The sequence below is a fragment of the Natrix helvetica genome (genome assembly GCF_964273705.1).
Source record: "Natrix helvetica genome assembly, chromosome: 1".
Classification (NCBI taxonomy): domain Eukaryota; kingdom Metazoa; phylum Chordata; class Lepidosauria; order Squamata; family Natricidae; genus Natrix; species Natrix helvetica.
This window is the reverse complement of record NC_138548.1, coordinates 123867684-124010853: the sequence shown is the minus strand read 5'-3', so window position 1 is coordinate 124010853 and position 143170 is coordinate 123867684. Positions and strand designations below refer to the sequence as shown.

General features: G+C 41.5%; 9 protein-coding genes and 1 long non-coding RNA gene across 12 annotated transcripts in view; 3 read left to right on the top strand and 7 right to left on the bottom strand.

The window, feature by feature from the left end:
• ACY3 (aminoacylase 3) overlaps positions 1-12519 on the top strand; it is a 322364-nt gene extending 309845 nt beyond the window's left edge. The window contains exon 8 of the mRNA XM_081952119.1: positions 12465-12519. The gene's annotated coding sequence lies outside the window, so the exon portion shown is untranslated. The remainder of the gene's footprint in view (positions 1-12464) is intronic.
• Positions 12520-21841: 9322 nt separating this feature from the next.
• On the bottom strand, positions 21842-26683 carry LOC309392650 (glycine N-acyltransferase-like protein 3; the record flags this gene model as incomplete). Its single annotated transcript, XM_081954080.1, has 6 exons — positions 21842-21893; positions 23170-23547; positions 24095-24215; positions 25542-25668; positions 25912-26019; positions 26606-26683. 6 exons carry the CDS (start codon positions 26681-26683, stop codon positions 21842-21844), a joined length of 864 nt encoding a protein of 287 aa, XP_081810206.1.
• Positions 26684-31426: 4743 nt separating this feature from the next.
• Positions 31427-36494, bottom strand: LOC309392571 (glycine N-acyltransferase-like protein 3; the record flags this gene model as incomplete). Its single annotated transcript, XM_081953968.1, has 6 exons — positions 31427-31563; positions 32118-32296; positions 34005-34125; positions 35350-35476; positions 35737-35844; positions 36417-36494. The coding sequence occupies 6 exons, from the start codon at positions 36492-36494 to the stop codon at positions 31427-31429; spliced, it is 750 nt and encodes a 249-aa protein (XP_081810094.1).
• A 5813-nt stretch (positions 36495-42307) lies between these two features.
• Positions 42308-47859, bottom strand: LOC309392518 (glycine N-acyltransferase-like protein 3; the record flags this gene model as incomplete). The annotated part of the gene is made up of 6 exons (XM_081953829.1): positions 42308-42357; positions 42912-43090; positions 45572-45692; positions 45955-46081; positions 46305-46412; positions 47782-47859. The coding sequence occupies 6 exons, from the start codon at positions 47857-47859 to the stop codon at positions 42308-42310; spliced, it is 663 nt and encodes a 220-aa protein (XP_081809955.1).
• Positions 47860-52337: 4478 nt separating this feature from the next.
• Positions 52338-55783, bottom strand: LOC309392459 (glycine N-acyltransferase-like protein 3; the record flags this gene model as incomplete). Its single annotated transcript, XM_081953699.1, has 5 exons — positions 52338-52740; positions 53762-53882; positions 54673-54799; positions 55103-55210; positions 55706-55783. 5 exons carry the CDS (start codon positions 55781-55783, stop codon positions 52338-52340), a joined length of 837 nt encoding a protein of 278 aa, XP_081809825.1.
• A 3565-nt stretch (positions 55784-59348) lies between these two features.
• Positions 59349-66041, top strand: POLD4 (DNA polymerase delta 4, accessory subunit). The gene is made up of 5 exons (XM_081956303.1): positions 59349-59509; positions 60377-60504; positions 62119-62226; positions 63119-63230; positions 65272-66041. Exons 2-5 carry the CDS (start codon positions 60411-60413, stop codon positions 65294-65296), a joined length of 339 nt encoding a protein of 112 aa, XP_081812429.1. The 5' UTR covers positions 59349-59509; positions 60377-60410; the 3' UTR covers positions 65297-66041.
• Positions 66042-66413: 372 nt separating this feature from the next.
• Positions 66414-84450, bottom strand: LOC309393789 (MLX-interacting protein-like). 2 transcript variants are annotated; one of them, XM_081956285.1, is made up of 17 exons: positions 83742-84450; positions 80915-81021; positions 80521-80603; positions 80219-80308; positions 79486-79527; positions 79151-79304; positions 78707-78802; positions 75089-75126; positions 73656-74076; positions 71925-71968; positions 71644-71749; positions 71431-71507; positions 70981-71097; positions 70736-70863; positions 70521-70644; positions 70243-70372; positions 66414-69524 (listed from the first exon to the last, which is right to left on the bottom strand). In XM_081956285.1, the coding sequence occupies exons 1-17, from the start codon at positions 84086-84088 to the stop codon at positions 69406-69408; spliced, it is 2223 nt and encodes a 740-aa protein (XP_081812411.1). In that variant the 5' UTR covers positions 84089-84450; the 3' UTR covers positions 66414-69405. The 2 variants fall into 2 exon arrangements, with proteins under 2 accessions (XP_081812411.1, XP_081812412.1); XM_081956286.1 differs by lacking the exons at positions 70243-70372; positions 70521-70644.
• Positions 84451-85729: 1279 nt separating this feature from the next.
• SSH3 (slingshot protein phosphatase 3) lies at positions 85730-112386 on the bottom strand. Of its 2 annotated transcripts, none has more exons than XM_081937723.1 (14): positions 111846-112386; positions 108006-108043; positions 105002-105191; positions 102136-102254; positions 99335-99406; positions 97263-97328; positions 96654-96848; positions 95994-96087; positions 95638-95766; positions 90786-90832; positions 90351-90497; positions 89496-89696; positions 88579-89014; positions 85730-86791 (listed from the first exon to the last, which is right to left on the bottom strand). In XM_081937723.1, the coding sequence occupies exons 1-14, from the start codon at positions 111909-111911 to the stop codon at positions 86345-86347; spliced, it is 2247 nt and encodes a 748-aa protein (XP_081793849.1). In that variant the 5' UTR covers positions 111912-112386; the 3' UTR covers positions 85730-86344. The 2 variants fall into 2 exon arrangements, with proteins under 2 accessions (XP_081793849.1, XP_081793848.1); XM_081937722.1 differs by having other exon boundaries at positions 85730-86794; positions 111846-112384.
• Positions 112387-115556: 3170 nt separating this feature from the next.
• ANKRD13D (ankyrin repeat domain 13D) lies at positions 115557-138989 on the bottom strand. The gene is made up of 15 exons (XM_081937748.1): positions 138675-138989; positions 135669-135804; positions 133765-133889; positions 132597-132642; positions 131896-132039; positions 131586-131775; positions 129304-129370; positions 129096-129177; positions 126137-126198; positions 125789-125919; positions 125441-125598; positions 124848-125006; positions 123106-123269; positions 121378-121457; positions 115557-116604 (listed from the first exon to the last, which is right to left on the bottom strand). The coding sequence occupies exons 1-15, from the start codon at positions 138762-138764 to the stop codon at positions 116328-116330; spliced, it is 1911 nt and encodes a 636-aa protein (XP_081793874.1). The 5' UTR covers positions 138765-138989; the 3' UTR covers positions 115557-116327.
• LOC309384353 lies at positions 116611-128274 on the top strand. Its single transcript, XR_014174042.1, has 3 exons — positions 116611-118684; positions 126111-126228; positions 128103-128274. It is a non-coding gene; the product is annotated as an uncharacterized lncRNA (long non-coding RNA).
• Positions 138990-143170: the final 4181 nt, after the last annotated feature.

Below are 143170 nucleotides of genomic sequence, written 5' to 3'. Positions count from 1 at the left end.
CGCGCTACAACAGAGCGCATATCCGGTGCCCGTAGTACAGCACCTATTGCACTCATTGGGGCCAGGAAAAGTTTTCGCTAAATTAGATATGGCACAAGCTTACCAGCAACTGCCAGTAGATAGCGCCACAGCGGAGGCCCAGACTATAGTGACGCACAGAGGAGCGTTTAAATGCAACCGGCTACAATTCGGCGTAAGTATTGCTCCAGGATTGTTCCAGAGCGTCATGGAACGACTGTTGCAAGGGATACCGGGAGTCGTCCCATATTTTGACGATATCTTGGTGTCCGCTGCAAACGAGGAGCAACTAAACAAAAGAGTCAGATCGGTTTTGGCCAGAATCAGAGAGAAGGGTCTCCGCCTGAAAAAAGAAAAATGCCAAATTAACGTGCCTAGCGTAGAATTCCTGGGTTATAGAATTGATGGTCAGGGAATTCACCCCACTGAAAAGAAAATTAAGGCGATCCAGGACGCCCCCACACCACGAAATCAAACCGAGTTGCAGGCCTTCCTCGGACTACTTAATTTCTACAGCGTTTTTCTGAGACAGAAGGCGACCGTTGCTGAGCCACTACACCGTCTACTCCAGAGGAACGCACCATGGAGATGGGGACGAGCAGAAGCTGCAGCATTCGCCGGGGTAAAGCGCCTGCTCACCACTGACTCACTACTTGTACAATACAGTCAGACCCTCCCGCTGGTATTGACCTGCGACGCATCGCCGTTCGGGGTTGGAGCAGTCCTCAGCCACAGGATGCCCGACGGGAAAGAAGCACCCATTGCTTTCTACTCCAGAACTCTTTCATCGGCCGAAAGGAACTACAGCCAAATGGACAGAGAAGCATTGGCTGCCGTTGCAGGTGTGAAACGTTTCCATGAATACCTCTACGGCCGCGATTTTGAACTCATTACTGATCACAAACCGCTGTTAGGACTTTTGGCGGGAAATCGCCCCACTCCGGTCTCCCTTTCTCCACGTATGACCAGGTGGACTGTTTTCCTGGCTGCGTACTCTTACAAGTTAATTCATCGACCGGGCTCCACTCTAGGGCACGCAGATGCGCTCAGCCGTTGCCCATTACCAGACATTTTGCCAGACCCCACTCCAGAAGTACCGGTATTGCTCATTGACTGTTTGGATTCGGGACCGGTTTCTTCTTACGACGTTGCAAGGTTCTCCTCGAAGGACAATTTAATAAAACAAGTGCAAACTTGGGTATGGAGGGGGTGGCCAAAGGGAAATGTGGGCCCGGAATTCAAAATGTTTTGGTCTAAACGGGACGAACTCTCCGTGTTACAGGGATGTTTGTTGTGGGGGGATCGAGTTGTTATTCCTTTTGCGCTACGAAAAAAGGTATTGAATGCTTTACATATGGGGCATCCGGGGATCGTGAGAATGAAAGCGTTAGCGAGAAGTTATGTGTGGTGGCCCAATATGGACAAAGAAATAGAGGAGTGGGTGGCCACTTGCGATCCATGCCAGGAGTCGAGACCAGCACCCCCGGAAGCGCCCGCCACAGAATGGGAGAAACCCAAGGCACCCTGGTCACGCATTCATATTGATTTTGCAGGGCCATTCCAGGGTCAAACCTTCCTCATAGTTGTAGATGCTTATTCTAAATGGTTGGATGTAGTCCTAATGACATCAACCACGGCAGAGGCAGTTATAAAGGTTCTTAGGCGGCTTTTCGCCACCCATGGTCTACCAGATCTGTTAGTATCGGACAACGGGCCCCAATTCACGGCCATGCAGTTCGAAACATTTTTAGCAGGGTTGGGAATCAGACACGCCCTCATCGCGCCATTCCATCCAGCGTCCAATGGTCAGGCAGAAAGAATGGTGCGGTTCGCGAAAGAGGCCCTCGCCAGGATGGGCCCGGGGGATTGGCAAACACGCATTGACCATTACCTCCTCATTCAACACATTACCCCGAGCGCAACGACGGGTAGAAGCCCCGCTGAACTACTAATGGGTCGCCGCCTACGATCTCACCTGGACAGGCTCCACCCGAATTATTCTACCTCGGCTCCCCCAGACTCTACAAGTAAGGTCAGATCTTTTAGAGAAGGAGACACTGTTTATGCTCAAAATTACACAGGGGGGACATTGTGGATACCGGCAAGGGTCATTGGCATCATGGGCCCTCGATCGTATTTGTTAGAGCTTGAAGATGGGCGGAATTGGAGAAGGCACATCGATCAGCTTCGAGGTCGCCTAGCACACTCCAACTTAAGGGATGAGGGCGAAAGTTTCCTGTCCACAGAAAGACAACCGCAGGGAAACTTCATCCCAGGAAACGACGACACCGGCGAGCTAAGCGGGGGACAGGACATCACGCACGCAGCTGAGCAACCCCCCGTCATCACAGCCGCTGAGCAAACCCCCGTCATCGCAGCCGAACAAGATACCAGGGAAAAGAGCATCGAAAACGCAAGACCTCCAGAAACAGAAAAAGCACCCGATCCTGCAACTACTTCAACCCAACAGGAAACCAATCCTGCAAGTACTTCAACACAACCTGAACTCCGACGTTCCTCCCGAGCAAGACAAACACCCACCTACCTAAAGGACTATGTCACCTACCGCAACGTCCCATCTAGGAGGGGAGGGGTGTTAGATATTAGCATATATCGGGATAAGTCTTCCCTCAGGTCCGCTCCTACAGCGGGAAACAGGTATTCCTCTGATTGGTCAATGGGCGTGCCTCATCCCTATAAAAGGGGAACCCTCCGACCACAGAGTAAGCTGGATCACTACTATTACTAATAAAGAGCTGTTAAGTCACGTCGTGTCCGCAGTCTGTCTCTCGTTGCCCAGATCTAACAACCTGCCCATAGAAGGGGAAGCAATTGAGAATGGCTTTCCGGATGGGCGGCTATGGATGAAAAGAAGCAACCAAATTTTCCAGTTGAGGACCAGGTTAACTGCAGTCTGTACAGCACCGGGTTGGGGCCACAGTGGAGGAAGAGGTTGACATTCTGAAAAAGATTTCTTAAACCCGTTTCATTTCCAACTGGTTTACACAGGGGAAACAAGCATCTCCTTTCCATGATTGGCACCTGCTCTTGGATCAGGCGGTAGAATTCTAAGGCCTTTTCTGTACTGCAGGCTTTAAGCTGCTTGGCTCCTGTAGGTATAAACTGCAAACCAAGCCTGCTTGAGAAGTTTCTTTCTGGATTTCAATTTTCAACCCATCCTTTGCTTTTTCTATAGTGATGGCCTGATATTCTCTCTGACCCATGATGATCACAGTCCATGACTGGCAGATTTCCCTGGCAACCATGAGAACGTAGTTTTTTCAGCTAGCTTTTGTAACAGTATAGTTATGCATAGCCATCCCCTCAGGATGGAGGAAGGCGACATCCATATGTCATGAATTGCTAAGCATCCAGGAAACTGGTTGGTCTTCCTTATCCAGGAAGCAAATTTTAGGGAAGTTGTTGATGAGACTGTCAAGAAATCAGTGTCTGAAATGGTTTTTTTCGTGCTGAAAAATCTTAATTTTCATTTAGAAGAGCAGCATGAGTTGACTTATGGGTGCCAATTGGTTAGACATCACATTTTATCCCAAAGTACAAGAACAAGTAGAGAGAGATGAATAAATGGGAAGTCCAGAAAGAAACTTTGGGGTTTGCAGGCATAATCTGGGGTGTGACCCACTAGAACCAGAAAGCAGGGTGTTTTTATTTTTAAAAAAGGAAGAAGGGGAAGGAGTTCTGACTTTAAATTACTTCCAGATCTCTCTGGAGAAAATTGTGCAGAAAATGAAGTCATTATTTTATCACACAGCTTGATTGTACAGGAAAATAACTTGTAGTCAAAATATTTGGAAAGGATCCATTTTACCACTTAATTTTCTGATTAATTTTGCAGGTGGAGCAAATCAGGAATAAATCTGACTATATAAGTGACCTATCAAGCTATTATTTACATCAAACTCATGGTTTGGAACCAGGCTTCAGCAAGGCTTCTTCCAAACAGATCAGTGGTGGGTTTCAAAAATTTTTAGAACCTCTTCTGTAGGTATGGCCTGCTTTGTGGGAGTGGCTTGCCGGCCATGTGACTGAGTGGGAGTAGCTGGGCAATCATGTGACTGGGTGGGCATGGCCAACTTGTAAAATGTGGTGAAACTCACTTAACAACGCTCTTGCTTAGCAACCAAAATGTTGGCTCAGAAACTCTGGCATTTGAAGCACGCAAGTTTTAAAGCTGTCAAGTTACAAGACCCTTGCACCCATAACCCTTTAGAAAAAAAAAACCCAGGGGTGTTCAAACTTGACAGCTTTAAGACTTGTGGACTTCAACTCCTAGAATTCCTCCTCTCGCTCTTCATCTTGATGATGTGTGGACGGGCGGGGGGAGGGAGCTGGAACCGGTTCTAAGTGGCACTGTAGATTTGTGGAACCTCTTCTATAGAAGAGGTTAGAATTGGCAGGAACCCACCCCTGGTGTGCACCCTCCATTTGCGTGAGCGGTGGGCATCACTTCAGTGGCTCTCACTCAAATGGAGCTGCCTGCGCTCACCCATGCTTGCCCAGCACTTTCACGGAATCATCCCCTCTCCCCACCCCTCTATAGAAGAGGTTAGAACTGGCAGGAACCCACCCCTGAAACAGATGACTCCAAGCATGGACCAGGCATTCCTTCTTTGTTGTCATCTACAAGCAACTGACTTTCCACAATCTAACTATGCATCTATCCAGTACAGTTCTGACCTCAACAGTGAGTTGCACTGTATACCCGTATTTTGTGGAGTATAAGACGCACCAAGATTTTGAAGAGGCAAATTAAAACAAAAAGTTTTTGCACTCTGCAGACCTCCCAAAAACTGCCTGTTTTTCATGAAAACAGGCCCTTTTTTCTTCAAGAAAAGGGCATACATAGCCTTTAGAAGGTTTCTAGAGTGCTCCTGGGGGCTGGTGGGCAAAACTGAGCAAACAAATGGCCCATTTTTCGCTCATTTCTGCCCTCCCCAGCCCCCTGGAACACTCTGAAAGCCTCCTAAAGGCTCTGTACGGCCATTTTGGTGAAGGAGCGGGGTTTTGGGAGGCAAAAAAAAAAATGCTGTATTCAGTGTATAAGACACACCCAGATTTTCAGCCTCTTTTTTGAGGGAAAAAGGTGCGTCTTATACTCCGAAAAATATGGTAGAGTTGCCAACTATCACCCATTTACTCATCTGTTGGCCCACTATTGATGTCCAGTAGTATTTTAAAGAATATATTTTAACTGCACCTTTGATGGGGGCAAGATTGTACCCTGCATAATACCCATGGCTAATGACCGCACACTTGAAATTCAGATTAGGCAGAAGAAGAAGAGAGCAGCCTGCCATGTCACGGAAGTCAGCTTTTAAGAAGCTACCTTAGGAGACATCTCTGCCGTGTGGCAAAACAGCCTTTTATTTTTGATGAAATGAACCATTAACTGTGTCTTAACTTGGCTTGATTCCCAGAAACTCTGGGAGTTGAAATATGCTTTAAACCTGATGTGGCCTAACACCTGGTTATAGGAGCAGAGGTGCAATGTTCACTCAACAAATCTGGTGGTTTTTCCCCCCTGCCTGCACCCTACAGTTTTAATTTGGATTTGAAGGAATTCCATGAACAAGTCAAAGTGGAAGGGACAGGCAGTGGAACCAGGTGGATGTCAGTAACGCCATCTTGCTTAATCACTTCTGCCTGAGGGAACTAATTTTAGGTGACTTTTCAAAACATTTTCTGCAGAGAAGGCTGCCAGGGGGCCCAAGGCATTCTTTAAGCTTGGGAAAAGTGAGCATCTATATCTACCCATATCTTATCAAAATGACTATGAGCAGATTTACATTTAGGCAGGAAAAAAATCAAAGGTATGTGCAGATTAGTTTTGAGCAACCTGGTTCAAAAACAGTAACTGTGAAAGGGACCTTAGAGTCCTAATGAGTGATCACTTGAATATGAGCCAGTGGTGTGCAGCCGCCGCCTAAAAAGCTAATACAATCCTTGGTTGTATAAACAGAGGCATGGAATCAAGATCACATGAAGTATCAGTGCTGCTTTATAAAACCCTAGTAAGACCACACCTGGAATACTGTAACCAATAGTCACCATACTACAAAAAAGATGTTGAGACTTTGTCAAAAGTTCAGAGAAGAGCAACTAAGTTGATCAAAGGCCTGGAGACTAAAACATATAATAATAATAATAATAATAAATTTGGATTTATTAGCCGCTCCCTTTCCGGGCAGGACTCGGGGCGGCGTACACTAAGACATATATAAACATACATATATACGAAGACATACATGCACGGAGGAGGTAATAGATTAAAACATTTAGACAAATTAAAACCATTAACATGCCCCGTTTAATAAAAACCCAATATACAATAAAAATTTAAAATTTAAAAAAGACAGTCAGGAGGAATATGAAAAAAATACGGTTGAGCCAGGCCGGATAATTGAAAGAGGTGGGTCTTCAACTGTACACGGAAGGAGCGGAGATCGGAAATAATCCTGATGTCACGGGGGAGGTCATTCCACAGGGCTGGGCCCATCACAGAGAAGGCTCTGCTCCTGGATGTCGCCCCCCGACACTGTTTGGCGGACGGCACCCGGAGAAGTCCCTCTCTGTGTGAGCGAATTGGTCGTAGGGATGTGTGGGGCAGGATGCGATCCTGCATGTAACTAGGTCCTATGCCATGAAGCGCTTTAAAGATCATAATCAAAACCTTGAAACGCACTCGGTAGACCACAGGAAGCCAGTGCAGCTCGCGCAGAAGAGGTGTTACAGGGGAGTATCTAGATCTCCCCATAATCACCCGCGCGGCCGCGTTCTGGACCAACTGTAGTCTCCGAGTGCATCTCAAGGGAAGCCCCATGTAGAGAGCATTGCAGTAGTCCAGGCGAGACGTCACTAGCGCATGGGTGACTGTGCGTAGGGCATCCCGGTCCAATAAGGGGCGCAATTGGCGCATCAGGCGGACCTGATGGAACGCCCCCCTTGCCACGGCTGTTACATGGTCACATATGAAGAACGGCCGTGGGATTTGGGTTTGGCTAGTCCAAAGAAAAGAAAATTAGGGGTGACATGATAGCAGTATTCCAGTATTTGAGAGGGATCAAATTATTCTCCAAAGCACCAGAGGGCAACAAGAAACAATGATTGGAAACTAATCAAAGAGAGAAGCAACCTGGAATCATGGAGAAACTTCCTAACAGTTTTAAGCAAGCCAGTGGAACAGTTTGCCTTCAGAAATCGTGAGCGCTCTTATCACTGGAGATTTTTAAGAAGAGACTAGACAGTCACTTATCTGAAATGGTATAGGTTCTCCTGCTTGAGCAGGGGGCTGGACTAGAAGACCTCCAAAGTCCGTCCCAGCTCTATTCTATTCTAACAGAAGATCAGGATAAGATACATCCTGCTGTCCAAGTGTTAAAAGTTGATGGGTAGTTCTTTCTTATGCTTCTTCAATGTAAAACTGAATTTGCTTTCACATACAGAATATTTTCACTCAGTAATCACAATAATTTGAGCCTGCTATCCCAAGAAGGAAAAAGGAAAAAAGAAAGAAATTGCTATCTCCATATTTTAAAACAGGGGGTATCTCCTCATTTCCAAAAACTCTGAACAGAGGAAGTCTTGGTGGACAATCACTTAAATATAAGCCATCAGTGTGCTGCAACTGCCCCCAAAAGCCAACACAGTCCTGGGCTGTACTAACAGAGGGATAGAAACAAGGTCACGTGACATATTAGTATCACTTTATAATGCCTTGGTAAGAGCACACTTGGAATACTGCATCCAGTTTTGGCTGCCATGATATGAAAACATGTGGACACTTTAGAAAGAGTGCAGAGAAAAGCAACCAAGATGATTTGGGGACTGGAGTCTAAAATATGTGAAGAACAGTTGTAGGAATTGGGTATGTCTAGTTTAATGAAAAAAAGGACTAGGGGTGACATGATAGCAGTTTCCAAAATCTAAGGTGCTACCACAAAGAAAGGGGGGTCAACCTATTTTCCAAAGCACCTGAAGGCAGAACAAGAAGCAATGGATGGAAATTAATCAAGGAGAGAAGCAACGTAGAACTAAGGAGAAATTTCCTGACAGTGAAAATAATCAGTGAAACAGTTTGCCTTCTGAAGTTGTGCTTGCTCCATCACTGGAGGTTTTTAAAGAAGAGATTGGGCAGCCATTTGTTTGAAATGGTATAGGGTCTCCTGCTTGAGCAGGGGGTTGGACTAGAAGACCTCCAAGATCCCTTCCAACTCTGTTATTCTGTTATTTTCTCCTCTGCCTATCAGATCCAACTGAAAATTGTGATGACAGCATGGCACTAGTTATACAGCTCAGTGGTTTAGTTGCACTGTAGGGTCTGCATAGTTGCAGAGATGGTGTAACTATGTATGCGCACATGGAGAAGAACAGTGACCTGTTTGAACTCAGAACCTAAGATGACGGTGTAAAGTTTAATGTACTTTATACTGCTTGTATAATTAAGGGAATCCAAGCTTAAAGTTTTTCCAAGATTATGAAACAGACTAGAAGGATTGATATCGGTTCATTATTAAAGTTGATTACACAGTTACAAACAGATTTCAAAGTTCCCAAATCACATGACCAAATAACAACAAATGGGGAAATAGCCTATTCAAAACCCCGTAGACCTTCAGCTTTGCAAGTTGCCAAACTACAACTTTTTGACTGCTGTTAACAGTGGATAAATTCTGGAGGAAAATGGATCAAGTCATTTGAAGAACTTTTTGAAGCACAAGGCGGGACATGAAACGTAGCTTCAGGGTCTGAGTACCATGGGCCTTCGTGAACATCTGTTCTTGGAAAAAACACAGGGGTTTTTCTTTATTGGTTGTTAGGAGATCATTAAAGGAAGTGTTTTTCTGGCATTCTTTTGTCTTAAAAAAACAATTCTTTTTTCAATAGATTTCTGTTCTTTCAAAACTAAAACATACATTTTAGGAATATGCAAATAAATTTCTTACATGAGTATTTTTTTTGTCTGCCTTTCTGGAAACAGAATTTTAAACTTAAACATGTCTATTTTACTGTGTAAACTGTAAACTCTTTAGGCAATCATATTAATGGTCCACATGAGTTTTTCCATGTAGAGGCCTCTTCTATTCTTGCCACTATAATCAAATTAGGCACAATTTCCTGTTTTGCCTGTACATCCAAGAAGTAATCTTAATGGTACATTAGGGACAAAGCAGCATGCTGTGATTTTTTTTTTTTTACACTGTCAAGCACCTCCTTCCAATATGCTTGATTTTTTTTTCACCCACCCGTCACATCTCACAATCATCTATTTTTATTACATATTACAAATGGGATTATTATTTTTTTCTCCTTATGGAGGTATCAAAGTTCCCTTCACTCTCTTACAGTCAGTTTGATATCGAACCCATTGGCCTGACTTAGGGGGTAAATGTGGGACCACCTAGGCTCAGGGGTGAAATGCTACCAGTTTGTGCCGGTTCGCCTGAACCAGTAGTAAAAAAAAGTAAAAAAAAAAGCTCCGACGATCGAGCAGCACAACTGATTGTCGGAACTTTTAAAAAACTTTTTAAAGCATTTTTTTAACGACCTTTTCAGGCAAACCGGTAGTAAAAAAATGCTAAAAAGAAGTAAAAAAAGCTTCTGATCATCACCCAGCACAGTTGATTTTCGCATAGCTGATCGTCGGAACTTTTAAAAAACTTTTTAAAGCATTTTTTACTACCAGTTCACACGAAGTGCACATGCGCGAAGTGAACGGATAGCAGACTTCAGAGCATTTCACCCCTGCCTAGGCTTGAAAGGGATGTGAAAACAGATTGCTGTTATATGTCTTTGTCTTTACCAGTATCACAAATGCTTTAAACCCACATTTATTGATGTGGTGCAATAACTTCATGAATTGTTAGGTACCCAATCAATTAAAGTAAGTCTTATATACTTCATATAAGCCAGTGATTTCAAACTTGGCAACTTTAAGATGTACTAATTTCAACTCCAGGAATTCCTCAGCAAAGCATGGTGGCTGGGGAATTCTGGGAGTTGAAGTCTACATATCTTAAAGTCGCCAAGTATGAATAACCATGACATATTTGGTGTCTGAATTCTTGCAAGCATCTTGGAATATGAAACCAAGAAAAAATTAGTTGTAGCTGTAAATATTTTAAATTGTTTATTCCAAATTTGTGTGTGCGTGTGTTTGTGTGTGTGTGTGTGTGACTTCAAGGCAGTGTTTACGCTTTACGGCTACATTAACAAGTCCTTGTAGTTTGCTTGGCATGATTTCAGAAGTGGTTTGCTATTGCTTGCTTCTTAGACTGAGACAGAGTGTCTGGCCCAAGGTCACGCAACTGGCTTCATGCCTAAAACTGGACTAGAACTCAGGAGTTCTTTTCAGGAGAAAGATAAATGTTATAAGTAAATACCACATCAAAGGGCATGTGTGTATAAGCATACGGACTAACATAAATACATATTCTGGACAGATGTAAATATCTTTAAAGTATGTATATATGTGTCAGTTCTGCCATTCGTGGCTTGGTGCATTGCTGGCATCCTGCCATCAATGCCTCGGGGGAGGGGGGGCACAGAGGGGCAAATGGGCAATAAACATCTATGGGTATGTGATGGGAAATAGGGAGGGGGATGACAGCTTGATGAAGATCAGGGAAGCACAGAACCAATTTGGATCAATACCCAAGGCCACACACCCTGAGAATGGAATGCGGATTGCCTCAAACATCTCAGTGATTCTCAAAACACCTATGCTTCTCTTCATTGGCTGAAGATGAACTGGTCATGGGGGGAGAGCTGGCATGAGGAGAAAAAATTGGAACCTTTCACGCAGGAAACTTAATTCTAGCCTGACTTTACAGCAACCTTTATTAAAAGAACCTATAACTTCACACAAATGGAGTTGAGGGACTTTCTTTCCTAAGGGACTGACTGGAACAAGTCTGACGATATGCATGCATGCATGCATGTATTTATTTATTTAACAATCTATATCCCATCTTTGAGTGGCATGGTAGGCTAGAGGTGGAGCTCTCACCTCAGAGACAGGAGGCTATGAGTTCAATCCTAGACAGATATTTCTCTCTCTGGGCGCAAAGTGAAAATATCTGCTGCAAACTCCACCTAGGTGTCAGGAAGGGCATCTGGCCAGTAAATGCTGAGGTCCATTCAGTTGCCTTGACTCCACCCCGATGCAAGGGATACAGGTTGTTAAAAGGGAAAAAAAATACAATACATAGTGTTCCCTCCTCCTCCTATTTTCCCCACAAGAACAACCTTGCGAGCTTGATTGGGCTGAGAGAGTGGTTAGCCCTCAGATTTCCACGCTTGAGAATAGAGTTGAATTGGATCCCATCACAGTCCATGGATTGATAAAATGAAGAAATGTTTCAGGGCAAGAGCAAACTCCTAATTGTCTTGATCTAAATCACAGCTATCATATGATAATTAGAATTTTAACTTTTTTGAATTTTGGTTTTATCACTTGGCATATACAGTATTTAGATTTCTATTTCTCTGTGGAATTCAAATGATCGAATCCAAAACCATTAGCGATACAATATAAAAGATATTATGTGATTCCTCTAACATGGTGGCAGAAGCTTGGTTCTTTTTTTTAGTTATTACATTAGAATTTCTAGCTTTATGCGCTGTGAAATAATTGCCACGTACTCTGAAATTAGCACTGCCTTGATTCTGATTCTCATTCACAATATGAATAAGCCTCCTATAGCCAGTAAATCATTTTTAAACTCATAGTCTCATAAGTGTGTTCATATTTTAGAACAGCTTATTTCCTATTTAAATTTTAAACTACAGTATTTGAATTCTTTCTAAAACCATTTGAATTGTCTAAAACTATAGAAAGGCAATATACGGTATTTAGTTATTTTGATTTCAGCATTTCTTGTAGATATATTAGCAACATCTATAACTCCGAAATGACTAGCGACATTTGTTTTGGACAATCCTAAATCAATACTATTTTTCTATAGATGATTAAACAATATCATTTATTTGTAAGAACTTTGGAACAAAGAATTGGAATATCCCACAGTAACATACCAATGCTTGAAGACCTTAAAGTGTATTAGTGTGTTTCTTACGATTTTAAGATTAACATAACTGAACAGCAAAAATGTGTTCATTGGACACTTCTCTGAGCAGTTAAAAAGGCTGACAGTGAACTTCATGATGCTGGAAGCATGAAATAATGTGTGTGGGGGGGGGGTAGGTGTTAGAGGATAACTATATACATTATATGAGAAATATATGTGCACCACAGACATCTGAATTTTGTTTACGTTACCTAGTTGTCAGGCCTGCAGAGGTTCCTTTAAGAATCTTTGGCCTGCCACACTTTCTTATAATTTCCTATGTATTTCATTAGTGTAGTAATTAGGAGGGGGATAGAAAGGAGTAGGATTGTGGTATGTATTGTTGTCATTCTTTCTTAGAAGCCAAGGTCATCTTTTGTCTCCGCACCTCGACACCTGACCGGAAGCAGAGGGGTGTAGATGCCAGCCTGGAAGGTGATGATTGGAACATGTGATGAATTATGGGGTGTGGGGATAGATATGAACTTTCAACTGGGTGAACCCACAGGATGTAAAATAGAGTTGAAATTTCATAGCATAATGCCAACATGTCTGTCTTATTAAATTGCAGCTTTAAGGATAACTTTGCCTTGGACAATGATTTAATTCTGCATGATATTTGGAATGCTGACACTAGTATTGTTTTGGGAAGAGATACAGTTTAGAGATGTGAATGATTTTGAATCACTTACCAATTGCATAGATGAAGAATTATGAGTTTACTGAGAATGGGTGAACCAGAAGAGATGGAAAGTTATTACAGACCAGGATGGTGTTTAATCTTAGGCTGATTTTTTGCACTGGTGTCAGAAGCACCGAGACACTTCCAGGTTGAAAGGATAGCCAGTGACACCACCCTTGCCCAGTTGGAGGCTCCTTTCATGTCCCCCGCAGGAGCTGGAGGGAAGGATGAGAGCTCATCCCCGCCCCATGGCAGATCTTGGGTCTCGAATGCAGACTTGCTAACCTCCTGCCCAATGGTCCCAAGTACAAGTTATCACTCCTCTTGGCTTGGTGACATATATTTACTGACTACTTACAAACTGGCCCTTATTTTCAAGGTAGAAAAAAGATGGATCAATCACCACTACTTTTTGGTCAATGCTTGGCTTTAAAACTTTGAAAGTTTACGTGTATTTTGTCTCTTTTTTCTTTTTCTTTTCCTTTCTTTTATCCTGCATAGCAAGAATCATGATAATAACAATGGCAACATGTACTACTGCTATTACACTACAACCACCAGATCTGGATTGTAAAATAAAGACAGTCACTAAGTGACAGCAAAGAGTTAGGTCCTTCTGTATCTGGCTACCACCCAATGGTCACCCAGCTGATTTGTGCAGCTTAGCTTTGGTAACTTTGGAGCAGGGACGTGCAGTCAGGGGAGGCAGGGGATGCAGAGCCTCACCGCTCTCATCATGACAAGAAAAAAAAGGGAAAAGGCACACGTGGTCTGATTCCCTGCCTTCCTGAGTCAACATGAAGGGGACCGCGGAGCGTGCTCCGCTGGCTCGCGCTCCGCGGTCCCCTTCATGTTGACTCAGGAAGGCGGGGAATGGGAATGTGTGCAGGAGGCTGAGGCAGCCTCAGCCTCCTGCACACATGGTCCCATTCCCTGCCTTCCTGATAATGTCACCAGCCTCACCAGCCATAAACCTCACCGCACGTCACTGCTTTGGAGAGTGAGAGAGTTAAGGCTTATACTATAAAACTATAATAAAAAAATAGCAAATGGAATAAGAAAGAAAAGGGGGAAGGATGAACAATACTACATATATATACAAGTGTGTTTCTCACATACATACATACATACATACATACATACATACATACATACATACATACATACATACTCACTCTATAATGAAATGAGTATGATTGGTTAGAAAAGTCCTTCATATGGAGCTAGCTGCATCAAAGCAAAACCAATACAATCTTAACACGATATCATAAAGCTAAGCTGTATTTTCATTGCCATTGACAATATTTTCACTAATATTATTGATGAGTGAGCAACTACAGATTTTATCTGCATTTTTTTTCCTGCAAATGCTTCAGGGTGTTCTGAAATTGGTTGTTTCTTTAATGAATACAGCATGGGTTGAACAGAAAGAAACATGTTGTACTCCAGTCAAGGACCCATTATGACCAATGGGGTTTCTATAGTTCCTGTTAATTACTGCCCCATGGACTGATCAAGTATTTGGTGGAAACTTATGGTATGTATGTTGGCTTTCTGTATGTGTATCTGTTTTCTTTGCTTGAAGAATGGTATATGGAGTAGTTTATTATTGGCAAACAATTTCAAAACAATTCCCATAATGATGGTGTTCAGTGATATTTAGCAGTTGTGTTCCCAAAGTCAGGCATGTGTCTTTAATTCACAAAAGCACAGCACAAGAGAATCAGATACAGAAGAATTTAACAAAGTGTTATATATGCTATAGATTACATTTCTCGATACTGAAATCCTGGATCATAACAGATCTTTTAACCAGAATAATGTTTTAGATATTACTAAAAAACATTTGCCTATATGACATAATGCCTAACATAGACATTTTAATTAGTTTTTCATTGTTCACACTATGGCAGCATACAAACTGATTGACAGGCAATGCAGATGAGATTATTTCAAGGAGATATATACTGCAACAAATAAATAAATTTCGGAAGTTGGGAGATCAGTGGAAGCAGAGAATATGTAACTCTCAACCATATTTCTAGCCAGCAACTTCCATCACTTTAGCAGCAAATAATGCCCTAATTGACATGCGCAGGTAAGAGCAGAGGCAACTCTCAGGCAGGCAGAGGGCAAGAAAAGGTGTACCTTGTATTTCTTACAGCAGCCATCTACCCATCCCACCGGCACTCTAGTCGTAAGGACAACCCCTTCTCCAGACAATGCCCATGAGACACATAGAGGCAATAATCTCCACTAATTTCCACTAAAGATTATAGAGTAGATTCTTAGGAATCCAAGTTTGAAAGGAGGATGAGGATGGGATATGCACAGGACCTGCATGCTGGGGGCAGTTACCTGTGCCTGTTATGATATAATCTGGTTCTTCACATTCAGTGAGCTTGGCCATTTCTCTTCATGTGTTCTAAGAAGCATTGATCGTTCTCTATTTGCCTTGTTTCAATTATGTAGGACTGCTCTAGCTGTGTTGTTAAATCTGGGTTCCAAATAGACAGAAGCCTAGAGATACAGAAAAGTCCACAACTTTGCTACCATCTCATAAATTTTGCAGCTCAGATATGGCTACACTATAAACATGGGTGCTCAGCCCATACCTATAGCAAATACAGCATTCAAATGCTCTAAGTAGAGAATACTGGACAGCCACAGCAACGACAATCTTAGAGGGTGTGTTACAATTAACCCATAAAAGTGAACGCCTGCCCTGTTGTGTTAATGCCTGCAAAATGCCATAAGCTGTTTTCAAATTCTGGACTTTTAACTTTGTCCACCTTGCTAGGCCCCGTCTTTATGCATTTGTGCAGATACAGCACATTGGGTAATGTGTCCTCTCCTATGATCTACCTCCTTTAATGCTGCATCATTTTAATTCCAACTCTGTCGTAAGACTTGAAGATCCCAATCCAGCCAGCCCAACCTTGAAGGAAGTAAAGGACTGTAAAAGTTCAAATAGAAATGTAAATTAATTCAACAATGGCTAGTCCGAGGCATTGTCTCACAATACACACACACACACAAACTCCCTACTGTGTTTATTTCCCTCCTCATCTCCTCCTTCCCTATGGCCAGGAACTGACTGGCTTGAAAGCTGAGAGCCGTGGGACAGTCTGGCTCCAGATGGATCATTTGCTTAAGTTGACCATAAAATTGTCTCTGTTTCAAAGGACGCCATTGTGTCGCTGGAGGAGCCGAGCCCATTCCAGCTGTTTGGCAAGGGGATGGAAAGGCCATGTGAGATGCTAAGGCAGGCCTCCCCAGAGAGTAACCATGCTTCAAATTCCTCCTTGAAGCCTGTGGCATGGATATGTCCTCTGAGAAGAACAATTGGTATTACCACAGGCTGAGAAAGAGCTCTTACTGCTTTGATAGGATAATCATTTGTATAGTTCCTTCATTCCTGTAGTCGGCTTTGCTCTGCAAGGAAGGCTCTGGAAAGATGCCGAGGCCTCCCAGCTTCCTCGGTTGGTGGTTTGGGGCCCAGTCTGTCTGCAGCCAGCTCAGGGCTCTGACCAGAAAATGGCTTCCGCCATCTGAAGAGAAGGATAAAGGATTATTATAGTTAGCACTGAGGTGGTCTAGGCTAAATAAGGTAGTGTCTGATTCTGCCAATTTGCTCTACTAAGAGAAAGCAGATAAACCAAGACAGAGTTCCTACACAAAGGTTGCTGTGGTCTTTCATACTTCTTTTTAGTTTCATCTTTTTATGTTCTTAGAGAACTTGGTTTTGCTTTCATAATGGGTTTGGAAATGGCAGGCTTATCCCATCTTTAGAGAGGTTGTTGTAGCTTCCTGTTACTCTGGTCCTGTCCTGCCTCCCAAGTAGATTCTGTCCTAGTGAAGGGAGCCCCTTGTTCAAACAGCTACTCTTTTTCTTGGTGACCTAGCATTTCGCAACTTTTTTTCCTGTCAAAAGTAACTCAGAAGTATTTTTTAGGAACAGTACAGAAATCTTCCTTGATAGGATGCGTCTATCTGTTTTCATTATGAAGGTGAACCAAGGTGAACCAGAAAATATTCCTTTTTTTACTGTATCCTTTTGAGTTTGTAATTTATGGGGGCAAACCTGAGTCCTGCATTTTACTCTCATCTGGTATCAGGGAATTAAGCATAAACAGCAGATTAGTCCATACTTTAATCTCAAATATAATTTAACACTGCTCATAAACCTAGATTTTTTTTCTAGATGACCTGGAACTCTGCTACAATGGGTGGTACTATTAAAATATCTTGCAGTTCAGAGCTTTATTAACCCTCATACATACCTGGCACTAAAGTAGAATAAAATATGGATTAAAATATAAGAATGAAGACGTGGCATAAAAGGGACAGTTAGAAGCTTGCTTAAAGGGACAGGGAAATGTCATCAGCCTTCAACCACAACATGTTCCAGCAAATGTCCCTATGTCAAAAGTCCAAAACCACAAGGTTCAGTTAAAGTTCGTTAATGGCACGTAGTCCATACCTGTAACAAAAGGAGAAGTAAGACCCCCCATCTCCTTATAAGATTTTTTCCTCAAGGTAACCAATAAGAAATGAGTTAAGTGTTTCCATGTTACGCTATCTTTGAGAATATATAAGAATGCGTGCTTCGATAATGAAGGTTGTTCAGAAATTCGCAACGTTAGCCATGGGCTAACTTTTCTGAACCTGGCTGCCAAATAAACTCCTCCTGTATCCTGAGAAGTCTAATGCCTGTCATTTTCTGCAATACCACGGTGCCACCAAATAAAAAATAGGTTATTTCAATGTACCTCACTCAGCAAGCATGTCCCCACCACCACCTCTGCCTTTCTAGGCACCATTACTGTTTAACAAACCAATCTACCAACTTCTAGCTTCATCTTCAATTTTTGGAATTCCCCTGCCAGAATAACCTTTGCTGAGCATTATGGGAGTTGGAAGTCCATAATATGGTTGTTGCTAGAGTTTGGAAAGACTGCCCTAGAAAGGTAGCCTTAAAGGTAAATGTTTCCCTCACACATACGTGCTAGTTGACTCTAGGGGGCGGTGCTCATCTCCATTTCAAAGCCGAAGAGCCAGCGCTGTCCGAAAATGTCTCCGTGGTCATGTGGCCGGCATGATTAAATGCTGAAGGCACACGGAGTGCTGTTACCTTCCCACCAAAGTGGTTCCTATTTTTCTACTTGCATTTTTACATGGTTTTGAACTGCTAGAAGCTGGGTCAAGTAACAGGAGCTCACTCCGTTACGTGGCACTAGGGATTCAAACCGCCGAACTGTTGACCTTTCTGATCGACAAGCTTAGCGTCTTAGCCACTGAGCCACCGTGTCCCATATATAGCCTTATATAGGTCCAAACCAAATCAGAAATCTACATGATGATTTTTGTTCAGCTCATTGTATTTAAATAAAAAAGTAAAGAATGATTACACTCCCATTTCCATGAAAGGCTTCAAAGCCACTTTACAATTTTGATGCAGTCAAAATCATTATCATCATAACACTTCCCCCCACCCCCCAAAAAGCTGCAAGGCATTAGCTGCATTGACCTATCCTACCATGGGCAGCATTTGAAAAATGATGTTGCTGACTTGACAGCCTCAACTGAAGCAGTCAGTATGGCTTATGCCTTGTATGCACATCTAATATTGCGAACTCTTTAAAGAGAAATAATAAAACGTTCTGATCAGTAAAAAAAACCATATTTAAAACTCGTCAGAGTTAAATTTCCATTTGCACAATGCAGTCCTACACTTTGTAGCATTCTTAAACAGAAGTAACACAAGCAGAAACAGTTTTACAATAGAAACATTTTGCCCATACCCTCAACCATTCCCTTATCATATAATCAAACTCTGACCAGGAAAATCATATTTATAATTTGCATCAAGTGTTGCATGCAAGTTGTTACCAAAGATCTAAATCTGCATATAAGTAAATAATTTTTTTAAAAAATTAATGGTCACTCAAAATTGTTTCAGGAATAAATCTGGGTTGTAAAATCCAGGAGGCAAAGAGGCGACTCAGCCATAAACTGCAATTAGCCATGATCAGCTTATTTTTGTCCTTAATTGACTGCAAGAAGGATCAGGCTCCTGGCCATAATACATGGCCAAGCATACCCAGAAGAAGCCCTGTAGAGGAGACAACCAAGCAAAGTAAAAGCAAAAAGAATATGGAGCTCTTCAAATGTAGCACAATTATTCTTTTCAGTTGTTTGGGAGTTTGAGATTTGTTTTGAGGGCAGGGTTCTCTTGTGGGACTACAATACAAAAATGTGTGGTAGTCTTGGGAAATTTGTAAGATTTGGTAGATACGCCAATGCTATCATCTTCCACATCCACCAACCTCTTCCCTTTTCCTTCCTGGCAAGAACAGAGAATTTTAATTCCTGCCCCCACCTCCTTGGAGCGGGGCACCAGTTCTTAGTTCAGCTCTTCAGTCAAATCTGTGAAGGTACCTGCAGGGGCAAGAAGATGCTTCATCTAAAGCAATGGTTGGTTCAGCAGAGCTATTGGACATGTTAGGTCTAAGAGTACAATTCTCAGAGAGATCCTCCTCCAGCCTTTCCTCAAACACAACAGGAACATTGATTACTCAGCAGCAGGCCTGATTACAGATGTATTTGTTTACCAGTAGTGCCTTGGTTAAGAAGCTTGTGTTGGTGGTTATATATTAATAAAGCAGCAGGCACTTAACCGGAATAGTATACCTTGTATTGTGGATACCCCTTACCTGGCAGAAAAGGCAAGTTAATGTGCATTCAATGGCAATTTGCAGTGGTTTTGCTGCCTTTACTCCAATAGTAAGTCATTCTTTCAGGTGTCCATATTTAGGGCTAACAACTAGGTTACAACAATTCTGACAATCATTAGGTAATGTCACAAAGTTATTTTCTATATGTCTTTTGCTGTCTGGATTCTAATAGCCCAGTTTTGGTAGTCCTACCTAAAAGAATAGAAGAGGTATCTGACTAATATAAGCAGATGTTGAAATTGGTGAGATTCTTGTACGGTTTGAATGAAATTATGTGAAATTTTTATACGGCTTTGATACAATACAATACAATACAATACAATACAATACAATACAATACAATACAATAGTAGAGTTGGAAGGGACCTTGGAGGTCTTCTAGTCCAATCCCCTGCCTAGGCAGGAAACCCTATACCGTATGATGATCATGTGCTAGTTAGTAATACCATGTAGGATTTACAAATGTGTCCACCTCAAGAAAAAAAAAAGATCCAAGGAAGGTTCTTGACTTGAAATCAAATCAGAGTACATAAATGGGCAGAAGCATTAAAAAAAGATTATCTTTTATGCTCCGTCACTAGATGGCAGTAAGAGTACCACTTTCTGAAATAAAAACCAATATTTCAGGTACTGCATCTCATTCTGAGATACTAAAATTGGATTTGCCTGGTTTTCATAGTGTATGATGTGATTGTGATTGAAGATGGTGTAGCAAACAGATGCCTTTTGTCTCCCTCTTCCAAAAGTTGTTTGCTTTGTCGTGTATTGAAGGAATTTTATTAATTTGCTCCATTGACAGTTGATTGTAGAGACAAATTGCTAATGAACAATTAACTGCTTGTATTCCCAAATCACGAAAACCAAAATATGTCTTGCTACCTTCCTCCCCATCTGTTCAAATGTAATTTATTAGTGTTATTGTGAGTATTTATTGCTGCAATGTGTTATGGCTTTTAATGTTTGTAAGCTGCCAGAGATGCCTCGAGATGAGATGAATGGCAAATAGGTCTAATGAATAAATAAATGAAAACTTCTAAACAGCGAAAAAAGGCTTAGAAACTTTAATAACTGATTTTTACTCAGAATGTGTCATAAAAGTATAATGCTATTCTAGGATTTTTGAAATAGCTAACTAGTGCCATTATGTGGTTGTTTTTTTAAGTATGAATAAGTTCAGGCAGAAGCACGTTGAAATAATTGTAGTCAAATGAGAATTGTGATATATTGATGGTAAGATAAATGAAAGATTTTGGATTTAAAGTGTATAATATATCATGAACTACAAGTAATGACTATGGAAGAAATGCACGAAAGTTATTTGTAACCAATTGACACGCTTTCTACAAGATGTATTGAAGGATGTTTCTTTTGTGTGTTTTCGTTCAATTAAAATAAAAAAAATCTTTATAAAAAAACCAAAACTTTACAGATAAAAGTCTGTCTATAGATCTATCTACAACTATTTACTATTTACCTATTTCTGGAGTCAACCATTCTGTTTCTTCATGAACTCCACAGTCCTTGACTTTTCTTTACATAATGATGGTCTGCTAGAACTGGCCTTGCAAGTAATACACTAGAGCTGAGGATTATTTTTCAAGTATATGACTCTTGAAAAAAACTGAGAGGCATCCACTTCTGGAGTTCAAATGTACCTGGGCTTAGTGTTTCTGTTTTTCTTTTATCAATAGATGTTCAACTTCTATTGCCACTTGTCTGGAGAAAGTAAATTTTGCAAGAGGGGAACTCAATATCACTATCTATTTTATTCTTCCTTACTCTCTTTCATGGTATAGGAGATGTGTTATGATATCAGAGCATGCTTATGTTAATTTGTTGCTGCTTCAGGTTGACAAGTTACATGGACTAAGGCAGGTATTGTAAATATTTGTGGTAAATTGCTCTTGTTTTGTATGGCTTTGTTCAATCAGCAGAAGTTCATGCAAGCCATCAACCTAGTTGACTTTTAAAGTGATAAGCACATTCTGTGTTGGTACAATATTTCCTGTTTGTGTAAGAATGAAACTTAACCAGTTTAAAAAGACAACATCCAGCAACATCCACACATATAATAGACAGAAGTTCTGATGACCTATATTGAAAACTGAATTTCTTTTAAGAATAAGAGTGCCTATACTAGTTGACTTGTAGATTCCTGTCAAGTATTCATTGTTGCATTTTCAGGTGTTGTGCAAGACTCTGGTTCCTTCCAACAGAAGCACTGAAATAAAAATTCAAAGAGACACACTACTTCCCAGATGTTTCCTTTTGATAACTAGCAAAAACCAAGTATTATTGTCCCAGCTTAGGTTGAACTATTACAGTTTCATGAAGCTTTCAGAGATATTTCCCAGTTGACACAACTTGTACCTGAATTTGTTTTTAATGTTAGTTATAACATAGGAAGAAAACCCAAATATATAGATGTATATCTGATTCTTAGACATTGGGAATGACAGCGCAATATTAATTTATTTATTTGTAGCCTGCCTCCTTTATTATTCTACAAAAAACTCAAGGTGGTGAACATATCCACACCTTCCTCTTCCTATTTTCCCCACAACAATAACCCTGTGAGGTGGATTGGCTTGAGAGACAGTGACTGGTCCAGAGTCACCCTGCTGACTTTCATGGCTAAGATGGAACTTGAACTCGCAATCTCCTTCTTTCTAGCCTGGTATCTTAACAAGAGACCAAACTGGCTCTCACAATAATTCTCCCTAGCAATCTTCTTTCTTCCTCTAAGAGTGGCAGAATCCTCAAAAGATGGTGCTTGGCATATGGAACGTTTTGAAGGACATACTTTATACTATCCTACTAGTTAGTTGTTGGAGCAGTAATTGCCGCAGGGACTCATTGGTCTATTCTCATCCTTTTGAAATTGGGAGAAGTGAAGATGATCACAGGACAAGAGGCTCAAAGCAGTGGTGGGGTGGAAGAGCTCTCTTTAAAATAAAAAGTGATTTAGGGCCAAAGTACTGGATCCAAATCAGGGTGGGCTGCTATGGGTTCACCCGGGTTCGGGAGAACCTATACCTAACGTTATGGCCGGTTTGGAGAACCTCCAAATCCCACCCCTGCCTGCAGCTCCCAGGAGTTTCCACGCAGCCCTTTTTGGATGCAAGGTAAGTGCAGGGCCCATGTGGAAGCTCGGGGAGGGGGGAAACAGGCCTCCCGGAAGGCCTCCAGAGCCCAGGGGAGGCAGTTTTTACCCTTCCAGAAGCTCGAGGAAAGCCTCTGGAGTCTGAGGAAGGTGAAAATGCCTCCCCACTGCTCCTGCCATGGTGCAGGAGGCTGACTATGTCATGCCCACCATGGCCACACCCAGCCAGCAACTGGGCAGAGAACCTGTATGCTGAAAATTTTCAATCCCACCCTTGATCCAGATATGGTATAAAATGAATGCCAAGGAATATCTATGGGCTATGCACCATTTAAAGGTCACAAGGATTGTATTTTAGAATGCACAGTTATTCATTCATAGCTATTCCTGGTTTTTGTAATCCTTTTCTGACTTAAACTTGAATATATCCAGACACAGTCCCTTACATCTCGGTGTGAACGTTACCTCCAACCTCCCCATCTAATGAAACCTGAATGCTGCCCCTGCTGTTTCATGTGATTTGGAATGAAAAAAAGGACATACTTTGTCCAAGGCAAGAGATGAAATCCCTGGCCCCTTAAATGTTGCTTGGAGATCTCGTTCTCTGACCGAACTCTAGCATACAAGGCAAAATCTTTAGCATGCAATTTTCTGGCTAGAGCCTGCATCACTGTTTTCATATAACCCTTTCCCCGGAACTCAGGAAGTACATAGCCATGGGTCAGACACCCAAGGGCATCACTCAGGCTCCAGGCAACCAGCTCCCCTTTCTGATCTAGGAGGCAAGCATTTGGGAAGTCCTCAATCAGGCTCCTGAGGTAGCGCAGGCTCTGATCATTGCCTCCAAATTCATAAGTGTCATTGAGTAGGGCTGCATGGGATGGGTTGAGCGTCCCCAAGTGGAGGGGGTCGCTTCTGAGCCTGAAAGGAAAGAGCAGATGGTAGTGAAGGTGGAACAAAAGGAGAGAATCCCACCATGTTTGAAAAAAGCCTGGTAAGCTACATCAAGCAAAACCATTATCTCAGAGTTACCCAGTAGCGGAAATACACAAATCACAGTTATTCTGAAATGTCTCCTTAACAGTCCTTTTGAAACAGCAGTAATCAGTTTGGGATCTTTTTTGTGTTTTGCTTTATTTTAAATCTCCTTTAATATTCCCAAAGCCATTTTCTTTTGCAAAAGCCAATGAAGCAGTTGCGTTCAGGGAATTCTTCCAACTTTTTGTTAACTATTGTTCATTCCACACCTTCCAAGTTGGCAGATAAACAGGGACCTTATTTGTAAACCTGCCTCATTTTTACAAATAGGAGAAACAGCTTGTTACTAGTTTTATACAGAGGCTAGGATTACTTATAGAAAAACCAGAGGCCCTTGATTTCATTACCAAGATCCAGATAATTACATGGAATCAAATTAATAGACCCCCCCCCCAAACAGTTCCCTTAGAAACAGGGTACAATCACTCACTGGTTCTGACATAACATGGCTGCATCTGGGTTCAGCACTGCCTGGTAAAAATGAGGCTCCATGTGGACACTTCTAGCCTCTGCCATGACTTTCACAGCCTGATAGAGCCCATCTTGGAGACCTACATAGAATGGACATGACACAAGAAAAAAGTCTGAGATTCAGAGTGAAATCTTATCTTCTCTCAACTCCAAGCATGACATACTATCATCTTCGCTACCAGTTTGGAACTGGGAGCATGGGGAGGGGGCTGCATATACGCAGAATCTTCTGCGCATGCGCAGATCATCTATGATGACGTCTGGGTGGGTGGGCGAAGCCTCCCACTGCTGCCACTACCTGTTCGCCCGAACTGGGGCGAACTGGAAGTATATCACCTCTGCTCTACTCCTAATAGTCTGCAACTGGGAGGCACAGAAACATTCACCAGCCACAGGCAAGTGGTGGTGATGGCTAGAATGGAGTGTTGCATAAGCTTATAGATTTCTCCTCCTTGGATAGAGGCATATAGAATAGAAGGGCCACTGCTCTAGCACACCAGGCCAAATGTCACCCATCATAACAAACTCTGGATTGCATTATCTGACAAGAACATAAAATAACAGAGCACAAGGAATTTTCATGATACCAACTTCTCGTGATTTTAAAGATCAAATGGCAGTCTTACTATATGTGGAGGCCAAAAGGAAGATGACATATCCAGGGTTACCAATTCTAAGCATCATTTGATTTACTCCTATGTTGTGTAGTTAGAAAAATAAGACATTGGCCTAAAGAACACCAAGAATAGAGTTTGTGTTTCTCATAAGGCAATGTGACTGATGCTTTGATTGGTAAATGATAGAATAGAATGCCTTTACATTGAGTTTTGCAAAAATTAAGAAATTAGACAAATTTCTAAATGATTTAATCTGTTCAAATAAAAATGCTGCTTGCACTGACACAATTACACTCATTGGACCCCAAAATTCCAGTAGGCAGCCCCACGGTTCGATAGCATATAAACCAAAATGTAAAGAAATCTGAACATTTTCCTGGTGTGACTCTCCCCATTTACACATTTATTGCAAAGTTAATCTCAATTTAGGATTATTTGAAATAATAACAGAGGATATTTCCTAAGCTATATGTTTAATTGTTCATATTGTGCGTTTATCTATGTGTGCATGTATATGAACGTGGAGAGAGGGAGGGAGGGAAATTTGTACATATTTATTTATTTAATACAATTTTAAGATGGCCTAATTTCTTCACAAATCTGGGTGTCTTACAAATAAATAAAGAGAAGTACACCTGACCAGAAAAACAATCACTGTCTTAAACTCAACAAAACTAAACTAAGCTATACAGGGCTCCACAACGTAAATGTTGGGGGAACAACCAGGTTTTTGTCACTTTTCAAAATGTCCTAAAGGGTGGAAAAGAAATTGCCAGATCCCAGCCTTGCCTTGCAGTTGGAAAGCTTTGTCCCAGTCAATGGCATCTTTGTTTTCCAGGAGGGTTCTGCAGGCATCTTCCTCCCGATAGAAAGCAGCATGCAGGTTGGCATAATAATCTCTGTTGTCCTTCACCACCTGCAGGAAGTGGCAGCGGGAATAGAACAGATGGCAGAGATCATGCGGAAGAGCTGATGAGGCCAGGCTCACTTGGAAGTGGGGTATAGAAAAAGGAGGCAAGGAGAACTTCCATAGCACCCACGAAGACCTCCTGAATGTCTTTTGTGCCCCAGATATAGATGTGCCTTGTGTTTTTCCCTCCCATTTTTCGCCAGGGGGCTGTGGGAAAAAACCCAGCAACTTTCTGCCGTGATTTCCTACCTCCTTCCGTGGTCGGGTAAGAACAGCTTTAAATTCTGGCCAAGAGTCCACCACGACTTCGTGTTGAGCTGGGTTTCCACGGTTGATGTGCATCACTGCCCCACAGACCTTCAATTAAAAAGAAGGACAGGAAGACCTAGTGCAGGAAATATTCTGCTTTGCCTCTCTAATTAGTCAAAATGTTGGCTGGGGGTGTGTGGGGTGGGTCTGGGTGTAGAAATGAGCGGTCTCTGATTGGCTGATTCAGAACCACCCAAAGTCTTTTGAGGGCCAAATGCTACAATAGGTGCGATGATGTGGGAATTTTTTTCTGTTGGTAAAAGCCGTCTCTGATTAGCTGATTCAGTCTGTGGAGAGCCAAATGCTATGATGGGTGAATTGTAGGAATTCACTGTCTCATTGAAAGGCCAGGTGCTTTTTGGATTTTCTGTAGCAGAATAAATCAGCAAAGATAAATTCTCTTGTTTGCAGTATTTCGGGTACACCTATATTTTAAACATTATTGGCTTTGCATTTGCAGATGTGACGAAAGGAAAAGTAGACTTGAATGTGAAATGACTCCTAGACTGGCATCAAACATTATTATGCATTTAGAAATGTAACAGGTGCAGTTTTCTCCAAATTCTCAGTAAATGGGGAAACATCAACGCTTATATTTACACCGAGAGGTTAGAAACACTAAACAGGTGATTACCAGCACTGTTTCGGGGAGCCCCTTTTGCAACACTCTCTCCAGCAGCTGCAGCTTGGAAGAGCAGGTCAGGATCAGCATGGCTGGCCAGGTCGAGGATGCTCCACAGGTCCCGCGAAGGTGTCTTGGCAAGCAAACCTGAAGGGGGCAAATAGGTAGAATTTCTTCAATTCTTTATGAATCACCTTCCTTGCCTGCTGGAGATCAAGGGGATGAAAAAGTCTCTGCCAGTGATGCAGATTCTGAACTCTCAGAAAAAGTCTTCCTGATCAGCTATGGATTGAATGGATCCTGAGTGATAGAATTGTACAGTGTGTGAACTGGAAAGGACCCTGCCCAATCTTCAATCAGAGTATGTGAGAGCCTTGGAGATATTTATAGTTTAGTTCCCTTAATCATTCCTCCAGGAAATGGTTTCCAGATCCCTCCCCAGCCTAGGAGTTCTCCTCTGAACTTAGTTCTCCCTCCTCCTTTTCAAAAGCAATGCCCAAAATCTCTCACGGAACTTCAGTGAAGGATAAAGGTAAAAATAAAGGTTCCCATTGCACATATGTGCTAGTCATTCCCAACTCTAGGGGGCGGTGCTCATCTCCTTTTCAAAGCCAAAGGGCAAGCGCTATCTGAAGACGTCTCCGTGATCATGTGGCTGGCATGACTAAACGCCGAAGGCGCATGGAACCCTGTTACGTTCCCACCAAGTGGTCCCTATTTTTTCTACTTGCATTTTTACATACTTTCGAACTGCTAGGTTGGCATAAGCTGGGATAAGTAACGGGAGCTCACTCCATTACGCAGCACTAGGGATTCAAACCGCCAAACTGCCAACCTTTCTGATCAACAAGCTCAAGCGTCTTAGCCATTGAGCCATAGAGAAAGCTAAAAGAAAATAGGAAAGGAAAAGAAAGCAAAGCAAATGCAAACAAGCAACTTCCAATTAATCTAATTTTCCTACTCAATGCAATCAATTTGGCCATCTCAACAAATTCCATCAGCTTCACCATCCATTCCTTCATTTTTTAATCTTTTCAGCTTTGTGCATATAATAATCTTAACGCATTTGTATATAAGTGCAAAGTTCCATATTTTTATTCTAACTGCGTATCCATCAATTTTTTAAAAAATGTCTCTGGTTTCAATTGTAAATGAGTTTTTAAAATCTTCTGTATTATATATAATTAGTCCAAAATATTTTTGCTTTTTTACATGACCATTAAGCATGATAAAATGTCTCTTGTTGTTTACATTTTCAGCATACATTTGAAGAACCTTTATACATACTAGCCAATTTTTCTGGTGACATGTACAAAACAAATGCAATATGATACATCATTTTAATAAAAAAATTCTCTTTAAGACTATGGAAATCATAAATTTCAATCATTTATTTATTTATTTATTTGTTCATTCATTCATTCATTTATAAAATTTATTGGCCATCCATCTTACCATAGGGTAACTCTGACCAGCTTACACTCATAAAAATGTATCTATGCATACACATTAAAACATAAATAAATTAAAACCAAAAATTAAAAATCTAAGGACATGTAGGGAAGACAGGGACAGAGTGGGGGGAGCTGAGATTGTGGTCACTCAATCAACCTCCTCCACTGATCTGTTCCCCCACTTGGACCCCAAGCTGACTTTCAGATCCACATCTTTAGACTCTTATGAAAGGATAGGAGGGTTGGGACCAACCTCACATTAGGGGAGGAGGGGCAAGGTGTTCCAGAGAGTAGGAGCAACAGCAGAGAAGGCCCTCCTCCTAGACCCCACCAACTGGAATAATTGATCTGACACACAGGTGGTATTCAGCAGGTTCTGACCAGTTCTGGAGAACCAGTAGCTGAAATTTTGAGTAGTTCAGAGAACCAGTAAATACCACCTCTGACTGGCCCTGCCCCCATCTATTTTCTGCCTCCCAAATCCCAGCTGATCGGGAGGAAATGGGGATTTTGCAGTAACCTTCCCCTGGAGTGGGGAGGGAATGGAGATTTTACAGTATCCTTTCCCTGCCACGCCCACCAAGACAAGCTCAGCAAGACACACCATACCCACCAAGACACGTCACCGGTAGTAAAAATTTTTGAGTCCTACCACTAGTCTGACAGGATTATTGGGATTATTCCCAATTTCAATCCTTTCAACCCCATATTCCCTCACTGATCCATGTGTATATTATAGCCAACATTTTTAGCCTATTTTATTATACATTCCTTAACTTATTCTTCTTCCATTTCCTATTTCAAATTTTTAATATATATTTGATGGTCATTTGTACATTTTTTTTCTTGCCATACAAATTTAGATAAGTCCTTCTGTCATTTAAAAAGGTACATCAGATGTCAGAAGTGATATTACCTGAAAGAAAAAAATAACATTTCAAGCAAGACATGTTGAAATCTGAATCAGCAATTTCTTCATTAGGGATCTATACCCATTTTGCAAAAACTGCAAGAAAGCCCCCATCTGCTTTGGGTATGTTTATGGGAAAAAAGTAAAATCCCCTTTAGTGAACAGATGATGGGGAGGAAGAAGTTGGAACCAGTGCTTCTGAATAGACTTATGCTTGTGTTTCATTTATCCCCATCTGTACTGCTGCCTTGGTCTGGTGTATCCATTTTTCCCCAGGTTGATAGAGAATAAAATAGATGACAGAGATTGGGTGTTTGGTAGACTGGAATTTCTATGCACAAACTTTGTGTCCGTCAGCTTTTTGTCATTCTGTAGGTGTTATATTTCCCCTTTTTCCCTTCCAAATTAATCAGGGATAAAATCTAAGAGCTTTGTTGGAATATTGGCGGCATCTAAGGACTGATCTAAGGACTAAGTATGTCTAGCTTAAGAGAAAGAAGGACTAGGGGAGACATGATAGCAGTGTTCCAATATCTCAGGGGTTGCCACAAAGAAGAGGGAGTCAAACTATTCTCCAAGGCACCTGAGGGTAGAACAAGAAGCAATGGGTGGAAACTAATCAAGGAGAGAAGCAACTTAGAACTGAGGAGAAACTTCCTGACAGTTAGAACAATTAATCAGTGGAACAGCTTGCCTCCAGAAGTTGTGAATGCCCCGACACTGGAAGTCTTTAAGAAGATGTTGGATAGCCATCTGTCTGAAACGGTATAGGGTTTCCTGCCTAGGCAGGGGGTTGGACTAGAAGACCTCCAAGGTCCCTTCCAACTCTACTATTGTATTGTATTGATGTAGGTATCTGCAGAAGTTGCCAGCTTCATCTAAGAGACAAATTGTGGGGGGAAAGTTATGCTAACACATACATTTTTCCTACCAGCCATTTTTAGAATCATTTGGGGAATGAATAGATATTATAATTCTGTGCAAGTGAAATAAATAATTAAATTAAAATGTGATGTTGCTTCCCTGCAATAAAATTACCAGCGTTTACTCTCTGCTAACTCAACTTTCTTTTTTCAGCACTCAAAAAGGCAGATGAAATGTTTCAGTGTAAATGTCTTTGTGGCAGGGGATCTTTTCGATTTGTTGTTTTTATTTTCAGAAGGAGTTTCACACAATGATATCATAGCGATTCTAAGAGCCGTATGATTTTTTAAAACATTGTATTGATAATTTTTCAATATAGTAACATATACAAAACACATACAATACAGTAACGTATACAAAAACAATACTGTTTTTTGTCCCCCTCCCCCCTTCACAATATTTTGTATCTCATCTCCCAGAATTCAAAGATTCCTGCATGCTCATTCAACCGGAGTAACATTTAAAGTGATGAGCAAATGTATGCAAAATTCCAAACAATTAGTTGAATTTCACTCAATGGGAATAAAACCTGCTATTCATCAGTTTGTAGAGATAGTAATTGCATCCTGCAGTATCCACACTACCTGAGATGAGACAGGATAATCAAATATTTATTTAACGTGAGATAATATGCTAGTACAGTTGTAGGTTTTGATCAAACATTGATAGCTTTTCATATTTCATATTTTCAGATGGTGTGCAAGAAGCTGGTGGGAGCAGTAACTGCTTTAGAGAGTCCCTTATCTATATTATTCTCTGTCTTTGAAGCAGGCGGAAGCGAGGATGGTTGTAGGATAGGAGACTCAAAACAGTGCTGGGGTGTATGAGTTCTCTCACATGTAAAAGAGATTCAGGTGCAAAGTGCTGGAGCCTGATAGGATGTAAAAGGTATGCTAAGGGCAAAGCAATGGGAAACGTATCATTTAAAGAAGTGATGGCAAATCTATGGCACACTGTTTTTGGTGGCATGCATTCACCAACACTTGACAACTATTCTTGAAAGCACAGTCCCATTCTTGTGCAATTTTTGGAAGCTGCAGACGCCGCATGAGAAGAGGGCATGCTCTCGTGAGGCCTCCAAAAGCTGAGTGAAAATGGGATATATATACTTTTACGCGGTTTTCAGAGGCAGCAGAATCCATGGAAGTGTATTCTCTGAAGCTTCTTCAAGAACAAAAGCCTTGTACGACCCACATCAGCCTCAGATCAGCTGCAAGGGCCTGACAACAGAAAGAAAGAACCGCCTGAAGGTAAAGAACTGCAGTAGCCCAGTGGTTGGAGTGCAGTACTGCAGGCTAGCTCTCCTGACTGCCAGATGCCTGCAATTTGGCAGATAGAATCTCAACAGGCTCAAGGTTGACTCAGCCATCCATCCTTCCGAGGTCGGTAAAATGAGGACCCAGATTGCCTGACTCTCTAAACTGCTTAGAGGGGGCTATAAAAATCACTGTGAAGTTGTATATAAGTCTAAGTGCTATTGCTATTGCTAAAGGCATGTGGCAGATCCGGGAAAGTCCTGGGCCACTAGGGCCATTGCACCATTCCCTAAAGCTTGTGAAATTCGGGGAATGATGCAAGATGACCATTTTCACTGGCAGTTGTGATGCTAAGGTTGATATTCAGGCTCAGACCTCTACTTCTTGCCAGCAGCACCACCACTGAGAGTTGCTGTTCAGGGTCGCCTAGATGGAGGAGAGAATAGAGAATTATTCCTCTTTTGTTTATGAGGTAGTGACACACCAGCAGATTTAAGTTAGGCACTTTCTAAACGTTTGACATACTCAGCTCAAAAGATTGGCCATCACGGTTTCCAAGTGTTCTATTTTGGAATGCTCATTCATTGAGAACTATTCTTGGTCCTTGTGATTCTTTTCAGACTTAATCTTGAATAGATCCAAAGAGGTGGTCCCTTAAACCTAATCTTCAAATATACTCCCAACCTCTCAGTCTAATGAAGCCAGTAGTGATGCCATTGACTCTAGGAGGAAAAATGCAGTAGGCTATTTCAGGTGATTTGGAGTGAATAAAAGAACATATTTTATTAAAGGCAAGAGATGAAAGCCTTGACTAATTAAAAGTTTCTTGGAGTTCTGGTTCTCTGGGAGAACTCCCCCATACAATACAAAACCCTTAGTGTGCAACTTCCTGCCTAGTGCCTGCAATACTGTTTTCATACAACCCTTTCCCCGGTACTCAGGAAGAGTAAAGCTATGTGTCAGACACCCAATGGCATCACTTAGGCTCCAGGCAACCAGCTGCCCTTCCTGATCTCGGAGGCAAGCATTTGGGAAGTCCTCAATCAGGCTCCTGAGGTAGCGCAGGCTCCGATCATTGCTTGCAAAATCCCAGGTGTCATTGACCAGAGCTGCATCAGATGGGCTGAGTGTCCCCAAGTGGAGGGACTCATTTCTGAGCCTGGAAGGAAAGAGAAGGCAATAGTGAATGTGGAACAAAAGGACAGCATCTCACCATACTGGGAAAAAATATTTGCTCACACCCAGCAAAACAAAAAGTCTAACTACAGTAGATATTTCAAGAGAAACCATAATCTCAGAGTTATCCAGTATTTGAAATACACGTATCTCAGTTATTCTGAAATATCCCCTTAACAGTCTCTTGAAAGTGCAGCCATCTATTTGGGATCCTTTGTTTGTTTGTTTGTTTAAATCATCGTATCTTTGATGTAATTGCTTTTGGAGAAACCAATGGAGCAGTTGTACTCAGTGAATTCTACCAAGTCTAATCCTGGCTCTCTATTACATATTGTCCATTCCACATCTTCCAAGTTGGTAGAGAATGAGAAATTCTCCACTATAACCACTGGGGCTGTATATGTAAACCTGTCTCTCTCTCTCTCTTTCTTTTACAAATATGAGAAACAACAGCTTGCTCTTGTGTATCTCAAGTTGGATGTTTCTAACATTTTTAACTGGTTTTATTCTTTTTATTGCTTTATTTTTTTTTACATTTTTAATTGCAATATGTTTTATAAAGTGTAAGCCACTTGGAATCAATGACTAAGATGGGCTTCCACAGAAATTTAACAAATAAATGAAATAAAACATAATCCTAGATAAAATTATTCAAAGCTCAGATAAAAAGATGATAGGGAGAATATATAAATTTCTCCTGAAGAGGAAGAGGAAATTGTGAAAGAACAAATGATAAAATGGGCACGGAACTTTGGATATAATATTGAATTAGACAAATGGGAAAAATTTTGGGGAGCAAACTTAAAAATGACACTCTCAGTTGCATACAAGGAAAACCAGTACAAAATGTTTTATAGATGGCACCCGGCACCAACAAGGTTAGCTAAAATATCAACAAATACCTCCCCAAAATGTTGGAAATGTGAATCGATACACGGAACATATTACCATTTATGGTGGACCTGTGAGGAGGGTAAAAATTTTTGGAAAAAGATCAAAAATTGGCTGGAGGCAATAACAGGGGTTAAAATAGAATGGAAACCGGATATCTTTTTATTAGGAATAATGTCTGCGAAATACAAAAAAGAAATCCAGTATTTAATATTACATATAACTACGGCAGCAAGGATTGCCTTTGCCCAGAAATGGAAAAACAAACTAACTCCAAGTGAAGATGAAATAATAAGAAAGGTTATGGACTGTGCTGAAATGGACAAACTAACTAAAGAAATTCAGGGAAAAGAAGAATCAGAATTCTACCAGATATGGGATAAATGGTATAGGTGGATGGAGGAAAGAAACAAGAATCAATGAAGGAATGTAACAAAACTCAAAAATAATAGTTATGAGTAAAATAAGAAAGTTAAGAATGGTGAAACTCAAATGAAATACAATTGAATGGGAAATAATATAAGGTGAGTGCTATCGATTGATAATTGCTACTAGAAAGAACAGGAAGCCCCTGTTTGTATTGCACTGTGTAAATGTGTTGTATGTCTAAGTTTTGCGTGCGTGTATTTTATATATTCGTTAATAAAATATTTAAAAAAAAACATAATCCTAGATTTCTGCAGAGGATATGGTTAATTGTTAAACTTTCAGAAGTCCTTAGTTTCATTATTGAATTCCAGATAATTGCATGGAATTGAATCTCAATACAGTTCCCTTGGAAAGAGAGTACGATCACTCACTGGTTCTGACACAACATGGCTGCATCTGGGTGTAGCAATGCCTGGTAGAAATGGGGCTCCATGTGGACACGTCTAGCCTCTGCCATGACTTTCACAGCCTGATAGAGCCCATCCTGGAGACCTGCGTAGAATGGAAATATCACAGGAAACCAATCTGAAGTTCAGAGTGAAAACTTATTTTGTCTCTGTGCCCAATACCCTGCAGTTGATGCCATGGAGAAATTCTCAGTCATGGGGAAATGGCGTTGATGGCTGGAATGATTTCTCCTCTTTGCCTAGAGGTACCGGGAATGAATGGCCACTGCTCTAACACACCACAACAAATGTCACTCATCATGACAAACTCTGGATTGAGTTATGAATATAAAATAACAGAGTGCAAGGCTTTTTTAAGATACAGAACTTCTTCTGAGTTTAAAGGCCAAATGCCAGTCTTACAGGCTCCTCTGAGGATTTCCTATATCACTTGAGTTTTTTCCTCTGTTCTCCAATGAGAAATAAAAGACCAATAGCTTAGGGTTCAATTGTGGAGCGCTTGGTGCTCTCTGAGCTTGGTAGTTTTCTTGCAAAAGTTTCATTGTGCACTGATGATATTTCTTAATTTGGCAATAAAACATCTGCAAGAAAACCACCAAGCTCAGAAGCACCAAAGACACCCACACAAAAAGACATCGATTCAAATGTTTGGATGTTTCATAAAGCAATGTGATTGATTCTTCGATTAGTATTTGAATGATTGTTCCATAGAAGTAGGGTGCATATTGCAGAAATAGTGATAAACTAATTAGATAATTTGATCACTCTCTTAATGATTTGATCTGTTCATGAACTATTAGTTGACAAGAATAGTATATTGCACGATTCTGCTTGCATAGACATCATTAAGCTCATTGGATCCTACAAGTCACAAGGTTCCACTGCATGTTAAACACCATAAAGAATGTTGAATGTCTTCCTTTTGTGGTTCTCCTGTTTTAAACAATTGCAAAATTAATCTCAATTTATGGTTATTGTAAATGATGATTCGGGACTATTTCTTAACACATATTTATTTTTGTGTGTTGTGTGTATGTGTATCTCTATCTGTTTGTTTATTCATTAATCAAATATATATAGCCACCCTCAAAGATCACTCTGAGTGGAGCTCAACTTCCATAAACACACTATACAAATAAAAAAGAGAAAGGAACATCATATACTCTGTCTTAAACTCAAAAAAAACTAAGCTAACCTAAACGGGGTTCCATAACTGCCCTTTTCCAAGAGTTGGGGGAATAACCATGTTTTTAGCCCTTTCCAAAATCTCCTAAGGGGTGGAAAAGAAATTGCCAGAGCCCAGCCTTGCCTTGCAGCTGGAAGGCTTTGTCCCAGTCTATGGCATCTTTGTTTTCCAGGAGGGTTCTGCAGGCATCTTCCTCCCGATAGAAAGCAGCATGCAGGTTGGCATAATAATTCCTGTTGTCCTTCACCACCTGCAGGAAGTGGCACAAAGACACTCAGAGCAGCAGGAATAGAACAGATGGCAGAGACCATGCGGAAGAGCTGATGAGGCCAGGCTCACTTGGAAGTGGGGTATAGAAAAAGGAGGCAAGGAGAACTTCCATAGCACCCACGAAGACCTCCTGAATGTCTTTTGTGCCCCAGATATAGATGTGCCTTGTGTTTTTCCCTCCCATTTTTCGCCAGGGGGCTGTGGGAAAAAACCCAGCAACTTTCTGCCGTGATTTCCTACCTCCTTCCGTGGTCGGGTAAGAACAGCTTTAAATTCTGGCCAAGAGTCCACCACAACTTCGTGTTGAGCTGGGTTTCCACGGTTGATGTGCATCACTGCCCCACAGACCTTCAATTAAAAAGAAGGTCAGGAAGACCTAGTGCAGGAAAAATCCTGCTTTTCCTCTCTAATTAACCAAAAGGTTGTGTGTGTGTGTGTGTGTGTGTGTGTGTGTGTGTGTGTATCTGAGTGCAGAAGTGAGCCATCTCTGATTGGCTGATTCTGAACCTCCCAAGGTCTTTTGAGGGCCAAATGCTACAATGGGTGCAATGTAGAAATTTGCTCTGTCGGTGAAAGGCCAGATGGTTTTGGGATTTTCTGTAGCAGAAGAAATGGGCAAAAGGACTTCCCACCTTCTTTTGCTCCATTCTACTACTGTGTCACCCTTGGAAAAGTTAGGCTTCTTTTTTAGAATAGTATGGGCTAAGATACCCATGTATTTTGAACTTCATTGGCTTTGCTTTTGCTAATGGCTAAGGGAAAAGCAGACTTGAATATGAAAAGACTGCATGACTAGCATCAGATTTAATTACTCATTTAGAAATGTAACAGGTGCAGTTTTCTCCAAATTCTCAGTAAATGGGGAAACATCAGCTCTTATATTTACACCGAGAGGTTAGAAACACTAAACAGGTGATTACCAGGACTGTTTCGGGGAGCCCCTTTCGCAGCACTCTCTCCAGCAGCTGCAGCTTGGAAGAGCAGGTCAGGATCAGCATGGCTGGCCAGGTCGAGGATGCTCCACAGGTCCCACGAAGGTGTCTTGGCAAGCAAACCTGAAGGGGGCAAATAGGTAGAATTTCTTCAATTCTTTATGAATCACCTTCCTTGCCTGCTGGAGATCAAGGGAATGAAAAAGTCTCTGCCAGTGATGCAGATTCTGAACTCTCAGAAAAAGTCTTCCTGATCAGCTATGGATTGAATGGATCCTGAGTGATAGAATTGTACAGTGTGTGAACTGGAAAGGACCCTGCCCAATCTTCAATCAGAGTATGTGAGAGCCTTGGGGATATTTATAGCTTAGCTCCGTTAATCATTCCTCCAGGAAATGGTTTTCAGATCCCTCCCTAGCTAGGAGTTCTCCTCTGAACCTAGTTCTCCTTCCTCTTTTTCAAAACCAATGCCCAAAATCTGTCATGGAACTTCAGCGAAGGATATAATGGGACAGTTTCCTTCCTCTGGGCTGGGCACATTGGTCCCTTTTTAGGTATCCCAATCCCCTATTGGCTTTTCTAGGTGCTTCATTCCAGTGTTTGTTTATGTCCTGGCAGTTTTCTGTTTAGACTCCTAGATGCTTCTCACCAGTTCTACTGTCATGCTAGGCTTCCCTAATCCTCTGCCAGAGATAAGACCTTACATTTGTTAGATTTGGCAAGTTTAGATGAGAAAGAGTGAGGATGGGATTGGATGGGGAGGGAGGGAGGGAGGGAGGGAGGGTGGAAGGGAGAGAGAGGGAGAGAAAGAGACAGACAGACATGATATTAAGAAAATACAAATTAATATGATGTAAGGAAAAAGAAAGAAAAAGAGAAAGTAAAAATGCAAGAAAGGGGAAAATAAAAGAAAGCAGTAAAGAAAAAAGACACAAACAAGTAGCTTTTGATTAATACTGTCTTTCTAGTTAATGTATTCAATTTGGCCATCTCAGAAATTCCATCATCTTCACCATCCATTCCCACATTGTGGGTAAACTTGAAACTTTTCACCTTTGTGCAAATAATAGACTTAATGCAGTCATATGTAAAAACAAAGGTCCCTAATTTTTTTTCTAGCTCCATATCCATCAATTTCAAAAGAAAAGTTTCCTGGTTCAATTGTAGATGAATTTTAAAAATCTTCTGTATTATTTATATGTAATTGAGTCCAATTTTTTTGGCTTTTTTACATGACCATCAAGCAGTGATGTGCAGTCAGATGAGGCAGGGGAGGCACAGCCTCACCACTGTCATCATGAAAAGGAAAAAAATGTAAAAGGAAAAAGGCGAGAGCTGAGGTCAGGCTGAGGTAGTTGCTGCCTCACTGTAGATGACTCTGCTTAACTGTTTAAAAAATCCTCTAAAAAAGTACCCTCTACTATGAGGCAGGAGAACTGCATGCCTCATCTAGTCTGACTTTAGGTGTTTTATGAGCACTTGAGCAGAGTTAAGCAAGGGTTAAAAGCCTAAAAATTCCTGACGTAGGTGAGGCACGCAGTTCTCCTGCCTCATAGTAGAGGGCGCTCATTTGGGTGGGGCTTCTTCAGAGGACCCAAGGCAAGAGCAGAGTTGAAATCCTCTCTGAAACAGCTTCAAAAGATACGTGTGGGTCAGAGGGAGGGGGAGGAATTCAAACTTCAAACTTCAAAGTGTAGTTTGATTGCAGGCAGAGCCACGTTCAAACCTGTAATCAGTGAAGTTGGGCTGGATCCTTCCGGGGCTGGGGGAAAGTGTGTGTAGTCCAATCCAACGTGTGTGTGTGTGTGTGTGTGTGTGTGTGTGTGTGTGTTTGAGAGAGGGTGGAGGGAGGGAGAGAGGGAGGAAGGAGGGGAAGGGAGAAGAAAAAGAAAAAGAAAGAAGGAATCTTCTTTCGCAAAGGAGAAAAACAAATCCTGTCACTTTAAATTGGAACTGAGCATGCCTGGCTGTGGAATTCTGGGAGTTGAAGTCCACAAGTCTAAAAAAAATTGAAACCCACCACTGTGTCAGTGCCTCACCAGCCATAAACCTCACTGCACATCACTGCCATCAAGCATGATAAAATGTCTCTTGTTGTTTACATTTCCAGTGTATGTTTAAAGAACTTTATACATACTAGCCAATTTTTCTAGTGACATGTACCAAAAAATATAAAATGATACATTAGGACTATATAAATCACAAATTTCAATACTTTCAACCCATATTCTCCCACTGATCCATAAGTATGACTAACATTTTTAGCCCATTTTATCATACATTCATTCACTTATTTTTCTTCCATTTCCTATTCCAATAAAAGTTCATACATTTTAGCAACAACATGATCCTCATTTGTACATTTTCCTCCGGCCATTCAAATTTACAGTAAGTATGTCTTTCTGCCATTATTTAATTGGTACATCAGATGTCAGAAGTGGTATTTTTGAAACCAAAAATAACATTCCAAGCGAGAAGTGTTGAAATCTGAACCAGCAATTTCTTCATTAGGGGTCTGTGCCCATTTTGCAAAAACTGTGAGAAAGCCCCCATTAGCTCGAGCTGCGTTTAGAGGAGGGGGAAATGTAAAGTACTCTTTCGTGAATAAAGGGGGAGAGGGAAGAGGTTGGAACCAGAGCTTCTGAATAGACTTGTGCTTATGTTTTGCTGATCCACATGTTGCACTGCAGCCTTGATCTGGTCTATCATTTTTCCCCCCTATGTTGAAAGGACCGTATATAGAAAATAGGTTAGATGACATTGACAGATATCAGGTATTTGGGAGACTGGAATTTCTATGCACATAAAAGGTACGTTTATCAGTTTTTTGACATTTTGTATGTGTTGTATTTTTTCCCTTCAAAGTTAGTCAGGCATAAAATCTCAGAGCTTTTGTTGGACTATTGGCTGATCAAAGGTTTGGTCCAGGTATCTGCAGCAGTGGTGGGTTCCTACTGGTTTGGACCTGTTCAGCCGAACCAGTAGTGGTTTGGAACCAGCAGCGACCCAGGCCTGCCATGCCCCTGAACCGGTTCTCCGGGCGGCACAATAGGCGCTGCCATCTTTTTTTTTTTTTTTGCTTCTGCACACACGCAGAACAATTTTATTGCATTGTGCGTGCATGTGCAGTGCACATCAAGTGTGCGTGCATGCGTGAAGCACCCATGAGCAAACCGGCAGTAGTGACTGCTGGACCCCCCCCCCCCCCCCCGGACGTGCAGGCACTGTTAGCTTCATCTAAGAGACAAGTTGTTGGGGGGGGGGGGGGAATAGGGATAACACATACATTTCTCCTATCAGCCACTTTTGGAAGAATTTGAGGAATGAATAAATATTAGAATTATGTGTAAGTGAAATGAATAATTAAATTAGAATGTGATGTTGCTTCCCTGCAATAAAATCACTAAGAATCAATGTTTACTCGCCATTAATTCAACTTTTTTTAAGCACTCAAAAAGGCAGATAAAAATTTCCCCTTTTAAATGCCCATGTTCAAATAATGATTTTTAAAAAAAAAATCAGAAGGAGACTGACAAAATGAGATCATAGCAATTCTAGGAACAGTGGTGTTTTTTTTTTTTTACTAAATTGACTTTAAATAACATTTTAATGATCATTTTTCAATAAAGCAAAATTGTTATACCATTTTGGGGTGTGGTTTTTTTTTTTTTTTTTGCCCTCACAATATTTTGTATCTGATCGCCCAGAATTCAAGAATTCCTTTAGGTTCATTCAACCTGAGTAATGTTTAAAATGATGGGTAAATTTATGCAAAATTCCAAACAATTGGTTGAATTTTATTCAGTGGGAATGAAACTTACTTTAACCAGTTTGTAGATACAGTAATTGCATCCTGCACTATGAGATAATACACGATAACAAAATGTTTACAGTATTTAACAGGAAAAATGTCCTAGCAGAATTATAGATTTCGGTCAACACTGATAGTTCAGTTTTCAGAAGCCAATAGGAATAGTAATTGCTTTAGAACAAAGTTTTCCAGCCCTTCTATTTGTGCAGACTGGCAAGATGGGGGTGGGGAGAGGGGATGATTCCGTGAAAGTGGTGGGCAAGCATGGGTGTGTGCAGGCAGCTCCATTTGAGTGAGCGCCACTGACGTGATACCCACCACTCGCGCAAATGGAGGTTGCACTGCAGGGGTGGGTTCCTGCCAATTCTAACCTCTTCTATAGAAGAGATTCCACAAATCTACAGTGCCATTTGGGAACCGGTTCCAGCTCCCTCCCCCTGCCCATCCACACATCATCAAGATGAAGAGTGAGAGGAGGAATTCTGGGAGTTGAAGTCCACAAGTCTTAAAGCTGTCAAGTTTGAACACCCCTGGGTTTTTTTTCTAAAGGGTTAGGGGTGCAAGAGTCTTGTAACTTGACAGCTTTAAGACTTGCATGCTTCAATGCCAGAGTTCCTGAGCCAACATGCCTGGAGGAGGAATTCTGGAAATTGACGTCAACAAGTCTTAAAGCTGTCAAGTGTGAACACCCCTGGGGGTTTTTTTCCCTAAAGGGTAAGGGTTGCAAAGGTCTTGTAACTTGACAGCTTTAAGACTTGCGTGCTTCAAATGCCAGAGTTTCTGAGCCAACATTTTGGTTGCTAAGCAAGAGCGTTGTTAAGTGAGTTTCACCACATTTTACAAGTTGGCCACTCCCACCCGGTCACATGGCCAGCAAGCCACTCCACAAAGCAGGCCACACCTACAGAAGAGGTTCTAAAAAAATTTGAAACCCACCACTGGTGCAACATTCATTTGCCCGCTGCATGAGCAAGTGGAAATGTGCACACATGTGTGTGGACTTGCCCACCACTTCTGCAGCCCGGTTCCAAAGAGCTCAAGGTCTTGTAGTGGGCCATGGCTGAGGAGTTGGGGACCCCTGCTTTAGAAAGTCACTGACCTGTTTTATTCTCTGTCTTTGAAGCAGGCAGAAGGGAAGATGGATTGTAGAATGGGAGGCAGAAAACAATGGTGGGCTGGAGGAGTTCTCTCACCTATAAAAGAGATTCATGTCCCTGATATAGTGTAAAATGTATGCCAAGGCCAAGCTGTGGGAAATGTACCATTTAAAGAGTGATGGCAAATGTATGGCACACAGTTTTGGGTGACATGTATCCACAAACACCTGACTACTATTCCTGAATTGGCATCATTCTTGTGTAGACACCACATGAGGATGTGGTGAGCTCTTGCAAGGCGTCCAAAAACAGAGCGAGAATAGAGCGTAGAAGTGGAAGAAGCCATGGAAGTGTATTCTCTGAAGCCTCTTCCAGAAGGAAAGCCTTGTAGGACCCAGAGCAATCACTAGTCAGCTGCAGGGGCCTGTCAACAGAAAGAGACCATTGCCTAAAGGTAAACAGCATTGCCATTGCCATTGAAAATGATCGTCTTGCAACGTTCCCTGAAGTGTGAAAGCCTTAAGGCAGTGTGTGCTCCCTGTCCGGAGCTGCAGAACTGGGTCGTTGATGGGGATGTCCCAGCACCCCATTAGGCACCAGGGGGGAAGGCAGGAGGGCAGGCACAGGGGTGGGAGGACCCCCAAAAGGCCAGGTGGAGCTGGTGCCAGTAGTCTTCACATATGCTCCAGAAACCAGAAGATCGGGTGGCCACTGCATATGCGCGTGCTAGATACCGGAAGACCGCCTGCCTGGCACGTGCATGCACACCAGGTGGCTGCTCTTCCAGTTTCTGGGGCTCCTGCGTGTGTGAAGACCAACTGCCAAGCACCCTGGAAAAGCAACAGGCAAATATCCCGCTATGTCACATGATGACGACATGACGATGACATGACAACATGAGTTTGACAACCCTGAGTTTGTTTAATATAACTCAGCTCAAAAGGTTCGCCATCATTTTTTCCAAGAGTTCTCTACTTCTTGCCAGCGGCACCGCCACTGAGAGTTGCTTTTTCAGGGTCGCCTAGATGGAGGAGAGAATAGAGAATTATTCCTCTTTTGTTTATGGGGTAGTGACGCACCAGCAGATTTAAGTTAGGCACTTTCTAAACGTTTGACATACTTAGCTCAAAAGATTGGCCATCACTGTTTCCAAGAGTTCTATTCTGGAATGTTCGTTCATTGAGAACTATTCTTGGTCCTTGGGATTCTTTTCAGACTTAATCTTGAATAGATCCAAAGAGGCGGTCCCTTAAACCTAATGTTCAAATATACTCCCAACCTCTCAGTCTAATGAAGCCAGTAGTGGTGCCACTGATTCTAGGAGGAAAAATGCAGTAGGCTATTTCAGGTGATTTGGAGTGAACAAAAACGCATAGTTTGTCAAAGACAAGAGATGAAAGCCCTGACTAAATAAAAAATTCTTGGAGTTCTGGTTCTCTGGCAGAACTGACGCATATAAGGCAAAATCTTTAGCCTGCAACTTTCTGGCAAGTGCCTGCAATACTGTTTTCATACAACCCTTTCCCCGGTACTCAGGAAGAGTAAAGCCATGTGTCAGACACCCAATGGCATCACTTAGGCTCCAGGCAACCAGCTGTCCTCCCTGATCTCGGAGGCAAGCATTTGGGAAGTCCTCAATCAGGCTCCTGAGGTAGCGCAGGCTCCGATCATTGCTTGCAAAATCCCAGGTGTCATTGACCAGAGCTGCATCAGATGGGCTGAGTGTCCCCAAGTGGAGGGGCTCACTTCTGAGCCTGAAAGGAAAGAGAAGGCAATAGTGAATGTGGAACAAAAGCACAGCATCTCACCATACTGGGAAAAATATTTGCTCACACCCAGCAAAACAAAAAGTCTAACTACAGTAGATATTTCAAGAGAAACCATAATCTCAGAGTTATCCAGTATTTGAAATACACATATCTCAGTTATTCTGAAATATCCTCTTAACAGTCTCTTGAAAGTGCAGCCATCTATTTGGGATCCTTTGTTTGTTTGTTTAAATCATCGTATCTTTGATGTAATTGCTTTTGGAGAACCCAATGGAGCAGTTGTACTCAGTGAATTCTACCAGGTCTAATCCTGGCTCTCTATTACATATTGTCCATTCCACATCTTCCAAATTGGTAGAGAATGAGAAATTCTCCACTATAACCACTGGGGCTGTATATGTAAACCTCTCTCTCTCTCTCTCTCTCTCTCTCTCTCTCTCTCTCTCTCTCTCTCTCTCTCTCTCTCTCTCTCTCTCTCTCTCTCTCTCTCTTTTACAAATATGAGAAACCACAGCTTGCTCTTGTGTATCTCAAGTTGGATGCTTCTAACATTTTTAACTGGTTTTATTCTTTTTATTGCTTTAATTTTTTTTACATTTTTTTTTATAGTATTATATTTTATAAACTGTAAGCCATTCGGAATCAATGACCGAGATGGGCTGACATGGAAATTGAATAAATAAAAAAAATAAAAAAATTGAAGGAGGTGGTAATGAGGCCCCTCCTTAAGAAGCCTTCCCTGGACCCAGCCTCTTTAGCCAACTATCGTCCGGTTTCCAACCTTCGCTTCGTAGCAAAGGTTGTTGAGAGCGTGGTAGCACGTCAGCTTCCCCAGTACCTGGACGAAGCTGCCTATCTGGATCCGTTTCAGACAGGTTTCAGGCCCGGGTACAGCATGGAGACAGCATTGGTTCTGTTGGTTGATGATCTCTGGCAGGCCCGGGACAGGGGTTGTTCCTCTGTCCTGGTCCTATTAGACCTCTTGGCGGCTTTCGATACCATCTACCATGGTATCCTACTGTGACAACTCAGGGGGTTGGGAGTGGGGGGGCACTGTTTTGTGGTGGTTCTCCTCCTACCTGTTGGATCAATCGCAGTTCGTGTTGACTGGAGGGCAGAGATCGACCCCGAGGCGCCTCACTTGTGGGGTGCCCCAGCGGTTGGTTCTCTCACCCCTCCTGTTCAACATATACATGAAACCGCTGGGCAAGATCATCCGTGGTTTGGGGTACGGTATCATCAATATGCTGATGATACCCAACTTTTCATCTCTACCCCAAACCACCCAAACGATGCCCTCGATGTGATGTCCCGATGCCTGGAGGCTGTGCGGATCTGGATGGGGTGGAACAGGCTCAAGCTCAATCCCTCCAAGACTGAGTGGCTGTGGTTCCCATCATCCTGATTTGTGTATCTTGTACCATCTTTGATGATAGGGGGAGAAATTTTAGCCCCCTCAGAGAGGGCCCGCAATCTGGGAGTCCTCCTGGATATGCGGCTTAGTTTAGAAGAACACCTGATGGGGACGTGACCAGGGGGGCTTTTACCAGGTTCACCTGGTACGCCAGTTGCGTTCCTTCCTGGATCGGGATGCCCTGTGCACAGTCACTCATGCCCTCGTCCTTTCTTGCCTGGACTACTGTAAGGCTCTCTACATGGGGCTGCCCTTGAAGAGCACCCGGAGGCTTCAGCTGGTCCAGAATGCGGCCACGCGGGTTGTCATGGGGGTACCTAGGTGCTCCCATGTTACACCCCTTTTAGGCAGCCTGCACTGATTGCCGGTTGTTTTCCGGGTGCGATTCAAGGTGTTAATTATGATCTTTAAAGCGCTCCATGGCTTAGGCCCAGGGTACTTGCGAGACCACCTACTGCCACCAGTAGCCTCCCACCATTCAGTACGATCCCACAGAGTTGGCCTCCTCAGGGTGTCGTCGGCCAGACAGTGTCGGCTGGTGACCCCCAGGGGGAGACCCTTCTCTGTGGGAGCACCTTCCCTTAGGAATGAGCTGCCCCTGGAGCTTCGCATAATTCCCGACCTCCGGTCCTTCCGGCGTGCCCTAAAAAATTGGCTTTTCCAGCAAGCCAGCCTGACCTGAATAAAATAAATTATTAATTTTAATTGTTAATTTTAATTTAATTTCTAAATCTCATTGTAAATGTCTATTGAGTTTTTTGGATATTCTATTTAATCTTTCTTTTAACTTTTGTAATATGTGTTTTTATGTTGTATGCCGCCCTGAGTCCTTTGGGAGAAGAGAGGCATATAAGTCCAATAAACCTAAACCTAAACCTAATAAATTTAAATATATTCCTAGTTTTCTACAGAGGATATGATTAGTTATAAAACTGCTAGAAATCCTTAGTTTCATTATTGAATTCCAGATAATTGCATGGAATCAAATCGTCTGAACAGATCCCCAAAACAGTTCCCTCAAAACAATTCCTCATCAAGAGAGTAGTACTCACTGGTTCTGACACAACGTGGCTGCATCTGGGTGTAGCAATGCCTGGTAGAAATAGGGCTCCATGTGGACACGTCTAGCCCTTGCCATGACTTTCACAGCCTGATAGAGCCCATCCTGGAGACCTGCGTAGAATGGAAATATCACAGGAAACCAATCTGAAGTTCAGAGTGAAACCTTATCTTCTCTTTGCTCCTAATTCTCTGCAAATTGGTGGCACAGAAACATTCACCAGCTACAAGGAAATGGTGGAGATGGCTGGAATGGAGAGTGGCCTAAGCTTATAGATTTCTCCTCTTTGGCTAGATTTGAGGGAGCGAGCAGGTTTTTAGCACTTTCCAAAATCTCCTAAGAGGTGGAAAAAAAATTGCCAGAGCCTGGCCTTGCCTTGCAGCTGGAAAGCTTTGTCCCAGTCTACGGCATCTTTGTTTTCCAGGAGGGTTCTGCAGGCATCTTCCTCCCGATAGAAAGCAGCATGCAGGTTGGCATAATAATCCCTGTTGTCTTTCACCACCTGCAGGAAGTGGCACACAGACATTCAGAGCAGCAGGAATAGAGCACATGGCAGAGACCATATGGAGGAGTTCTTGAGTTGGTGACGTCAAAGTGCTACAAGGCAAAGTGCTACAGCACCCCCTAAATATATTTTTTGTGTCGTGGATACCTATGTTCTTGTGGTGTTTTTTTTTTTTTGCCAGGGAGCTGTGGGAAAAGCCCATTCTGCTGTGATTTCCTACCTCCTTCCGTGGTCGGGTAAGAACAGCTTTAAATTCTGGCCAAGAGTCCACCACGACTTCGTGTTGAGCTGGGTTTCCACGGTTGATGTGCATCACTGCCCCACAGACCTAAAATTAAAAAGAAGGTCAGGAAAACCTAGTGCAGGAGAGATTCTGCTTGGATCTGGGTGCAGAAGTGCGCCAACTCTGATTGGCTGATTCAGAACCACCCAAAGACTTTTGAGGGCCAAATGCTACAATTGGTATCATGTAGGAATTTGCTCTTTCGGTGAAAACTATCTCTGATTGGCTGAGTCAGTCTGTGGAGAGCCAAATGCTATGATAGGGGAGTTGTAAGGAATTCACTGTCACTGAAAGACCAGGTGATTTTTGGATTTTCTGTAGCAGAAGAAATCAGCAAAGATAGGTTCTCTTGTTTGCAATATTTCAGGCACACCACAGGTGGGTTTCAAAAATTTTTACTACTGGTTCTGTGGGCGGGCTTATTTTGTGGGCAGGGTTTGGCAGTCATGTGATCAGATGGGCGTGGCCAACTTGTAAAATGTGGTGAAAGTCTCTTAACAACACTCTTGCTTAGCAACCAAAATTTTGGCCTCAGTTGTGGTCCAAAGTTCTCTTTCTTTCTTTTGTCACCTTATCCTACTTTCTTCCTTCCTTTCTCTTTCTTTTTCTCTTTCTTTCTCTCTTTCTCTCTCTCTCTCTCTCTCTCTCTCACACACACACACACACACATGCACACGCACACACATACACCCACACCCACACCTGGTCTGGGCACATAGATGGAACCCTTCCCGGGGAGTTATCCTGCATGGACACGCCCAGCAGCAGCTTCTGCATTTCCACCAAGGGACGGCTGCCTACCGACTTCAGAAGGCCTACCGACTTCCCCGTAGTCCTGCCATGCTTCCCTGCCTTCCACATAGCCTTCCACTCTGTTGCCTTAGCAAGCTGGTCATGGGGATGCCAGGAAAGCCATGTGGAAGGCAGGGAAGCATGGCAGGGCCACGGGGAAAGGGGCAGGAGCAGTTAGCTAAGCTGCAACTCACAGGGTTACCTGGCAGACAGATCAGGGGCGCAGCGCTTCAGGCAGCCAAGCTGCAGAGAGCAGGGACGGGGCGGGGTGGAGCAAGCGAGCGGTGACCAAGGAACTGGTTCAGGGGTGTGGCCAGGCTGTCTTTACTACCGGTTCGGAAATGTACGCCTATTTTTACTACCTATTTGGCCAAACTGGACCAAACCAGTAGGAACCTACCTCTGAGGTACACCTATACTTTAGCCATTATTGGCTTTGCATTTGCAGATGTGACGAAAGGAAAAGTAGATTTGAATGTCCAATGATTCCAAGACTGGCATCAAACATTATTATGCATTTAGAAATTTAACAGGTGCAGTTTTCTCCAAATTCTCAGTAAATGGGGAAACATCAGGTCTTATATTTACACAGAGAGAAGAGGAACACGGAACAGGTGATTACCAGCACTGTTTCGGGGAGCCCCTTTCGCAACACTCTCTCCAGCAGCTGCAGCTTGGAAGAGCAGGTCAGGATCAGCATGGCTGGCCAGGTTGAAGGGTGCCCCGCAGGTCCCCTGAAGGCGTCTTTTGGCAAGCAAACCTGAAGGGGGCAAAGTGGCAGAATTTCTTCAGTTCTTTACGAATCACCTTCCTTGCCTGCTAGAGACCAAGGGGATGAAATGGTCTCTGTCAGTGATGCAGATTCCCAGAAAAAGTCTTCCTGATCAACTACGGATTGAATGGAGCCTAAGTCACAGAAGTATGAACTGGAGAGGATTCTGTCCTAGCTTTGATCAAAAAAAAGATCATACTGTATGTGAACGCCTTGCAATATTTATAGCTTAGTTTCTTTAATCATTCCTCATAGGTAATGTTTTCTAGACTTCTCTCCAGCTTAAGAGTTGTCCTCTGAACTGTCTCCCATTTCTCCCGCCTCCTTTTAAAAAAACATTGAACAGAATCTCAAGTGCAGTCTTGTCACTGCAGAATATATGGGATTATTTCCTTCTCTGGTTTGGGCCACCGACCGACCTCCGTTCCTTCCGTCAAAAGTTAAAGACTCACCTGTTTCAATCAGCTGGCCTGGCACTCTCTTAGTTTTACCTCCCGGGGATTTATTTTAATTGGGTTTGGGTTTTAATTGGGGATGTTTTTAAGGTTTTAACTGCTTTACTTTAAGATACAGTCTTCTAACCTCCTCATTTAATTTAAGATTTGTGTATTTATATTTATTCCTATGTATTTGTGTTTTAATTTGACTGTACACCGCCCCGAGTCCCTTTCGGGAGAGGGGGCGGTCTAGAAATCTAAATAAAGTAAAGTAAAGTAAGTAAGGGCGCATTGGTTCCTTTCTTAGGCAGCTTAATCCTCTATGGCTTTTCTGGGTGTTGCATCCCAGTGTTTGCTTGTGTCCAGCCAGTTGTCTGTTTGGTACTCTAGTCACTTCCGGTTTGCTCAGAGGGTCGTTTTGAGCGCTCCGAATGCGTCAGGGAAGCCTCCGGACAGTCCCTGAAGCCTTCGGAATGCTTAAAACAACCCTCTGAGCAAACTGGAAGTCACTTCTGGTTTGCTCGGAGGATCATTTTGAGCGCTCCAAAGGCTTCAGGGACTGTCCGGAGGCTTCCCTGACGCCTCCGGAGGGCGTCTGGGGTGGCAGGGGAGGCTGTTTTCGCCGTCCCCAGGCTCCTATAAAGCCTCTGGAGCCTGGGGAGGATGGAAAAAGCATGCAAAAATGGGGGGGAGTGCCTGTAGTGTGCGCATGCTCATTGGGGGTCATGCATTGTATTATGGGTGCGGCACACCTGCACATGACCCCCCTGCACTCCCCCCACTTATGGCACGCGAGCCAAAAAAGGTTCGGCATCGCTGCCCTAGATCTTTCTCACAAGCTCTGCTGTCATGCCAGACTTCCCCAATCCTCTGCCTATGTTTCATTTTTCCCATCAGAGATACTGTAGGATCTTACATTGGTCGCTGATGAATAACAATCCTCTTAGATTTGACAGTGTTTCAGGTTTTTTACTATGTAATATTGAATTATGATGTGATTAACTGTTGAACCACCTCCTTGTTCATGTCCTTAAAAAACTCTGACCAACATCTCCCTCCTCCCCTCCCCTCGCACCCTCTCAATTGTTGATCACTTTGTTAACCAGGGCTGACTCTGTGAACCCACTTGACATTTCCTTCAAAGTTAATGCAGAACCTGGGATGTGATTGCTGTTGTAGATCAAAAATAAAGGAGTTACTCTGGCACTCCTTGCTTTTGACAAGTCTATGGTGGTCTGTAAATTTCCTGAATCCTCTGTCTTTTGCTTCTTCAGCACTAATTTTGCTGTTTTTAGAATCTTCCAAGTTTTCTGGTTTGCAGTTATAGGTTTTCTTTGGCCAGCCCCTTTCAACCCTGGGATAATTCACCTGCACCTACTTAATTTCAGGTAGCATTTGTGGATCATATTATATCTTTATCAGCCCTGAACTGTATTCCCCATGTTTCTTCCATCAGGTTAGGAAGAACATTATTCTTCTAGCTGAGAAAGCATTTCTCGCTCTCCCCTTCCCATTACTATTCTTCCATTTTCTGTAGGCAAAGCCCTCAAACTTGCCTTGATCCTGCATTTTTAATATCAGCGGGGCAAATAACACTCTTTCATTGCATTTGGCATTTCCTCATCAGCCTCATCTTATTCTGATTTGTAGTTTTATGAATCTGTTCATATAGATTCAGTGCATCACTTTCTTCTCATTGTTCTATTTTTTTTCTGGGTATTTCCTTTTCACTTCTCACTCTATGGGTACACAGTTCAGCCACAGTGATATTGAATGCTTCCCATTTTTAAGGTTTGAGGCTCTCCTTCCAGATTTTGTTTTTCATACCCAAGGCAATCTCTTTGGAGCTTGTTTCTCCTTTCGAATTTCAATTCATAGCATGCTGTCCATTTTTAAAAGACTCCATTAACATTTACTTTCCTAAAGTCTAACATTGGTTCCTGGTTACTTATAAGGTAATTTGATTACATTATCTGTAAGTTTTCATGTATTCTGTACCGGTAATAAAAGAATTGGTGCAACAGTAGCTAAAAAAGTTTTATCTTATCAATATACGATTCTTCTGAAGAAAAGTCTGCAATGCAACTTCAATGAAACCTGTAATGCTTCCTTGCAAATGGACACACCTGGCTGAGAGGAGGAAGAAGAGGGGGGCAGAGGGAGACTCAAAGGGATTTGGAGGGCACATGATACCATCCTTGCTTGGTTGATCAGTCAATCAATCCTTTTATTCCTGAAAAATGAATCATGAACATCATTGTCCTCTGTGCTGGAGGCCCAGAAAAAAGAATAGGCATAATTGAGCTAGCAAATATTTTTACTTTGATTCAATCTGATTATAAACCAAAGAAAAACAGAGCTCAAACACCGTAGTTTATTTTTCAATGATTGACATCCACAACCCACCTTTTCAACTTAGCTTCTACAGGTAGTCCTCAATTTACAACCATAATTCAGCCCAAAATTTATGTTGCTAAGACAGACATTTGTTAAGTGAGTTTTGCCCCATTTTACAATCTTTTTTGCTACAGTTGTTAAGCAAACACTGCAGCTACTAAGTTAGTAACATGGTTGTTAAGTGAATCTGACTTCCCCATTGGCTTTGCTTGGGAGAAGGTAACAAAAGGTCATCACATAATCCTGGCACACTGCAACTGTCATAAATATGTCTCAGTTGCCAAGCATCTTAATTTTGATCCGTGATTGTGGGATGCTGCAATGGTCGTAAGTGTGAAAAACAGTCGTAAGTCACTTTTTCCTGTGCCGTTGTAACTTTGAATGGTCACTAAATGAACTATGGCAAGTCACGGACTAACTGTATTCGTTTTTTTTACTAGAATGTTTTTCACAAGTGTGGGTGGCTGTGACTGAATAGTAATTCAGAAAGACAGAAAGGTATTTTGAATAGCAATGTTTAATAATGAGTAATCGTATCTGCTAATGAATCACTTCTTAGAATATGAGGCATCCAAGATCCATTCCTTGGTTCTCAGATATTCTTTTTATACAGAATATATTATGTTTAGATTATAGGTGATTTGACCACTCCTTTCACTATATTTTGGGAATCAGGAAAACCTCTTGAACCAGGTTTCAAGGTTAAAAAAAAACCCTTTTATTTAGAACAAATGTGATTGAGTGGATCATTCCTTGTGATGTCAATTTTTCAACTAGAGAAGGGTGACTTAAGCATAGTCCTTCAATGCATGTACATTGCCTGGTATGGTGGGGGAGTTTAGTCTAGGGTTACAAAATGTAGTATTTTCTCCATTCATAGTGTAACAAAGAAATATTATACTAGTTCAATTTGTAAATTGCAGAGGAATCAATTCAAAAGCAACAACTCTTGTCATCATTCTAGCCATTGTCTATCCATTCCAAGACAAAGGCCTCTTCCATATGCTTCCAACCAATACGGTCTGGAGCTTTTCTTTGCCAGTTGGGCTCGAAATACTTGGTGATGTCGCTCCATCTGATTTTAGGTCTCTTTTGTGGATGCTTTTTATCAAGTAGGACCCATTCTATGATTGCTTTGGTCCACCTGCCATCACTTTGTCTTGCTATGTGACCGACCCATTTCCATTTCAGTTCTTTTACTCTTTTTATGGATTGTATATTTTTGTTTGTTTTCTAATCCATGTACAGGTCTTTCAACACCCAGAAAAGCAGCTCTAGGAAGCCCGTGGAGAACTTGGGGATGAGGTAGAATTCAAATCCTAAATATTATCTTAAGTCAAAGAATGAGACATTTAAGAGTAGGCCTGGTCAACAAACAAACATTGGCTGAAGACAATCAAAGAAAGTTCAGAGACATATTCCTCATAAGCCTGATTTTCCCCTCAGGGCATCTGGGTGGTGTCCTATAGCTATCAAATAGGTAGTGTTTAAGTATCTCTCAGAGTTCAGGGAGCAGGTGACAAAAATCTGGTTAAATCAAGGAAAATAGCTTCTGTCCTTCATTCTGTTCTGCTAACTGGTGTAATTAAAGCACAAGTAACTCAGCTCAGATAATTTCTGATACCCTCCCTTTTTCAACACGCTCTGCATAGTGCTATTTTTTAGTACAACAAAGCCATATAAAGGATATCCAGCATTATAGGCCTGCATAGAAAGTGCCTTAGTTGTTATAGCTAAATATCCCTTCCCGCGGAATGCTGGGAGGGTATATCCGTGCGCTTGTGTCCCAAAAAGATCCATCAACGCCCAGCTGATAGGTTGTCCCTCCTGGTTCAGAATGGCACTGCTAGGGAAATGCTGTATCATTTTGGCCAGATACCTGTGGCTTTGTTCATTGCGCCCGTAGGCCCAGTTTTCATTCAGCAGATCAACGTTGGAACTATTCAAGGAGGAAAGTCTGAAGCCGGGCTCTAGCCTGGAAAAGGTGAAAGGCAAAACAAAAAACAAAAAAAACCCAAAGAGATGAGAACAGAAAATTAAACGGTTAGTTTATCTATTTAGTCCAAGGTTCTGGGAATTGAAGTCCACAAGTCATAAGGAGGCCATCATTTCCCACTTCTGATCTAGTCCAAAACTGGCCAGCCAGACAAGTGTGAGCTGTTCCCAGAAAAGGCAACTGCTTATCCAAAGCATGATTTATGATCATTCTGTTTCTGGAAAGGTGCAGAATCATGAATTGATTCCATTTTTCTCCATCAAAGTGAAGAATTCTATTTTTGGTTAAAATGCTACCCGTGATGATGAGAACGCATTTCCAATGTCTCATGCATTATAAAATGATAAAGAATCAAATACAAATATTCCATTTTTATGAGATGGCAGTTTCAGATCGTCTTCCCCCCCCCCTACCCCCCCCCCGGCCAGACTAACTGAACTTTGGACAGGCAAAAAAAAAAAAATGAAATGAGGAGACGTGATCTTGTATCATGACCTTTGCTAATGGATAATCTTTTACTTTGTGAAATTTGCCATCAGTCTACAAAACCTACTGATGTTGTACTATGGTGTTTGAAACTGCTAATCAGATTTGTTTTAGCATTACTGTGTTCCTCATCCCATTTGCTCTAACATCCCGCCTTCAGAAAGCCAAGAATTCAGGAAAACCTCAATGCTTACACTTTTAACAATTAATCATTCTTGCAAGGACCATCATGCTGTTTACTGTTTTTTTTCCCCTATCTTTTCTAGGCATGCTGTCTGTTATACCTCTCCTCCTTTGTGATTCTGCCTCTCTGTCCCTGGAGGAATCAATGTTGATATAGGAATCCTGTTGATTTTGGCACCCGATTGACCCATAATCAATGTGAATGCAGATTTCCTCAGCCATTACTGATTGTGGGAGCCTGATTGTAACAAAATCTTCAGAATGCCTTAACAGTTCTATCCCAGGCCTCAGCAGTATAACAGTGGTGATGGCCAACAGGATGGACACTCACCTACCAGTCGGCAATTTATTTGGATGAGAAAGCACATGGAGGAAGTGAGGAATTACAGATAACTTTGTTGGTTTAGCAGCAGCTGCATCCTCAGTAGCTTCGGGTATTCCTTCTTGAGTCCCTGGAAAAAATAATAAAACATTCATTTGCCAAGAAAAGGCTGGGTGCACAAGTTGGAAGTACAAACAGGCAAGACACCTGAGATGTACACTATCCATGGACACTGCAACGGTCACAAATATGAGTCAGTTGCCAAGCGTTTGAATTTTGATCATGTGGCCACAGGGATTCTGCAGCGGTTGTAAGTGTGAAAAGTGTACGTAGATTTTCACACATGGCTTCTCCATTTTGGCTTTCTTTTTGTAAAATAAATGATGGCATGGTGTAATATCTTGTGTGTTGTTGCTCATTTGAGGTTGTATTTGCCTACTTTCAAGAACTGCTAAAGACCAGATTATTTTGACTATGTTCTGATATGTAAAACCATAGGACTCTAAGATGGTGTACTTTCTTTTTCACATGACTTGAGTCTGGATCAATCCAAATTTTCCATTCCTGCAGTTTAATCTAGAGGTGGGCCATGTTTAATTTGATAGTCATACAACCTGCTGAGATGGACTGAGTTCACATTGGGAGAGGAATAGGCAAAGAATTAAAATGTCATAAAGAAAATATTGACAGAAGGTGACAACAACACTGTACAGTTAGCGATTGGAATAATGTGAGAAGGGAGCATGCACTTATTATCTTCCGGGGGGGGGGGGCTTCAGTGGTAATTACTCAAGAATGCTTGAGCCATATTCATTCTGATGTCACTGCCTATATACTGTAGTAGAAAAACCTATCTGAGAAATACATTGTATTTTCTTCATTCAATGCCTTTTCTTCACTCCTTCAAAAAGGACCATTACCAAAGAGATGGAAGGTGTGGTCCCAGTTGACAGCATCTGTATCCTTTATAAGCCTCCGATACGCATCCAGATCCTGGTAAAATGCTGCATACACATTGGAATACATGTCTGAGGGATCTGTGACAATCTAGAAGAAAGGCATGGAGCTCATATATAATCTCCTGATTCACCTCCTCCTCATATCACCCGCATCAACCATTTGCCAGGGTTTTTTTTTTTCTAATGTGGAGATGAAATGATAGAAATAACTTCATCAGTGCAATGCCTTCTTTTTTTGGAAAGGCCAAAGGTAACCTCTTCCCAAAAAGCAGCAGTACCTTAGATTAGCAGTACCTTAGATTGTTCCTCAGGTTGGTTAAGAACTCCTAAATATTCCTTCCTGCCTTCTTCTCTCCCTCCCTCTCTCAGGATCACCAAAGCTGTTTATTACCTCTTTGGATGGTCTGGTGAGGACAACTTTGAACTCTGGCCATGAATCCACAATCACCTCGTGACGAACTGGATTCCCCCGATTTATGTTCATGACTGCTCCGTGCACCTATCAAGAGTCAAGTGTCAGTGCAGTTATGGGAATCAGCCTAAGATCAATGCGTGGAGAAAAGGAGAGTGGCATTAATTTAGATTTGCTGCAAGAACTTTCACCTAATGTTCTATCGCTCCCCCTTCTCCACATGTTGCTGATGTTCCAGAACTATTTCTTTCTGTTGCTGAATAAGATGAAGGAATTTCATCTATTATGCAGAAAATTGCAGATTTGCCCCTCAACTCTCTATTCATCAGGGATCTACGCCCATTAGGTGCCTCTGGCTGAGTGTACTTTTATATCTTTATGATTCTACAATACATGTTATGTTACATGGATCATATTTTAGATATAGGTATTTTCAAGGAATTGTTTCTTGCAATTTTTGGTAAATGTAAGCAAAAAAAAGTAATATACTTTATTCATCCTGAGTGCCAAATATTAAGTTCTAGAAAATTAAATTATTGTCAAGACTCTGCCTCAATGTTCTAGTAAATGTTTCAGAATTACCACAATTGTCTGAGGGAGATTCTTCCTCAGCATTCCCTCCAATAAGCGCAGTTTGTAAGGACAGGAGAGGACCAGCATAGTTTTGGAGCTTGAAGCTGATGGGTAGAACAAAGACATAGAAATACCTGAATGAGAGTCCACTTCTCCATACTTTCCTGTCACTCCCAAACTGGGATGCCCTCTATCTTATCAAAACAACACATTTATTCAAGATTCCTGCCAAGGGAAAGCACAAATCAATGCACCTTCTCTCCGCTTCCCACTGTAACTTTCCTTCCCTTTCAGCTCACATTTGAACATAACCCAGGATTTTCCCTTAGGAATCACCAGTATTCTGTCGCAGTGTCTCCTACTCACTTTCAGCAAGCCAGTTCTTTGTCAGGGCAAATCCACAATTTCTCCTCCCTTTTTATGTCAGTCCTCTGTCCAGTCCAGTCTCTTTAATACTTGCTTTGCTATGGAGGTCAGATTTATACCACAGCAGATTAACTATTAATAGATACTGTGTGGATGTAGAGATTCCTTTATGAAGAGGGTTTTTTGTAATAATTGGCCAAGTCCCTAGAACTCCAGGACAGGTTTCTTCATAAATGAGACAATTATGGTATTGAAAGAACAGAAGCTTCTCAAGTTACAAGTTCAGGTTGCATGAACAGACTAGGTTAGCAGATTGGCTCAAGCTAGAACAGAAAATACAAACAAAATACTTTGTGCTCAGGTTTCCAGAAATATGCATGTCTCAACATTCATATGAGAAACAGCTACAATCATTCTTCAATAAAAATAAAAAAGGACAAGTAATTTTAGAACCTAGGATCATCCATCAAAGTTCAACAGGGGGACATGCGGCTTAGGTAAAAAGAAGATTGTTTTTACTGGTTGTCACAGAGGATGTTCCAATAGCTAATGTGTAAAATGATTAGCTAATCACGTTCAAGTGATTTTTATTGTCTATATATACATTTATTTGCATACATTTTAGGGTTATGCAAATCCTTAGAAAGAGGTGCTTTGGAACAAGCAGGAGGTCCAAAGCATTCCTTTTTTTATTATAAAAGCTTCTTTCTTTCAAGCTTACCTGTCAATGCTGCTCTCTGCCAGCTTTGATAGTGTATTTGATCACTGTATGCATATGCAAAGACAACAGGGAGCAGCTTCTAAAGCAGCCAAATGAAGCACACCACGACAATAAAGTTCCGTGCATTACTTCCCTCAATGAATGTTCTCCTGGGCATCAGATTTTATTTCTCTTCTGTACCTCTGGAATGAGCACAAACTTGAATGCTATAATGCCTTTCTAGAGAGTGACCTGCTTTGAGATGAAGTTAAATGGGGAACAGGGATGTGAAAAATGGATTCTGGTAGAGATCTAGTTCATCTGGAAAGCTCTAATAAGAAGGATCTTGCCATAGAAAAACCTGTGATCAAGTTTCAAAGTTTCCTTAAGTAAATAAAGAAGCAGAATAACCAGAGGAGAGGAAGTGGGAACGGGAGCAACTTCTGACTTCCTGCCAGCTTCCCCATTGACTTTGTCTGGGAACTGTCAGGGAGTGTTGGAAATCCTGATCATAATTCAGTCGTAAGTCAGACCATGGCTGACTGTTGCAAAGCTGTAGCAGCCATAGCTTTGCGAATACAACTGGTCTGAAGAACCTTGACATATTAATTACATCGGAGTAACAGATCCCGGATTTTATATGCATTTTGTAGGCTAGCAGATTTGAGGTATCGTAATTCAAAAAGATGAGGTCAAAAAGTGGAATTTGGGAGGAAATATTGGACATATGAATTATGTTCCACCATAATGGTTTTGAGGCAGTAAAAACCTATCACTGCCAAGATGAAGCAGCAAACAATTTAGATTGCACATTTTTGGAAGTTGTAAAAATCCAGGCATTGATTCAAATCTATCTCCATCCTTAGGCATATTTTTACCGCACAGCTCTGTGGAGAACAGAACATGAACCAGTCATTTTTCATATTAACAAAGCAAAATGTAATTTAGTTTTGTATACTAGGAGTCAAGTAAATACCAAATATAACAATTTATTTAATGATAGAGAGATAACTTCCAGAAATAGAAGCTGCGCATCAGGAGGTATCAAATCTTATCCACGAGAAATGCCAAAATACTGGCCAACTGGGCTCCCTTTTTAGGAGGAGCAAAGACCACAATTGAAAAGCAGTTCAGTGCTGGGGGTAAGGCAGAAAGTCAGAAAGTCATTCCAAAGAAGGAAGTATGATAAGGATTGATTATTTTCAGTAATTTTCACATAGTCTACATGCCTAACAAGGACATCATGTTATTTCACCCAGTACATGTGGAGATGGAGTAGTGGCAAAAACTCTAAAACTAAGCATGACTGGATCTGTTCAGAAAACTCCAGGAAATGTTAATGGTGCCAGAAAGCCACATGATATGAGGTTACCAGGCTTGAATTTGTATCTTTGAGCATGGCCTATAAAAACCTGCAGGGGTGTAGGCTGGGTACAGCTAGTTTTAGCCAGAGAAACCTCATTTTGTTGGAAAAACCTTCATTTTGCTCCTAAATGTTTTTCTTTTGGGACCTCTCATTCTTGGGCCTCATATCCTTGCCTAAAATTCCTGAAAAGCTAGTGATATCCTTGATCAAGGAACTGGAAACAGGCCAACAACTTATTCAGGATTAACTTCCCCTTTCCCTTTCCTGATGCAGATAAATCAACTAACTGTATACTTAATTACTACCCTATCAATTAGGGACAAGGAGGTAACATTTTAGCGAGGAACCCAATTTCTGGGAAAGTTACTCTCTACTAGGGTTATGAATAATTTAATATTTTTTATTTTTTATTGTTTTATTTGTTTCCTTGTATAATTTGATTGCTTATTAGTAATCTATGATTATCACTAAGTGTTGTATCTTGATTCTTGATGAATGTATTCTATTTTATTTTTCTATTTATGTACACTGAGTATACGCAACAAATTCCTTGTGTGTCCAATCACACTTGGCCAATAAAGAATTCTATTCTATTCTATTTTTGCCCCCTGCTTGCTAATGATCATGTGTCTTAGTTTTCCAAAACTGTATAAAAAACTATGCTCATGTGGATATTGAAGGCTTTTCATTTGTGATGTAGTCTCAAGAGCACATTCTTTTACCCTGGACACAATAAACAAAGTCCAGTCTTGTGTGACAATTAGCTACTTCACACCAAGGAAAAAACAAATCGGCATTTAGTTGGGTCAATCCATGGTCTGGCCAACAGGGCAACGTTTTTGGAAGTAGCAACATCAAATCAATATCCATGAGAGAGTGACTGGCCCAAGATCACTCAGCCGGCTTTGCCCCTGAGGCGAAACTAGAATTTACAGTCCCCTGTAGCCTGGTGCCTTAACCACTACACCAAACTGCCTCGGAATAATCATTTTTAATGAAGTTAATTATGGGCGTAAACTTTCAGCGATTCTTGAATTGAATGCCTGAAAGACCTCGCAGTAGGTGTCCCTCCCCACAGATCTCAGCAGAGCAACGACCGCCTTTTATAAAAGGATGTTGCGATAAGGCTACATTCGGGACATTTCCCGGCCATCGGCAGAGGCCTTCCTTCCCCTTCCCTCCAAGGCAAAGCGAAAGCAGCTCCGCCATTGGCTGAGCCAACGCGACAACAGCTACAAGCCACACGGGCTATTCCGGATTGTTGGGCAACGAGCTTCGCAGCTGACCCTCCCTCCCAGCTACTGCGTTCGCACGAAACATTCAGCGCACTGCTTGGACCCGTGGCAACTCGTGAGAAGGGCGGCCGCCGCGTTTCTCCTAGGTTGGCTTCTCTTTCTTCAGTAGGAGAAAGCGGGGAGGGGGAAGCTTCTTTCTTTCTTCTCGATGTTGCTAAATGTCTAGGGAGATTCTCAGCCATCCAGGTCAAGGTTGTCCCAAAGGGGCTTTTCCAAGAGGCAACCGGACTTTCCGGTGTTTTTTCCCCCCCTTGAAGACGTTTCGCTTCTCATCCAAGAAGCTTCTTCAGCTCTGACTGGGTGGTGGGGAATGGAACCCACTCACAGCTGAAGAAGCTTCTTGAATGAGAAGCGAAACGTCTTCAAAGGAAAAAAAAACACCCAGAAGGCCCAGTTGCCTCTTGAAAAAAGCCCCTTTGGGTTCTCGATGTTGCTTTTCTCTCCCTCGATGGATGGTTCCGGCTCCCTTGGGAATAAAATGTAGACGCGGCTGTTGGCGAAGGAAAGCCTTACTCGGGCCTTGTGGGGGTGGGGGGTGGGGCAACTGATGGGGAGCGAAGACGCCGATGAAGATCGGGAGAATCGGGCCCTTCTGCTTTTTTCCATCCTTCGCGAGGGATGAGTATGCTTGGGGATTGAGGGCGTCCCGTTGATTTTCTCCCCTGCCCAAGGGAGAAGAGGACTTGGTGCTGTCCACGTCTCCCAGCCTTAACCGGGCAGTGAGAGGCTTCCTTAAGGTAGTTGGTTATAAGACTAGAGAGGGGAGCACAGAAGGTTTCCTTCTTCCCCGCTGAAGAGGTGGGGAGTCACTCTCGCAGGTGGGAATGAGACCGGAACCCTCTGCTCGAAAGCGGGCAGCTGGGGCTGAATCGCAGCGGCTTCTCGCCTCTTCCGGAGCTTCAGGAACTGGAGCCTAAGCCTCTCCGCTTCTCTTTCCACTTCACTGGGAGCAGCCGGGAGAGACGCTCGGGGACTTCACATGGAGCTATGAGCAGGAAAGGACTCATCACCGATTCTTTCCAAGTGGTGAAAAAGAAAGAAGGCAGGAAAGAAAGAAAAGAAGCTCAGAGCCCACCGCAGGGTAGGTATTTCTATGGGCTACCCCCCTCCCCCATCTCGCCTTTGTGGGTTCCATCTCCTTCCCCGGCTTAGGCCATTGGAATGGCTTGGTATTGTGGATGGATTCCTCTGTTTCTTTACTCTTTCCACCCATGCCAGAAAACAAGCCCTGGTCTCCTTCTCAGCCAGTTCAGTAGGTGGTTTTGCAAGCAGGGCTAGAGCTCACCCAGCTGGAAACTACCTTTGAGGTCATCAAGTCAACCCTTGCTCATAGCCTTTCAATGGTTAGTAGGACACGTCCATCCCATTCCCCAGTTCTTACTACTTTCTTGATGTCACTGGAGGCAAAAGGGAACTCTAGCAATGCTTCTAATCCCAGCCTTTGCTGGACCCAAAGAGAGGTCTTCTACCATTTGGCTCTGCCAATCCCATTAGGACAGCTTCAACAAGTCAGCAATGTTGTGGAATTCCAAACCCAAAGTGGGAAGCCTCTGTTCTGGTCTATTTGTGTGTGCGTGTGCGTATGCTGTCCTGGCAGATGCCTCACCTGGGTAGATTTATCCAATTTCCATAGCTGCCCATCTCAAACAATGGGCTCTGCCCAGTGAACGATAATAATTTAAAGTACTCATATGGTATAAAATTAAATATATATGGCAGCTGAGAAAATGTCAATATAGTCAGGAAATGGGGCCCTTCACACATTTGGGGGCCCAGGTACAAAGCCAGGTCTTTGGAGCCTTACTACAGGCCAACTGTGTTGAGTCATCCTCAACTGTTAAGGAGAGACTATTACAAAGGACAGGGACTTTGGTAGAGAAGACGCGTCTCCTAGTCCCCACCAACTGACATTCCTTGGCTGACAAGGCTCTTAGCAAATTACAACTCCAAGTTAGTTCCATTACTAAAAATAGAACTTCAGAACAATGAAAAAGGTAGGAGATGGTGAGAGAGAAAAAAAATTATTTTCACTAGAAAAGGGGAGCAACGATCTTCTCCTGCAGTCACTCCAACATTCCCAGCAGCTTCTGTGGAAACCTAAATTTTTCTAGACAGTAAAGAGGATTGGATTCTCAGCCACTTCTTAGATAGTGTCCCCCTCTCCCCATTGCCACAGGTACGTAGTGGGGAAAGAAGAGCTCATCCAGTTTTTGAGACCATATTTACCTGATTCTTTGTTTTTGGTGGCCTGAAAAATGTCTTGGATGCTGCTTTGAGGGAAGTTTTTGCAAACCAGTTTGTACAATAGAAATTGATAAAAGAAAAGTTATGAAATGGATAAAAGAAAAGTTATGAAATGCCATCTCCCAATTCTGCTTTATGCATGCATAATAGGGAGTTCCCATGATTAGCAATAGTTTAATGGTACTAATGCAATTCAAATCTTATTTGGGAATGCCCCCCTTGCCTTGTGTGAAAGTTGGGAATTCACAACCACACATCTTAAAGTTGCCAAATTTGAGAAACACTGATATAGCTGGAGAGATGCAAACAACATGGCTGTGGCCATTTAGATTTTGGAATTGGCTAAAGAGGAGGTGGTAACACTATTGGTTAAGTGCCACCCTAAGCCCTTTATGCAAGGAAAAATACCAGCACTCCACCTATTAACATTAATGGGTTGATTGCTTCTCAGATTTACCGGTAGTTCAAGCAGAATCTCACCTACAAGATACCGCACAACCTGATCAGTTGGAAATATTGAAGCAGTTTGATCTCAGCCGGCAATATGGTCCCTGCACTGGTAAGAATGTCTAGTTATCTATTGAACAAAGTCCCAAGGATGGTACATATCGTGAAATAAGTAAATGTTTGCCTTTTCTTTGCTGTTGTTACCTTCCTGTCAAATTTTTGAAATATAGCCTCATTTTATTAGAAACTTACACACTATAAAGAAATGATTCATAAATGGTGTATCATATTGTGTTGCAGATGCGTTGAATATTTGCAGTAGATCAGCAATTATTATTCCCAGTTATTTATTGACACAGTACATCATTGATTTAATAGTTATTGGGGAAGAGATAAGTTCACTAAAACTAAATAGCCATTCAATCCAAATTAACATACTTTGTTATCATCCCTAAACCAAATAATTTTATTAATAAATTGTTATTATGCAAATATACTTAAATTAATGCAAACAATGTCTTTATGTCAGTTGTCCAGACTGTTATAGAAACAACAGACTAATAGGGAGTGAAGTGCAAGTAGAGTGCTGTTGACATTTTGTAAAATTGAGGGTTTAACGTAGCAAAAAATAACAAAAATAACTATCCTACCCAATAAATTTACACTGTATAATTTAAGATCAGTTGTACAAAAAAAAATGATTGGATATTTATCAGAAAGAATTCCATATTCCATTGTGGCCCAGAAAACAAGTTAATGTCTTCTATACTTAGCTTTGAATGATGGATCCAAGTACTAAATAGAGCTTGCAAGTCTGAAGTATATACACTTGTACTGTAAAATACCATGCATGATGATAATGCCAGACAAACAACAATAGTAACATAAAAAAAGGAGCTCATAAATCAACCTCAAGCTCTCATAACCACAGTTGTCTCAGATAAACTGATTAGGAAGCTTCCTGCAGGATACTACATTCTTGAATCACTCTCTTCTGCTGACAGGAATCACCCGTATGCAGCGCTGGGAACGAGCCAAATTCTTAGGACTCAATCCCCCTACAACAGTGCAGGATTTGCTTCTGAAGTATAATGAGGATCCTTTTGTTATATATAGGTCAGTATATTATGTTTCTACACTTTTCAGTCCCTTGATTTTTTTAAAAAAAACTATCCATCAGAAAGAACAAATTTATGAAAAATACCATGGATTATTGGGTTAAATTGCGGCACTACATTTGTGTGAATAGGCTGTAACTATCTCTCTAAAGAAAAGACTCAGATTATAGAAAAAGTGAGATATAAGGTAAACCAGAATAAAATTTCCAGCCATTCACATTCAGAATATAGAATTTATGCAGGAGCACAGCCAGCACTCTTTCCTTAAAGCTCAAGTATCCTTGGTTTGTTATCATAGTAGAATTGTTAGTAACAAAGACGTATGCTGACTTCATGAGAAAAGTATCAGGATCAACAAGAAAAGAAGTCAGAACAAAGGTGGCACTTCAGATATGTCTTTTCTACAAGACAATGTCTTGTAGCAATGTGAAATGTATTCAAGTAAGGAAGCTTAATTCCTTCTGTATTTATAGCCTTAACATTTAGAGCCATGTATTTAGAGCAGTGAAGGCAAACCTCTGACACACATGTCAAAAGTGACATGCCACATTTTGGCTGATAAACCAGCATCACCAACAACTGTTCTTCAAAGCATGCCCCATTCTGACACGATTTTTGGAGCTTGTGGAGGCTGCATGAGAATGGATGTGTTCTCACACAGCCCCCGAACCCTCCAAAAATGAGTTTGTTTTAATTGTACCGGTATTTCATTTTTGTAATTATGTAATGTTTCTTTGTATAATATACAGCGCCACATGGACTATATTTTTTAGAAGTAAATATATAAAGAATTGTTTCTCTTTTGCTTGAGGAGGGGCAATGACATACCAGCAGAAGTCAAAGTTATTTTCAAAATTTGTGATAGACCAAGCCCAAAAGGTTCGCCATTGCTGCTTTGCATGGGGCTTCCCTTGAGATGCACTCGGAGACTTCAGTTGGTCCAGAATGCGGCCGCGTGGGTGATTATGGGGATTACAAGGTACTCCCATGTGACACCTCTCCTGCGCGAGCTGCACTGGCTTCCTGTGGTCTATCGGGTGCGTTTCAAGGTTTTGATAACGATCTTCAAAGCGCTCCATGGCTCAGGACCTAGTTACTTGCGGGATCGTATCTTGCCCCATACATCCCTACGACCAATTCGCTCACACAGAGAGGGACTTCTCCAGGTGCCGTCCACCAGACAGTGTCAGGGGGCGACGCCTAGGAGCAGAGCCTTCTCTGTGATGGGCCCAGTCCTGTGGAATAACCTCCCCCCTGATATCAGGACCACCTCTGACCTCCGCTCCTTCCGCGTAAAGCTTAAGACCCACCTCTTCCAAGTAGCTGGCCTGGCTCAACCATAGTTTTATCATATCGCTCCTGACGGGTTTTTTAATTGTGTATTTTGTATTGTAATTGAGGGATTTTAAATTGAAATTTTAATGCTATTTTATTCATTTGTTTACCTCCTCCATGCACATGCATATGTATATGTTTATGTATTGTTTATATTTGTATATTTTTATGTGTTTTAATTGTACGCCGCCCCGAGTCCTTCTGGAGAGGGTGCGGCTAATCAAATAAAATTTGATTTGATTTGATTTGATTTAGAGCTGTATGTAACCTTTACAAAGCTAAAGAGAGTGTAATAACGGAGCCTTCCATCCAAGTAGATTGGTGCCTAATTTTTTTAGCTGCTTCAGTGCTATAGGAGTAAGTGCACTGTGAGGACCCAACATTAAGGAGGTGATGAGAATTTCAAGGGGTTCCAGATATGGTCTCCCTTTGCTTCCCTTCCATGAGGTCATTCCCCTCCTCCTCCGCTTTGGCCAAGAACATGCTAGCTTTGAAAGTTGAGAGCTGTGGGACAAGAACTGACTCCAGATGGAAAATTTGCTTAAGTTGACCATAAAATTGTGTCTGCCACAAAGGATGCTGTTGTGTCACAGAAGACAGTCAAGCCCATTCCAGCTGCTTGACAAAGAGATGGGAGTGGCCATGTGAAAAGTCAACCGAGGCCTCCCCTGACAGTAACCATGTTCTAAATTTCTTTCTTGTAGCTTGTGGCATGAATATGCCCTCTGAAAAGAGCAACTTCGCTACCTGAGGCTGAGAAAGAGCCCCTGCCATTATGTCACCATAATCATGTGGATGTTTCCACCATTCCTGTAGAGAATGCTGCTTTGCAGTGGTGGTAAGGTTCTTATAGGGGTCAGAAGGCCTTCTAGTTGATTTCCACTTGGGACTTTGGGCTCAGCATTTAGAAATCATTAAGAACTAGATCAAGAACTGATTTATAGCAATACAGTAATCACAGCAAGCCAAATTCAATATGGAATTGCAATCTGCTTTGTATTTTTAATGTTTCATTCAATTTTGAACCTGGTTTGATTTGGATAAGTGCTTGTATACTTTAAGAGGTGCTGAAAGGCATAATTGTCATCAGCATTTTTGTCTATGTATTATGAGCAACTTCTCTAAAAGAATTTCATGCTCTCTTTAGTAAAATTGCATCCTAAGTTATTGGTTCCATAGTTTTAGAGTGTGGAGGACATACTCAGTAAGCATAAGCATATTCAGTAAGCTAGAGCTACTGAACTAAAGCTGCAGAAAACTGAAGGTTCAGTTGGATCAGCATTGCCAAAATAAAGCTAAGATCTGATTATTTGCTCAGATTTCTTAATTTTTATTATTCTGCTTTTGGTTTAATGTTGCCTTTTATCATATTGATTGGTTTAATTGATTGTACATATTGTGATATTTATATATGTATAGCAAACTTTTAAAAATAATAAAATGCACTTGTACAATTTTAAATTTTTTTTCCTGGGAGTGAGGGTGGGGGGTGACAGTTTCAACCTTCCAAATATTACAATGAACTGGAATTTCAGTACCACAGCTTTGGGGGAATGTTAAATACTGAATAGACAAGAGCATATTGCTTGTAGGATAAGCTGGCAAACAACAGCACTTAATCTGTATCTGCGAAAGCACCAATAATCTGATATGTTAGAATCAATTTCCCAAAGTATTCTATTCCACCTAAATGTATAAAAAGAACTTGATTAAAGTAATGGATAGGTCAATGGAAGGCACATCTGATAAGATAAATGAAGACAGAAGCTGAAAATTTCAGAAACTACCGTATATTTGATAAAACCATGATAAGACATTAGTTTAAAACCTGTAATACAAGTGATAATTTAAAAATGCCTTTAATAATATATAACAATTTGATGCTGATTGTGTAGCTATGTGTATGTATTTATAGGGAAATAACAGTAGCAAAATATCAGGAAAATAACAAAAGGAAAAACTAAAAATACCAACTCAGCATCAAAGAAAAATAATTGCGAAAAACGGAGAAAGAAAGTCTCTGAAATTACAAAATAAAATGCAATCATAAGACATCTGTAGTTGGTCATTAAGACCTTGTAAAATTGAAGAAATCTTCAACTAGGATAATCTCAGGGCACTGGAAAAAAATTAAAACCTTGTTTGTAGCCAAGGTAGCAACAATCTAGCTAGCTGCCTGCCTGCCTATTTATCATTTGGCAAGAGTTCAGAAGTAGTTTGCCAATTCCTGCTTCCTAGGGCTAAGCGTGGACTGGCCCAAGGTCACCCAATTGGTTTCAGACTTAATGCAGAACTACAACTCGGTCTCCCAGTTTCGAGCCTGATGCCTCAACCACTACACTAAACTGGCTCTCTGCTAATACATATTAGCACTTTATTAACATAATTTGTTGGTGGTAACTTTAAGTAAAAGTTCCTCCTCCATACATGAGTTGAGGAGGACACAAAATGGCTACAGATTAAATGACAACACGTATTAAAGAATAAAGGCTATTTCAGTTTGTAATGAATTTTGCATATTCCTATCTTCCAAGAAAATGTTGGACAGTGAATGAATTGTTATATTTTCACTAAATCTCTAAACCAATCGCTCTCTTTTTAAAATCAGTTTTCATTTATTTTAGACCTGCTGGGATCATCACTTTGAGGTGGTGGTAGGTATCCTAATGCCTTTAAGCACCACATTGCCAATCCCTGCCCCATGCAATATATGAAATATAGATAGGGTCCATTTATTATTCAGTTTTCACTCTTTATCAGTATCAGAATGCTTGCTTAAAGGCAAGAACAATTATAAGGACATAAGACTCATGTTCATGTTATCAGATAGATCAGGGGTGTCAAACTTGATTTCACTGATGGCCACATCAGGGTTGTGTTTGAACTTGGGGGCCTGGGGTGGGCATGGCCAGCTCGACGTCACTCGTGTCAGGGGCGCCTGTGATGGCCTGAGCGCTCTGCCAGCGAAAATGGGTTCCCAAGCTCCATTTTCGGCTGCAACAGCCTCCTGCAACCCTCCACCAGAGAAAACCAGAGCTCAGGAAGGCCATGTGCAGCCCTCCCAATCTCTGTTTTTGCTGGCAGAGGCAAGTCCTTCGCTGTTTCCAGGGTGGCCCTGTGGGCAAGTTCTAAACACCCAGCAGGCCAGATCCTGGTCCTGGTCCTTGAGTTTGACACCCCTGGAATAGATTAAATGCCAACAGAATCTGAATACTTTGCTATGCAACGTTCCAATGTTTGCTCCCTACAATATCTTTATACTAAGATATAACTCCTGAGTGAGAAATACTTTAATTAAATGAATATGTCCCTTAAAGTTGTGTCCCATTTGATAATTTTACATATAGGCAGCAGTACTGTGAAAAGTTGTCCCTGATAAAAAGTTATTCCACTATGAATTGGGTAGCCAATGTTTGAGAACATTTACTATAAAAACATTTATAAAAAGAAGCTGTGCTACAAGACAGTATTTTAGAAAAGTTCCCTACACTTCCAGTGCATCTGAACTGCTATATGGGAAGCATTAGTGGTAGTATGTAAAAATAATTCAGCAGCAGTTGTATTCTCAGAACTAAGCAAAACGTTCCTTTCAACAGAGGGCATAGGATTGCACTGAAAATAACTCCATCAAGTCACTGTTTATAAGAACCTGTTCATGTTCTTCAGAGTTTAGATATTTAGTTTTTCTCTAAATACCGAGATATGATCTTTGGAGGTAGAAAACCCCAAAGTAAACAACTGTGTTGGAAACTAGGTTCCACCCTCTTGTAGAAATTCAGGGCATGTCCAGAAAATGGGCAGCTCTGCGATTAGGAATGAAAGAGAGAAATAAGGCAAAAGTGTGTGCGTGCAACCATCCATGTGAAGTTTGCAATCAGCCTGTAGGACAGTTTTTCAAGGCATGAGCAGACCGATATGCAGTACAGGTAGTCTTCGACTGACGACCACAATTGAGCCCAAAATTTCCATTGCTAAGTGAGACAATTGTTAAGTGAGTTTTGCCCCCTTTTATGGCCTTTCTTGGCAGTTAAGTGAATCACTGCATTGTTAAATTGGCAACACGGTTGTTAAGTGAAGCTGACTTCCCCATTGACTTTGCTTGTCAGAAGGTTGCAAAAGGTAATCACATGACCCTGGGATACTGCAACTGCCATGAATATGAGCCAGTTGCCAAGTGGCTGAATTTTGATCACGTGACCAAATGCTGGGGATGCTGTAAAGGCTGGCCATGTGAAAAATGATAATAAATTTCACTATTTTTGCAACTTTATGGGGTCACTAAATGAATGGTTGTAAATCAAGGATCACTTGTAATGCACTGACACCAGGGACTGCTAGCCATAAGCTTTCATTCTGCAAACTGAATCATGCTAAGTATCTTTACTGCCCTCTAGTGGGAAAACTGGAAATGAAGAACCACACTCTTCCCAGTTAATAATCTAAAAATCTAAAGGTGTCAAACTCATGGTGTCGTGTTGCTGTTGCATGACATTTCACAATGTTTTTCCCTTTCGCGGAGCTGAGCGTGGCCTGCACATGGCGCATCCGGCCTGCCAGCCACCAGTTTGACACCCCTGATCTAAAGTCATGCCTGATGACTCCTTTCTACAATTTAAGAGGTACTCCAACTCTGTACCTTTTCCTGTTCCCTCTACTCTTCCACTGTTCTGCCATGATGACCAGCACCAAAGGTAGCCCCCAGAGATTCCCTGCTGTGGAATACCTAGCACCAATATTGTTACAATGTCCTTATTTGCACGATGAAGGGATTTCCTGAGTTAGAAGTTCTTATTATGGATTCCTAGCAATGTCTAGGGGAAGGAAGACTGATCTTCATCCTAGTGGTTGCTCTTGCACTGCCGAGAAGATACTGCCCGTAGAGCTTGTCCAGGCAGATGGCTTGGTTGAGTCAATATTGACGTGATTTTGCTCAGCTGCAGAAGAGAGCCAGAGAGAGCTACAAAAAGAAAAAAAAAGAAAAAACCCCTATTAATAACAAATTAAGCTATATCCCTTTTCCTGATCGCTAGAAATGTGATCCTTGTGATTGAGACAGAACAAAAGCCATAAGTGTAAGTGTGTGTGTATATACTTTCCTTGCACAGCCAATATCTCGTGATAATTCTTTCCTTTGCTCCAAATCTAGACATGGTTGCACAGTTTTCATTCTAGTTCACACTTAAATGTTGAGTTACATATTATGCTATCAAAATCACAATAGGCAAATTATAGAATTAAGATAATTCTTCCAATTCCTCTTTTCATTTTTCTTATATAGAACTTATATGGCTGCCTATCTCACAGAATGACCATAGGTGGTGCATAACCACCAATAAAAACATTTGGCTGAAATAAAAGCAGAACAAACTTCCCACCAGGGGCCAGAACAAGCAAATATTTGACTGCCTGACTCAACCCCATCCTAGTCCAATGCTTGGGGAAAGAATCACATCTTCATAGTCTTCTGAAGGCTAAAAGGGCAGGGGTAGTTTCCCAGCACTTAAGATGCTATGTTTATTTCATGCTCTGAAGCAAAGGTACTCAAAGTCCTGTTTTAGATCAAGTCCCAGAGAGGACCCTGGAATACTTCGAAGGTATTAATTTGAAAAAATCTGCCTGGAGTTTTCAGATTTCTTCACAATTGTAATTTGTCCTATCAAAGTGCCAAACAATACCAGGACGTAAGATGGGTAATGTGCAGTGCTGCTCCAACCAGTTCATCACCGACTGGCAGAAATCCTTGATGTTGCCCGTGTTCACTGTTCTGGTATAGCTCTCAAATAGTGGTTTAATTATAACACTGAACTGCAAGTTGAAAAGAGTTAAGGATTCATTACAATCAACTTTTCCCATTTAAAATGTTGCTATGGCAATTACAATACATCAGAATTTATGCCCCCAATTTGTTCCTCTGCAGTAACCAAATAAACCCCCGTTAGTTCCTGATGGATACAATCCAAAAACGCCAGTCCTCTAATGTGCGCTGACGTACATATTCTTCATAGAGTTCAGAAGCCTGATTTGATTGTGGAGGTAATACAGGAGCTCCACTAGGTGGAAGTTGGCGTTGGAATTTACTGCAGAAAAAAAAAATACAACTCAACCATATAAACTTCCTTTACTCAGATCAAGTGGCAGCTCAACCATTCAAAGCTACTACTAACTTACTCAATGGCAGTGCTCAACTCTTCAATTTCTCCACGCAGTCTTTCTGCCATTTCCTGATTTTGTCGGCGTTCTTGCTGAAGTCTTCCTACATAAGCTACACTCTTCTGCAAGAGCAGCGCTTTGCTGAGCTGAGAGCATACAAGATGGAACAAAAGAAGGAAAGACAAACAGTTCCAAGACAATCAGAGGAAAAATGGGAAAGGCAAGATAAATGTTAACCTTTCTTACAGGGAAAAGATATGTACCTTAGTGCTGGTTTGGTCAGATTCTGACAGTACTAGACTGGCAAGAGTGTTAAAGCCCGAGCTGATGACCATACGACGGGCACAGTCAGCAGAAGTAAAACTTGATCGGCAGCTTCCCTGCAAGGGACAATTGCATTCTGACAATTCTCAGCTTTGCAGTTCATTCAATTGGGCTACACAAGATAAGGCATTGTTTTTGATCTGCAGAAGACACATCGCATGAGAGGGTAGGGTACATGGGTGGAATCAGGTGAGATTAATATATTTATTTAGTCAAAAAGATGACTGAATTTAAGACAATTATCCTCACCTCAGGTGATTATAAACATAAATAATATTGCCACCTCTACTACCATATTTTTACTGATTCTGATACTCTTTAGATTTAAAAACAATTTAGGAGAAACGCGATCTTCCTTTCAAACAGTGATCAAATAGTGATCTTCTCACCTGAATAGGATTATGTTTGTACTTTTCCTGATGACTACACATATTCTTCTCCTTGGCTATCTTCTGGGCTGAGGAACCTGGAACAATTCCCAAAATATAGGGGTAAATGCGCTTATATCCTGTTTTCACCTAAATGTGACATAGAGACTAAAGTAAAGGAATAGATGAGACAGGATAGGTGAAACGACTCCAAACCATGCCTAGCATGTTTACCAGTATCAAGCAAGGCAGCAGCTGAGACAGGAACTGGTGAAAGCTCCTTTGTAATGGAGACTGACCTCAGTAGGACATCAGCAGGGAACTTTGAGGTGCCACAGATCTGTGGGAGATAATAAGAAGAGTTATCAGATATGGATTATGAAGAATAAATTGTGCATATCAATCCAAGAAGACCTAAATAACTCTATTTATTGAAAGGCCTCCAGCACAGAGGTGGCAAAATCATAGCTGCTCACCTTACCCTTTTCAGAAGATGACAAAAGAACATCCTTTACCTGAGCAGATTTTACAGCTGGAGTGAGGGGCAGTGGGAGAGGACCTAGAAATGAAAGAAAAAGGGTTTTTCCCCCCGTTTCTGTTTCCAGTCTCTCCCAGTCATTAGAAATCTTGGCTGGCTAATGAGCCCTACCAGGAAAAGAACACTGCATTTGGCAATTCACCAGTTAGAGAGACAATCTTCTGAAGTAAATCCCACTTACCTTAACTAGAAATTAAAGCCACTAGTTGTTACTTAAAATGATGGGCATGTCACTCAGCATGGCAACTAATATCAAAAATCCAAGTAAACCTGGCCACCTCACAACCATTGTTTTCATCTAAAATTTTGGCTTGTATTACTCAGCTTGAAAATTACTCCTTAGAGTCTATTTATAGCTGTGCATTTAATAGTTGCATACGCAAAGAATAGAAAAAGGAATTCTGGAATTAATTTTTTGCCCTTGTTATTTTTTTTATCAGAATATGCACTCTGAATATGAGTATGAACTTTGCATTTCAATTAGTGCATTTCAATATTATTTCAATTTGGGAATTAAGGAAATCTTTCAGTAAATTATGATTAATTTATGATTTATGTAGATCTTAAAATTTGTACATGGACTTTAAATGGTTCATACAAAAAATACATTGGAAAAATATAACCAAGAAAAGCAAGTGTTTGACAGCCTGCAGCTGTCATGCTTTTACATAAGTAACTTCTAAAACTGTAATCGAAAACAATCTATTATTTCCTTTATACATATAAATTTATATGTATACCGTGTTCTTCAATTTACATTTAAATCAAAATAGAAAAATCAACAAAGAGCTCTTAACACCCATTTTCTTATGCCTATAGACCAACATCCTAAATCTACTGAAGCCACTGTCATCTGAAATGCAGATTATTAGGCAATTTTTGAGAAGTGCAAATACAAAATAACATTTGTATACTTCTAAAGCTCTTGTGTCTGTAACATTAACTGGATGAAATTGTGCATCATAGGGAAAAACTTTTTCAACCAAGGTTGAAAAAAGGGCTAACAGAATGCATTCAAAATCTGGGACCCATGACTCCTGTGAAATTGAGGTTTGGCCAATATTATAAAACATGTTATGACATTATATATATATAATGTATTTGTGTTACATATATATAATTATATGTAAGAAAATACATATAGGTAAGAAAATATTTCTAAAACAATGACCCAAAGGTCATGGGTTGTCTAGAATTCTATAAATGTATGTTTCCTTTTCCTTTTGTTTGAGTTACTTGACAAGAACAAAGCTAACTTCCATAGTTATGAAAAAGAGGTACCCCAAAACATATAGCTAGAAAGATCTTTAGAAATGTAAATCTTTTTCAAGCTTAACCAATGTTAGCAAAGATGAAGAAGTTCAACTGGTAACACTCTGAAAATCAAATCTCTACCCAGGGATGTTCACGAGTGTCAAAAAAGGCAAGAATGGCAATTGTGTTCTTGTGATTGAAGCCCTATTATTTTACATGCATTGCACTTTGATCTGTTTAAAAGAAGCTAGGGTACCAACTGAATGGTTACGGCCACATTTTTTTTTGCTGTTTCCCCACCCCACCCCAATTCCTGGTGACCGTTGTAAAACTAGGGTAAGTGCACATATCCCCTCTATTCCTTAAAAACCAAAAAAAGCAGAAGTCCAAAGAAAGCTTAACTAGTGCTAACCCCATTTCTCCTCTCTATGGAGCCCTGCTTACCAGTACGTACCAGCTGTAGGTAGTGGAGTGAAGGAGGCTGGCTGATGATGAGTAGGAGAAGGTGCTGGAGCAATCCGCTGAAACTGCCTGACTCCCCCAACCTTGGTTGTGGAACCACAGTTTGGTATAACAAAAGATCCCCCAGGAGGGGATGGCAAGGTCTTTTCCAATTCAGTGCTAGTGACGACAGAACAGACAAATGTGATTTGTGGCTGAAGATGCAAGATGGGAGGGGCAGGTGGAGGGCTGATCCTTGGTGGAGAGGTAGGGAAGAATGGCAAGAAGATCTGCTGTCCAGTCAGAGGTGTAGGCAGTTCCACATCCAGAAGTGGGTCTCCCAATGGTGGGAGCTCCTTAGCATGAGTGGCAACTGGAGGCAAATCTGAGGCGACTTGGTTTAAGGCAGTAGCATCTGGCAGAGGTGCAGGAACCTAGGGAAAGCTAAGGAAATGTCAGCTCTTATACAGAATTTTTGAAAAAAATTCTGTCAGCACTTTCTTACTGTTGCATAAGGAAAAGTGGAGGGAAAGATTAATTACAGATGGACCTTGCTTAATGACCATTCAAATTAACAACGGCCTTGGAAAAAGTGCTTTACAGCCTGTGAAGCACTTCTGGAACACCCCCCTCCCCGTGGTCATGTGATGACATTCTGGGTACTTGGCAACCTATTCATACTTATCACTGGTTACCCAGTGTCAGCAATCAGAAAATCAATGGGAAAGCCAGCAGGGAAAGTTGCAAGCTGTTGCTGCTACCTGCGGAGAGGACTTAAGTGAGATGTCACATGATTGCTTTGCTCAATGAACATGATCCCAATATTCCCAGTTGCAATGGTTAAGTGATCTTCTAAGGGAGAGTCAAGGAGACAAGGATCTTAGTACATAAAAGCTCCCTGCCTCTCGGGGCTTGCGCATGGATTTTAACATACTAAAATCCTTGTTTCCCTGCCTCTCTATTAGGAGATCGTTTATGATTGCAACTGGGAGTCCTGGAATCATGGTCATTGAGTGAAGCAGTCACGTGACATCTCACTTCATGATCTCTTCGCTCAATGTTTGAGTTTCCATTCCCAATTGTGCTCATTAAGCAATAGCTGCCTTTAATTGCTGATTTAAATTCATAACCAGGCATAGCAAACTGTAGTACATGTAGTAGCTTTAAAACTAATAATAAATTATATAGTTCTTTATGTATGGTTTAGTTCACCTTATACAGGTGGAATATACCATGGGAATATAATCCAGAAAAATCAAATAATGGATTGAAAAAGTTATCTGAGTATTGGGGTGGGCAGGTCTACACTTTTCAAACTGCAGTTTTCATTCCCTGTAACATAGCTTTTAACAGAAAATAATAACCTTCACTTTATACACATGAAACTAAGCACTAGCCTTATTGTGGCTACTGTAATAAATGACTGGATACATTGCTTCTCCTTACCTGGAATATAGGCTGAGAACGACAAGAAGTAATAAATTCTGTGAAAAGAAAAAGGTAGGGCAGGTGACTTGGAGGAGTTAATGAGTAATAAAAATGAGGATTGGCTGATAAGCTCAATCAATTAAGCAAATAACCATTAGGATTTTTCTCTGTTAATGGTATTTTAAAAATAATAATAAACAAGAAGATGGACAATATGGGGCTGGAACCTGAGGAAGGAAAAAGCAACTTATACATTTTGCCTGACTACATCATATAATAGTTGCCATGGATGGAGAGAAATTAAGTGTGTGTATGTGTGTGTGTCGCCGCACACATATACAGGGACTAGAATGCAAGCTGTGTTATACCTACATGTATAGGTACACACATATATATCTATACCTAATCTTCTTCCAAGTGTACTTGATAGTAACCATATAATATTAGTCGCAGTCTTTAAATATTAGTAGGAAGAATGGACCAATTTTCATAACTGAAGTTTTATATTGTAATCTGGCTCTTTCCAAATCTCCATAAAGTAGACAATAGTGATTTGCATTAGATTTTAAATTATTGGCAAGAGGTTCTGAGTTGTAGATGGAAACAACTCTATTCAGATTTAGATTTAGGAGATAGGTTTTCCTACAGAAGTTGTGAATGCTCATAACACTGGAAGTTTTTAAAAAGAGATTGGGCAACCATTTGTCTGAAATGGTATAGGGCAGTGGTGGGCAACCTTTTTTTTCAACTGAGCCAAATCTCGCCAAAACCACGATTGAAATTTACTTTGAGAGCCACATTTTTAAAACCGAAAATACATAGGATGGTACACTGTTTTTAGTTTCAAAAAGTTTTTATTGAGAATATTCTGCATGCAAGTATCCACATAGGTCGGGAGGATACAAATAACACAACTAATAAAACAAAAACTTTAGAACGATATTATTTATCGATAACGTTAAATTCCGTAAAATTTGCCTTACAATGTAGAGAAAATTACATCCTAACAATGACTGACAAAGTCACAACCACTAATGTGAACATTGGCCTTGCATTTCCTTGGATAGTTTGAGTAAGTCAGGTTTGTATGTTGTTGTTTTTAATTTCATCTCTCTCTCCCACTTTCTTTCTTTTTCTTTCTCTCTCTCTGGCTCTTTGTCTCTCTCTCCCTCCCTCCCCTATCTCTGTCACTCTGTGTGTGTGTGTGTCTGTCTGTCTCTCACTCACTCTGTGTGTGTTTGTCTCTGTCTCTCCCTCTGTCTCTCTCCCCTCCCTTCCTCTCTCTCTGTCACTCTGTGTATGTGGGTGTGTCTGTCTCTCACTCATTCACTTAATCACTCACTCTGTGTGTGTCTCTCTGTCTATCTTTCTCTCCCTCCGTCCCCCTCTCTGTCTCTCTGTGTGTGTGTGTGTGTGTGTGTGTGTCTGTCTGTCAGTCTCTCTCTGATTCCCTCCCTCACTCCCTCTCTCTGTTCCTCTCTCTGTCTGTCTTTCTCACTCACACACACAAACTATGGTCACCTTGTTGAGTGTTCCAATCACATTTGAAACACTCAACAACTGGCCTGCATTTATGGTATTTTGCAGCATTCTGCAGTCATAGGACCAAAATTGGTTGTCACTCGCCCGGGCTTTTGCAGAAGCTTCCCTCCGAAGCCCGAGAGGAGGGAGGGGAGCGGGCACCCGGCACACAGAAGAGCCGCATTAAAGGGTGTAAAGAGCCGCATGTGGCTCCCGAGCCGCGGGTTGCCCACCACTGGTATAGGGTTTCCTGCCTAAGATGGGAGATGGAGTAGAAGACCTCCAAGGACCCTTCCAACTCTTCTCTTTCTCCTCTCTTCTAAGTTCAGTCTTCATGTATTAAGTCAGAAATCAGATTACCTTTTCTGATATTGTTTGATGAAATAGATAAAATGTAAAGTCATCCCCGTGTTAAGCTTGATTCCTGATGACTACACAGACAAGTCTATCTTGTTTATTTGGTAGCAATATGGAAATGGTTTCCAGGATGTTTCTCAACCTTCCAGTCTAGTCTAACAGCTCCAATATTCCCTAGTGGTCTCCCATCCAAATACCAATTAAAAACCAGAACAGAAATGGAGGAAAAAGCATGACCGAATTGACTACAGAACATGAATGATGAAAGGAGATGATGGTGAGGCAGCCTTTTTAACAGTCTTGACAAAGGTAAGGAAACAAATGAAAAACAAAGAAAGACAGAATGAAAAACGAATTGAGGTTCCAGGACCATAGTACTGGAATACTGTACAAGCACATTCACCAGAGAAACAGTGTTGATCAATGGTTAGAACAAGATGGAACATATATATTAACTAAATCAAAAGCTATATTCCAGGGTTCAATTAGTGAATATCCAGTGCTTCTTTCTTTGGTGTTTTTTTTTAACTTTTCAGTCTGAATTGACTAATTGAATGATTTTGGCAAATTACAGAAATTACTAATTAATTCCTCAACTGATTTATTAAGCCTGCTATGAAATATATGGATCAACTGGGATTAGATTCAAGTGTTACAATGTAAAATATACTCACCTGGGATTCAAAGTAGACAATGGTACTGTTTTCTAGCACAACCCTTTCAATTTCTATTCTCCCTGCTTTCTGCCTACCCACTCAGTCAAGAAACTGGTTTTCCTCCATCTTTTATTTTTTATTTATTCTGCAAAACAGTGTTTTTGTCAAATCTGTTAATCCTTTAGCCTTGAGCATAAATATTACATTAAAAACGAACTTCAACACTTTGAGAATGAAATCACTATTATTATATAGATGCTGGAAAAGATTATTTTCATTTATTCACTTATAGTTACTGATTTGCACACTTGTAGATTTGTAGAATCTTAGCAGGTGAGACGAGTTTGAGAGAGCAAAACTCTGCTCTTATTTCTTGTGTCTTTGTTCACTAGCTATACCTCTGAGCCAGTGGTGGAATTCACATTTTTTTACTACCGGTTCTATAGGCGTGGCTTGGTGCGCGTAGCATGGCTTGGTGGGCGTGGAAGAGGAAGGATACTGTACAATCTCCATTCCCTCCCCACTCCAGGGGAAGATTACTGCAAAATCCCCATTTCCTCTCGATCAGTTGGGACTCAAGAGGCAGAGAATAGATGGGGGCAGGGCCAGTCAGAGGTGGTATTTACCGATTTTCCAAAGTACTTAAAATTTCTGCTACCGGTTCTCCAGAACTGGTCAGAACCTGCTGAATACTGCTCTGAGCCAATGTAAGTAATCAAGGGCTCTAATATTATTTACTGTTGAGGTCAGAAACCAACCTTTCATAATCTGGGGATTAATTTGAGGCTTTTGAAAATAAGTCACTAATCTCATTTTCTCCCAAAGTATGAGATTTAGATTTAGATACTTTGCATTTTGAGGTTGTGAAAACATTTCCTCGCTGAAACATACATTAAATAATGGAAACAGATCTAGGGAGTCCATCAATACATTCCCATGCTATACACTTTCTGGAATACATATGTGAAAAATTTAAAACTATAGCCTTGACTTGACCCTAAGATGCAAAGCTCATTTAAAAATATAAATATTTTGTCTATGGAATGCTCCAACAGATCACATAATTCAACTTAGTTATATAAAATTGGGGAATTTTTGTTACCGTGAATAGGGTCCAAAGTGTTCACAAATTCTTCTCCAAAATTGGGGTGAAGTTGGGTTAGAGTAGGCTGGATCATGTCAGCATTACCCTGGTGAGCTGAAGACATAAAATAAGGAGTGATATAATTCACTATTCATTTTATTACATTTATACCACCACCCAATTCACACCATGGTGACGCTGGGTAGCTTACAGCATTAAAAATCCACTATGTAAAACTCTGATCACCTTCTCAACAACTTTCCCCCAAAAGGGAAGGCTGGAGATTTAGTAAATTAGCTAAATGTACAGCTTTCATAGCTAAATAGCATGTGACATACACAGTCTTTACAAGTCAGCAACTAACTCCTATATGGAAGCCCTTGGAAAACTAACTGCACTTGGGCATAAGGAAAAAGTTTCACTACAAAACCATTGTGCAATGGGCATAAAGTGACTTCTCACCAAGACCACGTAAATTGGGACCACCATAAGGGTTGCGGCTGGAGACCATGGTGTCCAGAAGTGCATCCAGATCATGTAAGGGATCAAGCTCCATTGGACCTCCACTTGCTGTTTCAATGTTGAGTTCCACCTCTGAAATTGCATCAGACACCTCCTACACAAAAAACAGGGGTTGGAGGGCGGGGGGAGAGAGAAACCCATATGTTCCAGCAAAGGATTGGGGAAGTGAAAGCCCTGGAATGCTCAATGGTTGTTATTCTAAGTATCCCAGCTTTAGACTCTGCCACAGGGGGAAGGAAATAGGGAAAAGGAGCTTTTGGATATTAAAATAGTACCTGACTAGAATCACAAATTGGTTTGTCAAACTTCTTCTGCTCCTAAAACAAAAAGACAGGGTGGTTTGAATTAGAATACATTTCTGAAAGAATCATTAGCAAAAGAAATTTTAATTTATTCAATTAACGAAACCACACAGTAGTAGAGTACCCTTATAAGCAACTGTAAATATTAATAAATGATTAGTGTCTATCTTATACAACTGGCAAAAAGTCAAAACTATGAATAAACTACAGGTAGAGAAAAGGCCTTTGGTTTGAAGTACCTGATAGATAAAAGAGCCCCTTTCTGAGGAAGAGTGATAGCTGAGAAATATGATATATAAACATAAGCATAAAAAGGATAATCATCTGGTAAATCTAATACTAGATCCCATGACTGGGAACTGCAATAATAAAATTTCTCTGTTATAAAAGGCTACTAAAATGCTAGCCAAATACATTTTACAAAATGCCTACAAATGTTGGTGAAAAAATGCAGACGTTCTGTACAGGTACTCGCATACAGGCCTTTTTATCCTCATCATGTTTTAAATCTTGTACATGCAGGCTGAATATATACAGGGGGTTAAATTGTTTTAGGATAGAATTAGATTCTTGGCTGCCACTGCAACAACACAGAGGACAAGATGAAGAATATTATCTGGTGATGGAAAATTTCAATCTACTGCTATATTCCAGCTATTTTATCACCCTGATATCATGTGTTATCCAACTTGCTTAAGAAACTTACCCCAATATGGAAGAATGTCCTCCATTTATGATATTCCCTAATAACAACCCCAACCTGGCGTTTCCAATATTTTCCTTCCATAATGACAGCCTAACAAATGAATAAAGATACAGAAGTTAAATAAAGGCAAAGAAATAGAATCTGGTATTTACAGAAAAGATGTTGGAATGTAGGGTCTTTGGTGCTCTCTGAGCTTGGTTGTTTTCTTGCAGTTGTTTCATTACCAAACTAGGTAACATCATCATTGCACTCAGAGACTATCACACACTGGTAACTCTTTGTGCCATAAAATCCTTGCTCACCTCAGGCTTGCGATGCTGCTCTATGTCACTACATTCTAGGGGAGTCACAAAACTGCACACAGGATTCTGCCTCTTCTCCACATCTGTGTCCAAAATAAAACAGAAACAGAACTCTAAATGCCATTGCCACTTTCAGAGACAGACAAATGTACTTTTTGACTGACTGAAAGCTCACCCAAATTGTACATTTACAAACAGGAAGACAATGTTCATGGGCTTTACAACCAAAGAGAACAGACTATGTGATGTTCAGAAGTACATGCTATTGCTTACAGCTCATAATAGTGCACAGAAAATAGTCCTTGGCTACAGAATTCATCAAGAGCATGGACTCCTTATGGAAAAGAGGTGCCTTGGGAATAAACTTCTGAATTTACCCTGTTCCCGTACTCACACTGTAGATACCACGCCCTCCAAATAGCATTATTGAGTCGAATCTTGTCACGCTGCAGCAATTTCAGCCCCTTGAAAGTTTTCCATTTGGGAGATACAATTTTCCCACTAAAAATAAAAAAGAACCCAAAGAAACTTCTGTAATATTTGGTATATTTGGATTAAGGAATCAATACGTCAAGCCAAAAATGATTAAGAAAGCAAATTGAATAGGAATGCTACCTCAATATAGACTTGACAATATAGCTACAAATATTCCTACACTGTGCCAATAAAAGAAGAAAATAAAGAATTCAAAATAGAGTAATAAAATGCATGCAATTATTTATCTTTTTGAAAGAGTGAGTAATGTGCAAGGTTTCTTTGAAAGTTAATATCTCAACTCTGGTTTCCCTTCCCCATTGGATTTTATGGCAAACTGAAGGAGATGGATGAACATTAATTCATGCAGAAAATATTTTGAGATTATTAATTATAAGTAATATGCTGGTCTCAAGATCAACTTTGTGACTACTGAATTAGAATGATTTGTGATGTGTCCTCAGTGTTTTCAAATGGAAAAAAAAGTATTTCCAATAGAAAAAATTCTTAAAGAATAATATGTTGAAAACATTTTAGCAGTTGGGTACTGTAGATTACATTCTGTTTAATCTAATACAATTATGCCCCCCCCCTCCCCCAAATACTGTTGGAAAGTAATTAGTACAGGTCAAGTTTCTCTCAAGAACTGAAAATTAAGCCAGTGGTCTGAATACCATTGACACCACTGACATATCAAGAGCGACACAACTTGATAGCCTATCTTTCTGAAAGTCATGGGAATGAACATAAACAACATGAAGATTCATGTAACCAGCGCAACATAGCCTGACCAAAACCACTTCAAGTCTGGCAACTGATTAACTGAGTAATTGTTCCAAAAGCAAAGGACAGATTGCTGTCTTGAGCATTTCCAAATTGAGTTTATGGATGCTTCTTGCCAAAAGTCTTCTAAAATTTGTGATCAAAAGATATGTGATAATAACAGAAATGTATTTTTGTTTTTCAACATTTTTTGGCAACAAGTATGAAATGTCATCTAGACAGGGGAGATTTAAAAGTGAAAGAGGTTACTTCCTCTCCTTTCCCTATAAAACATTATGAAAGGGACAAAAATGAATGTACAATAGAGGCCCTGTGCCAAAGCATTCAAAATTCCCTTTTCTCCTTTGTTCTCCAACAACTCTTTGAACCAAGTCTACTCTAAGAATGGAGAACTCTGGTCTAAGGCTCAGCTGGCAGATTAATCATGAATAGCTTTTTAATAAATAATACTCTGTTACAAAGGGCAATTACAAAAGATACAGGTAGTCTTCGACTTAACCACAGTTCATTTAGTGACATTTCAAATTACAATGGCACTGAAAAAAGTGACTTATGATCATTTTTCACACTTATGACTACTGCAACATCCCCATGGTCACGTGATTTATATTTGGATGTTTGACAACTGGTTCATATTTATTAGGATTGCAGTGTCCCAGGGACAGGTGGTTTACCTTTTGCAACCTTCTGACAAGCAAAGTCAATGGGGAAGCTAAGATTCCCTTAACGACTATTTTATAACTTAACAACAAATGTGGTAACAAGTGTCGTAAAATGAGGCAAAACTCGCTTAACAAATTTCTCACTTAGCAACATAGATTTTGGGCTCAATTTTGGTTGTAAGTTGAAGAGTACTTGTACTTTATCAACTGGGTATATAGGCTCATACTACCAGTTTTATCCAGCAAGAGCAGGCACATAACAAATCAAGTTTTCAACAAAGCTACTGACTGATAAGTTTCTTCTTTTGAACATAGGTACTTTTTGCTCTCAAGTTTAATTCTAATGGCACATTAGAAAACCACTTTTCTACTTCTCGTAATTTTGAGGCAATCCAGAATATTTGCTTTAACTCTTAAAATTGCTTCTAAGAGCCTTTATTTCTACTTGTGAAATGTCTGCTTTGTTCTGAAGTACTCTACACTCAGGATGTTAACAGAGACTTTGAGCCTTCCTATTTGTGCTCAGGTTCTAGCATGAGGAAGAAACAATGAAAATTTGATTAAATTTGAGTTTTAACTTAATAATATTGCCCAGAAGAAGATGGCACATTTAGAACTGTGTTTAGAATATAGGTAGTCCTCAACTTACAACCACAACGGAGCACAACATTTCTGTTGCTAAGTGAAACATTTGTTAAGTGAATTTTGCCCCCTTTTACGACCTTTCAAGCCACAGTTGTTAAATGAATTACTGGAGTTGTTAAATTAGCATCCAGGTTGTTAAGCGAAACTGGCTTCTCCATTGACTTTGCTTGTCAGAGGATTGCAAAAGGCGATCACATGATCCTGGGACATCGCAAAGGTCATAAATATGAATAGACTAGAATAGAATAACTTTATTGTCACCTCGAATGTACACTAATCAGCATACATTAAAAATGAAATTTTGTTGCATAACAGCTCTCAAAGTTGCACCAGTCACCAAACGTCCGAATTTCTGTCACATGACCATAGGGATGCTGCAAAGGAAACTTTGAAAAATTGGTCCCAAGTCACTTTCCCCCCCCACTGCCGTTGTAACTTTGAATGGTCACTAAATGAGCTGTTGTAAGTCGAGGGCTACCTGTACAGCTTCAAAGGAAGATTCAAGATTTTGATTTCTGGAAGCTCTGGAGCAATCCACACTGGTTGGGCCGGTCTTCTTGGCCCTTCTCCCTCATGCGGGTCTTTCATGGCACGAACCACCAAGCGGGGGCCGCCTCCCTTCGTCCTTTCCTGGCCATCCCAGCGAGCCCTCCTCACCTGTAGGCCAGTGTCATGCATTCGAAGAGCTTCGTGAGGGAGGCGTCGATATTGAGCGCGCCGCTGCTGCGCGGCCCGTAGCGGTAGATCTGACAGGTGCCTTGGTTCACCGTGTCGAAGTCGTAGGGAGCCCCGAAACCCGGCTGGCCCGCCCTTTCAGCCTTCCCAGCCGCAGCCTTCTTCCCTAACGCCTCGGCTCCTCTGACTCGCTCGGCCGCGCAGCTTTGCAGGCCTAAACGAACGGCTCGCTCGGCCTCTCCGGAACCGAGATCTGGATCGGGGTCCGACTCGGCGTGGGGTTCTGAGACCATGAAGTGGCCGCTGTGGATGATTTGGGAACGGGACATCGCTGCTGTCCGTCCTCCGGGTCCGGGTCCACTGAGAACATCGCTAGCAAGGCCGAAGTAACGCTACTACCGTCACCATGGCAACAAAGGATCTCCTCCCCCCTCCCCCTTCCAAACTGGAACTTGGAACTTCGGCTGCCAGGACGCGGGGGAACGAAAGGAGAGGGGACCCTACCGGAGGATCGCCCGAAGGCCGGCCCTACCGCAGGCTCCCATAGCAACAAGGAAAAGTCGTTCTGCGCATGTATCCATCATCCGTCGCAGAGCATGACGGTTATTGTAGTTGTTTCAACTGTCCTCCAGAGGGCGCACCTCGCGGGACGAACGCGAGGTATTTTGCGAGGGGATCAAGCGCTAACTTTAAAAACGTTTATTAAACTTGTTATACCTCAATTATCAAAATCTCTCCGCATTTGGAGAATTTGATAAAAAAAAGAGTGTACCTCTGCATTTTTAAGAAGTGGATTTCATGATGCAACGCTTGTACCCGAAATGAATAAAACACAGAAAGCCGACGGGATAACTTTGGAGCTAGTCAGTTTCAGTCCGATCCACCTCACCCAAGGCTGCAGTAGGGGAAATCGGTGTATTAGATATGTTAGCTGCCTACATTCACGCACACCAACTGACTACTGCATCTAGGCAGTGGGATAATCGAAATAGCCTTAATGATAAATTTCATCAGGTCAATCATTGGAATTGAAAATGGCCTCTAGCCCTCTGTAATATGCCTGACAAATTACACCATTAACCACAGGCTGTTAAACAAAAACTTTCCCCTAAGGTTTTCTAATGATGTGACTGGGATATATCAACTGATGTTTATTTTTTGCTTCAGAAGAAATGCCCTGCCACCCTGCCTCCCCTGCTTTCTGCTTCTCCCTGGGAGAGTTTTGCTTCTGACTTCTACCAGGAAGTTCCCACTCCTACAATGAAGTTGATTATTGTACAAATATGTCTGTACTTATCAGTAGGCATAAGGGCACAACCCAACAATGAACTCAGGACTACAGATTTCAAAGAAAGTTGCAACAATGGAACACAGGTATCAAACATATTTACTTTTGTTCTTCCACAGGTGTTTTAGTTTACGTTCGTTATGGATACAATGAAATCGGTTCTCCTTGAACTTCTCACAACTGATAATGAGTGAGGTAAATGTATTAATAGGTCCAGTTATTGTTGACTGATCACATAATGAACCAGGCCTGAACTGCTTTGCTTCACTAATAAGCCTGGGCAAGCTTAAGCTCATAAATTGCTGTGAAGAACCCATTAGTTGCTTCACAGTCTGTTAATTGTGGGTTGCTTTTGTTGTTGTTTGTCCCAGGGGTTGTGTTTTCACTTACAGGCTGAATTCTTGCAACATGCCCACCCATGGTGGTTTTAATCATGTTTTCTTGAACAAAGCATAGTTGTGGGATTGGAGGTCACATAGCAGGTGAAGCCAAACCAGACAAAGCTGGTCTAGCATGAAATATGAATCCAGCCCCAGCAGAAAAAAAAAGAGAGAGAGCAACCCAGTTTTTGTCAGAGCCTTGGGAGTAGAAAGCATTACCTTGAGGAAGAAAAGCTATTCTCTTTCCCTTGTTTAGGATTAGGAACAGATGTATGCTTCAAAAGAAAACATAAAACCTGAGATTACCAAGTGGAAAATGAATGAACTTTATTTTCAGGCTGTGTGAAGCTGGCAATGGCACAGTAACTGTAGGTACACAAAAATAAAAGGAGTAGTTCATTCCCCACTTGGATCACAGTGAGAGGATTCAATCTTAAACCTTCTCTGTCTGTAAAACAACCTTTGGCCCATTTGGAGGCCTCACGTCTGACTACAATTTTCACTATTGTGCTGGGTGAGGATGATCAGAATTCTAGTCCGTAAAATATCAGATTGGGGCAGAACAGAATATGAAAGCAGTCAAAGCAAATTAAAGGACAAACAGCCCTGCCATATGAAACTTAAAACCGTGACATCTTCAGGGCCCTTAGAAGGTCAGTAACACATAAATGGACTAAACCCAAAAGCAACACTGGTCCTTTCTACACCCATTCTGCCATTATCCATAGAAAGGAGAAAAATGCACTTGGAAAGCAGCTGTGGTCTCTTTTAGGAGTAGAGAAGTTCTCTCCTCCAAGGCAGTGTACAGAAAATGTATTTCCTCAGTCTAAATATCACAAATGTGTCTTCAGTCTTGGGATTCCATGAAATCTTTTGCTTACTGACAGTAGAAAGGGGGAAAGGCAGAGAAAAGGTCTTCAGACTGAACTGGGGTCCATGTCAACGCTGGCCTGGCGCACAACCTTTCGAGACTTGGAACATGGCAAGGAAGATGGCAGTTGGAGCTTCTTGGAAATTTCAGGATTCATCTGTCCCTCAAATTCCTTGGTCCGACTCACCACCAGGGCAGCATCAGCCAGCTGAGCCACTGAGAGGCGATGCTGCAAGGGGGCCCTGCGCCCACATGAGCCAGACCCTTCCATGTGCCGAACAGCTTTATGCACCTTGCCTGGTGCCGGGTGGTATGAGAGCTGTTTGCAAGGCTGCGCATGGACTCTGGAACCTCTGCTCCGTCCCCTACGCCCTGGCCTCTGTCCATATGCCTGCTGGTCTCCCGGAAGAGACAATTTTGCTGTAACTGGCTTTTCATTTTCTTCACTTTGGGATGATAGTTCACAGGTCTTCCTTTCAGCATGAAGAAATACCTGCTGAGAGAGGAAGAACTCATTGAGTTGCACATCAACAACTATATTGGATTCTCTTTGATTTACCTTGGCTTTACTTTGGCCATGCCATGCATGCACATTCATTGGAGAAGTCAATGCTAGGAATGATTAGCGGATCAAGAAGAGGCAAGTGAGGAACACACTGGTATGATTCCTTCAAAGCTGATACAAAGATGAACATCCAACAACTGAAAGAAACTGGGCTTGACAGCAGAGCACTTGCCTATAGTCGCCAAGAGTTAGACATCAGTAAATGGTTAAAACCAGCGGTCCATCACTTTTGTGTCTTGGCGGTCTGGCTGGGGGAGGGGAGGGGAACTGGGCAACGCAAGCGGCGGGCTGGTGCACATGCATCCATGCAGCCCTTGCATGAGTAGCAAGCTGGTGTACATGTGCAAGTGCCCACCAGCCCGTTGCTCACACAAGTTGAAGTGCATGTGCATGTATGCTCCATCAAACACTCACACGGCCCAATTCCGAATAGGCCATGGCCCAGTAGTGGGCTATGGCCTGGGGGTTGGAGACCTCTGATTAAAATTACTACTTCCTCTGTCACTTTAGTTTCCATATTCCAATGCTCTTGGTTAGTATTTCTATGCAATGGGCTTGGAACACTTTCATTTTGAAAACAAAACATTGGGCAGCTACTTCTAAGACTTGCATGCTTTTATTCTCTCTTCGAAGCATCAAGTTGAATGATTTAACTCTTAAGCTTTTTTTAGGTCTGGCTGCTCCATCTCCACTCATTTTACTTTAATCTTTTCCCTGATCTGACTTATTAGACTAATACAACTCTTTGTCCCAGTAATCTCACCTATCTTCATTTATGCAGTAATTTGGGACTTTTGGGAATCTGGCACAGTAAATCATCATACACAACCTTTAGTAAGAGAAGGTCTTAGAGCCTTCTAGAGTACAATCCATTGAATTCATTACTTAGATTGTAGTTCTGACAGTCCAATCTGTAGCAGAACCTAGGTCTTTTATTTCAGATTTTGGAAGGTGAATTTAATTTTAACTCTTGATAAGGTGCTTGCTCAGGTGAGGTCATGTTCATGTTTGCTTTGAATTGTGTCTCACATTTTACTCGTTTTAATACAAAAGAGATTACATATTTTTCTTTTAGGAGTCTATAGGGATACTACTTCTGAAAAAAAAACAGACCCAGAAGATCTAGATTTCAATATCAGTACATTACAGGTAGTCCTTGGTTAATGATAGGAATTAGGAGTGGAAACTCAGTTATGCAACATTGTCATAAAGTACGACATCATGTGACCATGCTGACTTGCGACAGCTATTCTGGCAATTCCAGTTGCCATAGTTAGGCAAATCTTGCACGGTTGTTAGGCACAATGTCATGGGATTGCCATTTGAAATCTCTAGCCAGCTTCCCTATTGACTTTTGCTTGTTGGAAGCCGGCAGTGAAGGGTGCAAATGGCAATCACAAGTCCATAGGGATGCCGTGATTGCCACAGTCTCCTCAGTCAGCGTTGTAACTTAGAATGGTTGCTGAACAAATGGTCATTAACTAAAGAACATCATCTTCTTAATAGTATGCTTTTATTTATGGGTTTACCCTACTATTTTTTGATATAATTGTATTTCTAACTGTAAACCACTTCAAGATTTCTTTAATTGGAAACCATTACGTTTTAAATATCCGATGTCAGTTTTACTCCCTTCTTATATTCAAGATTATAAACAGCCTCTCTTTTCTGCTCCCCATTCACTCCTGCTCAGGTACCTTTAAACGATTCCATACCTCTTCCTCCGGCGTGCCCTCTGTCACAGAGATGTGTTCTGGGCTATCCATCTCACTGATGCTGCGCATAACTGCATAAAGGTTAATGCGTTCCCGTCGGAGGATGGGTGGCTTCTCAGGTACTTTCATGGTAGCCATGTGTCTCCGCACCTCCTCAGCTCCTGAATCATCTGATGCCCCAGGTTCTTCTGTTGCCTGAAGACTGAGTGGGGGGATGCCTGTGGGGGGCATGGGATAACTGGGATTCTCAGAAGGCTCATGTAAAGGACGAAAACAATACTGGGGAGTTGTTACTGGCACTTCTGGTTCTTCATCTGAGCTGCTCAGAGTCTCATACTCCAGGCTTCCAGAATGATCACTGCTGGCATCGCTTATATCGGAAGAGCCTCCTGAGGGAGCATCTCCCGCCTTTTGTTCCCACAGGCTGCTGTGACGGCTGCATAGAAACACGAGAGGGGTATGACATTTTGGGATGTAAAGAGCAACAGGGTTTTTTTCCTATGTGTAGGAGATCGACAATGGGAGATGAGCAAGGAATCCCTTACTATCTTTCATAAAGAGCTAAATAATATATGGACTTAAAATGAAGTCTCAGGAGATAACTGTAAAATAAATTTGCCACTGCTTGATTGCTCCTTCCAAAAGTATCTTTTTAAGCTGCTCCCCACTGAAATTTCCACAAAAGCCATACAAATAGGAGGGAGCAGAATAATTAGTACCCTATCTGCATTGCCCTATTCAGGCAAATTTTGCATTTCCAAAGGCTACCATTGTGTAGATTTGTCTATAAAATGGTATAGGACAGGAGAACCAATTTTAGTAGTAGGATTGGATCAGGCAACTGGATATCGTTCTACATCCTTTGTCCTTTACATATGCATCAGCCCATCAATAATGTCCTCTTCCCTTCCAATTACCTGGCATCCAGCATGCCCTGGTAAAGTTCCAGCTGTCTCATGAAGCCTGGATTGGGGTGAACAATTGGTCGCCGTTCTCGCACGTGACCGAGAGCCCGTTCCAGAGACCAACCATACTCCTTCATGGCATAGGCAATCACTGTGGACCCAGAACGGCTCACTCCCATTTTGCAGTGCACCAAGACGCGAGAGCCTTGGGTCCTGTGAGGGAGAATCATGGTCATAAACAGGACTACTATTTGATTGACTTTCTTAGGCACAGACTGTTCTATTATGATAATGTTCTCAGAAGTGAGCAATGCTTAGAACAGCTTTGGAAAGGAATCTGATTATTCCAGAGTATTGTTCCCACCAAGGATGGTGATCCTGAGTCAGGGATATCCTTCTTGTTTTTTTAAACAAATGGCTCTGACAAATGAGGCAAGGATTAGCTATCTCTTGTTCCCATACATAATTCCTTGTGGTTTGTGGCTAAAACTGTTTCTGCAAAACTCAGAGATCCACAACTAGCTCTTTGCCTGCATCGTTCTGAATAAAACACAATGATGTGCTCAGCCTCTGCTGAAAAGAGTGAATAAAGAGGCAAAAGGAGAAATCCTTTCCAGTTTTGCAGATCCTCTTAAACAGCTACTGAAATGCGATATATGCATACATATATATGCATACATTTCATGGGAGATGATGCTTCTTATGAAACTCTTTCTTAAGTGAATCATTGCATACAAACACTAAAGCTTGCCGCTGTGCACAGAGTGCTATTAACTGGATTAGGGTAAAATTAAATTAAACTCTTTACAGTACATGCCAGTTCAACCATGTTTCTGTATGACGATCATCTTGATGCCCAATTCTCACCGAACATCTGAAATGAAGTTGTGGGTCTCCTTCCAGTATGGCAGCAATTGTGAGGCCTCTTCATCATAGATGCGCACATTCATGTAAGTGAAATGCTCTGGGAAGAAGTTGTCAATCTCACGAGTCACATTGAGGATATGGCTGACTCTAAAGATAGGCAAGAAATCAAGTGAGCTTTGCCAGTCTACTCTCATGAGACTGTTACACCACTGCTATCTACCTAATTTTAGCAGTTTCTTCTATCCCAATTTACGTAGCCTTACCCTGTCTCCTAATTTTTCCTCCTACAATTACTTGGCGTCTCAGGATGGCACTTAAGCCAAGGGTTGAAAGTACTTCCAACAAGTCTGACCTGAGAGGTGTGGCAAATAGCTATCTCAAAGTCCAAGGATGAACTTCTAGCATTCCGAGCAACATCTTTAAAAGATTACAAACCTGTTTTTTTGGAGCTCCTCGAGGTTGGCTGCATTCCATTCAGAGCCCTGGGGGAACAATAACAGGTACACAACTCACTCTCATGTTATACGATATTAACACATTTATGTGCACTATGGACTTCTTATAGTGGTATATTCAGAACCTAGCTATACTATAAGCAAAGTCAGTGGTACAAGACCTCCTGCTCTGTACATTTCAGAGTAGAAGAAAGTAGAAAGTACTTTTTCATGCTATCCCATGAGAAAATATAGGTAAAAAAATGTCACAAAGCCCCCTTAAGTTCTATTTAAAGAAAATGTGCAGGGAGTATAAATACTGCATTTTGGAGATCACTTATTCACCAATCATCCACTTAAAATGTGTGAATGCCATTTGTAATTGTAATTTTGTTGAGTGTGTATGTGTGTGTGTACCTACATGCATGTGCGTGCATTTGAAAATGATTTAAAAGCATCTGTTTAAAGCAGAGATACCATTTTTCAGATTCCATACAAGCCTGAAAACATATTTCTTTTTAAAAAAAAACACTAAAGGTGCCATTGTTTTAATACATCAATTTTTATTTGTATTTTGTATTTCTTTCAGGTTAATGTAGAAATCTGAAAGACACAACTGCTTGAAAACAATTCTGCACTCTACTCCCACATGTTCCAGAGTAACTCAACTGGTCATTTCTGAAGCATGCACAGGCCTCATCCATATGCTATGTGTGTCAAGCACGCCTCCTTCAGCAACCAAGAAAGAAACCACTTCACTCCATTTGTAGAATTAAAAGCATTTTTACTGGTTATGAAAAGAGCTGTGAAATAAAAGCAAGGTCTGAGGCAGAAACACGCGAAAGCATGCATATCAAACATTTGCCCAGCCCCCTCCCCCCAACAACCCCCACCCCATTGCCCAATCTGCAAATCCCTTAGGTCTCATGTGGGTGCATCTCCAAGAAGTATCTTCAGGTTGGAATGCAGGATGGTTGGCCTTGACCAATTTCAAACATCGGCCATCAGCATGTGCAGAAGATGGTGAGAACAAAATGAGTTCATTGGGATGCATACCCAGGGTGTGCAGAGTAAGATAATCATACCCAGTGTTTTCCTAAATGAAGCAGTTTCCAATTTCCCCAGAGGCAACTCCATTGTAGATGAAACAGATCCCAATTTTTTTCCCTTTCACTGTCAAATCTTTGGCAGCCCACTCAATAGAATACAGCATTATATCTGAGCTTCATTTAATGACATTTATTAAAGAAAACAGGACAAAGTTACAGAAGTCTCAGAAATGCAAGAGCTTTCATTTTTAGAACCCAGCTGATCCCTCAGTTAATTAAGGTAGAGATATGTTCAGACTTTTGTTAAGAGTCTTTATGGAATTGTTGAGGAGGCTATTTAGGGGGCGAGGATCTGAATCAACTTCAAGATCAGAAATTACTGATTTTCTTGCCATGTACATGTTTACATCCAGACTAGACTGTTTCTCGGTTTCATATAATATATGCGGATATATGCATACTTTTCTATTTATTTATTTTAGTCATGTTTATGTCTAAGAGATGTATGTAATGAAATTTCATTTTAATATATGCCGATTAGTATAGATTTAAAGTGACAATAAAGTTATATTCTAAGTTTACTGCAGCATTCATGTAATTAAAGTCCAACTGTCTTCTCCTGTTTCCCAACTCAATACAGTCTTCAGTTTTGCTACCGCAAATAGCAGAGAACAAAACATGCAGAGTTCAGCTGCACACGATGGGGCAGAGGGAAGCTTATTATTTCAAGGCTCAGAGCAGACATAAGATTTGCCTTAATTTCACACCAAAACGCCAGTAATCTTCAGGAAGAAGAAATTGTGCTACTTACACTAACACAAATTTCTACATAGCTACTGGACTAAATGTTAACAATAGTGAATATAATATTAAATTAGAGCTATCTGCAGATAGTAAATAAAGGAAGCTACAAGTCAAAAATAATTGGCCCAGAATACAGTGAGAGACATTATTTGGCAAGTCAGTAACTCTCATAGGCTTTATTGTAGAATTAAACAGGTCACAGGCAGTCTATTTTGTATCCTGTTACTTGAGGAACCACTGTCCCTAAAGCAATGTTATTAGCAAGGAAGTTGCTATTGCTCCCTTGAAGAAATACCTGAATTTTTATATGCTCTATGGCAGGGGTGTCCAAACTTGGGAACTTTAAGACTTGTGGACTTCAACTCCCAGAATTCCCAGCCAGCCATGCTGGCCGGGGAATTCTGGGAGTTGAAGTCCACAAGTCTTAAAGTTCCCAAGTTTGGACACCCCTGCTCTATGGCTTTCATTTGTAAATCACCCCGAGACGTTCAGGTGAGATGAGTGGTATATAAATTTGATTCGTTAATTAATTAATTTCCTGGTAGAAAGCTCACTACAAAATCAGAATTTTTCCAGGAAAATCCAACTGTATGTGACAAACTCCCCAATGAGGCCCATTCAAAAATATTAGATTTCCACTTTCTGAATTGCAAATCAAACATTAGCCATGTTAATTGGAATTGTGAGAACTTGAATTCAGTTGGAATGGCTGATTTCTGTGATGCTACTTTTAACAGAGGCCTGTGATATACAACAGGGATCCCCAACCAGACTGGCACTGGCCCATGGTGAGGCAGAAACTGGCCCATGCAAACAAGAAAAGTCCTATCTGCGCACATGCAAGATGCAGGCAGCACACGAAAGCACGCCCCCTCCTGTCTATGGAAAAACCTCTCTCCATGGAACTGGTCCCTGGAGCTCAAAAGGTTGGGGGCTACTGGGATAGAAGATACTATCGTACTTTTTGGAGTATAAGATGCACCCCCACCCCCACCCAAAAGAAGGTGAAATGTTGGTGCATCTTATACACCAAATACAGCAACTTTTGGCCTCCCGAAACCCCACCCCAAGCGTCTCATTTTTGCCAAAAACGGAAAAGGGGGCGTGCAGAGGGTTTGGTAACCCTGCAGAGTGCTCCTGGGGGCTGGGGAGGGCAAAAACGGGATGTGGGGGGTGGGGTTGGGAGGCCAAAAACGGGCCCGTTTTTCGCAAAAACGGAGCATGCAGAGGATTTGGGGGACATGCAGAGTGCCCCTGGGGGCTGGGGAGGGCAAAAACCTTTTTTCCCCTTATTTTCCTCTTTGAACTCTTGGTGCGTCTTATACTCCAGTGCATCATATAGTCCAAAAAATACGGTACTTCCTTAGGGAGTTAAGCTATTAGATGGCAGCAAAATACTTTCAGTCCTGTAAGGTAGACCAGACTAAGAAACCAATGCCATATACACTATATTGCCAGAAGTATTCGCTCACCTGCCTTTACTCGCATATGAACTTACTGTACGTGACATCCCATTCCTAATCCATAGGGTTCAACATGACGTCGGTCCACCCTTTGCAGCTATAACAGCTTCAACTCTTCTGGGAAGGCTGTCCACAAGGTTTAAGAGTGTGTTTATGGGAATTTTTGACCATTCTTCCAGAAGCGCATTTGTGAGGTCACACACTGATGTTGGACGAGAAGGCCTGGCTCTCAGTCTCCGCTCTAATTCATCCCAAAGGTGTTCTATTGGGTTGAGGTCAGGACTCTGTGCAGGCCAGTCAAGTTCCTCCACACCAGACTCTGTCATCCATGTCTTTATGGGCCTTGCTTTGTGCACTGGTGCACAGTCATGTTGGAAGAGGAAGAGGCCAGCTCCAAACTGTTCCCACAAAGTTGGGAGCATGGAATTGTCCAAAATGTCTTGGTATGCTGAAGCATTCAGAGTTCCTTTCACTGGAACTAAGGGGCCAAGCCCAGCTCCTGAAAAACAATCCCACACCATAATCCCCCCTCCACCAAACGTTACACTTGGCACAATGCAGTCAGACAAATACCGTTCTCCTGGAAACCGCCGAACCCAGACTCGTCCATCAGATTGCCAGATGCAGAATTGTGATTTGTCACTCCAGAGAACGCGTCTCCACTGCTCTAGAGTCCAGTGGCGGCGTGCTTTACACCACTGTATCTGACACTTTGCATTGCACTTGGTGATGTATGGCTTGGATGCAGCTGCTTGGCCATGGAAACCCATTCCATGAAGCTTTCTGCGCACTGTTCTGGAGCTAATCTGAAGGTCACATGATGTTTGGAGGTCTGTAGCGATTGACTCTGCAGAAAGTTGGCGACCTCTTCACACTATGCGCCTCAGCATCTGCTGATCCCGCTCCGTCAGTTTACGTGGCCTACCACTTTGTGACTGCGTTGCTGTCATTCCCAAACACTTCCACGTTCTTATAATACAACTGACAGTTGACTGTGGAATATTTAGGAGCGAGGAAATTTCACGACTGAGTTTGTTGCACAAGTGGCATCCTATCACAGTTCCACGCTGAAATTCACTGAGCTCCTGGGAGCGACCCATTCTTTCACAAAGGTTTGTAAAAGCAGTCTGCATGCCTAGGTACTTGATTTTATACACCTGTGGCCATGGAAGTGATTGGAACACCTGATTCTGTTTATTTGGATGGGTGAGCGAATACTTTTGGCAATATAGTGTATGTCTAACACTACTTTTATTGGAACAGCTATGGTAGCAGAATCTTAAAAATCGGAATGTGCTCTCCTCCTCCCTTCCTTTATCTTAATGTGAATTAGGGAGGGGCCTGAGACATTTAATCAGATTAGTTTCTCAGAATGGAGTTAAACTGTGCTTGTCTGATCATTACCCTGGTAGCTGATTTTCCTTCAGTCCTTCAAGGCTGTTCTCTATTCTTTCTACATCACCAATCAAGAGGCACCAATTGTAATCCTTAACCACTGGAAGGCTGACATCAGGGGCCCCCTCTTGTATTTTCTTACCAAGTAGAGGTAATCAAAGATCTTAGAAGGCCGATCCATCTGTGCCATGATAAGCAACATTTCGTTGTCAATAAACTCCTTGTAATCTTCCAGACTACAGCCAACCCGCTGCTCCAGTTCTGTACGAATCTAGGAAGAAGATGACTGATGTTATCTTCCACTTGGGATTTTTCCTAATCATACCCCCCTACTCACTATCCTGCATTATAGGTTCTGACTTCCCAGGTATTTGCCAATCCTCCCCAATCTTTTTTCTTGTGCTCATAATCCCGTTTATTCACACACTTTGCCATTCCCGTATTCCCCCACACTCCCATCACCTCCTATTCCAAGGTCCTCTGGTCCCAACATCCCACCTCCTTGGAGGTGATGCTCTCCAGGTCAGTAGTGCCCATCACGTCACGCAGCTTGGCCCGGATCGTCCGCTCTGTCACACCCTTTGCTGTCCGCCTGAGGCACAGAGATGAAGGGTCGGAAAAGCTCTTGGCCACCAGACTCTCTCCTCAATAACATCACCTCAGGTTTCCTACACAGACACCCATTCCCTCCCCTCCCTTCCAGTTGCAGGGTATAAATCTAATATTATCCTAAGCCTTAATATTTCCTTACATAAATTTATTCCTTTAGACCTAAAAAGTGTCACAGGATTAATAATGGGATTTGAATAGCATCTCCCACCCCCATTGCAATATTTCAGTCTAGGTTATTGAGCTGGACTTCAGAGGCAAGGCTCAAAAATAGGGCATGGTATGCACTAGACCAGGGGTGTCCAAACTTGGCAACTTTAAGACTTGTGGACTTCAACTCCCAGAATTCCCCAGCCAGCTGGCTGGGGAATTCTGGGAGTTGAAGTCCACAAGTCTTAAAGTTGCCAAGTTTGGACACCCCTGCACTAGACTGACTGGGATGGTTGTCCAAAAGTTGCCTGGGTTTGAGATTAGGGCACTGTGTAAAATCCTTCTAGGAACCCTCACAGGCCTACTATTAGCTCCAGGGGGAAAGAGGGCATCACTGACTGGTCTGAGAAGATGGAGGGAGACGTGGGCCGCACAGATTCCAGGTCAGACATGGCTAGCCACTCATTAATGCAGCTCTGGTCAGAATTCACAGCCTTCTGATACCACTCGGTCCAGTTCAATGCACCCCCTCCAGGAAAATAGTTGTTGGAGACTGCTTCGCTGCCTGCTTTGTGCAGCACTTGCAGTGCTGACCTGAAAGCAGAAAAAGCAATTAGACCCTGAGAATATGAAGTCTACTTAGAAGTGTTCAAAGCAGGAGAGATCACATCCAACAGCCAGCATAACCTGTAGCAGTTAGGCCCATCCTTTCATTTTTTCAGATACAATCATTGAGTACAGGACAACTGAATATATTTGCAATACTTTATAAGCACCATAAAATTTTAAACTTTATTTTTTAAAAATTTTAAATAAATATGATTGACAGCTAAAGAACTCCAAATTTTCCTTTTACATTTTAAACTCTTCGGAAGCTACTGCTGTCATCAGGAAAAAGCAAATGCACGAGGGGCAGCAATAATAGTTTCAGTATCTTTCCTGATATTCATTTATCGCCTTTTTATGGATATCTTAAACATTGTTCATCCAATTAAGAGCCTTGCTCACCACATTGTCTGGACAGAGATGGGCTTAAAGATCCGTGTTTGTCCCCCAGATGTCACACTGAAGCCCCTGAAAAAGAATAGGAGAGTCAACTATTAAGTAACTTTGTACTCTAGGAAGAAGGCAAATATCTGGAATGTTGTAAAGAGAAATGTTAACAGTTTGGACAGTTGGGTAAGTGGCGTGAAATATCCCAAAATACTAGATTCCATTGCTAGATGAAAAAAAAGGACATTCTCCCCCAACACACAGAAAATCAAACTAGGCTGTGTCTGCCTTTTGGAATAGCAACAGAATTAATTCATGATTTCTAAAAGTAGATTCTATCAGTTAAAATTATTGTGTCAATCCTACCTCCCCTGCTGTCTAAATTGTGCAGTTGTTCTAAGGGCCAGTCTGGGAAAATCTGATTTTGAAGAGTGGCACAAGAATGCTAAGGATAAATCAATCAATAATAATCCTAGAGAATCTTGGTTTTTATATATAAAATCTTTTTTATTCTTTCTATAAAGGATTTTATAGGCGTAAGCAACCAAGAGTAAAATGATGGAATTATATTGGGATGTGGCAAGAACAAGTGGATACACAATTTCGTTTTGGGCCATAAAGGAAGAGGGCTGAGTCACAAAGCAACTCCAATGAGGAAGGAAAATATTGAAAGCATTGTCTCCAACAGGTGCCTTTACTGTATATTAGCAGTAAGGCTACTTCCTGGAAACAGCTGAATGTGGGAAAGTTTTGAGAAAGCAATTGATGGGTTTCCCGCTGTTCTGTTCTCGTCTTTCTTTGCACTGCCACCAATCACTTCTCTGAATGTGGGAGAGGGGCAGCATTCTAAAAAGTTCTGAACAGGTCAATATTTCTGGACCTAGAATTTTGAAAAGGGCATTCTATGATTTCAAGCTCTCCTACCTACAGCATGAGTGGTGGGACCATTTCTCCCAGTTGTATCAACCTGGCAAGAGAAGCATGCCCTATCCATTAGAAAGTGCTACCTAGGTGGACCCTGGAAGTGTAATAGTATGAGTGAATGACCATGGGATACAGGAGAGAGACACAGACTGGGCAACCAGCATGTAAAAGATATCTCAGTTCACAGAAGGATTGGAGGGCATAGGAAATGTTTCAGGAGGGACCTCCCTAGTTTTCTGGAGAATAAAAGAAAAAGAAGAGAGAAATACTTTGAGTTTTGCAAGGTTCTGTTAATGAAACCTTACAATGAAGATAGAACTAGGAGTTCTGATTGTATTTTTTGTCTACCTTGCAAGACTTACAGAACAAGAGCCTTTCCTGTTGTGGGGCCTGACTGCTAGGGGTTTCATTCCCCTAGTAACCAGACTCACCCAACCCTGATAGCCTTTTGCAAGACATAAAGGCTTGATTTTGTCACTGAACCTGGAACTCTGACAGCATGGGTGAGTCATTTCTTGGTTGTGTTAATTGTTATAATTATTAGTGCTGGTGTGGCTTGCTTTTTTCTGGATTGCCACTTATGTTATTTATTTCATTATAACATTTTTATTGTTTTTAAGATACTGTTAGCTGCCCAGAAAATGAAATTAACTTGCATTGTAATATTAAAATACAAACTACGTAACTTATATACTTGCTTCGGATGTTCTTGATGTAAGAACAAAAGGCCATTGCATTGTAACATCACATTTCATCAGTTTTTTGAGGAGGGGGGTGGGTACTATTGTGACTTAGAAGGGAATGCAGAAGGGGCAGCAGAAGGGAATGATCTTTTAAGAAAGGAACAGATGGAAAAGGACACAGTACAGAAATGGTCAGTTCCATAAGATAAAAAGGGAAGGATCTAACCCAGAAACAAATGAAATCTCTTAGTGGTTTAGAATATACTTTATGCCACTTCTATTTATGGAATGGAAGTAGAGAAGGCATCATCTGTTTATTCCATGTGAACACTTGTGACATAAAAAGACAATCAGATACACTTTGTATGACCTTCATTATCCCAGTCTATTTATGTATGCAAAGCAAGCTACTGACACAAACTTAAAATAAAACAAAAAACTGCAATAATATGGAATAATATAAAGGAATAGCTCTCTTACCCATCACCATCAAGGAAAACCTGTGTGTCACTCCAAAGTGGAAGCACCATACCCAGTGTGCAGGTAGCCAAGCTATTTGAGAAAGGGAGAAAGAAGGAATTAGAGAGCCTCTAAAACAAGCATTATACTGCATGCTTGCTTTGGAGACTGTTTTTTTTGGCTTTTATTTGGGTCCTTTCCTAAACTTGCAATCATTTGATAAATACCGTAAAAATAAATATATTATCATCATGTTTTCAGTCAAACAGATGTTTCATAGCAGACAGACTATATTATACAGGCAGGAAATATTTGCAGTGGCTAAGAAGAAAACTCAAAACACTTCTGTTTTGCTTCTTGGTTTGAAACTCTGCTGTAGCAAACTGTACTTGCTTCCAGCTGAACTCATAAATGAAAGAACTCACTTTGGAAAAACAGCAGAGAGAAAGAGAGGGGGAAAAAAACCTCTGCAAACTGCCAAACTGGTTTGACCAGGGAATAAAATATATACAGCAGGCTACAAATGCATGAGGCAAGGAACAACTGCAAAAGTAGGGTAGTTCCAATGAAGATTTTTCTATGTAACTACTTTTATGAAGAGAACAAAGGGATTATGAACTGGAGCACAGATGCATTTGTTTACTTCTAATAATAGCATCAAATTCCAAGTATGACTCATAGCTGGTTACCCAAAACAGTAAAACACAAAATCAATAAAAGAATTAAACTGCATTATAATAATGATCCCCTGCCCCCCCCCCCTTCACAATGGTGATAATTACAATTACCTATTTAAGTTTGTTTGTTTTGTTTTATTGGATTTATATGCCCCCATTCTGCCAAAGGACTCAGGGCGGCGTACAACATTAAAAAACACACATCCCGAAAGTTAAAAAGAAATTAAATACATATCCAAAAAAACAAACCCAATTTATAAGACAATACATTTAAAAAATAAGATAAAATTAACAGGCCAGGCCGGCTTGCTAGAAAAGCCAACTTTTTAGGGCGCGTCGGAAGGACCGGAGGTCAGGGATTATGCAAAGCTCCGGGGGCAGCTCATTCCAGAGGGAAGGCGCTCCCACAGAGAAGGCTCTCCCCCTGGGGGTCACCAGCCGACACTGTCTGGCCGACGGCACCCTGAGAAGGCCAACTCTGTGGGATCGTACTGACGGTGGGAGGCTACTGGTGGCAGTAGGTGGTCTCGCAGGTACCCTGGGCCTAAGGCAAGGTCATAATTAATACCTTGAATCGTACCCGGAAAACAACCGGCAACCAGTGCAGGCCACCTAAAAGGGGTGTAACATGGGAGCACCTAGGTACCCCCATGATAACCCGCGCGGCCGCATTCTGGACCAGCTGAAGCCTCCGGGTGCTCTTCAAGGGCAGCTCCATGTAGAGAGCATTGCAGTCTCTGTGGAATGGTAAATGTTCCTAAATTACACCAGTTGGCTGCCAATTGAACCCCTAGGGGAGGGTACTCCAGAAGGAAGGGTTTGCACAGAGAAACTGTATTTCCAGGTTTCCCCTCAACAACCTCCTGTACACAGGGGGCCTTGAATAGCCTTCCTTGGGTTGTGCACTCAGACTAGGTCGGTTGGAGATTGAAGACCTGATTCTAGATATATCTAGAAGTCAAGCCATGTGTTGTATGGGCACAATGGCTTTCACTTCCTAGCACACAGGCCACTTTGTTTTATATCAATTGCATTTTAGTTTCGGCATAGTTTTCAGAGGCAGTCCCAAGTAAAATCCATTGTAGCCATTTAGTTTATCTTCCATTTATCAATCCACATTGTTAAATTTGGCTTTTGAATATGATTTAAAGTAAACACTCAGGAATATTCTATCTTTTTCTTCCATTTTTCCACAAATCATTATTTAGAAAGTGGAATTATGTGGCATGATAGGCTAACAGGCTAAATTGGAATCAATGGGTTGATTTGCAGTAGACAGGCAAGGGCATCTGACTCCCAGTTCATTCTAACTAATCAAAAAGTTAAGTTCCAGGCTCATTTAGGTATGCAGGTATGGTTAATAGGTCAAATAGATTTTGCTTTCCAGAACATTTTCTGTCATTGCCAGCCATTACTGAAAAACTTATAAAAGGAGCTGGGATTAGTGAGAGATCAACCAATGGATTCCCAGGGCAGGTAAAACTGCAGCCTCAGTTGTAGGTGGAGCCGAGTTAACCCACTGCATTAGCCAAAGTTCACTGAGAAAACCAGAACCGATGAAAGCTCAGAATTAAGGTTTATAGACCAAGGCTCATCCACATGCTGAGACAAAACTAAAGTAAAATATGTTAGTGTGATGTGTGAAACCTGGCCATTCTATCTATTTCTCAGTATAACACCAGGATGGGCTTCAAAATTTTTAGCATGGGGTTCTCTGTCCGGTTGATGGGTGGGCGTGGCCATGGTGGGCGTGGCCTAGGCACCATGGCCAGGGCGGGGGGTGTTTTTGCCCTTCCCAGGCTCCGGAGGCTTTTCTCAAGCCTCCTGGAGGGTGAAAACGGCCTCCTCAGACTCCGGAGGCCCTCTAGAGGCCAGAAACGGGCCCGTTTCCGGCTTTCCCAAATGTCCGGTAGGCCTGTTTTTTGCCACCCCGAGCATCTGTGAACGCCAGTTACCTGCGTCCAAAATGGGCCACATGGGGACTCCTGGGAGGGGAGGGGCCAGCCTGGAGTGGGATTTGGGGATTCTCCAAACTGCCCAGAATCTTAGCTAGAGGTTCTCCCGAACACCTGCGAACCCCCAGCAGCCCACCCCTGGTATAATACCGCTCGTTTTCCTAACGTTAGCACACCCTTGCCATCTCACCTTTCATCAGGGAAGTCCACCCCCAAAAGCACCATCTCGCTCTTGCTCTCCCTCTCCGTTGCTGAGACCACCAACAAGTATCGGATTCTATGAGCTCGTGCTGACTCCAGTCTCACAGCCTGCCAGGAAGAAAACATACCAGTCTTGCATGTTTGCCTTTTGGTGTCACTTACATATGTACCTCAATACAATCTCCACCATGAAAATGGGTGGTGCTATCCACAGATCCAGGAGAAGGGATTTTGTTCAGAAGCAAATGGAAGCTGTTAGGAGCCCCGAGTATTGACCCCACGTCATGTTTATGCTTACATTAAAACTAATGTGATTTATACTAAATCAGGGGTCTCCAACCTTGGCAACTTTAAGACTTGTGGACTTCAACTCCCAAAGTTCCTCAGCCAGCTTTACCCTGAACTCTGGAAGTTAAAGTCCACAAGTCTTAAAGTTGCCAAGATTGGAGATCCCTGTATTAAATCATGGTTAGCAAATCATATATACAAAATCTAACTAATCCTAGAAGAAAATAAGAACTTCATTCCTTCTTGGCAGCTGTTGACTCAAGTTCCAACAGTGGAACTTGAGTAGTGGTTTGAGAACTTTTTTTAAAAAAATTGTCTAGAAAAAGAAGCATGTTAGCAAGTAAGCTGAAGTATGCTTTGCATTGTATTTGGCATTTATAAACTAATTTTCAAAAAATATAAATCTTATCTGGAAAACCATGCTGTATCAAGATTTAAATTGATAAAAGTCAGACTATGGTATAGAGCTATAGAAGTTTGTAATTCATCTTAGTTTTCATCTTTAAGAACTTTTGTGGTTTTTTCCTAAGTATGGCTGTGAAAGTTGGACCATAAGAAAGGCTGAGCACCAAAGAATTGAGGCCTTTGAACTATGGTGCTGGAGAAGATTCCTGCGGGTCCCTTGGACTGCAAGGCGATCAAACTGGTCAGTCCTAGAGGAGATCAACCCGGACTGCTCTTTAGAAGGCCAGATCCTGAAGATGAAACTCAAATTCTTTGGCCACCTAATGAGAAGGAAGGACTCACTGGAGAAGAGCCTAATGCTGGGAAAGATTGAGGGCAAAAGAAGGGACGACAGAGAATAAGGTGGCTGGATGGAATCACTGAAGCAATAGGTGTGAGCTTAAATGGACTCCAGAAGATGGTAGAAGACAGGAAGGCCTGGAGGAATGGCCACACTTCAAAAATGATATAGGGCCAAGGCCTCTATTTGGGCATGGTGTCAGAAGTCTTAGGCGAAGAAATGGGCCCCTTAAGTGTCTGCATCTTCAGAAAACAAACACAAAATGAATGTTTTAAAGTCCCCTTTGAGGAATCACTACCAATATAGTATGAAGTGTGATTCCAGCCTAGCTTTTACAAACCCTTTGGTGACGGGTTCCACGCTAGCAGCTGACATGGAAAACCAGCAGCTTTGCAAAGATTCTTAAGCTAGAAGTGGAAGTGTGGACCAAAGCTTTGGGGCTCCTGAACTGAGAGGACCCTCAACAGATGTTCATTCATATTTTGATTCATTTTTCACTAGGCAAGGGGAAGGTCCACAATAGAGAACCAACTGATGTTCAGAGTAGTAATGTGTCCACTATAATTTTTTTTCTAACTAAACAACCCCTGGCAAGCTTCCAAAAGGAGTCAGGGTCTATCAGAACACAACTTGATAGCCACGGCCTGAAAGAAATTTGTCCTGGTGCTTGGAGGCTGCTATGATTCACTTTCTAGGAAGAAGAAGAAAAAAAAGGAAAACTAAAGTTATTTAAGCCCATCTGGAAATCTCCCAGCAGAGGCCTGAGAGACAAAACTTGGATCAGGCTCAGCAGAGACGCCAGCTCTGGCTGCCCGCCCAAGAGATGAAGAGCCCCACAGGCCATAAATGGGGAAGTGGCTGAGCTCCTGGCTGAATCTCTGAAATCCAAATTCCAAAAGGGGAGAGATTCTTCCCCACCCTACCCGAAGGACAATGAGTGGCTGAAGAAAGAGTCCCAGAAGGTGGACAGGGCTGAGTGCATTTCTCATAAGACTGCCAAGCAGCATCAGTTCTGGTTTTGCATCACAACAGGAGATAGAAAAAAGCAGGCTATTTCAGGTCATGAACACATATGAAGAAGGAAGCAACTTGGAAAGTCTGAATCAGCCTGGGAAACAATCTGGGTTCTCCAGAATTTCTCTTGAAGGAATAAACTTGTGTCTTCTGCAATTTGCAGGAGGCAACATGCATGACGGAGTGAGTTCGTGTGTGTGTGTGTGTGTGTGTGAGAGAGAGAGAGAGAGCATAACAGAGAACGTGAGGACAAAACTCTTCTGAATTTTTAAAATGGAATTAATTCCAGCCACCCTGGAGGCGCATTTAGCTACAGTATATGAAGCCTCACCTGCAATTTGAGTGATATGGTTCAGACGGAGCTTTTATTACATTACAGAAAAGCAAGTAACCATTAGTCTCAGAACAAAAAACAAAAAATGTGTCTGCAGAACAAAGCTGCTCTTTTCACTACTAACTGCTGTATTAGCCAACATGTTGTTCCTTGCTGTGACACAGAGAAAAGCAGAGCATCCTGGATATTGAAGGGGGCTCAGCAGGAAAGGAACCTCTTCATTCCTTTAACAAGATAGGTTTAGGTTAGTATGATTGGAAAAGTGATCTGGTGTGCCCGGAATGCCAGATCTTAAGTAATCAGACAGCAAAATGGGGAATTTGAATCAGAAACATCATTGGAGTATGAAGTTGGGGAAAGAAATGTGGGAAGACATTACTGCCTAGACTTCTGGCTTCCTGAGACTCAAGTAGTAATGGTCTCTACTTTTTCTCTGCTGTTTGCACCCCTTCTTCCTGTCATTAACAACCTTACCAGCCGGATGGTGTCTTCTGGCCGCAGCAGCTCCACCATTTGCTGTAAGTGCAGTTCTTGCTGCCCAGCAATAGCACCTTCACTTTTGGGTGTTTGGTCTAGGGGAGTTGCTGGACCCTCCAGGACCGCCTCCAACTTGTCTTCTTCTGGCAGGAGTAGAGCAGCTCCCTTGACCATGACAAAGCTGTGGCTGAAGAAGAAGAGGTGATCAAAAAGAGACTCATGTTGAAAGATCTGCTTAGGGTGTGCGCTATTTGGAGAATGGGGAGAATGGCTGCTTTCAGGGAGAGGGGAAGTTTAGAAATGTGAAAAAAGTAAGGGCAGGAAAGGGGAGGGGGATGGAGGGAGGGAGGAAGGCCTGACATAGCCAATAGCTAATGGCAAGCTGGGCATGCCTTTTCAGCAGTGGGATGAACAAATAGTGAAGGTCAGCTGGTATGGCAAAGTGCAGGACAATGGGGGCTGCTGAACTGGGGCTTTGTGAGAGGATGGGGTGGGGGGAAGCTGCTTTGCACCATGTTACTATAACTTCTTTGCTGTTTGGTGCTTCCTTGGCATGGCACCGTTTTGCTGCACTGTGAAGGCTTCCCAGGCATTTGGTGCTGGAGTGGGCGGGAGGCTGCTTTTTAGGTGTTCAACACTTCCTGGGGTATGTGTGGCACCTTTTCACTGAGCTGCTGGGCCAGGCTACAGCAACTGAGGTTTCCAGAGGGAGCTGTGACTTCTTTCCCTGTCCTCCCTGCACTTACACTTACACTGTAGCACCCCTAATTCATGCACGGCCTGTGTTTGACCTCCCAGGGCCTCATACACACACCCTTGAGACACCCCTGCGCTCCTTACCTGGGACTTCATCTGCTTAAAGGTAAAGGTTTCCCTCACACATATGTGCTAGTCATTCCCGGCTCTAGGGGGCAGTGCTTATCTCAATTTCAAAACTGAAGAGCCAGCACTGTCCGAAGACCTCTCCGTGGTCATGTGGCCGGCATGACTAAATGCCGAAGGCGCACGCAACACTGTTACCTTCCCACCAAAGTGGTCCCTATTTTTCTACTTGTATTTTTACATGCTTTCACACAGCCAGGTTGGCAGAAGCTGGGACAAGAAACGGGAACTCACTCCGTTACGCAGCACTAGGGATTCGAACCGCCGAACTTTCTGATTGACAAGCTCAGCTTCTTAGCCACCGAGCTACCGCGTCCCTCACCTGCTTAACAACCTGCAATTCTCACTTAACAATGGCAGCCAGGAATGCCAGGATTTTGGTCACTAAGCAAGTAATTACACAATGCCACATTTAATGACTGCTTCATTTAGCAATCAAAATGCTTGCACCAATTATAATCATAAGTCAAGGGCTGCTTCTAATCAGTCAGCTATTATATACAGAGGAAAATGAATAAAAACTCTGCTGGCTTGAAGCGTTAACCTCCATCATTGAGAAATTTAAAAGAACAGTTGGTTTTGAAATTAAAATAAAGCCAAAACAAAAACAAATAGTTTTCCTGCTAAGAAATATATTAAAAAGTCCAAACATAATTAATAATGAAGACTGAAGGAACCATATTAAATACCTATGTATTGTTTCGTTTTAGGTTTTATTGTTTGACATTTCTTAAAGTTATCCAAGGGGTTATGGTACAAACCACCCTCACTTTGGGTACTTATATTTCTATAAAAGTGTGTGGGGAAAGACAAATAATGGAAAAGGACTAAAGGGCTTCCTACAGTGACACACAGGAACGTGGGCAACTATGCCTCTACATCTTTTTAAAAGCAGAGCTATTTGGAAACGACATTTAGAATAAAGAAGCAACATTAGTCTAAATGGTTTCATTTTTTCCACTGATCAACTCCTATAAAAAAGGCTATTTGAAAAATAGTAAATATTGCTTCAGAGGGGGAGAGATAATTCCATTCTATTTTGATTAGGGACCTTTCTGATACTGTTAGAAATTGAAAATCAACCTTCCCATAAAACCCTTTCTTGGCTACACCTTGTATGTCATTCTTTTAAGACCCCATTTTATTACAAAGAAGAAAGGCAAGGGAGCAAGCATATTACATTCAAGGCACTAATCTCCAGCATTATCTTATAACCAAAAGTTTCTTGGCTCCATAAATACATTAAAAAATGTGGGCGAGTGGTGCCCAGTCTCTCTTTGGCAGTGTGTTATCTACCCTGAAAAAGAGACAGTTAGTCTGGAAAGGTATAGAATATTAGGGGAGTAAGATGTAGAGATGGCATGCAGAGTTTTGATAAATGAGTGCTTTGTACATTTGATCAACCAACCAACCAATCAATACATATTGTTTATGGTTATGTACTCATGGCAGCCATTTTATGAATAGGCAAGCATGTCTCTAGCAGCCATTTTGTCAGAATGTCCATTATATGCTCTCAAATATTCAACTGATCATCAATCAAAAAAAGAAAGGGGAGGTCTGTTATAATATTGCATTCCTGATTGGAAGAAAATGATTATGGTTCCAATATGCTTATGATCAAAATTTGGACTTTTAATTCCCTAAATGCTATTTGTCTTTAGCAAAATAGATATTACCCTTTCCACAGCAATTTGAAACAATCTGTTCTATTTTTAAAAAATCTCAGATGGTTGCACATTCTTCCAATCTTGCTTTTTTTAGTCCTAGTATATTCCTGACAAAGAACAGCAAAATTACTCAGTTCCTAAACAAGCATTTCAGGAACATTCATATAGTATGTGCATATTTCTTCATTTCTTCACCGTGTAACTTAAGAATTGAAATCATTTCTTTAAAGTTTCAAAAAGAATCCATCTATCTCCATCCTCTGAGGGTATGCGTGTGTTTTGTTTTTTATAGCACATTCAACTGTTGCTCATTGGAGGCATCACAGTTACATTTTTATGATTTAAAAAAGTGTGAAAATTTTCAAGGGCAGGGCCTGGAAAACCTATAGCTAACCTACAACCTTTTAAAAACGATTATATAAAGAATATTAGGAACGATGACTACTTACCGTCGCTGCAACTGTCTTCTTCTAGGAACATCTTCATCCTGCAAGGGATTTCCATATTGATTAGCATTTCTCTCCAGATTACAATACTTGCGGTTAAAAGAAGTACTCACTTATCACATCTAACATCAATATCTCTCGCTTAGTCCCTTCTCCCAAAACTTTTCAGAGGCTGTGGCAGATCCCCACCCGCCCCATTAAGCAAAAGCTCTGAATTCTAATTCAACAACCACAGGAATCACAAGAGGCCTTCCACTTAAAACTTTAATAAGTCTCTTAATCTGGAATGCGTGACATGACTTAAGCCCTAACATAAACTAACACACAAGAAATAAACATGTCTCATTAAACAATTAACTGTGCAGTCTCATAACTTAAACAAGCCATTCCTCATACAATGGTAAGCTCACATTTGCCACAATCAAAGGCTATTCAACACTGTCGCTGGGTGTTTAAATCAAGGGTCAACACTGAATAGGCATAACTGATAGGATCTATCCCTAGTAGTGGTCTGAGAGAATTTCATTTGTAGCAAGAAAACAATGTCCAATCCAAACATGTGGAGTCATCAAGCAACTATTTCTGCCATTGGCTTTGGCATGAGAAAACTTGGCATGACATAATGTTCCTATCCCTAATACCTCTGTGGCAAAAGCAGATACTTTTGGGGACTGCTTTGTTCATCTAGAATCCTGAACATTCACAGGACTTCCATTGCAGAACTCTGGGCCCACAATCTATATAGCCTGTCTCTTAGATCATTTGTTCTGCTTGTTCAGCTAGACATGGGGGAAGGAAGGAGGGAGGGAGGCAGGTTGGCTATGGCAATAACAAATGCCACCCCCTGGGAAATCTTGCTAAGCACCACTCTCTCTACTATTTCACAGCAACACTAGTATGTTCCCAATTTATGCTGACATAAAAAGAGCTTGAAACTTACTTTAAAAACAACAACAAACTTTAAACCGAATTGTCTCACTTTCCAATCAGTTCTACACTTTCATGATACAGGGACAGATCAATGGGATATTTCCAAGCTTTCTTAATTAAAGAAATACTGAGCATTTGAAGTAGCTACCATGTTCCCCTGAAAATAAGACAGGGTCTTTTCTTTTGACCCCCAAAATAAGAGCTTGGCCTTATTTTTGGGGAGGTCTTCTTGTTTTTGAGGTGCAGCAGGCAGCGAGCATGGTCACCTCATGGCTGCTGCTGCTGTGTTGCAGTATTTTCGGAGAAGGCTTATTTTCAGGGAAGGCTTATTTTAGCACATGCGCTCAAAAGCCCGATTGGGCTTATTATCCGGGGAGGTCTTGTTTTGGGGGAAACAGGGTATTTGTATATGGGATGCTTCAAATCCAGCTCATTTTATAGTAAACCAATATGAAAAAAAAATAACACTGCATTGGAAGTAAGAAACCATTTCTTTGAAGGACAGCACACATTTTAAAAGTAAATATAATAAGACATTTCAAAGGATTGCTTTCTGCTCTTGAAATTCTGTCTCCATCATTAAAAGGAAGGAAGAAGGATGACTGAATTTCAGTTCAGAGCACAAGACTGCTGTATTCATTTTTGCTTTTGGATCCAAATAAGGGCTCATTTTACAGAAAAGTTACTGTCTTATAATTGTGGCCTTCATAGCTTTGCTAATACTTAATCTGTATCAATGGCTGGAACACATGCTCTTTCATGAAGTTGCAGGCCAAGGTGCCCTCATTCCAGCAATGAGACCTATTTGTTAAATTGCATGATGTAACAGACAAAAGTTACCCTTTAGAATTCTAGTAACACTTTCTTCAAATCAAAAGTATTGCATATTTATTACTTTTGCAATGTCTACAACAGCCCTGTATACGATTATTGCAGATGGTGAGGTTGAGGCTGAATGGCTTGCCCATTTTAAATGCCCAAGGCTAGGCAGTAGGATTCCAGCTATGTAACAAAAAACCTTCTGGCTCATGCTCCTGATGCTATTCTACTTTTCATTATTCTCTACCAGCCAAAAGTCAAATGCTTCCAATTAGACAGTGCTAGACTTGCCTTTAACAACCTTCTTGGTTTGTAAGTAGCAAAAGCAAATCAAGCACCAGATATGCTCCAATATCTGACTGAGGCTCTATAACTGCGCTGGCAGGCCCCAAGTTGTATATTCTTTCTTTCTGTGCCATAGCTTCACAAAAGCAGGAATTCTTCCAAAGATTTGGAAATAGGTATGCAGAGGCCAGCTGGGCACTTTTCCCTTGCTTGTCTCTCATCTCCTTTTCAGGATTCCTAGATTGGCCTTGAATTCCAGCTCTTGCATAATCTTATCCATGTGCTTCCTATTTTGTTGGCAATTTCCTGTGACATTTCTAAGCACCAGGGAAAAACAGCAAACAAACAGCACTTGTGCCACTTTGTTAATTGTCAGTTCTTTGCACAATGTCTAATTACACTTGAAACTCAAGATCATCCCACAGACTGCCAGGCTTGAGATGTGAGCTCAGGCACAGGTGCCCTGGTGCAAGAAGCCCAAGGCTCTATCCCAACATTGGTATAATGGCCTGGAAAGTCTTCCTCTTTAAGGGCATTATGCAAGAGATAGTTCTGCAGTACTCCTTGGTCTCTGACGTTGCAATCTGTCAGGAGCTGACAGGAAGTAGTATGTTGTGAAACTTACTGACAAGCAGCTCTTAGTGCCTACTTCTCCCACAGAAACTTGGGCTGTTGAAAACTGATTAGAGAAAATAGTATATTAATGGGAATGCAAGGAAAGGCCACAATTTGACAAGTTTCCCAAACTGTTTCCATACAAGGACAGGATAGAAATGCAGCAGACTAGGAAGAAAAGAAGGGAAGCACCTTTCAACAAATCACTATAATCTATTGGAAAAAAGATCTATGAACATGTTATAAACTGCATTTGCAGCTAAATCACTTCCTTGTTTTTGTTTTGACCCCGGCAATCAAGAGGACTGGAGCGCAAATCAACTGGCTTCCAGCAGCTGGACTGCTCAGGAGGCCTCTCATCTTCTGAGCACCCAGTGCAAGGCAGAGGCCGAAGCTACTCTTCCAGCACATGTCCAGACAGTGCCCCTGTGCATCTGATCACCCACAATAACTTCCAGTCCTCTATTCTATATTCTATACTATAGATACGGATGGCACCGGTTTTTTCCAATGTTATTTTTTAACATTTTAAGATGGCATTTTAATGTTAAAAAAAACTGAAGCTGTAGGAAAAGAAAAAATAATTATCCCTTTGCCACTTTTTGGCAATTATAAGGCAAAATGGATGATTGCATCTATCTTCCATACTGCAAGTGGGAGAGTGGATCCACAGGGAGCCAGGAGGAAAGACTTTGCCTAGAAGAGTAAGGCAAAGCTCCCCCTCTCCCCATCCACCCAGCACAGCTGCTTCTGTACATGCACAGTACCAGAGAGAAAAAGAGAGGCCTGCTAAAATCGGATATTCTCTCCCCTGACCCTTCAGATGTTGTTTTCCCTGCCCTTCTTCCCATAACTGCCCTTAAGGAAACTGCAAGTACACGGTCCCCTGTCCCCTCCCCGAACAAGATGGTGAACTCTTGAGGCCACTCTCTGCAAAAACCCTGCTCACAGTTTGCAGTGACCGGCAAGACAGATAGACGCCAAATACATTCAGGGAAGGGGCCCAGGTAGGACAGGCGCCCATCCCGGAAAGGAGGGACGGGGACAGGACCACGAACGTCCTCAGAGGAAAAGAGCGTCTGAAAGGAGGGTCGGCGGCGGGATCAGAACGGAATGTAGGGATGTATCATTTTCGACAGTCCTGCCCAGCGTGAAAGGCACGGAGCGGTTTTTTTTGGAGGGGGGGGGGCTCACCTTGCAGCCGGTGGGGGTCGAGTGGCCACTCCCCGATGGGGATCGACAGACGGTAACCAGCGCCATGCGCGGACGAACTCCTGCGGTTTTCCTCCACTCCGGGGGAGACTGAGACGGTGCCACTCGGAGCCAGCGCGACGCCGCCGCAAACCGTCTGCAGGAAGCGGGAGTAGCGGGCCACTCATTCACTCATCCCGGGGTGGGAGCCTGCCGACCGTAAACTTTCTGCTCCTTCGTCCAGCCACTCCGACGAACAAGCGCACGGATATCGTCTGCAAAGCAATGCCGAGTACGTCCTTTCGGGGGTGGCTCTTAAAGGAACAGGCACGAGAGTGGCGAAAGACCAGCGGCTGGGGGAGGAGGTGGTGTCAATCCGCGGCAACTACGGGAACTCGCTTCCCAAGGCAATTCCTCTCTCTCTCTCTCTCTCCGCTGTCCCGTTCTCCTAATCTTAGGCCAGGGCTCAGTCCCGCTTATTACAGAGAGGCGAAAGAACTGTGGAAGAACTGTAACTGCGAGGCTGGAGGGTCTTTCAGGCTGCCTTGTGCCTGGAATATCTAGATTAGAGCCCCCCCCCGCCCCAATCCTAATCTACCTGGCGTTAGCCACGGGGCTCGTGTAAAGCGATCTCCAGCTGACGGTGGGGTTTTTCCTATAAGTTCACCAGAACCGCTATATAGTATTGGACAAAATTCGCAGCTGAAAGGCTAGAACAATCTTGTAACAGGCCCTAGCTGTTACCGGACCAGTTTTCAAGGGAGTCCCCCCACCACCACCACTTTCCCCCTGGTGGGATTGCTAGGCTTTCCGTATCTAACAGACACTAAGGAAGAAGCTACACTCTTCCTTTAATATGAAAAGAGGAAAAGTTACCCATCTAAACTTGAAGTGATTGGGGCGGGAGGGTGGGAGCAATTATCCTGCTCCTGGATTTTGAAATTTTATTACTGGCACTTATCCCATGCTTAAAATAGAGAAGTCTCTGGAGTCTGGCTTGTTTTAACTATAGCCGTCTATGCCTTGCTGCATTGTTCATGTTACTACTACAATGACTCAGCAGGTGATTTTTTAAAAAAAAGTCTTGAATAGTTTGGAAAAACACAGCATAGTCGTCGCCCCCACCCCCAACACTGAATTTAGCTGCTGCTACCAACTAGGACTTCCTGAAGTTCAACAGGAAGGCTCAAACTTCCTTACAAGATCCCAGTGAGCTATAAACAGTGGTGCCATCAGGGCAGAGCTCACAGCTTTATCAGGAAATCTTCAAACCAGTAGGGCTGGTTTACCCGACTGATATCAAAGAGCACAAATCATCCTCAAGAGACTTCCTCTAACATATGGTCAGAGTTAAAAATCACCTAATTGCATCATTGACCACAAACACCAGTGAGACACCAACAAATTCTCATATGACATGTTGTGATCAAAGAACAAGTCAAATGCTGGAATTTTCAAGTTTCTTGGCGGTCATCTTGTCTGTCCCTTTACAACAGCCCCATGTTTCGGTCTACAATAGTTACCACAGCAAATAATTTTAAGGCTCCAAGAGTTAATTTATTGTGATAAGCATATCACGAGCTGATCATCACATCTAATTATTGGGAGTACAGTATAGTTTTTTTTTGTATAGTATAATGCATCAATTCTTGAACATTTTGAAATAACTTGGCTTGCATTCTGACTTGATTTGGGTGTTTGGGGCAAATACTGTACTGGTCTTGTGCCTAGCCAACCGTCCGTGGCTGATCTCAAAAACTAAGGAAAGTTGAACTTGGTAACTACTTCTTGGGCAGAAACATAGCAAAAATGCTAAGGCTGGAAACTGAAAAATATCCCAGAAGATGGCAGTAGGGAAACACCTTTATATTGTGGGGCAGAAACCTACATGGAATAGTCCATAGAATTATTGGGAATTGAGCTTGACTTGGAGAACGTAACAATGCTGCATTTTCTCTTATTTCTCTGGACACAGCTTGCTTGAACATGTGGGGAATGAGAGCATAAAGTTTCATACAGTGCCTGACATCCTAGCAGCTAGCTGCATCTGCACACGGTTTTTGGTCAGAATAGATACAATCTCTAGATTCAGGTAAGTCTTAATATTTGAACTCTGCTTAGAATCATCACTTGGTCCTCCAATCCAGTCAGTTATAAACAGTGACAACACACCTTAACACAATATTAACCTCTTAAAATTACTGATGCAAAATAAAGCTACCTTCCATTTAATGTACCAAGTGAGTATTATGACTAGTATTAGTATTCTAATGTTTCAGAGAAGAACTTGGATTGTCCGGGAATTGTCCATATTTCAAAATATGCACCTCACATATCTGAACAAAATCAGATGCCCTGGAACCTCTTCCATGCATTCCTGAACGAAGGAATACAGAGTAGAAAGGCTATACAAAATGAACAGAACTAATTAATGGTTATTGCAATTTTAGTAATATTAGAAGTATTTAAAAAAAACTATTTGACAAGCGTTTATCACATGGCCTCATTAAAACCAGCAAGGTTTTGTCAAACAAATTACTTTTCTGTGAATGACCACTAGGGAGGACATGTAAGGCAGGAAATTAGAGTAACAAAATTGATATTGTTCTGTACGTATTACGTAGCAATGATACCAAGAGTTGATCACTGGTCAGATATCAGATTTCTAATTATTCACAGAACATAGTAATTTGTACTTCAAATACTGTGAGCCAATAAACCATATATGGCACCCAAGAAGATAGGGGAAAGGCTTCAGGAAATACAGAAGCAGACCAAAATGAGCAAGAAAGCAAAAAGAAAAATGCATAGTGAGCAAACATCCAGAGAAAGAGGAACCTGACAAAAGAATTACTGGGTATGGAGGCTTAAGAGGGAGAAAGCACGGGGAATTAAGGCAAAGAAATGTTTAACCCAAATATGAATCATACTCTAGGGCAGCCTTCTATCTATTGCTCCCTAGAAGTGCCTCCTGTCCTCCAATGAAGGCAGAGCACAATGGTGGCAGACTGAATTTAGGGGGACAGCAAAAGAAAAATGCAAGGAAGCTGCTCAATAAGCAGAGTGGCTAAAATAAATGTAATAAACTAAGGTGTGTCCTGAAAAGCAATGTCCCAAGATAGAAGTGACTGCTAGAATGGAAGAAAATGCAATTTGGAGGGGGTGGGGGTGGGGAGCTTGGTAAAACTCCTCGCCATCTCAGTGGTATGTTGCTAATCCTTGATCTGGAAATTCTGCTATTTATTGCTTCCACTGTCACCATAGCCTTGTAAGTAAAGGGAAGATGGGGAGACTAATCTGCTAAGCATTTATATAATGTGCTAAACATTTCATATAATAATTTCAAATAATCAGATATTGACTGCAAGTTTTGATTCTAGAGGTAGGACCATTTCCTCTTGTTTCATAAAAATGAAAGGTTATCAAACGTATGGAATTCTATGCATTTGGCTTGTTGGAAATGTTGCACAGACCTGACTGGTTAAGCAATTCTTTGTGAACAATCCACTAATTCCTTCTTAAGGCATGCTACCACAGCATGATCATTCAAACCACAAACTCAGGAGTTTTTCTTTACGTAAACAAATCAGCTTACTCAGTAATTTAAACATGATCACAAGTACCACAAACGGAGCCTCACATTATGTTTGTATGAGAGCCACACAAACTGTGACCAAGATAGTTGAGACTGAAGAAAGCTACCCAAAGCAGATGCTGGTTTCATGTTTTTTTATTTAGTATTCCTGCTGCCTGGAGCTCCCCGTGCCTGGTCGCCAGACAGCAGGAGAAAACTGCTCAAGAATGGACCCAGCTCTTCCCTTTAGACCCACTGGGTTCAGTTTTTAAAAAAGCACACACCTCCGCTCCCTTTCTAGTATATATCTTGAAAGATATAAATAAAATAAATTAAACACGGGAAGAGGGGAGAGCAGCAGCTCATGATGAGGAAGGGGGAAAAAAGACAGGAATGAATATTATTCATCAAGCTGCAGCCTGACTTCAGTCTTACTGCAAATATCAATACATTGAGCTCCTGGATCCCACCCCCTCTATTGCCCAAATCCCCAAGAGGCCAAAACCCATGCAAAGACAGAAGCTGCAACAGCACACTTCTAGCAACCTCAAAAAACCCTGCCAGCTCATCTGAAAAAGAGAAACATCTTCTTTGATTATTTTTCCATTCTTTTCTATTGGTTGTGGCTCCTTTTCTCTTACTCCCCTTCTCTGTGCTGTAGAAAACAATTCCTCCGTGAAGGATAAAGCAGTTAAAAAAAATTACAAGAAATAATATTAAAGGACGGAACCAAGTAAACCACAGGAAATGCAGAAGGTTCTGTCTTCTCACTTCCAGCCTGACCCCAACAGGAAAGGGGACAAAGCATGGAACCCAACCCAACCCAAAATACAGTGGCAGCAAGGAGAATTAGGCTGGGTGGTGTGAGGCTTGAGCAAGGCCGAGGGACCCCTTGCTAGCAGGATGGGATGCTACTTCTCTGTCAGAGAGAGCTGGAGGATTCGTTGCAGCTCCTCGTCTTCTTCACGGCATTGGCGCTCCCGTTCTTCCATCTCCCTAGACGACAGCTCCATGGCCAAACGCAGTTGCTCATCAAAACTGGGGTAAGGTGGAGGCAAAGCTGAGGAACCGCTTCCATTGGTGCTGAGCACTGGGTTGCCCTCCGGAGCAGGCGCATTGTTGCCACCTCCAGACTCCACAGGGACCAGGCCTGGCCCTGACTGAAGGAACATGCTTTCTTGGATGGCCCTGAGAAGGAAGAGGGGAGTTTGTTGCAATTATGAGAAAGAAACATGAGTTGCTCTTCTGCTTGTTCAACAGGTATACTTCAGCCCACCTTACTTAAAGGCCTTCAAACGTATCTTTGCCCATATTTCCATGTTAGCATTCTGATTGTCTGACCCAATCTCGAGTTTCTCCTTGCTCATACAATAATTACAAAAGTGCCTCTAGCTGCCAGTTCAAACAAAGCAATGGGTCAGCTTTTGATTCAAGCTGTTTGCACCGATTATATATTCTGTATGCTGACAATAACCTTCTGAATTTACTACATTTCCTAGGTAATGATGGGGCAACGTTTTTGTCCTTGTAATAAACTCATGTTCACACAATGGATCACTGCCTGAGGACAGATATTCTTTACTACTCCCATTACACAAGGCTTTCAATTTTGTGATTTTTTAAAAAAATTGTCCTACTATTTCCAAATCAGAATGTGATTTATTTAATCAAACACTTAAAACACAGTAGTTAATGGGACATGTCACATTAAATTGATTCTACTTATCACAGAATATTTGTTGTAACTTAAATGGTCATAGCAACATCTGGATATCCAGAGAAACAGCTGTGGACTGGGAAGCAGTTTATTATCTGTATTTGCTTATTGGTACCTACCATCTATTCAGATGCTAATGTTGAGACTGCAGCTGCTTTCTCAAACCTCTTGCTTTGCAGATATGTTGCCATTACATTTTTTTCAGAATTCTTATCATAGGTGAAAGACAGGAGGCTGGGAAGACTGTACAGATAGTCCTCAACTTACAACAGTACACTGAGTGATTATTCAAAGTTAGAACAGCATTGAAAACAGTGACGTATGACTGTTTTTCACATTTACGACCATTGCAGCATCCCCATGATCAGGTGATCAAAATTCAGATGCTTGACTCATATTTATGACAGTTGCAGTGTCCTGGGATCATGTGATCACCTTTTGTGACCTTCTGACAAGAAAAGTCAACAGGGAAGCCAGATTTACATAACAACTGTGTTAGTAACTTAAAAACTGCAGCTATTATCAACTGTGGCAAGAAAGGTCATAAAATGGAGCAAAATGCACAACAACTGTCTCACTTAGCAACAGAAATTTTGGGCGGAATTGTGGTCGTTAGTCAAGGACTGCCTATATAGGAGCAAAAGTGGGACTTGAAGAATACTTGTGAGCATTAACAATTTTCTAGAAAGGCTTTTATAAAATATACTCTTTTCTTAAACTGCAGCAGTTTGCTGCTGAAGTAATTCCCAGAATAATTCCAGGGAGGAATAGCAAAAGATGATGGCTGTTGCTGCTACGAATTTTCATCAGTCATTTAGAGGTTACTGAACTACATGCAGTAATGATAGAGAAAGCCTACGGTTTCCTATTAAGTGCATTTAAAACTCAAAACAATTTGGAAGACAGCAATAGACTTGTGATACTGCTGTGTAGAAACTGCTGTGAAATGAATACAGGACACATCCTGGGTAGATATGCATTTTTTTTGCCACAAGTAAGATGAACTAGCATAGCAACAGGACTAATGCAAATTTCATTAACGAACTATCTGTTTTGCATCCAATTTCAAATTTGCTGATAAATTACAAGTCAGTGATTTCATACTAACTTCTTTTAAATTGGCTTGCTGGAAAATGGTAAATTTGAGATCTGTTAGCTTAATGAGTGGACTATGCAGTGCATTAAACCACGGTTTGTTATGATTTACTGAACAAATCATAATTGTGTCATTTGTACATTTTAGCTAAACACTAAACAAAACCAAAACTAATCAGTGGCCTATAAGAAGCATGCTGTTTATATTTGTTATTTTTGGAATATTTGTGTTTTATATGCTTTGATTATATTGTAAAGTATTTTATTAATCTTTTTATAGTTTGTTTCAGATACTTTAAGAATAGAGTGCACAATGGCTCAGTGGTTAAGAGCTGTGGTGACACAGTGGTTAGAATGCAGTACTGTAGGCTACTTCTCCTGACTGCCGGCTGCCTGCAATTTAGCAATTCAAATCTCGCCAGGCTCAAGCTTGACTCAGCCTTCTATCCTTCCAAGGTTGGTAAAATGAGGGCCCAGATTATTGGGGGCAATATGCTGAACCACTTAGAGAGGACTGTGAAGTGGTATATACGTCTAAGTGCTATTGCTATTAAAGATATTGAGCTGAGTTTATCAGCTGGAGTGCTCACAGCCCATATTCAAGACCTGAGTGCCATGCAACGGAGTGAGCTCCCATTCCTGCCCCAGTTCCTCCCCACCAAGCAGATCAGAAGCTTGCAAATACAAGTAGATTAATAGGTACTGCTTAGGTGGGAAGGTAACAGCATTCCATGCACCTGGCCACATGACAAACAGAAAATATCTTTGGACAACACTGGCTCCCTTGGATAAAAAACAGAGATGCCCTAGACTTGGATACAACTGACAGGGAAACCTTTTACCCTGCTTTAAAAATATGCATATTGGTTAAAACCCATATAATTTTGATTATATTTTAATGTATTTTATTAATCTTGTTATAACATAGGAGTAGTCCCCGACTAACAACAGTTTGTTTAGTGACCGTTCAAAGTTACAATGGCACTGAAAAAAGTGACTTAAGACCATTTTTCACACTTAAAACTACTGCAGCATCCCCATGGTCGTCTGATCAAAATTCAGACACTTGACAAACTGACTCATATTTATGACGGTTGCAGTGTCCTGGGATCATGTGATCACCTTTTGCGACCTTCTGACAAGCAAGGTCAATGGGGAAGCCAGATTCACTTAACAACCATGTTATTAACTTAACAAATGCAATGATTTAACTACTGTGGCAAGAAAAGTTATAAAATGGGGCAAAATCACTTCACAAATGTTTCACTTAGCAACATGCATTTTGGGCTCAGTTGTGGTCGTAAGTTGAGGACTATCTGTATTTCATTAGCTGAGTTATGAACATGCATGGGGAAACCTATAGTACTCATGGATAAGAAACCACATTTTTGGGGGGTGTTGGTGTTTTAGCACATGAAATTCTTAGCTTATCCACATGTATGTTGAATATACATGTAAATGAACCACACACTCAACAAATTAAAAACAATGCAAAACAGAAGTGGACATTTGCTTGTAACTACAACAGGCCCCACTGCCACCTCTTACTATATTTGTTTTTGATAAAATGATACAAATTTCTAAGGGTCAAATAAAGGGAACAGTTTCTAAGTTCATGATCAGTTCTTCAGTAAATAAACATAATTTTAAGAAGTATTCGAGGGAAAAGCAAGCTGTTCTCCTGTAGAATATGTCTATATTCATCACAAAAAAAAAGATACAATAAAAGATTTCATGCTCAACAGGTAGGATGACATATCAGGATGACATCCTTGTTTAAATCTGCCAGAAATGGGAAGTGAAATACTAAAATAATAATTAGATTCACACCTTCTAATATGTTATATTATTATTTATTAAATTTGTTTGCCACCTATCTCATTGCAAGTTGGCTTTGTTGTGATTTTACGTGAATCCAGTCATTACTGTATAATCTGCGGTTTATAACGAAAGAAGCCAGAAATGTTTCAATATGACATAAATATTGAAGATTTTAAAAACCTGAGGGTTTCTTGTGTTAAAAATACAAAACTTTTACAGTTTTTTTTTCCAAAGAAAAACAAAATAATGGCTCTAAATAGCAAAGTTTCTTATCTCTTTTTCCTAACAGCATTTTTCCTCTTCCCATTAACCTTTTTCAATTGCTTTTCTATCTGCAAAATTTCAAGCCTATATTAGATTAAATATAACCTAAAATGTTGGAAATACAGCTTGATGGGGAAGCATTTATATAGTAAAAGAATGAACCTCTACTGTTTTCTTGGATCTAAATATCAACCCACCCACAGCAGTTTCTTTAAAAAGAAAAAAAACTTCAAAAGGCTATCAAAATTTGGTTATACACATGTGATTGTAAATAATATTTTCCTAATTTAAAATATTTTATTTACATGCCATGAATTCAGGCTGTATTTGGCACAGAAAAAAATAGTTCTATTGTCAGCAAGGATAGAGTAATAAACAATTCACTCATATCCCTAGAATGCAGATAGAAACAGGTATTTTTTTTCAAGAAGTAGTCTTTTTAAAGTATTTATATAACCTGACCATGGCAGAGATAGCATGCCTCTTTCTCCTATTCGTAGACTAAATGTATTTTTAAGACAATCGTTCCTACTATATGTGTAATAACTAAAAAGAAACTATGATTTTTATTTCAGGCCTAATCATTCTATCTGTAAACAAATGTATGAATTATTTAGGGAACAAATTTTCTTTTAAGAAAAAAAAAAACGAGTCACAATTCTACTGTCAATATCAGATTTCTCTTAAAACCAAACTAAACTACACAGTCATGCTAGTGGCATCCCAGAAGCCAGAAATGAGCTAATGAACACAATCTCTAATAGCTGGGAAAGAAGTTTCCATGCCCTGCATAGTTCTTATCCCTTTCCATCACTAGCAGAAGAAACCAGATAAATATATGCAATTTTTTTGCTTTAAACTATATAATTATGAAGGAAAGGTGGAGAACTTAAACTAGGAGGATAGCATGTCTTAATTCATGCAGTTCCTGGCACCTTCTCACAACCAACCTCTGTTCTTCTAGTAGCAACCACTGCTTCCATCCCAATAAAAAAGAAACAGAGTCTGGCAGAATAGTTAGATATGTATGTAAATGATGGTATGCATTTTACACAAATGCTCACCGTTCCAATTGTAGTTCCTCATCATAGGTTGGCGGATTGGATCCTGGTCGTGTGTTGGTCAGAGCTTCCCAGATGGTAACCTAATAAAACATATGGAATGAAGCAATAAAACTAAAAAACAGAGTCGGTATCATCCAGTAGTAGACAGCAATTGGAAACTTGTGCGGTAATTAATTATTTAGCTAATTGATCCTGTGACTTGTTGAATAGTCTGAGGTCATGTTTGGCTTTAGGTCCCCCCATCCCTGATCCCTAATAAGCATTAAAAAGCATCAGTAAGAGTAAGTTTAAGCTCCCAGTGCTAAACTTGTCAACAAAGAATGATCTCCAGTAAGTGACAACATCTGGGGGTTTATTTGCTATGTTGTCCTCCTACTTTTGTCTCATACTACACAACCTTCTTAGACCATAGACCCTGTTTTGAAGAAGCAGTTAGACATACTTCTCTGCTACGTTCCCTCTAAGGTGCGCGGCTGCGCGCCCGCGCAGGTGGCAAGAAAACACCGCGCAGCAGTTTTCAACTGCCGCGCAGTGATTTCTATTGCCACAGGCTCCAGAAGCTGGGGAAGTCCTTTGCAGGCAGCTAGAACGGGCCGCCCGCAAAGGACTTCCCCAGACTTGCTTTGAGGAGCACGGGGCGACTGAGGCTAGTTGTGAAGCCCCAAAGCCCCCACCGCCACCGGAAGAACTGCTGCCACCTCCTCCTCCTCCTCTAACAGGCAGCACTGCCGGATTTGCCGCCCGGCGCTGCGGCTGAGATGAAGCCGCCAAAGCTCCAGCCGGCATCTCCGCGCATGGCAGCGGCGCCTCCCCTCTGCTCGGAGCACCTGAGCTCAGCGCTGGGTTACCCCTGCCTGCCCCCTCCTCCTCCTCCGCCGTGCTTTTGAAGAGCCATGAGGCTGCGGGAGACAGTAGGAAAGCGGGGGGGGGAGCAGGGGGAAAAAAAGCACGGAGGAGGAGGAGCGGGCACGGGTTACCCAGCGCTGAGCTCAGGAGCAAATCTGGTGGTGCTGTTGGAGGAGGAGGTGGTGGCAGCAGTTATTCTGGTGGCAACTCGTCGGCAACTTCAGCAGCAGCCCTGCCCACAATGAAGAAAGCAAAGATGGAGCAGATCCACGCAGATGACTTCGCTGCAACATGACTGGAGGAGGAATTCTGGGAGTTGAAGTCCACAAGTCTTCAAGCTGTCAGGTTTTTTTTCTAGGGGTGCAAGGATCTTGTAACTTGACAGCTTTAAGACTTGCACGCTTCAATGCCAGAGTTCCTGAGCCAACATGACTGGAGGAGGAATTCTGGGAGTTGAAGTCCACAAGTCTTCAAGCTGTCAGGTTTGAAGACCCCTGGGTTTTTTTTTTTCCTAAAGGGTTAGGGGTGCAAGGGTCTTATAACTTGACAGCTTTAAGACTTGCGTGCTTCAAATGCCAGAGTTCCTGAGCCAACATTTTGGTTGCTAAGCAGGAGCGTTGTTAAGTGATACTGACATTATATAACACTGAATTAAGGGGGTACCTTGAAGAAACATAACTTTGAGTTTCAAATAATACTGATTTCGTTGTTGTTTTAGGTGACATCTGTGAAAAAAATTCAGGTGCTCAGGCATGAAAATGTGCCGCTCAAACACTATACTTTTCTGCTCACATCGAAAAAAAATTAGAGGGAACATTGCTTCTCTGCTAAATGGATACAAAGACTTTCCCACCACAGTCCAGTTGCTGCCCTCCCAATCACCTGATCTGTCTCTGTGCCAGCATCCAAGAGACTCTGTTGAATGGCAAATTGGAGTAGGTCGTCGTCCTCATCTCTCATGGGCTCTGTACGTCCTGCACCCAGCATTGTGTAGCCTTGGGGCACCTCAAATACAGATGGATCCACTTCACAAGGGAAAGGGTACACTAGAGCAAGGAGAATAACATAAGAGCCATGGTAGCACAGTGGTTATAATGCAGTACTGCAGGCTACTTCTGCTGACTGCAATTTGGCTCAAGGTTGACTCAGCCTTCCATCCTTCAGAGGTTGGTAAAATGAGAACCCAGATTGTTGTGGACAATATACTGACTTTGTAAACTGCTTAGAGAGGGCTCTAAAAGCACTGTGAAGTGATATATAAGTCTAAGTGCTATTGCTATAACAGTAATCACAAAAGGGATTGGGAAAATAACAATTACTATTCTAAATAAACTAAAGGCACATCTAGACAGCATCCTGTTTTGACCATCATCAGTTAGAAACCACAGGGAGACCTACAAATAGGATGTAAGTACAATGCCTCTCTCTGTTTACTGCCTGGAAAGAAAGGCATATTGATATAGAGTCACTGTGACTAGTATCATATCCACCATTAAGTTGTCTATATTGTGTTGACATCTAAAATTTTGCTCAAATATCACAAGAGTTTGAATGGATTTAACTATGTCCTATGTTAATTAAACAGCCAAACACCTAATCTCTGTCTTACTTCCCCATAGCAACAATAAGGTTCTTTTTTGATCAAACCATATAACTTTCTAGAATTAAAGCAAATACACTAAATCTTCCCAGGTGAACGAAGACATAAGAGGTTGACAAAAGGCTGGCATAACTCGATTTTCTCAGGACAATAGAGAGGGAAAGTACAAGACTAAATTAGTGTGATCTATTATTATGCAGAGTAATAACAACAGCAAAATCTAAAATGAAAACAACAACCAGAAATTATTTTGCTAGTTCCATGCATCAGTTCTGGATAGGCAAAATAAGAGCTTCACATTGCATAGATTGTGAAAAGTTTGGGCAAATTCTGTGCAGAATCTTTCTAGATAGCATTTTCTGAGGTGAAAGGGAAAGAATCAAGTGTGAATTAAATATTTACGGTTGCTGCTGTTAGGGCCAGTATGGATCTCTGCTAGGAATTCTCCCTAAAGTAAGGTAAGTGGATGAAGGAGAGGGGTTATGGACAAGAACAACACAGTCTTAAGAGTCATTCTTTTAACCAGTCTTTTCCAGGACAAGCAATCTTTCAGCAGCCATGATAAATATATTTTTGATAGTTTTGGGAAGTAACGGTGGTGTAATGTTACCACACAAGTGGACAAGGCATAGATTTTCAGGAGGTTCCTTTGGGATTTGGATTGTATTTTAGACAAATAAAGGTTTTTTTGGAAGTTTAAACTTTTTTTAAAAAAGCGAGAGGAACAGTCACACTTTTGTTTGATGAAAAATATTGGCATAATTTCTGAGGTGTTATAGAAGTTACAGAAGCAGGGCCTAGGGCCTGTCTGCAGTTTATGGGATGCAGATTGCATAACCTGTTTTATTCTTTCCTCTATTACTTCTTCAAATAATTCAGTATGGACTGTTGGATATTAGCTCTTCCACCTCCAAAAGCTTCTTTCCTTTCCCTTTATCCAGTTTTACCAATGTTTACATCACTGAAGCCATAGAAGCATATAATTTTGATAAGAGCTGTGCCTCTCTTTGGCCTTTGATCTTACCTTTAGTATTGCTGGCTGCCTCTGCCCCAGCACTTGGTTCCTCGCTGCTGCCAGGGGATTGGGGAGGAGTACAGATCCGCACTGAGCTTAGTGGCTCATCACAGCCACACAAATTACTGAAAGTGATCCGGGCATTGAGCACGTGGAAGAGAGGGATCTCTGAAAATGACAGGGAAAACTTACAGAAAAGGGAAAGAAAAGAATGAAAGGATGGGAACTATTTATTTTCAGGTCTCTTGCTGTTTTCATACAGAACCCATCAAAACATTATTAATAAGAATATAGTGATATATTGGACTGGACCAAAAGCCATCTAGAGTAGCCAATATTCTACTCCTACAATGATTAATTAAATGCTTCTCTAGATCAGATATGCAATAGTCCCCTCAGTTTCTCAGTACCTGGTCTTCAGAAATAAATATCAGCAACCATTGATCTACTGTTACATCCAACTCTGCCATACATCATTCCTGCCATACTCCTGTTGCTACCAGCTCCCTCTACTGCACTTTGTCTTCTAGTTCCACATTACAATGGTTAGCACCATCACTTGCCACTCCATTTTCAGCCAGTCTGTTTTGCATCTCTCTCACCGATTTTAACTGGGAAGCCAGGAGGTAACTTGAGGGTGATGAAATCACGTAGCTTGGCAAAATGAGCATTGCTGATCGCCATCAGATCAATGATAGGTGTCACCTGCTCCACCAGGGAGAGGGGATGGTCCTCACAGAGCCACAGAGTGGCCTTGAATCTAGCAAATGAGGAACAAGTCAGTTTCTAGAACTTCAGTTTCCTCCATCTTACCACACTAAAAAGACTAGCTGTCATGCTCACCCTTAAGGATTTTCATTCTCACCCCCCAAAAGCATCAATGCTAGCCTTCATGTCTTGTGTCTCCCATTGTATATCAATGCTGCACTATCTTTCCCATCTGCACTCACCTCTGAACTTTGCTTGACATCTCAATAGGGCGGCCAATATTACGGGACTCCAAGTTGAAGTTGGGGTCAAAATATTCCTCAGGGGTAATAGATGTTGGGTTTGTGGGACTGGCTGACTGCAGCACAGGGGCCTGAAAAATGGGGAGCAGGATCTACTCTAAGCAAAGGATTCTAGCAATAATTGTAAGTGCCATATAAATACCAATTCTCACTCCCCACCAGTCCCACCAAATTGGTCCAGCATAAGTCTCTTGTTGCTGCTCTCCCTCCCCTTTAGTTCCTCATGCAGATGCCTCAGCTAAGCACCCTTTTCCTTTTGCAGGGAAGGAACCTGACCTTGCTACATACCCCATTCTGGGCAGCATGCTGCTGGGCAATTCCTAGGAAGGACTGGAATGGAGTCTTGGAGCCTGTATAGTGAGGAAAGGACATCCAGAAGAGTAAGTCCTATGTTTCTTCTCAAAGAAGCACTTCAGTTACAATTACTTATTTTTATCAGATGCTTATAATGTTTCTTTAAAACATTTCTTCCCTATCTGTTTGTTACAGCGTTCAAGGTGGCATGCAGCATAGAACTTGTGCTTTTGACATTAAAATAAACATCCTGATGTTTGCAAACAAAACAGTTTTTAGCAGTAGCAGCCCTTGAAAGAGAACAAAATACTACAGAAAATGTCTTTTTTATTTCTACGAAAACGAGCATCTTCCTAAGTGAACACTTTTTAACATTACAGTGCAAGTGTGAACTGAAAATGAAATGTGAACTGAGGCTCCTCCAACCTCCAAATATTAGCCTGGCCCCCAGCCACCCTTTCTTTAGAACCTCAGCAGCAGCAGAGCACCGTGGAAAGAAACAAAACCAAAAAAGGTTTTCATTGGCCTGCCTGCTCTCCAGCTAAGTTGTCTCCTCATGCAAATCTTAAAACTATTCCATTATGTGGAACAACTATTTGCCTTAATTTGTATTTCCCTCTTTAAAAAGAGATGAGATATATACACATAAACAACAACAACAACAACAACAATTGCATAGTACATTGAAACCTGGTGTCTTTTCTTCATTGCTGCAGAAATGTCATGGGAAAAGCTTCATGTCACAAAATGCTTATGTATGTCCCAGTAATGTATCTGATTGTAATTTGCCCTTTTCTTTTACTGAAACCCCTACTACTACAGAATATAAGAGCAGACATTCACTACTCACTTATTTTTTTAAAAATAAATTTAGAAGCTTCCCAAGAGACCCAAAATGATTCTGAGCTGCTTATACTTAAAATAAGAAATACTTAAAATAAGAAAGCAGTAAAGAAGAACTTAAGCATCTGGATAGATTAAGTAACAACCAATCACCCAGGACTCTTCCAACATCCTATCCCCAGAAGAATAGCCAGGTTTTTTAACAACTTGTGGAATGACATCAGGGAGGGAGGTAAACAAATCACTGGGGAGGTATAATTCCAGAAAGCAGACACTGAAATAGAGAAGTCAATGCCTCTGACAGATGGCATTGCTTGATCAAGGGTTCGTGAAGTACATCAGATCTTACCAGATCTTACCAGATGAGCAAAACAATAAGTGGTCTTCATAAAATAGGGACCTATGCCTTAAAGGCTTTTTAGGTGACCAATAATCAATACTGCTCATGAAGCAGTAGTATCATCTGGGCATTTCAAAGCATGCCCAACAACTGTCCAAGAGACCATTTGTAGAGTGCTATTCAAAGGCAGCCCCAGTAATATGGCAATAGCTCAATATTTACCTGGCCTTCCTAATTATACTCTTTCTTTACAGCCACAAGCACCTTATAAAATGTCAAAAGAATTTGTCCCATACTGCCCACTCCTAATAGTGGGCAAGACTATTTATTTATCTACCTCACCTTTCCTCCAAGAAGCTAAATGTCCTTGCCCATTTGTTTTACACTAATAAGAACCTGGTTGCAAGGACTGCTAAGATAGGGAATAGGCCAGGTGAGTGCAGGAAAGTAAATACTGTACATAATTGTGGATGAATCTACCTGCAGATAAGTCAACCCTAGAAATTTCAACCAGAATACTATGAAAAATGTGCCACCCGCAGATATGCTATCCCTCAATTTTTAAACTGCAACGACAGGCAGGAAACTACAAATTGTTATGTTGTCTTTTATAAAACCATGTGATTTTAAGTCTGTCTTTAAAAACTCTGAGCTCTGGTCTGCAGAGAAGACAAAGCTAATTTTGGGGTATATTTTGGAATCTAACATCCTCAGCTTATACATGAATATATATTGTATACTTTCTTCAGAGTTGATTGGTATTTTCCCTAATTATAGAAAGGAATGATGACGTGTGCAAATTACTCATCTCCTTTTACTGGTATAATCACTGGTATTCTGGAAGTCCAGCAACAAGAAAGCAGAAGCTTCCACAATGGCAAGAATGGATCTGTTTTTCAACATGCATTCAATGCAAATACAGTTTTTGTCTCATTAAAAAAAGTCTTTTTTAAACAAACTTTTAATAGTGCAAACCTGTATTATCTAAATGTGTAAGAGTAAGGCATATTGATAAATTGAATGCATTGTCAGTATAGAATCCTATTTTTAATTACCTGACAGTAAATCCCACCAAATTTATTATTTAAAAATGCCAGGAATATTAGCTTGTGTTTCATTTTCATCTTTATACTATATGATTGTTGTTTTGATACTGTACTAAGTTATTTACTACTTCTATGAGATTGCCAGGAGTGGAAAAAATACCATAGAAATTTCATAAATAAATGAACAAATGAGAAATCAAGAATCACCTCGGTCTCTGTGCATTTTATGTAAGACTTCAAAATCTACATTTTGTTTAAAAGATGCTACATCTAGATTTCTGACAGGTTTCTTATTATTCCAAAGCCACAAAGACCAGCACCTGTAATCTTGTTATTTAAAAATCTTTTTTCCTATGCTGTTTTCTAGTTTTCCCCTCCCACCGCTTACAAACTATTTTATCACAAGTAATAGAGCTATAAAGTCCATCAGGTTAATCATTATCTCTCAGTTCAACTTATCTCATAGGGGTGGAGAGATATAACTCTGGACATAGCAGTGCTTTATTTAGTGTGTTCAATTTATGGGAAAGATATATACATAAGTAAATAAATGAAATATAAATATTCCATGCTGAATCTGCTGAGGACAAGACAACCGAGGTCAAAGAACAACTACTGCAGAGAGAGAACTCTGGAACTATCATGAGGACAAATTATTTACAGCATAATAGACTGGTTAAGTCAACATAGGTTCAAAACTGGAAGTAGTACATGTGTGCTCTACCTTTGTTGCGTGTTTTGTCCTGGTCAGACAGGTGCTCGGTACGTGTTTTGGTGATAAGCTCCACATTGCTGGCACTGTAAACCTGGAGAAGCACAAACCCATTTATATTATTTGATTCCCTCAAATACTGCTGATTAGAAATACAGAAGATAAGCTAAATTTTGACATTTATGTTGGACAATTATACAAAGAAGACAGAGAATTGTACCTTGGCTTCGTAACCACTGATTACTTCCATTTTCTCCGAGCGCCAGCCCCAGATGCCAGACTTGTTCCTGAATAGAAAGATATTCCTGAGTCAAATATGACAATGGCCCAAATTTGCACATAGAATGGGTTTCCTATTTCAGTCTAAATTCTCCAACTCTGTGGTGCTGAAATGATAAATAACTTTGTGTGATCTCCCTACAAGAAATAAAGTTGTCATACTATATTCTGGCAGGATTCGCACTGTCAAACATACCTCCTCTTTTATCTGGAGAAACTGGTGGTCAGCTTAATTAGGGCATTTGGTTAGTACTCCAGCTATTTGTGTGCAACCCCAGAGTTGCCCATCAAAAAGTGAATCACTGTCAGAACTCACATGCAAGTCATCTGGGGTTCCGGATACAATTGTGCACACAAAGCCAGAGCCCTATCAAACCATGTTCTTGCTCTCTCTTTGGTACATACCTACCACAGCTGAACCGTTACCAGGATCTTTGTCACTATTTGACAGTTTTATTCACGAGGTTACAAAAAAAAAAATTCTTTATTTGAACTGCACTTCTTTTCCTGTTTCTAGAGGTAGTTTTCTGGTGCCTATCTTTGCCCAGAACCTCTGGAGGATCTATGCTACCAGGAGAACTTCTGCTCTGGCATTATTTTTCATGACATTTGTATAGGGATGGCCTTCCTTCGCAGAAGGGAATGTACTGCTTGTCTCTTGGCCAAGTTTTCCAGAATTGCTGAGGCATCATTGCTGCTGCATCTCAGCTCTGCCCACTTTTCTCAAAGTTCTCTCTCACACCCCGAACAATGGTTGTGCAGTGCAAGGAAATTCCAAGTGACACTGGCTTTCTCTTCCACCCTGTGGTTCCCCATTCTCAATCCAGCCAGGATGGATGCATGGAAGCTGCTGGACACAAGGGTGAATAGTAAAGGCCAGGCTAGAAAACATGCTCAATAAGGATGCCTTGTAGATGGCCAATGAAGACACAGAGGTGCCCCTGGAGCAGGGAGATGTGGAAGTAGTAAATCCTGAGGTCACCCTTGATAGCATGAGTTCTATCAGTTATACAATTTTGGTTGTACAAGTCTGGATTACAAACACATAGCTAGATCACTGCCAGTCCATGCATTACTCTGCCTGGATAAGCAGACAGTCAATTCATAACACCAGGATGAGACCAAGAAACTCAGGAATGATGTGACCCCTAGTTTGAGAATCCCTCACCTAAAAATATTAATTACATTAAATGCTGTTAATGCACAAATAGATGGGGGAACCCGCCTATACCTCTACCTTTAAAAAGCCTTAACTAAGGAGACTAAGTGGTGTTTCCAGAGCAAGTATTTTCTTGTGTAAGGAAACCCGATCTTCCAGTACTCAGACCAAAGAAGGGTTTTGAACTGTATTTTGTCGTAATAAACTTCAAGCAATTTCCAATGTAAGGCTTCCTGCAAAAATTACCGTAGTTTTCAGAGTATAAGATGCACTGGAGTATAAGACACAAGATTTTGAAGAGGTAATTTTTAAAAAAATGTTTTTGCACTCTGCAGACCTCCCAAGTCCTCTGCACGCCTCATTTTTGTGAAAAATGGGGCATGCAGAGAGTTTGAGAGGCCTGCAAAGTGCTCCTGGGGGCCGGGAGGAGGGGGGCAAAAACGAGCAAAATATGCCCCGTGTTTTGCTAAAATGGGCCCGTTTTTTGCCAAAAAAGGGCATGCATAGCCTTTAGGAGGCTTGCAGAGTGCTCCTGGGGAGGGGGGGGGAAACAAAAATGGCATGCATAGCCTTTAGAGTGCTTTGGGGGGCTGGGGTGGGGGGCAAAAATGAGCAAAAATGGCCCATTTTTTGCTCATTTTTGTCCTCCCCAGGTACTAGGGGCACTTTGGAGGCCTCCCAAACCCTCTGCACATCCATTTTTGTGAAGGGGGCTGGGTTTCGGGAGACCAAAAATGCTGTATTCAATGAATAAGATGCACCCAGATTTTCACCTTCTTTTGGGGGGGAAAAAGGTGTGTCTTATACTCCGAAAAATACGGTATTTAGTGCTGAAAGAGTTAGCAAGACCTTCTTTCCAACTTGGGTCTCACTTCAATTTTGACCTCCTCGGGTCCCTCTTATGGTATAAGAACATCAAGCAGGATCAAAGCAAAACCTTCTGTAGTCTCTCCTGCTCTTGCTCCCCAACAATTGCCACACAGGGTCACTGCTCCTCCCGCACAACCCCCCCCCCCCCATGTAGGCACTGAACAATACATTCCCTTCTGTCTGCCAAATCTCACCGCTCGAAGGCAATATTCTTGGTATCAAGGTGGGTGGAGACAATAGGAGACGTGAGGCGGCTGGCAGCATGTTCCTCCGAAGGCTGCATGGCAGCCAACATCAGCTCGGGCTCATGCAAGGCTAGTGACAATGTCTCAGTGTACACAACCTGCTTGTCATGGTCAACTTCCATCACCACAGCATTCTCATCTAAATAACGGGGGGAGGAGAAAGAGGATGAAAATGCAACATTGGAAGAAAAATACTTTCTACCAAAGCCACGCATGTCACTAAGCAGATGCCTATCTCCCAAGAAAGGGAAATTCTGACCTTCGCCTTTAAAGATGTAGCTGCGCCGGCCCCGCTGCCAAGTCATGTGCTCAAAGCCCAGTAAGGTAGTGTCCACCCGCAGGTTTTCACCCCGCTTCCATACCCGATACACATCGCTGGGACATATTTTGGAGACAAGAGGCACTGCAGAGAGAGAGGAAGAGAATAAACAGAGGCATCGGGATCATTACCTGGAACTGTTAAATAATGAGTCACATTTGTATAAGACTGTTCTTCCATGAAGGAATTATAGCCTCTTTAAAAGTAGGGTAAGATGAGACAGCAACATGCCTAAGAGTAAACAACAAATTTAATAGGTCCCTGAGGCATCTGCGTGGGACCTTCCCAATCTTCCAAATTATCACTTAAAAACTTTGGAGCACTACTTCTGTTATCACATGTTAAAAAACCCTGGATAGACTGCCCACGGAAGAAGCCACTAAACTGACTGTAGAACAAGAGGCAGAATTCCTTTTTCACAAAACAAAGATTTGGTCCAAGTGCTCTGCCAATGATACACTTTTTGAAAGTTAGTGGCCAAATCTATTCTGAAAAGTAATGATAATAACCAAACAAGGAAATCTCATTCCTTAGTTCAAATATTTTTCTGCAACCCCATCTTCTCCTACCATCTTTTCTATTTCTTATTCATTTTTTCCCCTCTTTATTCACTGAATTAGACATCTGAAGTACTGACTTACCCCAGCTGGTAAACTCCCACTTCATTTCCACATAGAAGTCAGGGGCCTGAGGAAATGGAAAACTAATTCACCACAAACCAGAAGTGAGATCAGTACAAACAAGAGAAGGGACAGGAAGATACAACCTCTGTATGTTTTTCCTCTGAAATAGACAGGGTTTTAACATTATGACCAATCTTTTGTCAGTGGGAGTATATTATGCAATTAGGTTTAGCAACTAGAAAGGGCAAGAATATTTCAAAAGACACTGAAGAAGAAAGGATTTAAAAGTTCAGTGCTGCTGTTTTCAGCAATTCCCAGCAATTACTTCTGAAATCCTGAAAGTGTGCTGTTCAAACATACTTCCTACAAATTAATATGGCAAAGAAATAGTTGTATCACTGTATATTATATTATTATGCTTACTTCGGACAGAAATAAAGGATTTAATGTTGTTAACTGCAAGTAGCCCTCGACTTACAAAGGGTTGATTAACGACTATTCAGTTACGATGGACTTGAAAAAGGTTACTTACAACTTGTCCTCAAGATTACAACTATCACATCACCTCTGCAGTCACACAATTGCATTTTGTGCACTGGGCAGTTGGCTCATGTTTATAACCAGAAGCAGCATCCCAGGATTGTGTTTTATAATGGTTTTTTGCCATTTTCCAGAAAAAAAGCCCAAACAGTGCCTTTTGGATAAGCTGGATTCAGACTTACAACTATGTGTTTCGCTTAATGACTGCAATGACTCACATAAAAACAAGTCCGCTCATGTGGTGACTCAACTTACAACTGCAACAATTTACAACCAAATTCCCAGGCTCAATTGTGGTCATGCATTGAGGACTACTTGTATCTAGACTATTATTTTTAAAACCAAATGGAACCAAATCTTTGGGAAAACAGAAGAACAATCCACAAGAACAGAGTTCTCTAAATGTATGCTCCTCCAAAGTGCAAGATTACATCTCTCATAATACAAGCCAACATGTTTTCCTGAGAGGCGCCAAATTGAGGAACGCTGCATAAGAAATTGTTTGACATTTAATTTCCTCCTTTTCATAACTTTTGGTAAGATATTTGACAAAGCCAGAGGATGGATATTGCAAAATAAATATTTGCAGACCCCAAAAGAGATGGAAAATACTCCAATTCATCTGGAAGATTATATAAATACATACTCTGCGTAGTTTGTTGAGTAATTCTGGAATACCAGCCAATCGCCGTGTGGCACGCTGGTAATCACGATATTGGAGTACCAACTGTACCATCTCTGGATCTCCAGTGCTTACAGCCTCTTGAAGGACTAGATGCCAAGGAAAGAGTGTAAGGAAACAATAAGTATCTAGCTTCTTGGATTTTCCTTCTGTTTCATCATGCCTCACCTTATCTCTAACTCCAGGTGAATTTTACCTCTATTCTTACATCCAATTGCAGAATAAGATTCAACCTCTTTATCTATTTGTATCTATATCTATATCTATCAAAAGGAAATGACTAACTGTCAGAAAAAGTAGAATTATGCTTATTTATGTCAACAGTACAAGGTTCTGAGAACCTGAGTAGAAAGAGTAGGAAAGGTAACACCAAGAAAATTGCACAAAGTGGAAAGCCTACTCTTCTATCTGCAACTTAAATATTCCACTAGTAGAAGGCAACATCTAAGCTGACGCAAAACACATGCAATCATGAAGAAACTTTCCTTTTTGGTAGATTTCATAATGAAATCTGCTGAAGTATGAAGATATCCTTGCTGAATATATTTGGTGTTGACAATTTGGTTTTTAATGACCATGAATGTTATTATTTATCCATGTTAAAGATATAAATCAGAATTAGATGGCTTGGCAAGAATGTGTCACTGAAGTGCATTTGGTTAAGTAATTTTTTTCCTTAGAAGTCTAAATTTTCTCAGAGGGTTTCAACATTAACATAATCCCATCTAATGATGATTTATATCATGGTGTTTCAGGAAACACTTTGTTTATTATTGGTAGTAGTATTGCGTTAATCTGAATAGCTTTTGCTTTAATGTTTTTGCTTCACACTATTTGCTTTTTATATCTTAGATATAATTTAAAAAAATAAAACCTAGAGTGATTAAACATTAGACAGACAAGTAGTCCTTGACTTACAACAATTTGTTTAGTGCTGTTTGAAGTTACAACGGCACAGAAAAAAGTGACTTATGACCCTTTTTCACACTTATGACTATTACAACATCCCCACAGTCACATGATCAAAATTCAGACGCTTGGCAACTGACTCATATTTATGACGGTTGCTGTGTTCCAGAATCAATGTGATCATCTTCTGCAACCTTTGTTTTGCTAGCAAAGTCAATGGGGAAGCCAGATTCACTTAATAAATGCGTTGCTAAATTAACAACTGCAGTGATTCACTTAACAACTGTGGCAGGAAAGGTCGTAAAACGTGGCAAAATTCACTTAAGAATTGTCTCCCTTAACAACAGAAATTTTGGGCTCAACTATGGTAGTAAGTCAAGGGCCACCTGTGGACTATTGGCAGTCTTAAAACAGATACACAGTAAGAAGCATTTATGGTCACCTCATAGAGGCATTTGGACAAGCTTGTCCTTTGCCAGAAACTAGTGTGAAAGATAAGGAGTTGACCAGAGGCTTGAAGGAAGTGAGGCTTTACTGCCTCATGAAAAAACAATGGTTTCCATCCATCACTGTCTATTCCTCACAGCAGACCAGTCCTTAATTTTTCAACAGTTTTGCCTTCCTCTGTCCAACTTTCAGTCCTTTCCTATTTTCTATCTTTCCCTGCCAGCCCTATAAGAAATTATTTTTATTTTAAAAACAAATCCTGGAGTCTATTTTATCTATTTGATTCACTCCCATACTCCCCAATTGATAATCTTCCCAAAATATTTTAAGTGCTCTAAGCTAGGAAATTTGCATACCTTACAAGCAAAAACCCTAACTGTTTTACAGACTGCTAAGCAGGGCTTTTTTTTCCAAATTCGTGCAAACTAACTATCTTTTGCCACAGAAGCCAGGAAGTAAAGGAGGGTCACTTTTAGTTCCTCTAGCGATACAGACTTTCAACTATGTCCTACCTGTCCAGCCATTGGCATTCTCCTGACCCACACTGGCACTGTGTCGCAGCAACACACGGACAGATTCCAGGTTCCCAAGGGACACTGCCAATTCCAGAGGTGTTCGGCCACGTGGGTCAAGCATTTCAATATCATGCTGCAAAAGAATCAGAGGATTAATAATCTGGATAAGAAATGTATTGCAGGTAAAACAAGCATGGTGTTTAACTGCAACTGCAAGCTTGAACAATTTCCAGTGCTAGGATTCAGTCTTGAGAATGGCCTTGTCCAAATATCTTCTGTTAAAGAATGCCATTTAGCCAGCACTTGTTCTTAGATACTGCTCTTCTTTATCTCTAAGGCCATCCAGGATTAGATATAATTCTCATAGTTAACTGAACTGACACAAAGGTCAATAATAGGAATTCTAATATAGTTTTATCCACTAGCTGAAGGACTGAAGAACCAACATTGGTGTTTAATGTAAATTAGTGCATACAGTGGTATTTCAGCCCATGAATTGTTTTGTAATATGGTACTGGTATTCAATTCTGGCTTCCTGATGAAAAGAGTCTTGCAATGTTATCTTCCAGAGTTTCATTATTATAAAGTTGGCCATTCACACCAACTATCTTTCTTTCCTTCTGACAAAAAGGGCCAAGATCAGCCCAATTGGATTTGCTTTTTAATGACAGAAGATATTTACTACAATGCCTACTTACAGAGTAAATATAAAAATAAGAAACAAAAATTAAAGAAAAACATGTTTTTGAGTAGTGTAGTTAAAATTATTTAGAGGTAGTTAATTTAATAAGCATCCATCCTACATAATCTAATAGCTACTAACACTGCAGCAAGGAATTATAAGTGTTTTTTTTTTAAAAAACAGTTGATTTGTAATTCACTAGTCTAGTGGGAAAATACGTTGGGGAGAAAGCATAGAATTGTAGAGTTGGAAGATACTTGAGAAATAATCTATTCCAGCCTTGTTTCAATGAAGGATGCAACTATTGAAACTCTGAGAAACTGTCATCCAGCTCAGCTTAGAAATGAACGTTGAGAAGGCAGAAACTGTTGTTCCATGGTATACATTTTTTCAAAGATATTTGACTAATGGATGAACCTCAGATTACCAATTAAATTCAAAGGGAATACGTGGGTTGAACATAACCACTAAATACCTCACATCCGTTTTACATAGGATGTATGTATGTATGTATGTATGTATGTATGTATGTATGTATGTATGTAAGGAAGGAAGGAAGGAAGGAAGGAAGGAAGGAAGGAAGGAAGGAAGGAAGGAAGGAAGGAAGGAAGGAAAAGAGATTTGCTCAAAAGATCTCAACACATCTACTCCAAATCATTTGCCATTTATAAACTTGTTACTCTGTCCTGACCTAGTATTCCCAGTCTGGCATGGTAATGCTCTCTTACAAGCTCTTCTTCAGAATTTCCACATTTGTAGAGATAGAGAGGAAAAAACAGGGATAAACAGGACACAGTAATTGCCTTAAGCACCATATTTATAAACTTCTAGAAGTATCTGGATGGCTAGAGGACTCAATATTATTTTTCCAAAGTTCACTTTCCAGATGCGCCAAATATTTTCCTCTTTTTCTTTCAGAAAAACAACTGGTAGAATTTTTTTTTTACTTTCTGAAGTTATCATTTCATAGCATAGACCTTTGAAAACTCAAACAAACTGAAACTCATTTTGCCTCCGTTCCAAAACAATTATAAGGCAAGATTCTCTCTATAATACATAGTATAGGTGTTCTGATGGTACTGTTCTCCTTGTTTTAACCGCCAAAAAAGCAAATATATAAAATTAGCAGGAATCCAACGAACCACTAATCTGTCTCTATATCTATTATTTTTTGGTAACACAAGTATCTATTCAATGCATGATGTTAATCTGCAGGACAAACAGGAAGTGAAATCTGCAAAGCATTTTTGATAATGATAAACAGTGGACTGGAGAAAGCACGAATAGGCACAGGCTCAAATAGCCTATACTAAAAAAGTAGTAAAAGGAAGATTTTCAGCAGTGACTTAGAGTCACCCATCCATCCCTGGGTAGTGTATATAGAATAGTAATGATGACCATAATGGCAACTATGGTTTATATCACTGTAAGTCTTAGTGTAAAGACTTCATTTTATTTGTTTAAGTGTAGAAATGGCGAAAGAAAGAGCCAGGGTCAATGGGTACACATATGCTTAAGTTTAATAATATTTTATAATTTCCCAAAATGGTGGCCATCTATAGATTATGTGTCTTGAATAAAAAGCTGAAATGCGAAATGAGAATAGGAAAAGCTTGCCCTCCACACCAGAGGATATTATAATCATTAGCATGGCAAGGGCATGTATATGGGATCCTTAGCAAGGTTTGCCCTCATATATACCCTGTCTGGGAGAAGCAGCAGAGTAAATATGACCGAAGGCATGCTGGACTGTGGGATTTCAAGCTGAGTGCCAAAAAGGAAGAGTACTCTTTTCTTTTGAAGTGCCTATTGTTAAGGTAGGTCTAGCATGCGGGGATTTCCAAATGAAATGTGGCTCCATCTACACAACTATCCCCAAACTGCTCCTTGGGTTGTAATGGATAGGAAGGAAAGAGGAGTTGTGAGAGGGGAGAGAAATAATGGAGATGAAGCACCAGGGTTGTTACCCAGAGACTGAGGAAAAGAGTGGTCCCAACTAGTATCTGGAAATATTCGTCGGACATTTTCCATGCCAGGAAGGAGGAAGAGGGACATTTCTTAGAAGCGGGTTCCATGGGATGCAAGTGAAATCTAGATTAGAAGTAGCCATCTCGGGATTAGGGCCAGATCACAGGCCTCGATCACTGCCCCCTCCCCTGACAGCGAGGGGATGAAATGGGGAGGCAGAAGCCCGGAACACTCTCCATCACGTCCCCCTCTCCCTGCGCCCCTCGGCTCGGGCTGAGAGGGAAGGCAGGCTAGGCTGGGCGGATAGGGTAGGAAAAACAGGCGTCCCGGGCCGGGGAAGGGGCTCCGCGTACCTGTCCCTTGCGCAGCTCGCTGTCCAGCGCCTGGTGCCGGTTGTGCCAGACGAGCAGGTGCAGAGGGAAGGCGTCTGCGATGCGGGCCATCCCGTCACCATGTCCCCGCGCCTGGCCGGGTCTCCGCTCCGGTCCCTCTCTGCCAGAGGCCTTCCCGGGTGACGGCTACCCAGCCAGCAGCAGGAGCAGCAGTTCCCGTCCTGCTCGCCTCTGCGCTGGGCCCGCTGCGGTGGCGGAGGCGCTGCCGAGAGACGAGGCGAGGGAGGGGCGCCGCGCGGCCTGGCCGGGGTGCGCTGCGGCTCCCGAGGTCGACCCAGAGCCAGAGAGCGGCGGGTTGGGAAGAAGGGGCGGGCCTCCGAGGCGCAGGGAGGAGACAGCGGCCGGGGTGCGGAAACCTGGCCCAGGCTGGGCACTTTTCCGGCCTGGCTCTCAACGCCAGCCCACGCGAGAGGAAGGCGCTCGGAGGGTTTGGGGCGGCAGCGGCACCCACCCGTGCGTCACCGCCGCCTGCAACCGGAGGGACCCGGGCAACGCAGCACGCGCAGACGGAGCGGGTGGCTAATGCCCCGGGGTGGCCCCGCTTCCCGGTTCGCCTCCCTGCGCGGGAGGATGAAAAAGAAACGGCGCTGCGTCGGTGGGTTCGCTTGCTGCGGGGCGGGTGGGCGGCCAGCCCTTATCCTTCCTGGCTGCAATAATGCACATATTTCGCAGCGGAGAGAAGCTTTGCTTTGCTCGGGGTCGTTTCGTTTATCGCAGCAGCGTTTCATTCTATGCCACGTTAAACTCCAGAGGGGAAAGGTCTCCTCAAGGCTCAATTGTGGAACGGGGCGGGGGGGGGGGGAGATCCAGAAAGGGAGGCATTTGAGCATGTGCAGAATGCCTTTCCTTTGGCAGAGTACAGTTTGCAGTGTGTGAGAGCTCTAGCCTGCTGTGTAAACTAATCGTCATGTAGTCCAACAACGCTAAGTAAATATTTCATATTTTAAAAAATTAACGTTTAAAACATCTGGGATGGGGACTCTTCTTATTATGTAATCCTGTCCCTGTTGATTAGATTTGAACAACCTTGCCCTAGTTTAGGCTCATACCTAGGCAAAATGAGCTTGATTGACCTTAATTAAACTTAGGCCTCTTGAGTAGACACTGCTAGGAATTTCAGGGCAGCCTTCCAAAATTGAATTGCAAAAGATACTTCATTTTACTTCCAAATGGCTTTTCAAGGATCAGGGTTTTTTTTTTATCCAGTGCTCCTTCACTCTCTCAGCCCCCAGGCAAGTCAGATACTACCAAGCCTGTCTGAAGGGCTGTCCTGATTCAACTTCATCAAACGGTTGTTTATTGATTGAAGGGACAAGAAAATTGGCACCAAGTAAACATGAAAAGAATTGGCTTCTTCCATTGGGAGAGGCCTCCCATGATTAGGCCTCAAAAAATGTAGCAAAGGAAGTGAAGAGGCGGTAAGGTAAAATCAGCAAGGAGGAAATACATTGGGCTAAGAAAGCCTTTTTTCTTTTTTGGGTGAGATGACCAGGAATCCTCATTTAAGCAGGATGATCTTCAACTAATAAAAAAAATACTTCAGGCTTTCTGGGAAACTAAGTTTATCTTTTTCATTTTTTGCAAGGAATTGCACTTGCGTTCATTTTAACAAAGTACTGGTGTTGACTTTCAACTGCTTTTACACTGCAGTTCATTTCTGCCTAATTTATATCTGTATCTTCAGTAAGCAAGATCACTTCTGAAGAGTTTTAAGTCTGGTCCAGCCTGAATTCTGTTGTTTATTTTTGCCCATTTATGGGACATGGCTATGCTTTTAGGAGAAGCAACAGCAACAAAAATCTTGGGGTACCTTTACACTGTACTGATTATGGCCTATATTTTCATGAAATGGATTCTACTACATCAGGTGCCTGGTGTTGTCTTCTATTGGAGATATGTGTATCATCCATCCATCTATCCATCCATCCTATCAGTGGCTGAGCCCTGAGATACTGATCATAGTACAGGCACAAAACACCAGATCCATAGAAGCAGGGGTCTACCACAGGACCAGCAGTGGAAATGCAGATTGTGCAAACAACTCTTGGACACAGTCCAACACATAACGCCAGAGTGTAAAATGCAGTCAGGAACAGCATACATGTAATAGCACAAGTAACTGACCTTGTGTATAGGAACATCTACATAGTGCATGGGCTACACCCTCCCAAGTCTAAATGGGAGATTCCCAAGGTTTTGGAGAATAAGAGGGCTACTATCCTGTGGGACTTGTACATCCAGGCAAACAGACAGGTTAGACTGTTGGTTTGAGCTCTGAGCTGGGCAATTTCATGACAAATGTTTCATCACCATTCAAGGAGACATCGTCAGTGTGTTCTGAGTTGTGCTCATCTGTCAGAACACAGGTCTTTAAATATCTTTATGAGATGCAAATTAATCTGAATGTTGTTTGTTCAGATATTTCAATATCCAAACAAACAATATTCAGACTAATTTGCATCTCATATTTCAATATACGAACAAACAACAGACTAATTTGCATCTCATAAAAAGGCATTTAAAGAACCCGTGTTCTGACAGATGAGCACAACTCAGAACACACTGACGATGTCTCCTTAAATGGTGACAAAATGTTTGCAACCAAATTGCCAAGCTCGGAGCTCAAACCAACAGCCTAACTACCAACCTGAGCTACTAATATCCAAACACATTTCAAACAGACAGGTACTACCAATCAATCAGACACTGGTAGTAGACAAGGACCAGAAGATAGCAGTGGTAATATATGTAACAGTGCCAAGTGACAATATCAGGAGTATGAGAAGCTGGAGAAGTATTATGTCCTGAAGGTAGAATTTGAGAGGATGGAGAAAATAAAGGCCAAAGTAGTCCCAGTGGTGGTAGGAGTGCTCAGGGCTGTGATTCCTAAGCTGGCAGAATGGCTTCAATTGATCCCGGTAACAATATCAGAGCTCTCTGCCCTAGAGTACAGTACTAGGAACAGTTAAGGTACTATATATAGGAACAAACTCCCAAGTCTCTAGTAGAGGGGTGAGATTGAAGAAGACACAGAATCACCCATAGGGGTAAGGATTTTTTTAAAGGTATGAATGTGCGCGCACACACACACACACACACACACACAAAGTGCAACTTGCAAATATATGTTGATTGCCAAACACTCAAATTTTGATCATGCGACGGAATGCTGCAACAGCAATACGTGAGGACAGGTCCCAAGTTACATTTTCGGTGCTGTTGTAACTTCAGATGGTTACTAAATGAAGGGTTGTTAAGGACTGTGTGTACTGGTATATCTAGATTCTGTGCAAAACCCAAATATTTGCAAGTTGAGAAGAATTCATTCCAGTAGCAATTACAATTTTTGAAATTTACTTATGTTAGCATTTTAAATTTGTACTTTGGGGTTTGGGTATGTTCTCTTATAAATTTCTGAGTAGAAGTGGAGGAAAATGAAATCAAATTGCTTGCTTACATGAAGTGTAGGATCTTACAGGTCCAATAAAGTCCAAATTAAACAGAACTAAATTTGCCGATAAAGTCTAGTTAATCTATTGCTGGTGCAATATCCTCTGTAAAATGGTTTTCTTGAAGCATAGCAACTTGCGTGTTAGCAGATGTATTTTGTCACCGGTTTCAGAATATTGCTTTTCTTAATATAAGAAATTGCATTCATTTCTTTTGCACAAGCCTAACTTCTTTGTCCTCTGGGAACAAGCAGAACCTTATTGGCCACTGATGGCATACAGAGACATTGCAATACTGTACAGCATAGGCTCAGCCCTACCATTGTGCAGAGGAAAGCAGCTATTTTGGGTGGTAGGAGCTAGGAAACAACTATGAGGAGATAAGAGGATGGGACTGGCTATCGTGAAACCTACCTTGAACCCTTGGGCTCAGCTATTCTGTGAATTATATTCTACCATCGCTGCTGAGATTTGAGGGATTGTGATATGGAAGATACACCATTTTGTTTTTTTGTCATAGGCAAGCTTAAATATTTCTTATGATACAACCACTTGATCAGTGATTAGTTCATTTGCCACTGACAAGTCAAAAGAGAAACTAAACTAACAACAACTTTATTAAAGTTGTATGTCTTTCAGACTCAACAGACTTCAAAAATGAGATCATTAGACGGCAGTGAAGAGAATCATAAAAATTTTCTTGTCATCTAATGGCCCAGCAAGACAAGCAAAACATTCTCAGAAGATGAGAACCAAATATGATTTTATTAGTTTTTAAAAAGGAATGACTTTATTGCCTAAATAAAAAAAATAACTTCAATGATTTCAATATCTGGCTGGTGGTTTATATAAGCAGGCAAACAAACTCCCAATATGCAGTTGATAATATTGGGTGCCGACAGCGTTAACTGGATGTAAATGAGGACAGAATTGATATATTTAAGGGTGAATGAAGGATTTATATACTCTTCTAGGGAGAACATATTTACCCAGGATTTATAGAAATGA

Bases quoted from the DNA above. Each gene is read 5' to 3' on its own strand.
- LOC309393789 (XM_081956285.1), bottom strand. From the start codon at position 84,088: ATGTCCCGTTCCCAAATCATCCACAGCGGCCACTTCATGGTCTCAGAA. The intron at 71,969-73,655 runs GTACGTACTGGT...TTTCATTTCTAG, and splicing joins CACTCCACTACCTACAGCTG to GTCCTCTCCCACTGCCCCTC. The intron at 70,373-70,520 runs GTATCCATCAGG...TTCAACTTGCAG, and splicing joins AGGACTGGCGTTTTTGGATT to TTCAGTGTTATAATTAAACC.
- ANKRD13D (XM_081937748.1), bottom strand. From the start codon at position 138,764: ATGGCCCGCATCGCAGACGCCTTCCCTCTGCACCTGCTCGTCTGGCAC. The intron at 135,805-138,674 runs GTACGCGGAGCC...ATTCTTTTGCAG, and splicing joins GCGAGCTGCGCAAGGGACAG to CATGATATTGAAATGCTTGA. The intron at 131,776-131,895 runs GTCAGAATTTCC...CCCGTTATTTAG, and splicing joins CTACATCTTTAAAGGCGAAG to ATGAGAATGCTGTGGTGATG.
- POLD4 (XM_081956303.1), top strand. From the start codon at position 60,411: ATGAGCAGGAAAGGACTCATCACCGATTCTTTCCAAGTGGTGAAAAAG. The intron at 60,505-62,118 runs GTAGGTATTTCT...ATTGCTTCTCAG, and splicing joins AGCTCAGAGCCCACCGCAGG to ATTTACCGGTAGTTCAAGCA. The intron at 62,227-63,118 runs GTAAGAATGTCT...TTCTGCTGACAG, and splicing joins GCAATATGGTCCCTGCACTG to GAATCACCCGTATGCAGCGC.
- SSH3 (XM_081937722.1), bottom strand. From the start codon at position 111,911: ATGGCGCTGGTTACCGTCTGTCGATCCCCATCGGGGAGTGGCCACTCG. The intron at 102,255-105,001 runs GTAAGGTTGTTA...TCTTCCTGGCAG, and splicing joins CAGAAGACACCATCCGGCTG to GCTGTGAGACTGGAGTCAGC. The intron at 89,697-90,350 runs GTGAGAATTGGG...TCTCCCTCACAG, and splicing joins AACTTCATTTCAGATGTTCG to GACCCAAGGCTCTCGCGTCT.